Source organism: Cherax quadricarinatus, chromosome 32, assembly GCF_038502225.1.
Source record: "Cherax quadricarinatus isolate ZL_2023a chromosome 32, ASM3850222v1, whole genome shotgun sequence".
Lineage (NCBI taxonomy): Eukaryota > Metazoa > Arthropoda > Malacostraca > Decapoda > Parastacidae > Cherax > Cherax quadricarinatus.
Window position 1 is genome coordinate 29512511 of NC_091323.1, and position 144179 is coordinate 29656689.

At 41.2% G+C, this 144179-nt stretch overlaps 1 protein-coding gene across 1 annotated transcript; it reads right to left on the reverse strand.

Moving 5' to 3' along the window:
- Window positions 1-9245: 9245 nt before the first annotated feature.
- sll (adenosine 3'-phospho 5'-phosphosulfate transporter 1) lies at window positions 9246-76257 on the reverse strand. The gene is made up of 8 exons (XM_053778872.2): window positions 76089-76257; window positions 69989-70140; window positions 59864-60069; window positions 44188-44412; window positions 40147-40297; window positions 37778-38031; window positions 29003-29092; window positions 9246-25606 (listed from the first exon to the last, which is right to left on the reverse strand). Exons 2-8 carry the CDS (start codon window positions 70131-70133, stop codon window positions 25439-25441), a joined length of 1239 nt encoding a protein of 412 aa, XP_053634847.2. The 5' UTR covers window positions 70134-70140; window positions 76089-76257; the 3' UTR covers window positions 9246-25438.
- Between the last annotated feature and the right edge of the window lie 67922 nt (window positions 76258-144179).

The following is a 144179-nucleotide window of genomic DNA, read 5'->3' on the forward strand; positions in this document are numbered from 1 at the left end:
ACCAAAGAAAATGGGCTTGCATGAATTACCGTATGTACATGGGGGTAACACTGGTATTTTACATTCTAGCACTGCGGGGAGACATAGCAATATGGTACTGCATATGGGTTTATCTTTACATTTTTTTTTTTAAGGGTGATGTATGAAGCTGAGTTTGAAATTAAATTAAAGTGTTTGGGGGACATATTTAGGGTTTAAACTATAAAAATAGGCATTTATAGGCGTTTTTTAACCGCCTCCAGAATTCACTGTTTTTCCAAATTCGCAGGTGATCTTGGCACATAACCCCGCGAATTTGAGGGACTACTGTACTCACAGAATGGGAAATAATCAAGTTTGATTCAAAGAGGAAATGATACCACTTAATTTCCTAGACTGAGAGCCTTTCTCTGATATCAAGACATTCCCTTGAAGGATACAGCTACAAAAACTGAATTTTACCCATGTGATGTGCTTAAAAGTTTAAACCACTTATTTAACCCTTAAACGGTCCAAACGTATATATACATTCACTCACGTAGCGCCCCAACTTTTTTGAGGAAAAAACAATCTTTTCTTTTAAAAGGAAAAAAGAGCATATGGTACCCAGGCATCCCCAATTATTTTAATATGGCACACAGTGAGTGCGCACACCCATTCTCTCATGTCTAGGTGACTCAGGCTTATTGTGGCAATGTTGAATGAATGGGGTGCTACGCGCGTGGACGTATATATATGTTTGGAGCGTTTAAGGGTTAATCTAAAATTTACTTTACAAAATTGTGGTACACATGTCAATTAAATTGCCATTTTTAAAATTAATAATTCAGAAAACTTCAAAGTGCATAGTAGGGCCCTAGTTAAATGGCAAGTTAGGTTCCAGGCTACCTCTGGAAAGTGGACATCGCCGGAGAGCAGAACGCCATTTTTTCCACTTATAAATGCATACAAATGCCAGATAACAAGTTTACACTAACACTTATTAAGCTAACTATAGAACTAGGCATTAAAAAACAATAAAAATTAAAACACATACATAGAATATTCATTACACTTACCTTAAAATAGTTGTAGTCTTAATGTATGGCAAGAGGTGAGTAGTATTTATTTGTAGGAAGTCAGGTGTAGGTAGCCCTGGCTCCCACTCCCAAACGTAATATACAATATTTAAAGTGGCCTAAAGCAATAAAATACACATACAGCACACTCATTACTTACCTTAAAATAAATGTAGTTTTAATGTAGGGCAAGAGGCGGGTAGTATTTATTTGTAGGAAGTCAAGTGTAGGTAGCCCATCAGCTCCCACGATATTTAAAGCGGTCCAGAGTGATATTATTACCATCAACATACCTTGTTCACTGAGTTTAATCATTTCTAACCTTATGATGCCATCATAAAAGAAGGGAGAAGCAATGAGAAGAAGTCATGCCGAGAAATGTGAACAAAGCTGAATGTGTTAAGGGGAGTCAATGGGTCAAAGGTAGATTGATACATATTTTCTCTGGTGCTGAACCAGATAAAATGGAATTTTTATCATTCACCTGGCTACATCTGTTTATATACTATGTAATGTGTCTTATATAATTTTGAAGAAAATATCATAGATGGGTTAATGAAAAATGTCTATATTAACATAAAATAAGACATTTAATGTGCCCAAGAGTGATTATTATTATTACGTATTAATATTATTATTACTATGGTGTCAAGGCTAGAGGGACACTCTTAGTGATTTTAATGTGTACTTGCATGCCAGCACAGTGTGTAAGTTTATTTAGGTACAGGTACACATAAGTATAATTATCAGAGTACATATAAAATATGCAATAACTTTAAAACACTTGAAATTTTGGAAAGTTTTCAGAAATAATGGACAGAGATGCTCACGGAGAATGTAAACAAACCGGATGGCGCACTGTGACCATATTAGAAAGTCAGGTGGGGGGAGCCATACAGCGAGTTTTTGGTCATAATTTGAAATGTCCGTACAGTGGAACCTCGAGTTTCGGCCGTAATCCGTTCCAGAAGCTCGGTGGAAACTCAAATTGTTCGAAAGTCAAAGCAACATTTCCCATAAGAAATAACATAAATCCAATTACAGTGGAATCTTGGCTTATGAATGCCTCACAATGTGAATTTTTCAGGATACGAAGTCACTCAATCGATTTTATGCTTCTGGATACGAATGAAATTTCAGGATGCGAACTTCTCCCTCAAGGGAGGTTCCTTGGTGAGGGGCTCTTGATCAAGGGAATTGGATCTGTGCTCCACTTCCCTAAATTAACAATAATAATAATAATAGTAATTATTATTATTATTATTATACGTACAAATAATAATAATACACTGCAGCAGGCCTGTTGGCCCATACTAGGCAGGTCCTTCATAATCCATCCCACTATTAGGATATTTGCCCAACATAATTTTCAATGCTACTCCAGCAATAAGCTTTGATAATTCTATCTACTCATGTGCAAGCCTCCCTCAAATCAAACCCCTCTCACGCATGTATTTATCCTACACAAATTTGAAACTACCCAAGGTTGTAGCCTCAATAACCATACTAGGCAGATGATTCCACTCATCAACATAAGAACATAAGAAAGGAGGAACACTGCAGTATGCTTGTTGGCCCATACTTGGCAGGTCCTTCACATATCCAGCCTACTAACAGAAAAAACGCTACCCAAGCAATAAGTTTTAATGAGGAAAATTGCTAATCAACAGGATATTACCCACTCTGGAAACTGCTGTTACATGATGTCAACAGGTCCCTCTCCAGCCATCCATCTCACCTCCTTAGTTCCACTTCTACTATTACTACCACCTCTACCCACACGACACTTCACCTGACTCCTGCCACTATGTATATGCATTTTCTAAGTTTTCTCTGTATTAGGACTGAAGAAGCCACTTCTGGCGAAACGTTTCCTTTAATAAATGTCCTGAACTGTACATGAGTGTCTTTTTCCACAATAAGTAAGTTTTAATAATTCTATTTACTCACATCCAAGTCCCACTTAATAAATAGAATAATTAAAGCTTATTGCTTGGGTAGCGTTTATTCTGTTAGTGGGCTGGATTTGTGAAGGACCTGCCAAGTATGGGCCAACAGGTCTGCTGCAGTGTTCCTCCTTTCTTATGTTCTTATGCTGATGAGTGGAACAATCTGCCTAGTATGGCTATTTAGGCTAAAACCTTGGGTAGTTTTAAATTTGTGTAGGATAAATAATTGAGTGAGAGGGGTTGGATGTGAGTAGGACTTGCACATGAGTAAATAGAATTATCAAAGCTTATTGCTTGAGTAGCATTGAAAATTGAGTTGGGGAATTATTCTGTTAGTAGGATGGATTGTGAAGTACCTGCCTAGTATGGGCCAACAGGCCTGCTGCAGTGTATTTTTATTATTAGTAGTTTGTATTATAACAATAATAATTATTATTATTATTAATTTAGGGAAGTGGAGCACAGATCCAATTCCCTTGATCAAGAGCCCCTCACCAAGGAGCATCCTTTGAGGGGGAAGTTTGCATCCTGAAATTTCGTTCATATCCAGAAGCAAAAAATCAATCAAGTGACTTCGTATCGTGAAAAGTTCACATGGTGGGGCATTTGTAAGCCGAGGTTCCACTGTATAATGGCGAGTTTGTGTGAATCATTTTTTATATTATTTTAATGTCACCTTTGCACCATTTATAACATATCTGGTATACAGGAGGGCCCCACTTATACGGCGGGTTAGGTTCCAGGCTACCGCCGTAAAGCGGAAACCGCCGTAAAGTGGAACACCCTTTTTTTCCACTTACAAATGCATACAAACACTAGATAACAAGTTTACACTAACATATATTATGTTAGCAATAGAACCAGGCATCAAAAAACAATAAAAAAGTACAATACACACATAGTGCACTCATTACTTACCTTAAAATATTTATAGTCTTAATCTAGGGTGAGACAAGTAGTATTTATTGTAAGAAATCAAGTGTGGTATGTATGGTAGTCGGCCAGGCTACCATACCAGGCCACCCCACCCACACATACTATTCTATGATATTTAAGCATCCCAGAGCGATAAAATGTATATACAGTTCACTCATTACTTACCTTAAAATATAGGGTGAGATGAGTAGTATTTATTGTAAAAAATCAAGTGTGGTATGTATGGTAGTCAGCCGGGCTACCATACCAGAGAGAAAGAATGAGTGCATGAGAGAGGACAGGTGCAGAGTTATGTAAACAAACCAGGCGAAGGTAAGTTTTGTAAACAGTGTACATGTCTGGTTTGTGTACAAGTTACATTGTGTACAGGTTGTCTCTATATTGATACGGTAGAATAAATAAAGAAGAACACTCCCATTCTCATGTAACATCATTTTGAGAAGAAATGATGCTCTGAGTGAAGGCAATGGAAGTCACTCTGACTTTTTTGGGTTATCCTAGGTTCTCTACACATATGTTGTTATGTATTTGTTATGTATCGTGTTTATTATATAATTTTGAAAAAAATATCACGGATGGATTAATGAAAATGTGTATATTAACGTAATATACAACATTTAATGATACACTGAGCTCAAACAGCGTAAACAAACAAACTGAACAGGTTGTGGACGATCACTCGGTCAGGCGAAATAGACGGTATTAATACGTGTCCAGTTTTAGTTCATTCATGTACATTTGTAAGAGTTTGTGAAACTTTTACCTTATAATATTTTTATTATTATAATAATAATTAAATCACGAAACAAATACTCTTACACTGTGTACAAGTTAGTACAGAATTATAGCTATAAAGTGAAGGCATACGAAAGGAATATTTTTCTACAGTTATCCCTAGTAACAGGTGACGGGCTAGAGAAAACGTAATTCTTCCGACACTTCTACAAACCGTTTGGTAAGCATCTCATATACGTATATTTGTATAAATTTTTATACTGTGGGTGCATGTATCATGTTTGTGTGTTACATAATGTGTTTCTTATATAATTTTGAAAAAATATCATAGATAGATTAAGGGAAATGTCTACATTAACGTAATATGCGACATTAATGCGCCCAAGAGATTATTATTATTACTATTATTATTATTATTGCATCAAGAGTAGAGAGCCTCTTAGTGATTTTAATGTGTACCTACATGCCAGCACAGTGTGTAAGTTTATTTAGGTACAGGTGTACACAAGTTTAATTATCAAGTACAGTGGACCCCCGCATAGCGACCTTAATCCGTGCAAGAGGGCTGGCTGTTATGCGAAATGTTCGGTATGTGAATGAATTTTCCCCATAAGAAATAATGGAAATAAAATTAATCCGTGCAAGACACCCAAAAGTATGAAAAAGGCCTGGTCTCAGACCGGGCCGCGGGGGCGTTGACCCCCGGAACTCTCTCCAGGTAAACTCCAGGTAAACAAAAAAATGTTAATTTTAGTACACACAAACTGAAAAAGGCATGCACAATTACATGACACTTACTTTTATTGAAGATCTGGTGATGATTGATGGGATGGGAGGAGGGGAGAGAGAGTGTTAGTGTTTAGAAGGGGAATCCCCTTCCATTAAGACTTGAGGAGGCAAGTCCTTTTCTGGGGTTACTTCCCTTCTTCTTTTAATGCCACTACGACCAGCTTCAGAGTCACTGGACTTCTTTCGCACAACATATCTGTCCATAGTGGCCTGTACCTCTCGTTCCTTTATGATTTGTCTAAAGTGGTTCACAACATTGTCATTGTAACAGTCACCAGCACGGCTTGCAATAGCTGTGTGAGGGTGATTTTCATCAAAAAAGGTTTGCACTTCAAGCCATTTTGCACACATTTCCTTAATCTTTGAAGTAGGCAATTCCTTCAATTTCTCTCTCCCCTCCTTTGAACCAGTTTCCCCAGGTCTGGCCTCTTGCTCTTGAAGTTGATCTATCAGCTCATCAGTGGTTAGTTCTTCATTGTCCTCCTCCACCAACTCTTCCACATCATCCCCACTAACCTCCAACCCCAAGGACTTTCCCAATGCCACAATTGATTCCTCAACTGGTATACTCCTCTCAGGGTTAGCCTCAAACCCTTCAAAATCCCTTTTGTCTACACATTCTGGCCACAGTTTCTTCCAAGCAGAGTTCAAGGTTCTCTTAGTCACTCCCTCCCAAGCCTTACCTATAAGGTTTACACAATTGAGGATATTAAAGTGATCCTTCCAAAACTCTTTTAGAGTCAATCGAGTGTCTGTGGTCACTTCAAAGCACTTTTGAAACAGAGCTTTTGTGTACAGTTTCTTGAAGTTGGAAATGACCTGCTGGTCCATGGGCTGCAGGAGAGGAGTGGTATTAGGAGGCAAAAACTTCACCTTAATGAAGCTCATGTCCCCATAAAGTCGCTCTGCCACGTCTGTAGGATGACCAGGGGCATTGTCTAACACCAGGAGGCACTTAAGTTCTAATTTCTTTTCAGTTAGGTAATCTTTCACATTGGGGGCAAATGCATGGTGTAACCAGTTATAGAAAAAGTCCCTAGTGACCCATGCCTTACTGTTTGCCCTCCACAGCACACACAAATTATCCTTGAGGACATTCTTTTGCCTGAACGCTCTGGGAGTTTCAGAGTGATACACTAATAAAGGCTTAACTTTGCAATCACCACTAGCATTGGCACACATCAACAAAGTAAGCCTGTCTTTCATAGGCTTATGTCCTGGGAGTGCCTTTTCCTCCTGAGTAATGTAGGTCCTGCTTGGCATTTTCTTCCAGAACAGGCCTGTTTCATCACAATTAAACACTTGTTCAGGTTTCAGTCCTTCAGTTTCTATGTACTCCTTGAATTCCTGCACATATTTTTCAGCCGCTTTGTGGTCCGAACTGGCAGCCTCACCATGCCTTATCACACTATGGATGCCACTATGCTTCTTAAATCTCTCAAACCAACCTTTGCTGGCCTTAAATTCACTCACATCATCACTAGTTGCAGGCATTTTTTTAATTAAATCCTCATGCAACTTCCTAGCCTTTTCACATATGATCGCTTGAGAGACGCTATCTCCTGCTAGCTGTTTTTCATTTATCCACACCAATAAGAGTCTCTCAACATCTTCCATCACTTGCGATCTTTGTTTCGAAAACACAGTTAAACCTTTGGCAAGAACAGCTTCCTTGATTGCCGTTTTCTTGGCCACAATAGAAGAGATGGTTGATTTGGGTTTCTTGTACAACCTGACCAGGTCGGTGATACGCACTCCACTTTCATACTTATCAATGATCTCTTTCTTCATTTCTATAGGAATTCTAACCCTTATTGCTGTAGGGTTGGAACTAGAAGCTTTCTTGGGGCCCATGGTTACTTATTTTCCAGAAACAGCACCGAAAACACTGTAATAATACGAAATATTCCGATTGTATGCTTGAATGTTACCGCGGAGGCTGGCTGGTAAACAATGCCACCGGCGGAACATATGAGGCTGGCTCAGGCCGCACATTGGACGCGTCTCGGACGAAGGCCGCTGAGCGGGTTTTTGGGCGGTATGCGGGGCAAAATTTTAGCGATCAAAGCGTCCGCTATGCGGATTGTCCGTTATGCAAGGCGTCCGTTATGCGGGGGTCCACTGTACAATACATATAAAATATACAATAACTTTAAAACACTTGAAATTTTGGAAAGTTTCCAGACATAATAAGATGTGCTCAAGGAGAATGTAAACAAACTCGGTGGGCCGCTGTGACCGTATTAGAAAGACAGGTGGGGGGAGCCGTATAGCGAGTTTTGGTCATAATTTGAAATGTCCGTATTAGCGGAACGCCGTAAAGCGGGGCCCTGCTGTATTTTTAAATGTTTATACAGTAGTGTACTGTATATTGAAATAAACAGAATAGAGGAAATCGGCTCTAATACACGTTATTTAGGTATGAATACTGGTTAGAGAGCCCATCCTAAGTTCAAGGCGTCGGTAAATGAGTATATTGCTAAGTGAAGAGAGGCTGTACTGTTTAATAAAAACATAATTTAACCTTTTGACTGTCACAACCCTAAATCCTGAAGTGTTTCTCTGTGTCGCAATATATCAGAAAAAAAAAAATCTTATGAAATGATAGAGAATCTTTTCCCGGTGGTAATGATACCAAAAGTATGAAATTTGATGGAAAACTTATGAAATTACACTCTCGCAGTTAGCAATATATACGTATTGGCGATTTCGCCCACTTTGAGCCTTATTTTCGGCCAATTCCATTGTTCCAGTTGACCAAACTCGTAACTATTTCTTTAGAACTCCATTTGTTCTATTGATTGAGTACAAGAAACCACCCATTTACCGATTTCAACTACTCAATATAGTGGTCAGAAATGGACAATTTGGCCAATTTCATGCAAATTAAAAAGATACTAATTTCAAAATAGGGTCCAGAATAAACAATGCAGACATTCCTGTCACTAAAATAACATTTTCTCTATTCATTAGTCGTCTCCAGGCCCCTCTTGCTTTCTATTTCAAATTTTTATTCACACAAAAAATAGAAGATTTACTGTTATGCAGACTACTGCATTTTTGTAATAATTGTATAAATAACGTCAACCCATTCCTGACTGCACATTAGAATGGCTAGTTGGACACCTATTGGACGGTGACGTCATTTGTTTACTCTTGATCGACAAAAATCGAACATTTCCACTATACTTTGAGCTCAATTTGAAGGTCCTTTTCCTCATGAAACCAATCAAAATCATCTCTATTTTTGTAATATGTCTTCCATTCTATCAAATAAGACCAAGAAAACGAGAATACATCCATAAATACTATATGAAAATACACCTCAAAGTCGGCGTTTTATTCCAAAAACACAGTCGGAGTTTTTTTTTTTTTCATTATGCACTGCATTCTGCAGGATTTTTTTTATACTGCACACACTGACCACACAGATCCATTCTCTCACATGTGGACCTACCAGCTTTCTCTTGCTTGATTTGAAGCCACTAGAATTTTGGCATTTTAATACTTCAAAAATACATGTACTGGCTTGCAAGATGTATATGTATATATGACAAAAACAGTCAAAGGGTTGAGCTACCTAGAAAAAATGGCAATGTACATAAACAGAAAAGTGCTGAAAAAGTAATTTGCTGTGAATATGTTTAAACTTACACCATACATTCAAACTAAAACTATATTGCTTATCATAACCTCCTCTCACTCTTGAGAAGTTTACAATATATATAAAACATGCTTTGAAGACATTTATGGAATACATGTACTGTTTATAATTGCTGGAAGAAAAATCAAACATAACTTGAATGTTATACTTTACTATAATTTCAATTAAACAAATTATTTGTTGCTTTGTGAGAAGTGAATGTTATTCTCTACAGGAGAGAGAGGGATGTCTGGTGAAAATAACATGATGCATGCAGATTGTTTCATTCACAGGGAAGTGCTAAATTCACAAGGGTTATACAGTGCCAAGGAAATTGGAAATAATCATTTTTGACCCAAGAAAGGGAAGGTTACCTCCAATGCCTTGGATTTGTATGTAAAGAATATCATTTGCTACCCCCTTGTAAATTAATGACCTGAATGCAAATGATTTTCTCAATTATGTTTGTGAATTAGTATTACTCTGTTATTGTTATTATTATTATTATTATTATCATCATACTCCAAAACAAGGACTAAACCTATATCAATCATGCACAAAATATTTTTCTCAAGTAAAATACTTGGCTTAGATATTAAAATAAGGTAAGGGAATGCAAAAGATTGTAGCCAGCAAAAATACAGGGAGAAAGACTCCTATTCCTGTGTATATTTTCACAATAAACTATATGCAAAAATGCTAATTTATTTTCTCAAACCTTTATCCATGTCAAAAATAATACAATACTAGAAAATTCTATTAACAATAACCACATAAAACAGTCTTAAATAAGCAAGATGGAACTGAATTTTCTTTATCACAACTGAATAAGTATTGTAGAATTCCAAGACAAACAGGATTTTATATAACTGTTATTAACTTATTTTGTATACAATATATGCCAGGCAATTTGTTGTTCCAATATAAAATCATGTATTATAGAGATAGTTTCATATCTAAGTGAAAAACTAAATACAGTATTTTGTACTGTAATTATTTTAATACAGTTTCCCAAAAAGGTAGGGGTGACTCAAAGAAGGGAACACATTAACCATCACTCTGACTTCCATAAGTTCATCAACATCACAATTTAAATTATCCACTGAATCTTAACATTCCCACCTACCTTTCAGAATGTAAGCGCTATGCTTCCTACTTCCAGCTAACCATTTTCCCTGAATCAATTTATAGATATTATCTTTGTTTTTCGGGACCTGACGAGCTGTTGGTGTGAGAGCAGGGTAATAGTATTTTGTGAAGGGATTCAGGGAAACCGGTTAGCCGGACTTAAGTCCTGGAAATGGGAAGTACAATGCCTGCACTTTAAAGGCAGGGTTTGGGATATTGGCAATTTGGAGGGACTTTTAAACTGTCATATCTGAGCGCCTCTGCAAAGACAGTAATTATGAGTGATGGTGAAAGTGTTGAATGATGATGAAAGTATTTCTCTTTCTTTTTGGGTTTTTTCTTCCTTTTTGGGTCACCCTGCCTCTTTAGGAAACAGCCGGTGTGTTAAAAAAAAAAAAAACATTCACACTGTAACAGTAAATCAAATCTCAAAAATAACCTGTCTTTGCTCACTCTGATTTAGCTGCAACATCATAAAAAATATATTTATAACCTATTACCCAACTGCAGGTATTTCTTGAATATCTTTAAAAGCTGAAACTAGAGGATTCATTATGTAGTTTCATTTGTCAAACTTCATAAAAAATCTGATGGCATGAGATATCTTGAAAATCTTCAGTATGTTGACAAAAATATACATTATTGGATCTTGGTAAAAAAAATCCTGAAAAGCAATAATTTGTCAGAAGTGCTGATAAAAATAAGGTACTGAAAGAATAGAACAGTCTTCTTACACTTGATGAACAAAATTTAGTTTAAGATTTTTAAGTGAATGATGTAAATTTCTTTAAATAAAGATTCACTGTATGTTTTATTGAAAGGATTGTTATGAGAGGCTATTGCTGAAATCTAAGTACAGTGGACCCCTGGTTTTCAGCCAGTGCAGAAATCGTACAATTCGGATTTCGAGCACTTTTTTCGGCAAAATTTCCCCCCGGGTTTCGTACATCCACTCGAATGTGAGTGTGGGGAGGAGCATGAGGCATTATGTAGAATGAAAGGGGGTAAAGCAACTTGAATTGACAGGATCATGACAGAAATGTTAAAAGCAGGGGGAGGGAGGGATATAGTGTTGGAGTGGCTGGTATTTTTGTTTAATAAATGTATGAAAGAGGGGAAGGTACCTAGGGACTGGCAGAAAGCATGTATAATTCCTTTACATATATAAAGGGAAGGAGGACAAAGGAGACTGTAAAAATTATAGGAGAATAAGTTCACTGGCTATACCAGGTAAAGTGCATGGTAGGGTTATTATTGAAAGAATTAGAGGTAAGACAGAGAGCAGGATTGTAGACAAGCAAGGAGACCTTAGAGTGGACAGGGGATGTGTAGATCAAGTGTTTACATTGAAGCATATATGTGAACAGTATTTAGATAAAGATAGGGATGCTATCATTGCATTTATGGATTTAGAAAAGACATATGATAGAGTGGATAGGGGAGCAATGTGGCAGATGTTGCAAGTGTATGGAATAGGTAGTAAGTTATTAATGATGTAAAGAGTTTTTATGAGGATAGTGAGGCTCAAGTTAGGGTGTGTAGGAGGGAGATTACTGCCCAGTAAAAGTAGGCCTTAGATAAGGATGTGTAATGTCACTATAGTTATTTAATATATTTACAGATGGGGTTGTAAAAGAAGTAAATACTAGGGTGTTGGGGAAAGGGGGAGGAAATTAAATTAAAGGGAATCAAATACAAAATGGTAGTTGACAAGTTACTTTTTGTGCTGATGATACTGTGCTTTTGGGAGATTCTAAAGAAAAGTTGCATAGTGGACGAGTTTGGGAGGATGTGTAAAGGTAGGAAGTTGAAAGTGAACATAGATAAGAGTAAGGTGATGAGGGTATCAAAAGATTTAGATAATGAAAAATTGGATATCACACTGGAGGGAAGGAGTATGGAAGAAGTGAATGTTTTCAGATACGGTATTTGGGAGTTGACTTGTCAGTGGATAGGTTTATGAACAATGAGGTTAACCATAGAATTGATGAAGGAAAAAAGGTAAGTGGTGCGCTGAGGTATCTGTGGAGACAAAAAGCATTATCCATGGAGGCAAAGAAGGGAACATATGAAAGTATAGCAGTACCAACACTCTTATATGGGTGTGAAGCTTGGGTTGTAAATGCTGCAGCGAGGAGGCGGCTGGAGGCAGTGGAGATGTCATATCTAAGGGCAATTTGTGGTGTAAATATTATGCAGAGAATTCGTAGTGTGGAAATTAGGTGTGGAGTTACTAAAAGTACTAGTCAGAGGGCTGAAGAGGGGTTGACATGGTTTGGTCATTTAGAGAGAATGGAACAAAGTAGAATGACTTGGAGTGTGTATAACTCTGTAGAGGTAAGAAGACGGGGTAGGGGTCGTCCTCGAAAAGGATGGAGGGAGGGGGTAAAAGAGATCTTGTGGGCAAGGGGCGTGGACTTCCAGCAAGCGTGCGTGAGCATGTTAGATAGGAGTGAATGGAGACGAATGTTTTTTGGAACCTAACGAGCTGTTGGAGTATGAGCAGGGTAATATTTTGTTAAGGGATTAAGGAAAACCGGTTAGCCAGAATTGAGTCCTGAAAACGGGAAGTACAATGCTTGCACTTTAACCCGTAAATAGTCCAAACGTATATGTACGTTTTTACCGCTAGTGCCCCAAATGTATATATACGTTTTATTTGTCATACATTCAACATTGCCACAATAAGCCTGAGTCGCCTAGACATGAGAGAATGGGTGTGCGCACTCACTGTGCGCCATATTAAAATAATTGGGGACGCCTGGGTACCATATGCTTTTTTTTTCTTATTAAAAAAAATGATTTTTTTTTTCTCAAAAAATTTGGGGCACTACGCGAGAACACATATATACGTTTGGACCGTTTACGGGTTAAAGGATGGGTTTGGGATATTGGCAGTTTAGAGGGGCATCTAAACTGTCGTATCTGAGCACCTATGCAAAGACAGTGATTATGTATGAGTGATGGTAAAAGTGTTGAATGATGAAAGTTTTCTCTTTCTTTCTTTTTGGGTGTTTATTTTTTGGTCACCCTGCCTCGGTGGGAAACAGCCAATGTGTTAAAAAAAAAAAATTACAGTGAGGTAATGTACTGTCATATTTAATTCATAAAAAAAATAAAATTCAGAGACAAACTTGATTGGACTTTCAACATATTATTGTTAATAACTTATTTTTTTCACCTTCATCTTAATTATGACTTAAAAAAAGCCCAAAACATTTAGTACATATACTTTGTACAGTTACAGTATACTGCATACATAAATTGGACTGGATCCAAGTCTTGGTGGATTTACATTCATAATGCCACATCAAAAAAAAAATTTTAATTTTATTTGGATTAATAATATGAGATTCTTTAACACAAAACTATCAGAGAGATTATTAATGCACTTCAATAATTTCAGAGCAAGAATTGAAAATCATAATGCCAACAGATTAAGAAAAAAAAAAAAACAGGTATAAAACCACCTGTTATTCTGACAATGTATTGCTCTATGAAGACTTTTATTATGTTCTGCACAGTAATACATTTTCACGAAAAATCTCTTATGCACCTTAGTCTTTCCTTTAATTTCATAGGAATGCATGAAAATATACAAACACAGTAATTAGTGCAGTAGTTAATTAAATTTCAGAAACTAAGTAGAAGGTTAAATTTAAAAACATAAACATACCAGTACACATTACACACCATGCTTACATTACCAAACACTATTGTTCATGCATTCAAAAACAAGAGTGCTAAACAAAAATTACTTTAGAAAATAATACTGACTTTGACAAATTTAAAATACAATACTCTGTACAGTACCCTATTCTAACATTTCCAACATAACCATAAGATCAACAGTACTACAAACTAAAAAAAATTATATATCTTGACTGATAGGTAAATAGAATTTGTTGGAAAAGTTCCTTTCCTTACTCCTGTGCCAAAAAGTTGAAAATTTTATTTTAAATGGGTTTAATGCTACAGCACTACCCATAGCTCAAGCATACAGCATATGAGGAGATTAGTGCTGCTTATCAGAATAAAGTATAGGTGATGTGGTCAGGCTCTCCTAGGACAGTTATATCCACATAATCCTGGCAGAAATATGACTGGACCATGTCAATTAAATAATATCAGCTTCATGTAACAGCTGAATACCAAATCACATGTGAGTGTTGCCACTAATTGTAATTAAATATATTATCAGTAACAGATTGTCCAGCAAATATTTACTTGGGAAAAATAAAATTTTGATATTTGTTGTTGATACCCACAAGACAGTACATAAAACTTGCATGAGCTTGCATGAGAGCTCAACACAACTATGACACTTTTCAAGCAAAGTAACATATTCTATATTCCATAAATCTATATATTACTTATATACATTTTTTTTATTGCTTATCTGGTGACCACTTGATCAGTCATGATATTGCTTCTTGGTGTTCATAAAGCAACACAGTCATTATAATCTGACTAGATCACAACCTGCAGAAATGTCACAAAAATTGCTTTCAGAGTTCTTCACAACAAATATATATATATAGAGCCTTGTTTTCATTCTGGTTGATTTAGTGATGCTTCTTTTATTTGTTGGTAATAAGATGAAGATCTACTTTAGTAAGGATATCATTGATCAACAGAGCATGGATTTTTGTTTCAAAATATATATTCTAAGAAATATATTTAGTGTCAATGCAACACGGTTATCCGTGCATTGTGCAGTATGGCAGTTCATATGTTTGGTAGAGTCTATTTAATTAGCCTTTGATAACAAATTTTTATTGTCTTTGAAAGATGTGAGTACGGAATTATTTTCAGTGAAAACTATTGTCTGCTTGAAATATAATTTAAAATAAAAATTCATACATGTGCAATTACAAGCAAGCAATCAATCTGTGCTGAAAAAATTAAACATGCTTACTAAAATTATAGAGGACAACACACAAAACCAATGCCCATCACCATCTAACCTCGTAACTGCTGAGGCATCTTAAATGCTACAACACTCCATAAGCTTAACTAAAAATAAACCTGGTCAATATTACATGATGATTCACTGTTTGTGTGCCAATTGCTTACCATACTCTACTAGGAAACCTACTCTATGATACAGAGTAAGACTTGCCCATAAGTTCATTTTATTTTTAATTTTTAAGAATTCCTTAATGAATTTCACCCTTATTTCAACTGAGATCAAAGTTATAAATATGATGCAGTAAGAACTGCTTCAATAAACTGGGACTCTAACTCCTGTGCCATTGGGATATTCATCTTACAATTGTCCTTTAATTCTTCTCAAGAACATTCACGATTGGTTGTAGTAAGAAAATCAACACAAAAGTCACTCTGGCTGACACTTAACAAAATTTTCACGAATAAAATCACCAGATTTATATTACAATGGATGTTGCAATTAGCATGTGGCAGTGGCTTCCATTTCATCTCTTCAGCCATACAAGCCAGAATCAGAATAAAGTGTATATCATGCAGTATAATATGCTGCAGATTTTCTCTTAGACATTTTGTAAGAATAGAGTATAATCACAAAAATTACTGCTATAAAAATAGAATAAGGAAAAATTGTATACAAATGAGATGAATATGGCATGATGAAATTTTTTAGTTTTATGAATAGATCTTCTTTCAGTACACACACAATGATATTTGTCATATGTTACATCATTTTTATTCAAAGATTTTTAATATTGTACAAACTGAGAAAACTAGCCTAACAGTTTAATTAATAACTCATATTTATTTTTAGGAGGCTATACGGGAAAAGGGGTTACTAGTCCACTGTTCCCGGCATTTTAGTTAACTTTTACAACATGCATGGCTTACAGAGGAAAGATTCTTATTCCACTTCCCCATGGATATGAAAGGAAAAATAATAAGAACAAGAACTATTAACAAGAACTATCTGGGATATTGGCAGTTTGGAGAGGCATCTAAACTGTCATTTCTGGGTGCCTCTGCAAAGAGTCATTATGTATGAGTGATGGTGAAAGTGTTGAATGATGATGGAAGTTTTTTTTTCCTTTCTTTTTGGGTCACCCTGCCTTGATGGGAAACAGCTGATGTGTTAAAAAAAAAATTATACAAGTTGCCAGGAGCAAGGGGCTGGTAACCTCTTCTCCTGTACACATTGCTAAATTTAAGAAGAGAAACTTTCATTTTTCTTTCTGCCTTAGTGGGGTAAGGCCAGTTTGTTGAAAAAAAAATTATAAAGGTAAGAGAAGGAAATATTAAAATTATAGTTTGCATGACTTGGGATTATAGCATAACGAAGTATTAAACACAGTGGACCCCCGATTTACGATGTCCTCAACCTACGTTAAAACCGACTTACGATGCTTGTCAGCATAAAAATTTGACCCCGACATATGTTGAAAAGCTCGACTTACATCATTCGTCCCGGTTGCACACATACACTCGATAAATTTTGTATTATTCCAGTGTTTTTAGTGCATGTAACTGCTAAATAAGCCACCTTGGGCCCAAAGAAAGCTTCTAGTGCCCACCGTGGTAAAAAAGGTGAGAAATATTATCAAAATACTATCATACCACAGCCAGCTGCTGCTGCACCATGGTCAGCTGCTGCTGCACCATGGTCAGCTGCTGCTGCACCACAGTCAGCTGCTGCTGCACCACAGTCAGCTGCTGCTGCACCACGGTCAGCTGTACCACTCGAAGATGTGAAGAGACTGTTATTGGTGTGGCTTACTGAGAATACCGAGAAACAATTAACCCCAGAGTGTTAGCCACCCAGGATAACCCAAGAAAGTCAGTGTGTCATTGAGGACTCTCTAACTTATTTCCATTCGGGTCCTTAATCTTGTCCCCCAGGATACGACCCACACCAGTCTACTAACACCCAGGTGAACAGGAAAAAATGCCTGGAACTAATGCTCATATTGGTGATAAGGCCTGTTCTGGAAGAAAATGCCAAACAGGACCTACATTAATCAGGAGGAAAAGGCACTCCCAGGACACAGTGTCTCATCACTCATCACCACATCTTCAATAAAGGTAAGTGTCATTTATTCTTCATTTAGTACACTAGTACATGCACAATATATATTGTGCATGTATCCTTTTTGTGTGTAGGAAAATGTATATTTCATGTGGTAAAAAATTTTTTTTTCATACTTTTGGGTGTCTTGATGGATTAATTTGATTTCTATTATTTCTTATGAGGAAAATTAATTTGACTTATGATAATTTCATTGTACGATGTGCTCTCAGGAATGGATTAATATTGTAAGTCGGGGGTCCACTATATTTGAATATATTACTGTGCATTATATGATGCTTTACTTCCAATTTATTATTATTTTTGTGGAAAATAAAAATTTTGTTTAAATCTTCATATAATGATATACTGTACAGTACAGCATATACTTTCCTAAAGTCTACCATGTTAAATTGTTTTTATACACATATCTGAAGAATTTTTGATGAATTGGGACTATAGTATGTAGTTAAAATTTCAGGGGCCTGACATTCAGTAATTTAAAAAAATATTTTGAAACTTATATGGTAATAAAAAATGTTATAAACAGATTCATTTTCTTTGTCAAATCATCGGCACTAGAACTGAAGCATAATACATTACAGGTTAATACTTTAGAATAATCCCCTGCCTAGTGGTCATTCATTCAAGGTAAATTAGCTAACCACTAAGACATAAATGATAATGAAGGCCTTTTATTGCATTGTGCTTAGAAATGGGTTTTGCAATAAGAATTACACATTTCAAAAGACAAAGTATGATAAGCATAGCCTGCTAGATTGTTAGTGGGCAGGTTATGAAGTAGACTCTTGAATTAACATTGTTCTAAAGGAGTGACTGGTTTGTCTGATCATTATTCCATGGTAGTTAGTATAAGAAGGTAAAAGTACAAAGAGGATGGGATCAGTGGGTAAAAAAAAAAAAAAGTGGAAATGAGAGAAAATGATGCCTACTGAGAGGTACAAGTAACTGCTGAAAGAAAGATTGGCCAAACTGAAAGTAATGAGTGCTGAATAATCATACTGCCGGTAATTACAGGCAGGTGTCCGGGTTATTAACTGTTTAATATTGCACATTAGTAGGTATAAGAGCAGAGCTCAGCTCATGGTGTCCCATCTTTAGCATTTAATTCATCAAATATTTTTTTTAGTATTACTTCTTTTACAACTCCATCTAGGGTGTTGGGGAGAGGGTGGAATTAAATTATGGGGAATCAAATACAAAATGGGAGTTGACACAGTTACTTTTTGCTGATGATACTGTGCTTTTGGGGGAGTCTAAAGAAAAGTTGTGAAGGTTAGTGGACAAGTTTGGGAGGATGTGTAAAGGTAGAAAGTTGAAAGTGAACATAGATAAGAGTAGGGTGATGAGGGTATCAAACGAATAAGATAAAGACAAATTGGATATCACATTGAAGGAAGTATGGAAGAAGTGAATGTTTTCAGATATTTGGGAGTTGATTTGTCAGCGGATGGGTTTATGAAGGATGAAGTAAACCATAGAATTGATGGAGGAAAAAAGGTGAGTGGTACATTGAGGTATCTGTGGAGACAAAGAACGTTATCCATAGAGGCAAAGAAGGGAATGTATGAGAGTATAGTGGCAAACACTCTTATATGGGTGTGAAGCATGGATTGTAAATGCTGCAGTGAGGAGATAGCTGGAGGCAGTGGAGATATTGTGTCTAAGGGCAATGTGTGGTGTAAATATTATGCAGAGAATTCGTAGTGTGGAAATTAGGAGGTGTGGAGTTACTGAAAGTATTAGGCAGAGGGCTGAAGAGGGGTTGTTGAGGTGGTTTGATCATTTAGAGAGAATGGAACAAAGCAGAATGACTTGGAGAGCATATAAGTCCATTGGGGAAGGAAGGTGGGGTAGGGGTCATTCCCGAAAAGGTTGGAGGGAGGGGGTAAAGGTGGTTTTGTGGGTGAGGGTAATATTTTGTAAAGGGATTCAGGGATACTAGTCAACCGGATTTGAGTCCTGGAAATGGGAAATACAATGCCTGCACTTTAAGGAGGGGTTTAGGATATTGGCAGTTTGGAGGGACGTCTAACCTGTCGTATCTGAGCACCTCTGCAAAGACAGTGGTTATGTATGAGTGATGGTGATAGTGTTGAATGATGATGAAAGTTTTCTTTTTTTTTTGGGTCACCCTGCATCAGTGGGAAGCAGCTGACATGTTAAAAAAAAAATTTTTTTAGAGCTTTTTAACCCTTTGACTGTCGCAGGCCCCTTTCTGAAATGTCATTCTATGTCGATAAATTTAAAAAAAAAAAAAAAAATTCTCATGAAATGATAGAGAATCTTTTCCCGATGGTAATGACACCAAAAGTATGAAATTTGGTCGAAAACTCACGGAATTACGCTCCCGTGAAGTTAGCGGTCTCGGCGACATATACGTATCGGCGATTTTGCTGACTTTGAGCCCTGTTTACAGCCAATTCTGTTGTTCCAGTCAACCAAACTCATAGCTATTTCTTTAGAACTCCATTTTATCTATCAGTTGAGTACAAGAAACCGCACATTTACCGATTTGAGCTACCCAATAAAGTGGTCAGAAATTGGCAATTTGGCCAATTTCACACAAATTAAAAAAGATGCCAATTTCAAAATAGGGTCCCGAATAAACAATGTAGACATTCTTGGCACTAAAATAACATTTCTTCTGTTCATTAGCCACATCTCTAGGCCCTTCTTATATTACTATTGCTTTCTATTTTGATTTTTTATTCATACAAAAAAATACAAAATTTACTGGTATGCAGACTACTGCATTATTGTAAAAATGGTATAAATAATATAAGTGCACTAGTGAAAGAATATTAGACTCCCCAGTTGACGTGTATTGGACTTGTGGTGTGATCTGCTTACTCCTGAACATTGGTAAAAATCGAACATTTCCGCTACTTTGAGCTCAATTTCAAGGTCGTTTTCATCGTGAAAGTAATCAAAATCATCTCTATTTCTGTAATATGTTTTCCATTTTATCACTTGAGACCATGAAAATGAGAATACAACGATAAGTATAGTAATACAAAAATACACCTCAAAGTCGGCGTTTTAATCCAAAAAAACGGTCAGTTTTTTTTCTCATTACGCACTGCGTACTGCAGGATTTTTTTTATGTGGTGCACACTGACCACACAGACCCATTCTCTCACATGTGGGCCTACCAGCTTTCTCCTGCTTGATTTGAAGCCGCTAGAATTTGCGCGTATTAATATGTCAGAAACAGTGGCGCGTAAGACGTATATATACAGCGTAAACAGTCAAAGGGTTAACTCATTCCATTGTTTTACAGCTGTGAAGAACAATTTTTATGTACAGTTGGGCCCCACTTATACAGTAGGTTAAGTTCCAGGCTACTGCTGGTAAGTAGAACACCATTTTTTCTACTTATAAATGATATAAATGCCAGATAACAAGTTTACACTAACATATATTAAGTTAGCAATAGAACTAGGCATTAAAAAACAATTAAAAGTAAAATACACAAACAGCGTAATCATTACTTACCTTAAAATATTTGTAGTCTTAATGTATGGTGAGAGGTAAGTAGTTTGTAAGACATCAGGTGTGGTAGGTATGTCCACCCCACCCACATGTAATAAACATTTAAAGCATCCTAGAGCAATAAAATGCATATACAGTACACTCATCTGTAGTCCTAATGTAGGGTGAGAAGTGAGTAAACAAATAAATGAGAATGAGAGAACTAGTAAATGAGAGAGGACAGAGATGCAGAGTATGTAAACAAACAGATGAACGCATCTGGTTATGGTTCATACACGTTCATTTCTACGTTTGTGAGTCAGTTTTTATTCAGGTACAGGTATACATAAATACAGTTAAATAGATTATCATACATAGCAGCATATGTGTAGATTACCTAGGATAACCCAAAAAAGTCAGACAGAGTTACTCATTTCCATATTTGTGAAGCTTATACCATAATACAAACAACTTAAACTGTGTACGAGTTGTCTCCACTTTGGTACAGTAGAATAAATGAAGAGCAACACTCCCATTCTCGTGTAACTCAACATTTTTAGAAAGAATGACACTATGAATGAAGGCATACAAAAGGAATAATTTTCTAAAGTTGAACTAGAGAAAATGTTATTCTTTCTGACACTCTGACAAGATGACTAGAAAAACATCTCATATTTATGTTAATTTACTGTAGTGTAGGCATGCCTCTGGCAAAATGGTGATGGAGTGAATGATGAAAGTTTTTCTCTTTCGGGCCACCCTTCTTTGGTGGGAAACGGCTGTGTTAATAATAATCATAATAATAATATATAAATTGGTAGGTAGTAGGTTGGTAGACAGCAACCTCCCAGGGAGGTACTACAGTCCTGCCAAGTGAGTGTAAAATGGAAACCTGTAATTGTTTTACATGATGGTAGGATTGCTGGTGTTCTTTTCTGTCTCATAAACATGCAAGATTTCAGGTATGTCTTGTTACTTCTCCTTACATTTAGGTCACACTATAAATGCATGTACAAGTATATATATACACACCCCTCTGGGTTTTCTTCTATTTTCTTACTAGTTCTTGTTTATTTCCTCTCATCTCCATGGGGAAGTGGAACAGAATTCTTCCTCCGTAAGCCATGCATGTCATAAGAGGCAACTAAAGTGCTGGGAGTAAGGGGCTAGTAACCCCTTCTCCTGTATACATTACTAAAGTTAAAAAGCAAAACCTTTTGTTTTTCTTTTTGGGCCACTCTGCTTCGGTGGAATATGGCCGGTTTGTTGAAAAAAAAGATATAAAATATGAAATAACTTCAAAACGCTTGAAATTTTGGAAAGTTTCCATAAGGGAGAGACACGGAGCTCATGGATAATGTAAACCAACCAGGTGGTGCACAGTCACTGTATTAGAAAGTCAGGTGGGGGGGAGCTGTATAGCAAATTATGGTCATAATCTGAAATGTCTGTATTAGCGGAACGCCGTAAAGCGGGGCCCTACCGTATTGTTCTTGGCACCTGTTCTCTAAATTTATAACAATATTCTCTTGTTCTCCTTGATGACTGTGCAAGGAAATCTTAAATTTTTTTTTGTTAAATCATTTTAAAAAAATGTTACCAGTTACACAAATAACCCGCACATAACCATTGACAAAGTCACTTTGTCAATGGTCCAAGTCGGACCAAAACGTCGTCGTAAGCTTCTCTCTTTTATGTGCGGGTTATTTGTGTATTGTTCCAGTCACGGTATTGTGCCTTTTTTTGTTATTAATGTTATCAGTTCTCCTCTGTTCCTCCTCAGCCAAAGAAGGCATTTCTAATGCCTTTAGCCTTTCTTCATAATGTTCAGTTTTGGTAGCCATATTGCAGCTTCTCTTTGAACATTTTCTTCATCTTGTCCGGGTGTTTAAATCGAGTACACCATACCATTGCTACATATTCCAACTTTGTTCTAACATACAATGTGAACAATGTTTTTAGCATTTTCCCATCCATGTAACTAGTGTATTCCATTTGCTCAATATCCTCAAATAAAAAAATTTCCTGCATGTACAGTATTTCTGTTGCTCAGTTTCCCTTTTAGTTTCCTTCTTTATTCTCACAGCTTCATTGTACATGGTTCAGTCTATCTGTATTTCCCTTGTCAAGATATGAGTACTATTATTATACAGTATTCACAAAGAAGTACTATGACATACTCCCTGAGTATCTATAATATTATGACCACATGCCCTCTGTTCCCTCATACCTCAAGTGTTGTGAGGCTTGTTACTGTAGTTTGTCCTTGTAACTTAGATCCTAGATCTAAATTATCTTGGTAGCTAATCTCTCAACCTCCTTGAGCTTTGTATTAGTATCTCTGTGGAGGTATGGTATCCATGCCAGTGTTACATACATTAATACTGACTTAACATATTGTATGCTCTTTATCTTGTAATTATCTACTTAAGCTTGTGGGGGTAGGGAGAGTGAGCTCCAGTTCTTGGTACCACCACTTAATTTTTGACCTACTGATGTGATCAGCCAGCCTTGATAACTATATGGACCAACAGGCTGCTATCAGCAATAGCCTGATTGAACAGGCAATCAGCAGGGAAGCCTGATCTCAAGTTAGGCTGCAAGGGTTGAAAAAATGCAGAAACTGGTCATAAATATTTCACATGTTTGTTTGCATGCATACTTACGAATTTGCTTCTAATGTTTCATGGACCAACTTCCAAATCAAAGAAAAGCTTATATATGTCTAACAAATATGTCACTTATACACCCAAGCCTGATCTCACTGCTTGTACACTTGACAGGTCAGCAATATTAAATAGCTTCAGTAACTGTTACAAGCCCTATTAAGAGTTTGTTTTCATTGTTTTTAGCAAGGGCTTTATGTAATTTGTGCTGATATTAAATTCTATCAATATACAAGAATACTTATAAATTATAGTTTATCGTATGTGTTTCTGGATGTCCTTGCATTTTCAAAAACTCTTCAAAAATTCAGCATTAAGGAATAAAGTATGGCATGTTTGATATCACTAAAGTTTTAGGAAATCTAAAAGTATATACCAAATACATAGAAAATTACCACAAAATTAAATATTAAAAAGATAAACTCTGAGTAAATTAACAGGTTCTAACATATGTTGTGAACATCTTTTCTAACATTTCCCTATCTGTATAATGCATCAAGCACATTCCATTTGCTAAATGAAAACTTTTTCATATACTACAGCATTTCTTTTGCACTTTACTTTCAATCTTCATACTCTCATCATATCACATAACATTCAGTCTATAGATTCCTTTGTAAATATCTCTGAAATATCTCACTAAAAAAGCACCAAGCCATTTTCTCTGAGTATCTTTAACACTGTGATCACATTCCCTGCCCCCTCATATCTCCATTGTTATGAGACTCTGTTCTTGAAGTCTGTTCTTATTATTTAAATCCTTATTATCATGACTTAGTGTGGTAGCAAATCTCTCAAACTCCTTGAGCTTTCTTATACAGCATGTCTGAGGAGGTAGAAATTCCATGCCAGTGTTACATATATTAACACATGTTTATTATATTGCAATTAACTATTGAACTTTGAGGGAAGTGGGGTGTAAGAGGGCTCCCATTCTTGGTCCCGCCACTAACTTTTGACTTACTTGTGTGGTCAACAAAGTTATGATGGCTATGTGAGCCAGTAGGTTGCAAAAAGCAATAGCCTGGTTTAACAGGCAATCAGCAGGAAAGCCTGATCTCAGGTCAGATTGCCAGAGTGAAAAAAAAAAAATGAAATTGGTCATCAGTATGTCACAGCTGTGTATATGTCCTTGTATGTTCGAAATTGGTCATTGGTACGTCACAGCTGCGTATATGTCCCTGTATGTTTCTTGTGCATGCATGCTTGTGTTTGCTTTAAGGGGCACGTAAGTACCCCTGTCTTCTAATAACATGCTCATTTTTCCATTATAATCTACCTTGTCCATAATTACTATTGTATTTGTTTTGTCTGTTTCTTAAGGTGAAGTCCAGGATCTTTCCTTAATTCATGGTATAACTTAACAAATCTTTAAGGACAATTGTGTTGCAGAGGTCTGAGCTTTTCTCTAATATTTGTTAAGTTATACCATGAATTAAAGAAAGATCCTAAACTTCACCTTAAAAAAAAAAAGCAAATGCGATAGTAATTACTGACAAGGAAGATTATAGTGGAAAAAAGAGCATGTTATTAGAAGACGGGAGAAGTTACATGCCTCTTAAAGTTCTTCTGGACCAACTTATTAATCAAAGAAAAGCTTACACACTTTTAACAAAAAAGTCACTTGTACACCTGAGCCTGATTTCACTGCTTTCATGTCTCAAAGGCAAATCCCTACTACTAAATACCTTCAGCATTTGAAACAAACTCAACAATTTATTTTCACTGATTTTTAGCAAGGGCTTTATATAATTCATATTCATTCTTAAATTCTATCAATAAAAGAATCCTTATAAATTATAATTCATCATATTAATTTCTGGATCTCCTTGCATTTTAAAAAACTTTATGGTGGGTAAAACATGTTTAATGTCCCTCAGTCTTAAAAATCTAAGAGTATATAATAAATATATAAAAAATTATTGTATAATATTAAATATTTAAAAGATAAACTCTGCATAAACCACCAAGTTTCAGCAGTGGATCAACAACTACTCAGGCACATAACTTGGGAAGCTTCAAGCCATCAACACACAAGACAGCAATAGGCCCTAGACCTTGGATGCATCTCCCCCTGCTCTCCTCTGTTGGATCTGCTTGAGTCGGTGACTGCAGTAAACACGTAAAAAGACGGCTGTGAAGACTATGATGATCCCCAAAATGCCCATCACAGACACAGGGTGGGCATAAATGATGCATGACAAAAGTATAGCCAAGCCCTGTGGGAGAAGTAAAGAAATGTATTAGAGTAAAAAAGTGTATTACTTTGGGTTAATTTCTTTTACATGACACATGGATATTTTTAAGATTATATAAACTGTACCACCAGCTGCTGGAAGTGCTTGATGAGCCAGGTTGTGATGCCTATGCTCTGCATATAAAGGGGCTTTTGGCATGTTCACCAAACTGTTACACTCCTTTGTACAAACTTGTATCCTGCTAAAATAAACTTGTCATTGTCATAGTCATTTGCAGTAACAGCTTCGTTGGCTGGTCAGTCAATAAAAAAGTCTGGTCTCAGGCTATGTGGCAGTGGTAGTGTGGTAGCAGCACAGGTGTTTTGCTCCACATTTCATAATCTCTTCAAGTTTAGCAGGTTGTCTAACAACAAGACATCCAACAACAAAGTACATGGAAACCTAAGATGACAGAAAAACTGAAAAACAAAACTAAATTTTATTCAACACAAAAAATACCATAAGAACAAGTACTCAATTTGATTCCAGACAACACCTCCTCCATTCAAAGATCTGAACCTACTTATACATACATAAACTTACCCATTTCAGTTTACAGAAAATTCAATACAAATATTATCTGTGAGCTAAACCAATTCCCCAAAAAACTGCAACAGATCACAATATGCATAGGCACTATTTCATGTATGACACCCTGAGCAAACACTCCATGCAAATCAAAGGACCTAAAATTTTTAACACCCTACCTGAAGAATCAACAGTATTTTATTTCCCAATATCTTCAAAAATATTGCCGAAAAAATATAAGAACTTGATGTAATATTAACCCTTTCAGGGTTTCCGACGTACTAGTACGGCTTATGCACCAGGGTTATTGACGTACTAGTACGTCAATAAAGGTAAAGGAGGTTTTGTGGGCAAGGGACTTGGACTTCCAGCAAGCGTGCGTGAGCGTGTTAGATAGGAGTGAATGGAGACGAATGGTATTTGGGACCTGACGATCTGTTGGAGTGTGAGCAGGGTAATATTTAGTGGAGGGATTCAGGGAAACCGGTTATTTTCATATAGTCGGACTTGAGTCCTGGAAATGGGAAGTACAATGACTGCACTTTAAAGGAGGGGTTTTGGGATATTGGCAGTTTGGAGGGATATGTTGTGTATCTTTATACGTATATGCTTCTAAACTGTTGTATTCTGAGTACCTCTGCAAAAACAGTGATAATGTGTGAGTGTGGTGAAGGTGTTGAATGATGATGAAAGTATTTTCTTTTTGGGGATTTTCTTTCTTTTTTTGGGTCACCCTGCCTCGGTGGGAGACGGCCGACTTGTTGAAAAAAAAAAAAAAAAAAAAAAAAAATTCAGGGAAACCGGTTATTTTCATATAGTCGGACTTGAGTCCTGGAAATGGGAAGTACAATGCCTGCACTTTAAAGGAGGGGTTTGGGATATTGGCAGTTTGGAGGGATATGTTGTGTATCTTTATATGTGTATGCTTCTAAACTGTTGTATTCTGAGCACCTCTGCAAAAACAGTGATAATGTGTGAGTGTGGTGAAAGTGTTGAATGATGATGAAAGTATTTTCTTTTTGGGGATTTTCTTTCTTTTTTGGGTCACCCTGCCTCGGTGGGAGATGGCCGACTTGTTGAAAAAAAAATAGTACGCCTAAATTCTAGCACCCTCAAATCTACTGAGAGAAAGCTGGTAGGCCTATATATGAAAGAATTGGTCTATGTGGTCAGTGTGCACAGTATAAAAGAAATCCTGCAGCACACAGTGCACAATGAGAAAAAAAACTTTGTGTTTTTGGTTTAAAACAGCAACTTTGCACTGTATTTTCATATGGTATTTATGGATGTATTCTAGTTTTCCTGGTCTCATTTCATAGAATTGAAGACATATTACAGAAATTGAGATGATTTTGATTGGTTTCACAATCAAAAGTACCTTGAAATTGAGCTCAAAGTAGCAGAAATGTTTGATTTTTGCTGAAGTTCAAAAGTAAACAAATCATGCCATGCGTCCAATACACATCAACTGGTGAGTCTGATATTCTTTCACAAATGCACTGATATTATTTACACCATTTCTACACTAATGCAGTAGTCTGCATAACAGTAAATCTTCTATTTTTTGTGAGAATAAAAATTCAAAGTGGAAAGCAAAAGAAATGTAAGAGGAGCCTTGAGACGTGACTAATGAACAGAGGAAATTTTATTTTAGTGCCAGGAATGTCTGTCTTGTTTATTCTGGGCCCTATTTGGAAATTGGCATCTTTTGAAATTTGTGTGAAATTGGGAAAATTGCTAATTTCTGACCACTTTATTGGATAGTTGAAATTGGTAAATGGGTGGTTTCTTGTACTCATGCAATAGAAAAAATGGAGTTTTAGCGAAATAGTTATGATTTTTGTCGACTAGTACACTGGAATTGGCCGAAAATAGGGCTCAAAGTGGGCAAAATCGCTGATGCATAAACATAGTTGAGACCGCTAACTTCGCGAGAGCATAAATCCGTAAGTTTTCAATCAAAATTCATACTTTTGTGTCATTATGATCGGGAAAAGATTCTCTATCATTTCATAAGAAAAATAATTTTTTTTTTCCGAAAATTTTTCGAACCTGAGAACAAGTTTAGGAGAGGGCCTCTTGACCCTGAAAGGGTTAAATATATAATAATTATAAATATTTACTGTACAATGTTTATTGTATTTGTTACTCCTAATTTATTCAACTGCTACCTCCCCATTGTAATCTAAACCACTTTGTTAGCTACAGAAATTATTCATGCTGAATTGTCACAAAAAATTAAAACCATATGTTATATTCCTTATCATCAAGGTGGAGTAACCACAAAAGAAAACACATGTAAATACAGAAATGTGAACAATATATTAATACGTTATAATTATCATTTCAAGGTAGCAAGGGGCTAGTAACCCCTTCTCCTGTATACATCACTAAAGTTAAAAAGAGAAACTCATTTTTCTTTTTGGGCCACCCTGCTTTGGTGAGATACGGCCAGCTTGTTGAAAGAAAGAAGAATTCTCATTTCAAATCTCTTGAACAATGTAACATAACCAGAGGCTCAAGGCAGAAGCCGAAAATAATGAAAAACTCACTACTCTGTAGAATAATACATTCAAAACCCTTAATATAACAAACTTTCTAATTTCAAAACTAGATATGCCAATCCAAAAATTATGAAAACTGAAAATGAACATTTTTTACATTTATTGGCTAGACATAGCTTTTTTGAAAAACAAAGAATATAGGCACCAAGTCACCTCTGGAAACAGTTACCTGCACCTTGGTTAATCAGAATTTGATTATGCTTGTGCATATGCTGCACTGTTGCAGAATCTGATATTTTCAGATTCTGCAACAGTGACACACTCACCTGCAAACAGTGTGACTCACCTGACGTATAGTCATGATAATGATGAAGACTACAGGGCCAAAGACAGAGATAGTGTGGTAGATGAACATTTGGCCGGTAGCAGAACAGATCTGGTGAACAACATTTCATATTCAATAAGATGCAAGTGTCAAATTTTATATTCTACAGAATTCCCTCAAAATATCACTTAGTAATATGTATATTTACAGCCACTAATTATAGGAAATATTTTTAAACTTACTCCATGGGAAATGGAGAAGAATCCTTCCTCCGTAAGCCATATGTTTTCTAAGAGGCGGCTAAAATGCCAGTAGCAAGTAACCCCTTTCCTGTATAAATTACTAAATGTGAAAAGAAGAAAAAATTCTGTTTCTTCTTTTTCAGTCATCCTGTTTTGGTGAGAGACAGCTGGTGTGCTAAAAAAACTTTCTTCACAGCTTAACATGTAATAACATATTCACAAAAAATGAAATTAATCCTGATTAAATTTTATAACCTGTAACTAAGGCTAACAGTCTAGCTATGTCAATATCAAAAGCCTACTTATACTAAAAAACAATCTCCCCCCTCTCCTGTTAACTCGAACCTGAGCCTTACTATCCACATAAAAACTCTTTATTGTTTTATAAGAACCTTCTCCCTATTCTGTACATTTGCAACCTTTGCCATATAGCTCCCTTATCCACTCTATTATATGGCTTTTCTAAATCCATATACGAGACAAAAAGTTTTTTTATTATTAACATATTGGCTGTTTCCCACCAAGGCAGGGTCACCCAAAAAAGAAAAACTTTCATTATCATTCATTCCATCAATCTTGACAGAGGTGTGCTTACACTACAGTTATAAAACTGCAACACTAACACCTGTCCCTCAGGATGCAGGCACTGTACTTCCCAACTCCAGGATTCTAAGTCCAGCCTACCAGTTTCCCTGAATTCCTTCATAAATGTTACCTTGCTCACACTCCAACAGCACATCAAGTCATAAAAAACATATGTCTCCACTCGCTCCTAACACACTCATGCATGCATGCTGGAAGTCCAAGCCCTCCACCTGCACACAAAACCTCCTTTACCCCCTCCTTCCAACCTTTCCAAGACTGACCCATACTCTACCTTCCCTCCACTACCTTAAATACCTAAAATATTTAAGTATTATTCACATACATGTATATACTTCAGTGTAAACACTTTGTCTACACATCCCCTACCCTTCTTAAATTTTCCTTGTCCCTCTTCAATCCTACTTTCTGTTGTACCCCTAACTCTTTCATTAATTCTACCATATACTTAGCCAGAATGCTTAATAGGCTTTTTTTTTTTAACACACATGCCATCTCCGACCGTGGTAAGGTGACCTGAAAAAGAAGATATCACTATCTTGCCAGAGGTGTGCCGATACTACAGCTCAGATGCCCTTCCAAACTGCAAATATCCCTACTCTTGCTTCTGAGTACAAGCACTGTACTTCCCACCTCCTGGACACGAGTCTGGCTAATCTGTTTTCCTGAAACGCTTGACAAATGTTACCTATCTCACACTCTAACACATCAAGTCATAAAAACCACTTGCATCCACTCACACTTATCTCACTCCCATTTGCTTGCTGCATGTCCAAGCTCCTCACATACAAAACTTCCTTTATTTCCTCCCTCCAACCTTTCCTAGGGCAAACCTTACCCTGCCTGACCTCTACTTTAGATTTATATGCCCTCCAAGTCATCCTACTTTGCTCCATCCTCTTTAAATGTCCAAACCACTTCAATAACTGCTCCTCGGCCCTCTGGATAATACTTTTGGTAAACCCGCACTTCCTCCACCTAATCTCCAAACTACGAATTCTCTGCATAATATTTATACTACACACTGCTCTACAGCCTCCAGCCTATACTCTCATACATTCCTCTTTTTGCTTCCATGGATAATGTCTCCACAGATGCCGCAATGCACTACCCACTTATTTCTCCCTCATCAAATCTATGGTTCATCTTTCATAGACCCATCTGCCAAAATGCCACTCCCAAATATCTGAACACATTCACTTCCTCCATGCTCCCTCACTCCAATCTGATATCCAACCTTTCATTACCTAAATTTTTTGTTACCCTCATCACCTTGCTCTTTCCTATGTTCACTTTTAATTTCCTTCTTTGACATACCTTCCCAAATTCGTCCACCAACCTTTACAACTTCTCTTCAGAATCTCCCAAAAGCAGTGTCATTAGCAAAACACAATTGTAATAACTCCCACTTTGTATTAGATTCTGAGAATCTGTATATTTTAATCCCACATTTCTCCCCAACACCCTAGCACTCACTTCTTTTACAACCAAATCTATAAATATGTTAATCAACCACGGTGACATCACACATCCCTGTCTAAGGCCTACTTTCAATGGAAAATAATCTCCCTCTCTCCTACATACCCTAACCTGAGCCTCACTATCCTCATAAAAACTTTTAACTGCTTTCAGTAACATACCACCTCTTCTATACACTTGAAATATCTCCCACACTGCTCTATATCCACCCTATCATATGCCTTTTCTAAACCCATAAATGCAACAAAAACCTCCTAACCTCTCTCCAAATATTGTTCACCTACATGTTTCAATGGTCTACACATCCTCAAGCCTTCTTGTTTATTTGTGATCCTGCTCTTTATCTTACCATTAATTCTTTCAATAATAACTCCACACACAACCTGGTGTACTCAAAAGGGTTATCTCCCTATAATTTTTACTCTCTCTTCTGTCCCCCTTTACTTTATACAAAGAAACTATGCATGTTCTCTGCCACTCCCCAGGTACCTTCCCTTCTTTCATTCACTGAACAAATGTATGTACTGACAACTGCAAAACTACATCAATACCTGCTTTTAACATTTTTATCTTGATCACATCGATCTCAGCTGCTTTACCCTTCTATCAATTTAACCACTGCCTCATGCACCTCCCCCACTCTCACAGCTGGCTCATCCTCACTCCTAAAAGATGCTATACCTCCCTGGCCAATACATGAAATCACTGCCTCCCTTTCTTCAACATTTAACAGCCCCTCAAAATTCCCATCATCTTCTCAATACTTCCAACTCCTCATCTAATAACATCCCTCCCTCTGTCAAATCCATTTGTTCCAACGGCTTTCTCAACCTATTAAACTCATTCCAAACCTTTTTTCTTATTCTCAGCAAAATTTGTTGACAGAACCTCACTCCACTCTCTCATTACTCTTCTTTACACTCCCTTACCACTCTCTTAACTTCTTTTACTCACTATATATTCCACCCTCCTTGTATCACTTCTGTTGTGTAAAGACCTCTCATATGCTAGCTTTTTCTCTCTTACCACTCTCTTTACCTCATCATTCCACCAATGCTCCTCTTTCCTCATGCACCCACCTTCCTATATCCACAAACTACTGCTGCACACACTATCATTGTATTCTTAAATTTACCCCATACCTCTTCAATTTTCTCATTACCTATATTATCACTAGCCCATCTTTCTCCCAATAGTTGCTCATATCTTACCCTAACTACCACCTCCTTTAGCTTACAAACTTTCACCTCTCTCTTACAAAAGAACAAAAGAACTGAGGAATACTGCAGCAGGCCTACTGGTCCATACAAGGCAAGTCATTATCAAAACTGCCCATGTATTCGTCCACCCTTTCCCCAAGGTTAAGCAAGAATTTGCTTCTATACCCCAGGCACTAATCAAACCCAGCCCCTCCCACTTATATATACTACTTTTTTTTTTAACACGTCGGCCATTTCCCACAGAGGCAGGGTGACCCAAAAAGAAAACTTACATATTTATCCAATCTTTTTTTTTAAATACCCAAGGTTTAAAGCTTCCCAATGATGCCATTCTCCTTTTACTCTCACTGTAGCTACAACTAGATAATGATCTAATACATATATCTGTTGCCCCTCTATAAAGATGCACATCCTAGAGTCTACTCATCAATCTTTTGTCCACCAACACATAGTCCAACAAACTTTTGTCATTACACCCTTTATCATATCTCTTATACTTATTTACCCTCAGCTAACAATATTAATCCGTTCCTGAAATCTCATCGTATGCTGAAATTATCGTTAGCTGAATTAATTTTCCCCATAAGAAATAATGAAAATCAAATTAATACGTGCAAGACACCACAAAGTATGAAAAAAATTTTTACCACATGAAATATTAATTTTAATACATACAAACTGACACTTACCTTTATTGAAGATTTGGTGATGATTGATGGGATGGGAGGAGGGGAGAGTATGGAAGTTGTTAATGTTTAGAAAGAGAATCCCCTTCCATTAGGACTTTAGGTAGCACGTCCTTTTCCGGGGTTACTTCCTTTCTTCTTTTAATGTCACTAGGACCAGCTGATCGTGGTGCAGCAGCAGCTGACCGTGGTGCAGCAACAGATGACAGTGGTGTAGCAGCAGCTGAATGTTGTGCAGCAGCAGATGACTGTGGTGCAGCAGCAGCTGACCGTGGTGCAACAGCAGCTGACTGTGGTTCAGCAACAGCTGACTGGTGCAGCAACAGCTGACCATGGTGCAGGAACAGCTGACCGTGGTGCAGCAACAGCTGACCGTGGTGCAGCAACAGCCGACTGTGGTGCAGCAACAGCTGACGGTTGTGCAGCAGCAGCTGACCGTGGTACGTTAGTACATATTTCTCACCCATTTTACCACAGGGTTGGCACTACAAGCTTTCTTTGGGCCCATGGTGGCTTATTTAGCAGTTACAAGCACTATAAACAATGGAATAATACAAAATGTATCGAATGTATGCATGCAACCGGCCACCCTGGCTTGTAAACAATGACGGCAGGGCTGGATGGACAGGTTCTGGACGAGTCATGTTGGTCAGAAACAGCTGATGGTGATGCAGCAGCAGCTGACTGTGGTGCAGCAACAGCTGACGGTGGTGCAACAACAGCTGACGGTGGTGCAACAGCAGCTGAACGTGGTGCAACAGCAGCTGAACGTGGTTCAGCAACAGCTGACCGTGGTGCAGCAACAGCTGACCGTGGTGCAGCAGCAGCTGACCGTGGTGCAGCAGCAGCTGACTGTGGTGCAGCAACAGCTGACAGTGGTGCAACAACAACTGACCGTGGTGCAGCAGCAGCTGACCGTGGTACGATAGTACGTATTTCCCACCCTTTTTACACATGATCGCTTGAGAGATGCTATCTCCTGCTATCTGTTTTTCATTTATCCACACCAATAACACTCTCTCAACATCTTCGAGTACTTGTGATCTCTGTTTCGAAAACAAACTTGCACCTTTTGCAAGAACAGCTTCCTTGATTGCTGTTTTGTTGGCCACAATAGTAGCGATGGTTGATTGGGGTTTGGTATACAACCTGGCCAGCTCCGAGACACTCACTCCATTTTCGTACTTAGCAATTATCTCTTTCTTCATTTCCATAGTAATTTTCACCTTTTTTACCGCATGGTTGGCACTAGAAGCTTTCTTGGGGCCCATGGTGACTTATTTTGCAGGTACAATCACTAAAAATGCTGTGATAATATGAAATGTTCTGATTGTATGCATGGATGCAACCGCAGTGGCTAGCTTGTAAACACTGGCACCCATGGGACAACTGAGGCGCGCTCAGGCCACACGTGGATGCATCTCGAACGAATCACGTAGGGCGAGTTTTTTAGCGTTAGCCGAGGCAAAATTTTTGCGTTAAAATGTATCGTATGCTGGATTTAACATTAGGTGATGCCATCGTTAGCTGAGGGTTCACTGTACGTATTCCTATTACCAAACTACTTTCAATGCAAAGTTCAATCATTTACCCCTGGCACCCCAAACTTATCTATGTCCCCTACAACAGGCTTACTTACCTACTACATTTTTTTGTACCACATACAGAAATAAAAATTGTACAGCCTCTCCTCACTTAATGACAGAGTTCAGTTCCTAAGACCACGTCGGTAAACGAATTCGTCTCTAAGTGAGGAGCATACTATAATAGTAGTGGCCATAGCCTGGTGGCTAAAGCTCTCGCTTCACATGGAGAGTGTCTGGGTTTGATTCCCAGTGAGGGTAGAAACATTGGCCATGTTTCCTCACACTGGTTGTCTATGTTCCCCATCAGTATAATGGGCACCTGGGTGTTAGTTGACTGGTGTGGCTCGCATCCTGGAACAAAACTGACCTAATTTGCCTGAAATGCTCAGCATAACAAGCAGCTTTTTATATAGTAGTATGTCACTGAGGTCAGCTAGGCCTGTATACCTTGTAAATGTACCTGTCGAAATAAAGATATTATATTATTATTATTATTATTTTAATGTTACCTTTGCACCATTTATAACATTTCCGGCATAATTTTACATGTTTATACAGTAGTGTACTGTATATTGTAATAAACAGAATACAGGAAATCAGCTCAAGTATACATTATTTAGGTATGCGTACTGGTCAGAGAGCCCATAAGTTCGTGTCATCAGTAAACAAGTATGTCACTAAGTGAGGAGAGCCTGTATTGTATTGTATAATTTTCCTACTACATATATCTCTGTCTCTTCTTTCTTTTTCACCTTATACAAAAGAACTATGCATGTTTTCTACCAACAAGTAAGTACTTCCCTTTTTTCATGCATACTCTGAACAAATGCATCAACCCATCCAAAATTAAATCCCCACCTGCTCTTAACATCTCTGTCGTAATCCTATCTGTCCTGGATACTTTATTCCCTTTCATTCTATCCAATGCATGAAATCACTGGCTCTGTTTCTTCAACAACACTTAACAACTCCTTAAAATATTCTCTCCATCTCCCCAGTACCTCCACCTCCCCATCTAATATCTTCCCTCTTTCAATTTCAATTGCCAATGAAAAGCCAAATATACACGAAAACCCTGTCTTACTCCTAACCCTGCACACGAGCATTGTTACTTGGGAGATGGTCTGTGTTTTAGCACCCCCGATCTCCACATCAAATATTTCAATCAAAATAACTACAGTGGAACCTTGATTTTTGTATGCCCTAGTTTGTATGTAAAACTATACTTATTCTCTACAAAATGTATTTGTTGTTAATATTTTTGGATGTCTGGAATGGAGTACAGTGGACCCTCGACCAATGATATTAATCCGGTCCAAAGAGCTTGTCTTTAGGCGAATTTATTGTTAGTTGAATTAATTTTCCCCATGAGAAATAATGGAAATCCAATTAATCTGTTCCAGGCAGCCAAAAGTATTAAAAAAATAATTTTTTTTTTATAAAATATACATTTCCGTACAAAGAAAACAATGAGACATGCACAATAACTACATAAATAAATGCTAAAATGACACTTACCTTTAATGAAGAGTATTGATGAGTGATGAGACACTTGTTTTTCTTGAACACTCTGGGATTTTCAGTCATACATGAGTAAAGGCTTCACTTTGCAATCCCCACTAGCATTACAACAAAACATGAGAGTTAGCCTGTCTTTCACAGACTTGTGTCCTGGGAGTGCCTTTTCCTCCTGAGTAATGTAGGTCCTGTTTGGCATTTTCTTCCAGAACAGGCCTATTTCGTCACAATTGAACACTTGTTGGGGTTGGAATTTTTCAGCTTCACCATGCCTTATCACACTGTATGCCACTATGATTCTTAAATCTCTCAAACCAACCTTTGCTGGCCTTAAATTCACCAATATGAGCACTAGTTCCAGGCATTTTTTTCTGTTCACCTGGGTGTTAGTTGACTGGTGTGGGTCGCATCCTGGAGGACAAGATTAAGGACCACAATGGAAATAAGTTAGACAGTCCTCGATGACGCACTGACTTTCTTGGGTTAACCTGGGTGGCTAACCCTCTGGGGTTAATTGTTTCTCAGTAATTGTTTCTCGTTAAGCCACACCAACAACACTCTCTCCACATTTTTGAGTAGTCGAGCTGACCATGGTGCAGCAGCAGCTGACCGTGGTACAGCAGCATCTGACGGTGGTGCAGCAACAGCTGATGGTGGTGCAGCAGCAGCTGACGATGGTACAGCAGCAGTTGATGGTGGTGCAGCAACAGCTGATGGTGGTGCAGCAACAGCTGACGGTGGTGTAGCAGCAGATGACCGTGGTACAGCAACAGCTGATGGTGTTACAGGAGCAGCTATCGGTGATACAGGAGCAGCTGATGGTGGTGCAGCAACAGTAGCAGCTGACGGTGGTACAGCAGCAGTTGACGGAGTTGCAGCAACAGCTGACCATGGTATGATAGTATTTCGATAGTATTTCTCACCCTTTTCCCACAGGGTTGGCACTAGAAGCTTTCTTGGGGGTCCTGGTGGCTTATTTAGCAGTTACAAGCACTAAAAACAATGGAATAATACAAGATATATAGCATGTATGAGTCAAACCATCCGCCCTGGCTTGTAAACAAAAGCACACTAGCTGAAGGCAGGGCAGCTGAGGCATGCTGAGACTGGACGGACAGGCGGACACATTCGGGATGAATGCTGTTAGTCGAGTTTTTCATCGTTGGTCGGGTCAAAATTTTTACACTAAAACGCTTCGTTAGGCAATTTTTTCATTAGACAATCCCCTCGTTGGTCGGGGGTCCACTGTAATTGGATTTACATTATTTCTTATGGGAAATACTGCTTCCGTTTTTGCACGATTCGGTTTATCGTCAGATTTTTTCTAACGGATTAATCACGAAAACCAAGGTTCCACTGTGTAGGTGTCTGATGACAGATTTACATTCATCATTACAATGAATGACAGTTTACTGAATTACAAACATAAAGTGAGATCAACCCTTAGATACTAAGAACTTACTGAAAGAATAAGGCTGTCCCAGAAAAATGCTGGATAAGTGAGCATGAATTTAAAAGACAAACTGAAGCTGCCTTGCTGCATCAAAGAAGCAGTGGTGAAAAGGCAAGAAAACAGGTTAACACCACACATCATTTGTACAGATGACATCTTGTGCTGATTGAAGAGCTCTCCTTGCCAGTTAGAGGTGAAGGCATCAAATGACATGTACCCTATAAGGATGATGATCCCAGATAAAGTGGTGCTGCTGCTTGAGCCTGTGCAAAAATGCAGAAAAACATAAATCACTAAAGAGTGTAAAGCACAGTATAATAAATATAGTGGTACCTTGACTTACAAGTTTAATTCGTTCTGTGACCCAGCTCGTAACTCAATTTGCTCATATATCAAATCAATTTTCCTCATTGAAATTAATTGAAATGCCACTAATCTGTTCCAGCCCGCAAAAAAACCACCCCAATTTTTTTGTTACGGATTTTTAAATAAGAAAAATGTATTTATAAATAAGAAAAGATTTTTGCCTTTTTTGCCAGGTCCCAACAATGTTTTAGAAATGCTGGGGTATGTGTGAAACTCCGTGAAGCACAGTGTAAGATGAGTGCCATTCCACTGCCAGTGGAGTGACACTTGTAGAGTGACATTTGATGATCGTGCACTGCCTTGGCTATATTTTTCACAGTTACACATAAACATGTCTGTCTATTTGTTTGTTTCTATCTGTCTGTCACTCCAATGCCAGTGGAGTGTCACTCACAGAGTGCCATTTGATGATCGTGCACTGCCTTGGCTTTATTTTTCACTGTTACACATAAACATGTCTGTCTGTTTCTGTCTATCCGTCTGTCACTCCACTGCCAGTGGAGTGTCACTCATGGAGTGCCTTGGATTTATTTTTCACCGTTAAAAATAAATATGTCTGTCTATCTGTTTGTTCCTATCTATCTATCAGTGTTTCTATCTATTTGTCTATGTTTATCTGTGTCTCTGTTTATCTGCCTTTCTGTCTGCCTGTGTTTCTGTCTTCCTGTCTCTCTGTCTCAGAGAGAGAGCTCCTCATGAACCAACAGGTACTACACACAATGCAAAGTCGGTCACATGTGATTCCTGAACAAGTGAAAATGTGAATTACTTGCCAGTCATGCTTATTATGCCTTATATCTGCAAGCATAGTATAGCACTTTATCTGGATTTTTTGGGTTATTCTAGGTAATTTACACTATGTATAACTGTATTTATGTGTAGCTGTGAGATAGACAGAGATAGAGATAGTTACAGACAGAGACAGTCAAAGCCAAGCCAAGCCAAGCCAAGCCCAGCCCAGCCCAGCCCAGCCCAGCCCAGCCCAGCCCAGCCCAGCCCAGCCCAGCCCAGCCCAGCCCAGCCCAGCCCAGCCCAGCCCAGCCCAGCCCAGCCCAGCCCAGCCCAGCCCAGCCCAGCCCAGCCCAGCCCAGCCCAGCCCGCCAGCCAGCCAGCCAGCCAGCCAGCCAGCCAGCCAGCCAGCCAGCCAGCCAGCCAGCCAGCCAGCCAGCCAGCCAGCCAGCCAGCCAGCCAGCCAGACAGCCAGACAGACAGACAGACAGACAGAGACAGACAGACAGACAGCCAGCCAGACCGCCAGCCAGCCAGCCAGACAGCCAGCCAGACAGCCAGCCAGACAGCCAGCCAGACAGCCAGCCAGCCAGCCAGCCAGCCAGCCAGCCAGACAGCCAGCCAGCCAGCCAGCCGGCCAGCCAGCTGGCCACCCAACCAGCCGGCCTGCTGAACATATATTACACGTTCCATAATTGTTTCTCTTTACTTAGGGCATATGTTATAGAACATTCTGGCAGGATGACACTACCAGTGGTATCAAAACAAAGGATGTTACACATTGGTTATTATCGAGGTTTTTTATATTTCCTCTCTCCTGCGAGTGGCAGCATATCTGAAGCTCGCTCGTAACTCAGATTTTGGCTCACAACTCAAAGCAAGAAATCGACAGAGCAACGGCTCGTAACTCGGAAAACTCGTAAGTTGGGGCACTCGTAAGTCAAGATACCACTGTACCTATAAAATCTATACAATTCATACTAAATGCATAATCACCACCACTGCAAAGACATTGATTATATATAAATGATGGTGAAAGTGTTGAATGATGACGAAAGAATTTTCTCTTTTTGGGTCACCTTGCCTCAGTGAGAAACGGCCGATGTGTTAAAAAAAATGCAATTAGAATTATGTACGTATATTCAATTCAGTCAGGAAGGTACTAAATAACACAAAACAGATCATAGTGTAAATAGGAAGTACAGTAAATAGGAATGAATAGCAATACCTGTATTATAACTTAAAACTCCTTTGCATACAAAGTTACAAATAATGTTACTGACTTGCTTTTGATTCCGTTGATCCTAAGAGGAACATTGTCATACCAGCTGAAATAAGTATAGCTGTCACATACTCAAAGTACTCATACTTCTTTCCACTGATAATCTTGCCCATTATCATGGTTGGGATAATCTTTGATGCTTTGGCCAACACCTGAAATATTTGTGATAAATTGTAATTTCCTAAATGTGTATATATATTGAAAAGAAATGGCATATAGCTGAGATAATGGTTGACGTAGACATAATTACAGAGTAAAAGCTTTACTGAGACAACATTTCTCCTATTGTACAGGTAAAACACTGTACAGGCAAAATGTTTCACAACTGAAACACTGTATAGGAAAAATGTGGTCTCAAAAATTTTGCTCTGCATTTGTGTTTGTGTTTGGAATAGATTTAAAAATGCAGTATTAGAATGTGGGGCAGAAGTTTGTGGTTATAGGAGGGTGGGGGCAGGAGGAAAGAGGAGTGATTGGTGGAATGATGAAGTAAAGGGTGTGATAAAAGAGAAAAAGGTAGCTTACGAGAGGTTTTTACAAAGCAGAAGTGTTATAAGAAGAGCAGAGTATATGGAGAGTAAAAGAAAGGTGAAGAGAGTGGTGAGAGAGTGCAAAAGGAGAGCAGATGAAAGAGTGGGAGAGGCACTGTCAAGAAATTTTAATGAAAATAAGAAAAAATTTTGGAGTGAGTTAAACAAGTTAAGAAAGCCTAGGGAAAGTATGGATTTGTCAGTTAAAAACAGAGTAGGGGAGTTAGTAGATGGGGAGAGGGAGGTATTAGGTAGATGGCGAGAATATTTTGAGGAACTTTTAAATGTTAAGGAAGAAAGGGAGGCGGTAATTTCATGCACTGGCCAGGGAGGTATACTATCTTTTAGGAGTGAAGAAGAGCAGAATGTAAGTGTGGTGGAGGTACGTGAGGCATTACGTAGAATGAAAGGGGGTAAAGCAGCTGGAACTGATGGAATCATGACAGAAATGTTAAAAGCAGGGGGGGGATATAGTGTTGGAGTGGTTGGTACTTTTGTTTAATAAATGTATGAAAGAGGGGAAGGTACCTAGGGATTGGCGGAGAGCATGTATAGTCCCTTTATATAAAGGGAAAGGGGACAAAAGAGATTGTAAAAATTATAGAGGAATAAGTTTACTGAGTATACCAGGAAAAGTATACGGTAGGGTTATAATTGAAAGAATTAGAGGTAAGACAGAATGTAGAATTGCGGACGAGCAAGGAGGCTTCAGAGTGGGTAGGGGATGTGTAGATCAAGTGTTTACATTGAAGCATATATGTGAACAGTATTTAGATAAAGGTAGGGAAGTTTTTATTGCATTTATGGATTTAGAAAAGGCATATGATAGAGTGGATAGAGGAGCAATGTGGCAGATGTTGCAAGTATATGGAATAGGTGGTAAGTTACTAAATGCTGTAAAGAGCTTTTATGAGGATAGTGAGGCTCAGGTTAGGGTGTGTAGAAGAGAGGGAGAATACTTCCCGGTAAAAGTAGGTCTTAGACAGGGATGTGTAATGTCACCATGGTTGTTTAATATATTTATAGATGGGGTTGTAAAAGAAGTAAATGCTAGGGTGTTCGGGAGAGGGGTGGGATTAAATTATGGGGAATCAAATTCAAAATGGGAATTGACACAGTTACTTTTTGCTGATGATACTGTGCTTATGGGAGATTCTAAAGAAAAATTGCAAAGGTTAGTGGATGAGTTTGAGAATGTGTGTAAAGGTAGAAAGTTGAAAGTGAACATAGAAAAGAGTAAGGTGATGAGGAAAAAGATTCTAAAGAAAAATTGCAAAGGTTAGTGGATGAGTTTGAGAATGTGTGTAAAGGTAGAAAGTTGAAAGTGAACATAGAAAAGAGTAAGGTGATGAGGGTATCAAATGATTTAGATAAAGAAAAATTGGATATCAAATTGGGGAGGAGGAGTATGGAAGAAGTGAATGTTTTCAGATATTTGGGAGTTGACGTGTTGGCGGATGGATTTATGAAGGATGAGGTTAATCATAGAATTGATGAGGGAAAAAAGGTGAGTGGTGCGTTGAGGTATATGTGGAGTCAAAAAACGTTATCTATGGAGGCAAAGAAGGGAATGTATGAAAGTATAGTAGTACCAACACTCTTATATGGATGTGAAGCTTGGGTGGTAAATGCAGCAGCGAGGAGACGGTTGGAGGCAGTGGAGATGTCCTGTCTAAGGGCAATGTGTGGTGTAAATATTATGCAGAAAATTCGGAGTGTGGAAATTAGGAGAAGGTGTGGAGTTAATAAAAGCATTAGTCAGAGGGCAGAAGAGGGGTTGTTGAGGTGGTTTGGTCATTTAGAGAGAATGGATCAAAGTAGAATGACATGGAAAGCATATAAATCTATAGGGGAAGGAAAGAGGGGTAGGGGTCGTCCTCGAAAGGGTTGGAAAGAGGGGGTAAAGGAGGTTTTGTGGGTGAGGGGCTTGGACTTCCAGCAAGCGTGCATGAGCGTGTTAGATAGGAGTGAATGGAGACGAATGATACTTGGGACCTGACGATCTGTTGGAGTGTGAGCAGGGTAATATTTAGTGAAGGGATTCAGGGAAACCGGTTATTTTCATATAGTCGGACTTGAGTCCTGGAAATGGGAAGTACAATGCCTGCACTTTAAAGGAGGGGTTTGGGATATTGGCAGTTTGGAGGGATATGTTGTGTATCTTTATACGTATATGCTTCTAAACTGTTGTATTCTGAGCACCTCTGCAAAAGCAGTGATAATGTGAGAGTGTGGTGAAAGTGTTGAATGATGATGAAAGTATTTTCTTTTTGGGGATTTTCTTTCTTTTTTATGGGTCACCCTGCCTCGGTGGGAGACGACCGACTTGTTGAAAAAAAAAAAAAAAAAAAATTGTGTTTTAGCTATTATACATAACATTGGTGAGCAGTTGCATCATCATATGTGGCTTAACTAACAATGTTCATTTTATAATTCACAAATGTTACATATAACTACAGACAACACTTGACTGATGCAACTAATAATGTCTGATCCTATCCAGAACAAACATTAAAAGAAAGGAAGAAATCCAAAAAGATCTTCATTAGCAAACAGATGAGGTTAAACCATCAGCAAGGCAAGGCTTTAGGTATGAGCTTAATTAATAAAATCCTACAAAGAAACTCACAGCTAAAGTAATACACAGTACACCATCACATTAGGTAATGAGAAGTGCTGGAAGATGTGGTGGTTCAGATGGGTAATTGCTTTATGTCATTAGATCAAATCTCAATTCTTTTTTTTTTTTTTTTTTTTTTCAATGAACTGGCTGTATGCCACCGAGGCAGGGTGGCCTAAAAAGAAAAACAAAACTTTCTCTTTTTAAATTTAGCACAATATACAGAAGGGGTTACTAGCCCCTTGCTCCCAGCATTTTAGTCGCTTCTTATGACACGCATGGCTTATGGAAGAATAATTCAGATATCGATTCATGTTTTTAAAAAATGAGTTACAGTCGAGGTGCAACACTGAAGGGGTTAACAGTTTCAGAAACCTTTCAGCATAGCACCATCTCTCATGTACAATACTCTTGAAGAACATGAACCAACACGTGACCTAATGACATCAAGTTCCCTCCGATCTATCATCAATACATACCAGACTTTCCAACACCTTAGAATTTTAGGTGTGTGCTTATCTATATGACTCGAGCAAAATATTACAGAGAGTCTCAGCTTGCTAAGTGTCTATTAAAATACAGGAAAGCCAAGAAAAGTATAAGTCCCTAAAATTAAAAGCCGGGAAATAAGTAAAATATGTCTTAAAATAATCTTGAGAAACTACAACTCCACGAAACAAAAATTAAATATGACCAGATATACCAAATATAAGCAAACTAAACTTACGTAATCACTGAATTTCCTACATTCAAAATGTATCAAAATTAGTATTGCATTTAATTTGTTAATATGATTACATATGGTATACAGTACTGTAAAACAAAAACTTAATTAAAGGTTTAAAAATACTGTAATATGAATAGGAGTTAACAACAAATACTATTTACAAACCTGTGTGGGAAAAGTAACAAATTTGAGTGCCTCATACTGACACCAAGAACTCATAATATTTGAAAATGAGCAGTATGAATATTTATAGATGGGTGCTGTGTGCCTTGGTTGTCTAGTAAATCCAAGGTAAGTAGCTGCTAACATGAAGGCCAAAATGCGATTGATAAACACCAAGAATTGGGAGTCTTTGAAGTGGCCAATACTGCCTTCAGAGTTCTGGTATTCCTGAGAAAAGAATGATACAAATATTTCAAGGCTTTTTATCAACATTATTTGTCTTCCAGTAGTATCATGAAAGATTTTACAGCCCTCAATTCCTCAATAATAATATACAGATTCACATATTCTAAACATAATAGAAAATATAATTTGTTCTTTAACTCTAAAACTGTCCAAACAGATCTACGTTCACATGCGTAGTGCTCCAAAAGTAGATCTATGTTTTTTACACATTTTCAAATAAAAAAAAAAAAGAAGATCAAAGTTTTTTTACACATTTTCAAATGTAAAAAAAAAAATCTACTTTTTTTACATACTTTCAAATGTTGAAAAAAACATATATATACGTTTGGACCATTTATGGGTTAAATACAATTATGTAACAAATATCATTTACCCATTTACTTCTACAGTGGAACCTCTGCTTACGAGTTTAATCCTTTCTGTGACCTTGCTCATATCCTGATTTGCTCGTATGCTGAGTCAATTTTCCTCATTTAAATTAAATGAAATACAATTAATCCACTCCGGCTCTCGGGAGGCACAACAATTCGTTACTACTAACTCTACTGCTTATTTATCTATCACAATTCACCTAATATGACACAATAAACAATATAAATAACATAGAAACCTGATATATACTCTAGAATGAATAAAATACTATGTCATTATGTGGCAAGTAGTGGCAGCCATTCCCTCCCTCAAGCTCCCTTGTTGTAGGTGAGCAGGGAAGACCTCCCGCCATCCCCCAACACTCGGCACTCCTGACACCAACATACATACTAGCTTTCGTGAATAATAATATTCAGTTCCACTTCTCTCTCTTGTTGAATTGTGTTTTGATCTTTTAATTAACACACCTGACTTACTGACTTGAGTGACTGATTTACTGACTTGATTGAATGACTTACTGACTTGACTGAATGACTTACTGACTTGACTGACTGACCGACTTACTGACTTGACTGAATGACACTTACTGACTTGACTGACTGACTTACTGACTTACCTGACTAACTTACTGACTTGACTAACTGACTGACTGACTTGACTGACTTGACTGACTTGACTGACTTGACTGACTTGACTGACCTGACTGACCTGACTGACCTGACTGACCTGACTGACCTGACTGACCTGACTGACCTGACTTAACTGACTGACTGACCCTAAAACGATGTCTAGAGCAGCTGATGCCTTACCGTGAGTTATATAGTGTACTGCAGGGTAAAATAGAACAAAAATCCATTACAGAATTTATGCACACTCCAGTACAACCATCATCTTCAGTACCAGTACCTCTACCATCCACCTCAGCCCAGTAGGACCACAACATAACTCTCCACTCTCTTCACAATCATCAACAAACACCAGCACCCACAATTTAAGGTAAGAAATACAGTGGAGCCTCTACTTACAAGTATATCCACGTGCGAGTTTTTCCAGATGTGAGCACTTGCTCGGTTGATTTTTTGCTTCCAGACACGAGCAAAATTTCCAGATGCGAGCGGGCGTCAAGGGAGGCTCCTTGACGCTGGTGAGGGGCTCTTGCTCTTGATCTAGGGAAGTGGATCTCAGTTGTTTGTTGAACTATCTTACTGAAACTTGGGCAATGTAAGTCGGAAAGAGGCTTCTTAACATACACCAAAAATAAAAGAAATCGGACCATAAATAACGGAGTTCACTTCTCAGCCATTAGCCTCCCCTTAGCGGTATATTTTCGTATAGTTTTTATGGTTGTATACTCGTTTATTTGGGTCTCATTTGATAGAATGGAAGATATACAGAAATACATATGATTTTGATTGGTTTCACAACAAAAAGTACCTTGAAACTGAGCTCAAAGTAGCAGAAATGCTCGATTCTTTGGTGATGCTCAAGAGTAAACAAATGACGTCACCGTCCAATACCTATCCAATTGGCACTGCCCCTCAACCTTCACATATTGGAAAGCTCTTCAACACGCTACCAAAAGTGGGAGCAGACATCATCAGATAGCAGTGGCAAACAACATGAAGCAGCAGTGGCAGACAACATGAAGCAGCAGTGGCAGACATGAAGCACCAGTGGCAGACATCATGAAGCAGCAGTGGCAGACATCATAAAGCAGCAGTGGCAGACAACATGAAGCAACAGTGGCAGACATCATAAAGCAGCAGTGGCAGACAACATGAAACAGCAGTGGCAGACAACATGAAGCAGCAGTGGCAGACCTCGTACCCTGAAAACAACCTTGTTGTACCCTATACTATGAGTTTCTGAATGCCACCACGAGATGGTAGTATGTATCAAAACAACGCTCAGTCCACTCCACTCGCCGTGAAGGGAATTCTCGTGTTTTCCTTACGTTTCGTGCAGTTATTTCTTGTTTCTAACCATGGGTCCTAAGAAAGCAAGTGCAAAGGACAGTGCTGAGAAGAAAAAGAGGATGATTTCTATGGAATTAAAGCAGGAAATCATAGATAAATTAGATGGAGAGTTAAAGACTTGGCCACTTCTATGATATGTACAATACTAAAGCAGGAGGAGTCAGTGACAAAGTGTAGCATTAAGAGTGTAGCAATTAAGTGTAGCATTAAGAGTTTAGCATTAAGAGTGTAGCAATTAAGTGTAGCAAATATAAGTCACTCTGTCTGACTTTTTGGGTTATTGTAGTCTCTCTACACATATAGTCAAGAGCAGGAATGGTAGCTGTGGTGGCCCTATAAACCCCAACAACAATGGCCGCTGTCACCACCACTAGCCACATATGACATGTATTTTATGTTATTAATATTGTTTATGTCATATTACATGAATTGTGATAGATAAATAACCCGTAGAGTTGATATTAGGGAAATATTGAAGTATTTTGTCGTGCCTCGAATTCCACTGGAACGCATTAATTCCGTTTCAATTAATTTAAATGAGGAAAATTTACTCTGCAAACGAGCAAATCCAGATACGAGCAAGGTCATAAAACAAATTAAACTCTTAAGTACTATTATGTAGTTTCATAAGGAAAACAATAATAATAATAATAATAATAATAATAATAATAATAATAATAATAATAATAATAATAATATGGTGATTAGTGCTCATTCAAGGCACTTGCGTCTGTGGATATTCGTTTCTTTGATCAAAGAAAATAATAATATCTAATGTAAAGAAATTATTGTAGGTAGTAGGTTGGTAGACAGCAACCGCCCAGGGAGGTACTACCGTCCTGCCAAGTGAGTGTAAAACGAAAGCCTGTAATTGTTTTACATGATGGTAGGATTGTTGGTGTCCATTTTTTGTCTCATAAGATGCAAGGTTTCAGATACGTCTTGCTACTTCTACTTACACTTAGGTCACACTACACATACATGTACAAGCATATATACACACCCCTCTGGGTTTTCTTCTATTTTCTAACTAGTTCTTGTTCTTGTTTATTTCCTCTTATCTCCATGGGGAAGTGGAACAGAATTCTTCCTCCGTAAGCTATGCGTGTTGTAAGAGGCAACTAAAATGCCAGGAGCAAAGGGCTAGTAACCCCTTCTCCTGTATAAATTACTGAATTTAAAAAGAGAGACTTTTGTTTTTCTTTTTGGGCTACCCTGCCTTGGTGGGATACGGCCAATTTGTTGAAAAAAAAAAAAATTATGTAGTAATAGAGCATTTACCTTGGAGATGGAGAAGAGATGCTGGGCACAGCAAGCGTCATTACATAGCTCCAACACACTTAACTGCTACAATTTTTATTTTAATGTTACTTCACTATTCACTGATTTTTGGCTTTTTCTCCATGCATGTCACACTTTCATCTGCATGGCCTTTCAATAAAAAACTGTCCAAGGAGTTTTGTTTCTTCCTCCCTTCCAAAATGTTTCGGAAATGACTTACATAAGCGTCATTACTTATCTCCAATGCATTATTATTATTAATTAGTACTTACATATTCTTATAAAAATACTCTTGCTTACAATTTGGAATTTTTATTCACACAAAAAGCAGATGATTTACTTTTATGCAGACTACTGCAATAATGTAATAATCGTATAAATAATGTCAACCCATTCGCGACTGCGTATGAGACTGGCCAGGTGGACATGTATTGTCTACTCTTAAACATCTCCAAAGAATCAAACATTTCTGCTACTTTGACCTCAATTTCAAGGTACTTTTCATTGTGAAACAAATCAAAATCATATCTATTTCTGTAATATATCTTCCATTCTATCAAATGAGACCCAAAAAACAAGAATACAACCATAAAAACCATACAAAAATACACTGCTAAGGGGCAGCTAATGGCTGAGAAGTGAACTCCGTAATCTACGATCCGATTTCTTTCAATTTTGGTGTACGTTAAGAAGCATCTTTCCATCATACATTGCCTAAGTTTCAATAAGATAGTCCAACAAACAACCGAGATCCAATTCCCTAGATCAAGAGCAAGAGCACCTCACCAGCGTCAAGGAACCTCCCTTGAGGCCCACTCACATCTTGAAATTTCGCTCGCATCTGGAAGCAAAAAATTGACCGAGAAACTGCTCGTATCTTGAAAAATTTGCACATTGCAAGCTCTTAACCATGAATATACCAAAAAGTAAAACTTGCCTTAAAGTTAATAAAATTCATATAAAACATTTTTTTGACATGCAGTGAGATTAAGAAGCTTGTGCAAAATTACAATAACTAAAAAATTTACAATGATTTTTTTATTTTACTAGTACAGTGGTCCCCCGCTTTTCGTAGTTCCCGGCAATCGTAAATTTCGCCAATCATAGGGGTATTTTCGTATAAACATGGACTCGCTTTTCATAGGTTGACTCACGAGTCGTAGTTCGTCCGGGATGCGTATCCATGGCGTGAGCCGGGGCGGCAGCCAGTCTGGCATTGTTTACCAGTGAGCGAAGGTCCCCTCACGTGCTCCAGCGAAATATTTCATAATATTCCATTTATTTTAGTGCTTGCAAGTACTAAATAAGGTACCATGGCTCCAAAGAAAGCTCCTAGTGCCAAGCCTGTGGTAAAGAAGGTGAGAAATACGATTGAATTTAAGAAAACCATCATTGAACAATATGAAAGTGGTACAAGTGTGGCCGAACTGTCCAGGATGTATAAGAAACCCTACACAACCTTATGTTCCATAGTGGCCAAGAAAAAGGAAATAAAGGATGCTGTTGTTGCAAAGGGAGCAACTATGCTGACAAAAATGAGATCACCAGTACTGGAAGAGGTTGAGAAGTGTTGGTGTGAATAAATGAGAAACAATTAGCAGGAGATACTCTTATGACTTCGATTATTTGTGAAAAGGCTAGGCAGTTGCATGAAGATTTAGTAAAGAAATTGCCTGCAAATAGTGGTGATGTGAGTGAATTTAAGGCCAGCAAAGACTGGTTTGAGAGATTTAAGAACCGTACTGGCATACACAGTGTGGTAAGGCATGGTGAGGCTGCCAGTTCGGACCACAAGGAGGCTGAAAAATATGTGCATGAATTCCAGGAGTACATAGAGGCTGAAGGACTGAAACCTGAACAAGTGTTCAATTGTGACAAAACAGGCCTCTTTTGGAAGAAAATGCCAAAGAGGACCTTCATTACACAAGAGGAAAAGGCAATGCCAGGACACAAGCCTATGAAAGACAGGCTGACACTAATGTTCTGTGCTAATGCTAGTGGGGATTTCAAAGTGAAGCCATTACTAGTGTACCATTCTGAAAATCCCAGAGTGTTCAGGAAAAACAATGTTATGAAGAGTAAATTGTGTGTGTTTTGGAAATCTAATAGTAAGGCATGGGTCACGAGGGAAATTTTCGTCGAGTGGTTCAATGAAGTGTTTGGCCCTAGTGTGAAGGAGTATCTCCTGGAAAAGAAATTGGATCTCAAGTGCCTGCTAGTAATGGACAATGCACCTACTCATCCTCCAAACTTGGATGACCTAATTTTCGATGAGTTTGGGTTCATCACAGTAAAGTTCTTGCCCCCGAATACCACTCCTCTCCTCCAACCCATGGACCAGCAGGTTATTGCAAACTTTAAAAAACTCTACACAAAAGCAATGTTTCACAGGTGCTTGACTGTGACCACAGACACTCACTTGACCCTAAGGGAATTTTGGAGAGAACACTTCAGCATCCTCCATTGCATAACCTTCATAGGTATGGCTTGGGAGGGAGTGACTACCAGGACTTTGAACTCTGCCTGGAGAAAATTGTGGCCAGAATGTGTCGACAAGAGGGATTTTGAAGGATTTGGGACTGACCCTAATGAGCCTATGTCTGTTGTAAAATCAATTGTGGCACTGGGGAGTTCCATGGGGTTGGATGTGAGTTTGGAGGATGTGGAAGAATTGGTGGAAGACCACAATGAAGAGCTCACCACTGAGGAGCTGCAAGAGCTTCAGCAGGAAGAGCAACACATCGCAGCTCAGAATCTTGCTGCAGAGGAGGAGGAAGAGAGATGGAAGAAGGTGCCTTCTTCAGAAATTAAAGAGATTTTTACTATGTGGGGTAAGATGGAAAGCTTTATGGAGAAACATCACCCTAACAAGGTTGTTGCAAGCCAGGTTGGCAACATGTACAGTGACAAAGTCTTGGGCCATTTTAGGGAAGTGTTAAAGAGACGCCAGAAACAGAGCTCTCTCCACCGTTATTTTGCGAGACAGGACTCCAGTGACTCTCGAGGTGGTCCTAGTGGCATTAAGAAACAGAGAAGAGAAGCAACCCCAGAAAAGCAAATGGTACCTGAGGTGTTGATGGAAGGGGATTCCCCTTCCAAACTATAAACAATCCACTCTCTCCTCCTCCTCCAGTCTCCCATACACTAAGAAGAATCTCCAATAAAGGTAAGTGTTATGCTGTTAATGTTTCATTCATCATTTCCCATTGTATTGTTTATGTACTACATGTATATTTCATGTAAAAAAATTTTTTTGTTTTAATACTTCTGGGTGTCAGGAACGGATTAATTGTATTTACATTATTTCTTATGGGGAAAATTGATTCGTAAATCGTAAATTTCATTTATAGTAACGGCTCCAGGAACGGATTAATTACGAAAAACGAGGGACCACTGTACAACAAAAATTCCACCATAAACATAAAACTAAAACTTTACAAAACTAAAAGGAATACATAATTACCTCCAGAATAAACATCAGAATATAGAAGGTATGGTAATGTATAAGTATGTACAGTGGACCCTCGGGTAACGATGACATCGGGTAGCGATAAAATCGGATAATGATGCGTTTTAGCGAAAAAATACTGGCTCGGCCAATGATGAAAAACCCGATTAAGGACTGTCAAGTTGTTCCCAGTGGCATTAAAAAAAGAAGGGAAGTAACCCCGGAAAAGGACTTGGTACCTAATGTCCTTATGGAAGGGGATTCCCTTTCCAAACAATAATACACCTCCATCATCTCCTCTCCTCCCATCTCATCACTCACCAATAAAGCTTCAATAAAGGTAAGTGTCATTTATTCTTCATGTAGCATTTATTCTTCATGTATCATTGTTTTCTGTGTAGGAAATTGTATATTTCATGTAAAAAAAATTTTTGTTAATACTTTTGGGTGTCTGGAACGGATTAATTGGATTTCCGTTATTTCTTACGGGGAAAATTAATTCGGCTAACGATAAAATAGGTTAAGGACAAGCTCTCTGGAACAGATTAAAATCGTTACCCGAGGGTCCACTGTATAGAGGAACAGATGCTATACAGGTGGAAAACCGATATACCACTGTACTTGCCCCTCACATCCTTTAGTCATGCCAAACTGCAAGATTGCATTTTTGCAAAATTGTTTAGTAGGCAGCAACAGATAGCATTGTAGGTTAGGTTAGATAAGGTTCATCACAAAACAGGACAAGATAACACTGTAGGTATTGCATGCTCACTTATACTGATTATACTGTTGTTGGTGGTGGTGATCCCATAATTTTATGTAACTCCTAGCATATTTTGATAATAATTATCCTTTGTGATTAGCTCTACAGTTCCAGTAAAATTCTAAAATTTACCAAGGTGGGAGTGGTAGTATTTATTTATTTTTATTTATTTATTTAATATCTTTGTAAACAGTACATTGAGATTGTGTATATACAATAGTGGGTTGCAATGCAAAGAGAACCTCTATTATGCCTAGGCATTATGGACCAACTTAACATTACTGGCTTACATTCTACTTAATACTAAGGAGTAGTATATCATAGTTGTACAGTAGGAAAGTAATTATTTCATAGTTGTACAATAGAATATTAATTATAAATGAATCAAAATTTGTATAAATCAAAGATATATTTATATACTAAAATTACCCAACAAAAGGCTGAAGTTAGAATGATAACAAATTCTCACTACAGGCAGCACACTCCACCAATATTCAAAACATTCAACCTACTCACCATACAAAACATCCATACTTATTATTGCACCTATTACATACATAGAACACTTAACTCTGATATTAACCCTCCCCTCAAACATCTCCTTGCCAACCTCAACAGAACACATGACCATAACACAAGGCACAGATCACTCTTTGATGTTCCTCGTGTCCATCTCACGCTATGCAAAAACTCAATGCACATAAAAGGCCCTAAAATCTGGAATTCAATACCTGTAAATATAAAAGAAACACTACCTGTTTATAAATTCAAGTCTCTTCTCAAAGATCACTTACTCACTCAATACCAAATAAATACTGAATAACTGAACCTTATAAATTGTATATCCTATATGTTACTCACAATTATATCACACAAATGTTAAACCTAGGACCCAATCTAACTTTATTATGTTTTTAAATACACTACCTAACAGAATACTCCATTCGACTGAATGTACAGCAATGCATGCAACCATATGACCTGTCTTTGTAATACTCATTTGTGCTTTATAGTTATCTGTTTACAATAATGTTTTATCACTGATTTCATCATTGCTTAGTTAATCTTAAGTTAATTTTAAGCCAGCCCATAATGCTATGCATATAAGTGGCTTTAGCATGCTGCTCTTACCTGTATTTTTTGTACCTCTGTTTGTATGCTTAAATTACTAAATAAATAAATAAATAAATAAATTATATTCCTGTCAACAATGGATAAAAGGTTCAAAGTGATTGTTTCAGTTATGATGTGGAAGTACATAGGTGAGTAAATGTGTACTGAGCATTTAGCATTTAGTCTAGGGTGATTAAGTGGTTTTTGAGAAGAGTCTTAAATTGATTTTCAGATTGGATTACTTTAATATCTTCTGGTAATTTATGGCATTTATGGATTTGGAAAAGGCATATGACAGGGTGGATAGGGGGGCAATGTGGCAGATGTTGCAGGTGTATGGTGTAGGAGGTAGGTTACTGAAAGCAGTGAAGAGTTTTTACGAGGATAGTGAGGCTCAAGTTAGAGTATGTAGGAAAAAGGGAAATTATTTCCCAGTAAAAGTAGGCCTTAGACAAGGATGTGTGATGTCACCGTGGTTGTTTAATATATTTATAGATGGGGTTGTAAGAGAAGTAAATGCGAGGGTCTTGGCAAGAGGCGCGGAGTTAAAAGATAAAGAATCACATAAAGTGGGATTTGTCACAGTTGCTCTTTGCTGATGACACTGTGCTCTTGGGAGATTCTGAAGAGAAGTTGCAGAGATTGGTGGATGAATTTGGTAGGGTGTGCAAAAGAAGAAAATTAAAAGTGAATACAGGAAAGAGTAAGGTTATGAGGATAACAAAAAGATTAGGTGATGAAAGATTGGATATCAGATTGGAGGGAGAGAGTATGGAGGAGGTGAATGTATTCAGATATTTGGGAGTGGACGTGTCAGCAGATGGGTCTATGAAAGATGAGGTGAATCATAGAATTGATGAGGGGAAAAGGGTGAGTGGTGCACTTAGGAGTCTGTGGAGACAAAGAACTTTGTCCTTGGAGGCAAAGAGGGGAATGTATGAGAGTACAGTTTTACCAACGCTCTTATATGAGTGTGAAGCATGGGTGATGAATGTTGCAGCGAGGAGAAGGCTGGAGGCAGTGGAGATGTCATGTCTGAGGGCAATGTGTGGTGTGAATATAATGCAGAGAATTCGTAGTTTGGAAGTTAGGAGGAGGTGCGGGATTACCAAAACTGTTGTCCAGAGGGCTGAGGAAGGGTTGTTGAGGTGGTTTGGACATGTAGAGAGAATGGAGCGAAACAGAGTGACTTCAAGAGTGTATCAGTCTGTAGTGGAAGGAAGGCGGGGTAGGGGTCGGCCTAGGAAAGGTTGGAGGGAGGGGGTAAAGGAGGTTTTGTGTGCGAGGGGCTTGGACTTCCAGCAGGCATGTGTGAGCATGTTTGATAGGAGTGAATGGAGACAAATGGTTTTTAATACTTGACGTGCTGTTGGAGTGTGAGCAAAGTAACATTTATGAAGGGGTTCAGGGAAATCGGCAGACCGGACTTGAGTCCTGGAGATGGGAAGTACAGTGCCTGCACTCTGAAGGAGGGGTGTTAATGTTGCAGTTTAAAAACTGAAGTGTAAAGCACCCTTCTGGCAAGACAGTGATGGAGTGAATGATGGTGAAAGTTTTTCTTTTTCGGGCCACCCTGCCTTGGTGGGAATCGGCCAGTGTGATAATAAAAAAATAATAATAGCTGTTCCTTCCCCTTACTGGTCTGTTCTACAGTTATGTATGGCCATGTAGCCAGGAATGGTATAGAAATCTGTAATATCAGGCTTAAGCCAGGTTTCTGTGAGTGTGATGATTGATATATTGGAATGAAGGGAGCTGAGTAATGCTGTGAGGTCATCATAATGTTTGCTCAAGGATCTGACATTGTAGTTAAAGATGGTTATGTTATTGTTTGCACTGAGTAATGTCTTTGCTTGGTCTGCTGTGTAGTAATTACAGTTACTGGTTGATTCGTGTAATTCATTTTACAAAATGTTTACGTCAGGATCTATGCCTGTAATCATAGGATGAGAGTAATTTTGCAAACTAGATTTTCTGAGTAAAATGAAGTAAGATTTATATTGAATCTACAACTAGACTTATGACTAAGACACCGTGATTAATCTAAAACTTGTAAAAATTCGAAAGAAAAAGGGATTATTACAGAATTGATAATTCAGTTATACACTTAAGTATCTAATAGCACCTTAATTATTTTAACAAGTGAGTTTATGAACTACAGTAGATATTTACAGTTAAAATAAAGGAGCTAATGGATATAATAGTAAAAGAATGTATTAAAAGCAAAATCATTCTCTGTAAGTAATTTTATTTTTTTTTATTAACACATCAGCTGTTTCCCACCAAGGTAGGGTGGCCCGAAAAAGAAACACTTTCACCCTCATTCACTCCATCACTGACTTACCGAGACATACTCACACTACAGTTATAAAATTGCAACATTAACACCCCTCCATCACAGTGCAGGCACTGTACTTCCCATCCCCAGGCCCCAAGTCCGGCCTGCTGCTTTCCCTGAATCCCTTCATAAATATAACCCTGCTCACACTCCAACAGCACATCAAGTCCTAAAAACCATTTGTCTCCATTCACTCCTATCTAACACGCTCACGCATACTTGCTGGAAGTCCAAGCCCCTCGCACACAAAACCTTCTTTTAACCTCTCCCTCCAACCTTTCCTAGGCCGAGCTCTACCCCACCTTCCCTCCACTACAGATTTATACACTCTCGAAGTCATTCTATATTCTTCCATCCTCATGTCTACACCACCTCAACAATCCCTCCTCAGCCCTCTGGATAGTAGTTTTGGTAATTCTGCACCTCCTCCTAATTTCTAAACTAGAAATCTCTGCATTATGTTCACACCACACATAGCCCTCAGATACAACATCTCCACTGCCTCCTGCCTTCTTTTTGTTGCAACATTCACCACCCATGCTTCGTGCCCATATAAGAGCATTGGTATAATTATTATTTTATTTTATTATCACACTGGCCGATTCCCACCAAGGCAGGGTGGCCCGAAAAAGAAAAACTTTCACCATCATTCACTCCATCACTGTCTTGCCAGAAGGGTGCTTTACACTACAGTTTTTAAACTGCAACATTAACACCCCTCCTTCAGAGTGCAGGCACTGTACTTCCCATCTCCAGGACTCAAGTCCGGCCTGCCGGTTTCCCTGAACCCCTTCATTAATGTTACTTTGCTCACACTCCAACAGCACGTCAAGTATTAAAAACCATTTGTCTCCATTCTCTCCTATCAAACACGCTCATGCATACCTGCTGGAAGTCCAAGCCCCTCGCACACAAAACCTCCTTTACCCCCTCTCTCCAACCTTTCCTAGGCCGACCCCTACCCCGCCTTCCTTCCACTACAGACTGATACACTCTTGAAGTCATTCTGTTTCGCTCCATTCTCTCTACATGTCCGAACCACCTCAACAACCCTTCCTCAGCCCTCTGGACAACAGTTTTGGTAATCCCGCACCTCCTCCTAACTTCCAAACTACGAATTCTCTGCATTATATTCACACCACACACTGCCCTCAGACATGACATCTCCACTGCCTCCAGCCTTCTCCTCGCTGCAACATTCATCACCCATGCTTCACACCCATATAAGAGCGTTGGTATAATTATACTCTCATATATTCTCCTATTTGCTTCCATGGACAAAGTTCTTTGTCTCTACAGACTCCTCAGTGCACCACTCACCTTTTTATCCCTGTCAATTCTATGATTCACCTCATCTTTCATAGACCCATCTGCTGACACATACATTCCTAAATATTTGAATACATTCACCTCCTCCATACTCTCTCCCTCCAATCTGATATCCAATCTTTCGTCACCCTATCGTTTTGTTATCCTCATAACCTTACTCTTTCCTATATTCACTTTTAATTTTCTTCTTTTATATACCCTACCAAATTCATCCACCAACCTCTGCAACTTCTCTTCAGAATCTCCTAAAAGGACAGTGTCATCAGCAAAGAGCAACTGTAATAACTCCCATTTTGTGTTTGATTCTTTATCTTTTAACTCCACACCTCTTGCCAAGACCCTTGCATTCACTTCTCTTACAACCCCATCTATAAATATATTGAACAACCATGGTGACATCACACATCCCTGGCAATGGTTGGGAATCCCTAGTTTAGCAAATGCATTTTTAATTTCTATGGAAGCCCAATTCACTTTGTCCTAGAGTAAAGAATGCACGTTTTCCAGAAAACATTTTCCAGCTTTTCTGACAAGTTTGTTGAAGCCAAAAATGACTGGGCACATGTTCCTAAAGGCAACTCTTGAATAAGTCTCACTTGTTGTTCCTCTTTAATTAAGGAGTAATGTGTTAGCTTCATAATAAGAACATAATAATGGAGGAACACTGCAGAAGGCCTACTGGCAAATACAAGGCAGGTCCTTACCAAACCACCCATTCCCAAAACTACCCAGGAATTTACTCCCATACCCATAACACCAATCTAACCCAGCCCCTCCCACTCATATATTTGTCCATTCTCTTTTTAAAACTACCAAGGGATAAGTTTAAGAAATGGTGGAAGTATATCATCATCATCATCATCATCATCATGGGTATAAAGCAATAAACAAGAGCAATAAATACTCATCACTCTTTCCATGTGCACTTAAAGAGAGCAGTGCCACCAGCAGGGTGTTTCCAAGATCAGTACTTGCCCTGATAATATTTTCAATTAACAGTGTATAAATGATTTGCCAGAAGGAATAAAAAACTACAGTGTATATGAACAGTCGTGGATGCTGCTAAGGTCCAATGGAAAATAAGTAATAAAGTTACTGTAAATACCTGTGCTAAGACTTGGATAAAGTGAGTAAATGAAGTGATAGATGAATGACAGAATTCAAAGATGACAATGTACACCACATAATAGCAATATATGTACTAACAAATCCTAGACACTGGTGGCAAACTCAGAATATTGTGGCTGTGTGGTTTCTGTACCTGAAGAAACAAAGAAAAGATTAAAAGTCAATGTGAATCAAAATGAATCAGGAATTAAAATAAATGACCTATGAAAAACAGCTAAAAGCTTTAGAAATGACGTTGCTAAAAGAAGAAGAGAGGAGAGATGATAACCACACTCAGTACCCAGAGAGGAAGATAATAATAATAATCTACTTCTACAAGTACATGCTCAACTTATACAGACCTGGCTGACAGCAATGACATGTACGATATAGAAAGCCCCATATTATGCAGAGCATTTCAGGCATGTTCTAATCTATCAGAACACTGCAACCACAAGGGCTATGCTTGGCCTGAACAGACTCGTAATCAACAGCACAACTTCCAACTTAGTGAAGAAGGGCTGGATGAGAGGGACCTGACCCTCAAGCATCTGGAGTTCTTTTTACTCACCTAGTGGCCTACGGCCCACCTCTTGGAGCTTATAGAAAAAGCTTCCAATCCTGTCACTTTTCCATATTTGCTCCTGCTGACTCATGGAACTATGGTCCTTCTAGATTGAGGGAACTTGATGGCCACTCACTTAAACAAAGAGTGGACTTGATTACATAAAGGCCTTCAAGTATCTTCTGCTTCTATCAACCTTTCTGTACTTGATTGGAACAAGCCTACTCAATAATAGGCGAAATTAGCCAATTCAGCAACACTCAACTGTTAACTATTACGCCTCTCTTACCTAACAACCTGTCGGTATTTTATACCATTTTAATGTTCAATCTGTCAGACACTGCAACACAAGGGTATCTTGGTACAGACCTGCAATCAACTTCGACAACTTCCACTAGTGAGAGGGGCTGGATTTGAGAGGGACCTGACCTCTCAACATCTGAGTTCTTACCTCTCCTAGTGGCCTACGTCTCACCTCTTGGCGCTATAAAAAGCTCCATCCTGTCACTTCTTCTCCACATTGCTTCATACTATGGAACAATGCTCTTCTCCAGACTGAGGGACTGACCACCTCAAAACTTTAAGGGTGATGGACTGATTACATCGTCTTCAAGTATCTTCTGCTTCTATCAACTTTTCTGTACTTGACTGAAGAAGCCTACTGTGTAGGCGAAACGTTTCACAATAAAGATACCTAACTGTTGCATATGTGTCTTACCTAACAACCTGTCGGTATTTTATACCATTTTAATGTTCAAATTAGAGCTATTTTGTCCCCAGGATGCAACCCACACCAGAAGGCTAACACCCAAGTGCCTATCTACTGCTAGGCAAACAGGGACAGCAGGTGTGGGCGAACAGGGACAGCAGGTGTCGGTGAACAGGGACAGCAGGTGTCAGTGAACAGGGACAGCAGATGTCTTAAGGAAACGCATCCTAATATTTCCACCCGTACCAGGAATCGAATCATGGACCTCCATGTGTGAGCTGACAGCACTAGCAACTGAGCTATGAGTTAATATAGCATACTAATATAGTTGGCAATTATAAACAGGTAATTAAAAAAACTATAAAAATGTTGAGCAAATTAAAATAATTACTCGGAGGTATGTAATTACATTACAGAAACATCTCATCTTACCTTTGTCATAATTTTTTCTTGCAAAACACCCCACGTAAGATACGATGCCTGAAGACCCACAAAGCAGAAGGCTATCTGGAAACATCTGTAAGTTGTGCTTCTCTCTGCTGGAAGTGTTTTTGATGAAGCTAAATCTGTTGTCATTAATTTTTCATAATTTTGACCATAAACACAAGATGTAATGAGTTTGGAAATGAGGCCAGAACCTGTAAGATAAAATTTGATACATCAGTTAGGATAGTTTAGTTGGTCATATCAACAAACTATGGCAGTAAATGATGGATCTTCAAACAAGATTATACACAATAACTCAAATCATCTCATTACTTGAGCTGCTAAGGTTCCCAATATATGTACATTAAAAAATGTATTTCAATTGCCTGAAATCTTTAACCCTTTGAGGGTCGACAGGCCCTCTCCAAGACTCATTCTCAAGGTCGGCCAAATTTAAAAAAAAAAAAATTCTCTTATGAAAAAACAGAGAATCTTTTCCCGATCAAAGTTTGAAATTTGATGGAAAACTTACGGAATTATGCTCTCGCGATGTTAGCGGTCTTGGCGATGTTTACGCATCGGCGATTTTGCTCACTTTGAGCCCCATTTTTGGCCAATTCCACTGTACTAGTCGACAAAAAACATGAATATTTCGCTAGAACTTCATTTTTTCTATCGAATGAGTGCAAGAAACCACTCATTTATCAATTTCAACTATCCAGTACAGTGGTCAGAATTTAGCAATTTTGCCAATTTCACACAAATTTCAAAAAATGCCAATTTCCAAATAGGGTCCAGAATAAACAAGAAAGACATTCCTGGCACTAAAATGACATTTCCTCTGTTCATTAGTCACGTCTCAAGGCCCCTCTTACATTCTTTTGCTTTCCACTTTGAATTTTTATTCTCACAAAAAATAGAAGATTTACTGTTATGCAGACTACTGCATTAGTGTAAAAAATGGTATAAATAATATTGGTGCACTTGCAAAAGAATATTAGACTTGCCAGTTGACGTGTTGGACGCTTGGCATGATTTGTTTACATTTGAACTTTGGTAAAAATCGAACATTTCTGCTACTTTGAGCTCAATTTCAAGGTACTTTTCATTGTAAAACCAGTCAAAATCATCTCAATTTCTGTAATAAGTCTTCCATTCTATAAAATGAGACCAACAAAACTAGAATACAACAATAAATACCATACAAAAATACAGTGCAAAGTCGCTGTTTTATTCCAAAAAAACAGTCAAAGTTTTTTTTTTTCTCATTATGCACTGTGTGCTGCAGGATTTTTTTTATACTGTGCACACTGACCACATAGACCCATTCTTTCATATGTAGGTCTACCAGCTTTCTCCCACTAGATTTGAGGGCGCTAGAATTTAGGCGTACTAGTAGTACGTCAAAAACCCTGGGTCGTAAGCTGTACTAGTACGGCCGAAACCCTCAAAGGGTTAAGAACTTAAAATAAAAAAACACTAATTTCTGAGAAACAAGAATACATACGTAAGAACTTCTTGTAATACACATTGTATTGCATTATTCAAACACCTTTAATAAGAAATTTTTTCAACAGAGGATTAATGGATTATCATCTTCTGTAGTACTGCCCTTACAAGTCAAGCCTATCTTCTCCCTTCCCCAACTTTTATTTCATTTAACATTGATCCTTGTCAAGTCAGATAATTAGACAAAGAGACAAAAACAAAAAAACAATTTTTTTTTATTCAACAAGTCGGCCATCTCCCACCGAGGCAGGGTGACCCAAAAAGAAAGAAAATCCCCCACAAAGAAAATACTTTCGTCATCATTCAACATTTTCACTTCACTCACACATAATCACTGTTTTTGCAGAGGTGCCCAGATACAACAGTTTAGAAATATACATAAAGATATATAACATATCCCTCCAAACTGCCAATATCCCAAAACCCCTCCTTTAAAGTGCAGGCATTGTACTTCCCATTTCCAGTACAGTACTCAAGTCTGGCTATATAAAAAATAACCGGTTTTCCTGAATCCCTTCACTAAATATTACCCTGCTCACACTCCAACAGCTCGTCAGGTCCCAAAAATCATTTGTTTCCATTCATTCCTATCTAATACACTCACGCACGCTTGCTAGAAGTCCAAGCCCCTCGCCCACAAAACCTCCTTTACCCCCTCCCTCCAACCTTTTCGAGGACGAACCCTACCCCACCTTCCTTCCCCTACAGATTTATACGTTCTCCATGTCATTCTACTTTGATCTATTCTCTCTAAATGACCAAACCACCTCAACAACCCCTCTTCAGCCCTCTGACTTATACTTTTATTAACTCCACACCTTCTCCTAATTTCCACACTCTGAGTTCTCTACATAATATTTACACCACACATTGCCCTTAGACAGGACATCACTGCCTCCAACCACCTCCTAACTGCAGCATTTACAACCCAAGCTTCACACCCACATAAGTGTTGGTACCACTATACTTTCATACATTCCCTTCTTTGCCTCCATAAATAATGTTTTTTTGTCTCCACAGATACCTCAATGCACCACTCGCCTTTTTTCCTTCATCAATGCTATGGTTAACCTTTTTTTTTTTTTTTTTTTTTTTTTTTTTTCAACAAGTCGGCCGTCTCCCACCGAGGCAGGGTGACCCAAAAAAAGAAAGAAAATCCCCAAAAAGAAAATACTTTCATCATCATTCAACACTTTCACCACACTCGCACATTATCACTGTTTTTGCAGAGGTGCTCAGAATACAACAGTCTAGAAGCATACACATATAAAGATACACAAACATATCCCTCCAAACTGCCAATATCCCAAAACCCCTCCTTTAAAGTGCAGGCATTGTACTTCCCATTTCCAGGACTCAAGTCCGACTATATGAAAATAACCGGTTTCCCTGAATCCCTTCACTAAATATTACCCTGCTCACACTCCAACAGATCGTCAGGTCCCAAGTACCATTCGTCTCCATTCACTCCTATCTAACACGCTCACGCACGCTTGCTGGAAGTCCAAGCCCCTTACCCACAAAACCTCCTTTACCCCCTCTCTCCAACCCTTTCGAGGACGACCCCTACCCCGCCTTCCTTCCCCTATAGATTTATATGCTTTCCATGTCATTCTACTTTGATCCATTCTCTCTAAATGACCAAACCACCTCAACAACCCCTCTTCTGCCCTCTGACTAATACTTTTATTAACTCCACACCTTCTCCTAATTTCCACACTCCGAATTTTCTGCATAATATTTACACCACACATTGCCCTTAAACAGGACATCTCCACTGCCTCCAACCGTCTCCTCGCTGCTGCATTTACCACCCAAGCTTCACACCCATATAAGAGTGTTGGTACTACTATACTTTCATACATTCCCTTCTTTGCCTCCATAGATAACATTTTTTGACTCCACATATACCTCAACGCACCACTCACCTTTTTTCCCTCATCAATTCTATGATTAACCTCATCCTTCATAAATCCATCCGCCGACACGTCAACTCCCAAGTATCTGAAAACATTCACTTCTTCCATACTCCTCCTCCCCAATTTGATATCCAATTTTTCTTTATCTAAATCATTTGACACCCTCATCACCTTACTCTTTTCTATGTTCACTTTCAACTTTCTACCTTTACACACACTCCCAAACTCATCCACTAACCTTTGCAATTTTTCTTTAGAATCTCCCATAAGCACAGTATCATCAGCAAAAAGTAACTGTGTCAATTCCCATTTTGAATTTGATTCCCCATAATTTAATCCCACCCCTCTCCCAAACACCCTAGCATTTACTTCCTTAACAACCCCATCTATAAATATATTAAACAACCATGGTGACATTACACATCCCTGTCTAAGACCTACTTTTACCGGGAAATAGTCTCCCTCTCTTCTACACACCCTAACCTGAGCCTCACTATCTTCATAAAAACTCTTTACAGCATTTAATAACTTACCACCTATTCCATATACTTGCAACATCTGCCACATTGCTCCTCTATCCACTCTATCATATGCCTTTTCTAAATCCATAAATGCAATAAAAACTTCCCTACCTTTATCTAAATACTGTTCACATATATGCTTCAATGTAAACACTTGATCTACACATCCCCTACCCACTCTGAAACCTCCTTGCTCATCCGCAATCCTACATTCTGTCTTACCTCTAATTCTTTCAATTATAACCCTACCGTACACTTTTCCTGGTATACTCAGTAAGCTTATTCCTCTATAATTTTTACAATCTCTTTTGTCCCCTTTCCCTTTATATAAAGGGACTATACATGCTCTCCGCCAATCCCTAGGTACCTTCCCCTCTTTCATACATTTATTGAACAAAAGTACCAACCACTCCAACACTATATCCCCCCCTGCTTTTAACATTTCTGTCATGATCCCATCAGTACCAGCTGCTTTACCCCCTTTCATTTTACGTAATGCCTCACGTACCTCCCCCACACTTACATTCTGCTCTTCTTCACTCCTAAAAGATAGTATACCTCCCTGACCAGTGCATGAAATTACTGCCTCTGTTTCTTCCTTAACATTTAAAAGTTCCTCAAAATATTCTCGCCATCTACCTAATACCTCCATCTCCCCATCTACTAACTCCCCTACTCTGTTTTTAACTGACAAATCCATATTTTCCCTTGGCTTTCTTAACTTGTTTAACTCACTCCAAAATTTTTTCTTATTTTCATTAAAATTTCTTGACAGTGCCTCTCCCACTCTATCATCTGCTCTCCTTTTGCACTCTCTCACCACTCTCTTTACCTTTCTTTTACTCTCCATATATTCTGCTCTTCTTATAACACTTCTGCTTTGTAAAAACCTCTCATAAGCTACCTTTTTCTCTTTTATCACACCCTTTACTTCATCATTCCACCAATCACTCCTCTTTCCTCCTGCACCCACCCTCCTATAACCACAAACTTCTGCCCCACATTCTAATACTGCATTTTTAAAACTATTCCAACCCTCTTCAACCCCCCCATTACTCATCTTTGCACTATCCCACCTTTCTGCCAATAGTCGCTTATATCTCACCCGAACTTCCTCCTCCCTTAGTTTATACACTTTCACCTCCCTCTTACTTGTTGTTGCCACCTTCCTCTTTTCCCATCTACCTCTTACTCTAACTGTAGCTACAACTAAATAATGATCCGATATATCAGTTGCCCCTCTATAAACATGTACATCCTGGAGCCTACCCATCAACCTTTTATCCACCAATACATAATCTAATAAACTACTTTCATTACGTGCTACATCATACCTTGTATATTTATTTATCCTCTTTTTCATAAAATATGTATTACTTATTACCAAATTTCTTTCTACACATAGCTCAATTAAAGGCTCCCCATTTACATTTACCCCTGGCACCCCAAATTTACCTACTACTCCCTCCATAACATTTTTACCCACTTTAGCATTGAAATCCCCAACCACCATTACTCTCACACTTGATTCAAAACTCCCCACGCATTCACTCAACATTTCCCAAAATCTCTCTCTCTCCTCTACACTTCTCTCTTCTCCAGGTGCATACACGCTTATTATAACCCACTTTTCACATCCAATCTTTATTTTACTCCACATAATCCTTGAATTAATACATTTATAGTCCCTCTTTTCCTGCCATAGCTTATCCTTCAACATTATTGCAACTCCTTCTTTAGCTCTAACTCTATTTGAAACCCCTGACCTAATCCCATTTATTCCTCTCCACTGAAACTCTCCCACCCCCTTTAGCTTTGTTTCACTTAAAGCCAGGACATCCAGCTTCTTCTCATTCATAACATCCACAATCATCTCTTTCTTATCATCTGCACAACATCCACGCACATTCAGACTTCCCACTTTGACAATTTTCTTCTTCTTATTCTTTTTAGTAATCTTTACAGGAAAAGGGGTTACTAGCCCATTGTTCCCGGCATTTTAGTTGACTTTTACAACACGCATGGCTTACGGAGGAAAGATTCTTATTCCACTTCCCCATGGATATAAAAGGAAAATTAATAAGACCAAGAACTATTAAGATAAAATCAAAGAAAACTCAGATGAGTGTGTATGAATAAATGTGTATATGTATGTGTAGTGTGACCTAAGTGTAAGTAGAAGTAGCAAGACATGCCTGTAATCTTGCATATTTATGAGACAGACAAAAGACATCAGCAATCCTACCAGCATGTAAAACAATCACAGGCTTTCGTTTTACACTCACTTGGCAGGACGGTAGTACCTCCCTGGGTGGTTGCTGTCTACCAACCTACTACCTTATCCTTCATAAACTCATCTGCTGACTCCTCAACTCGCAAATATCTGAAAACATTCACTTCTATACTCCTTCTCTCCAAATTGATATCCAATTTTTCTCTATCTAAATCATTTGATACCCTCATCACCTTACTCTTCTCTATGTTCACTTTCAACTTTCTACCTTGACACACTCTCCCAAACTCGTCCATTAACCTTTTTAACTTTTCTTTAGAATCTCCCATAAGCACAGTATCATCAGCAAAAAGTAACTATATCAACTTCCATTTTGTATTTAATTCCCCATAATTTAATCCCACCCCTCTCCCCAACACCCTAGCATTTACTTCTTTTACAACCCCATCTATAAATATATTAAACAACAATGGTGACATTACACATCCCTGTTTAAGACCTACTTTTACCAGGAAGTAATCTCCCTCTCTTCTACACACCCTAACCTGAGCCTCACTATCCTCTTTACAGCATTTAGTAACTTACTACCTATTCCATATACTACTTGCAACATCTGCCACATTACTCCCCTATCCACTCTATCATATGCCTTTTCTAAATCCCCCCCCCCCAAAAAAAAAAAATTATATTGTCTAAAACCTTCACACACGTTGACCAGCCAAGCTACCTTTGACTCAACTAGTCAAGTCTACAAATGATGACCAGTACAGGAGTTCTTGACTTATGAACATCCAAGTTACAATGTTGTGCACTGACAAACAAGGTTCAAAGGACAGTGAAAAATCATTACTTTACGAGTCTCTCTGTAGTTACAAATGTGTGACACATAATCATTCTTTGTAGTATTAATTTCTATAGGAGAAAAGGTTCTGTGTTATGAAAGACTCATAAGTTGAAACATTATAATGCATCTCATTCTGTGCTTACTTAGTTGTACATCTTCCTGATATACATCATCCATTATTGGTGTCTTTTACCATGAAAGTACACGCACCAAATAATCATATACAAAAAAAAAAAAAAAAACAGCAAAAATAATGAGAAAAATCCTAAATGCAAATGTACTCCCTATATTTAAACCTAGTGCCAGAAGAAAAAATATTTCATATTGCTCATCTTATTTTTATCAAAAAGTTATGGGCATATCACATAGTTATATACCATAAGGAAATGAATTTGGTCAAAAAATGATAAAAACAAAACCAAAATTCAATCATAATCTGCCTGTTTTTACTCTTCCTTCTCCCTCCACTACCAACCAAGAGCCTGTCTGAGTTGACGTGCACATGTTATGAAACTGATAATAAAGTATATATCTCCCTATTTCTTTTTTCTCCTTTCCTCCACCCTTAATTGTAACTTTGCTTTGGCACCAACTAACTTTGGCTGTGAGCCCATTCTGTTTTGACTTGATACAAGACTCGTTAACTAAAAACAAGCCATTGGATGTCATTCAAAACATGGATAAATTAACAAAATGTTTATAAGCCTAATTTTATCACTACATGGATTATTAGGCATAACAAGTTTTAGCTTAATTAAGTCTTAATTAAGTCTTCTAAACTGTTGTATTCTGAGCACCTCTGCAAAAACAGTGATAATGTGTGAGTGTGGTGAAAGTGTTGAATGATGATGAAAGTATTTTCTTTTTGGGGATTATCTTTCTTTTTTGGGTCACCCTGCCTCGGTGGGAGACGGCCGACTTGTTGAAAAAAAAAAAAAAATAATAATGAATGAGTCAAAATCAGTAATAGAGCTCTGCTTATACAACTTCTGCTTTTTTGAATTACATGGAAAAAAGCCTTTGAATAAAAGCTTCCTCAATCATTTTATGTGACATTCCCACTCATGTTCTAGCTGTCACTGATACCCTAATCCTTCCAGGTGCTCATCAATGAGCAGGTGGCTACTAGCACTCTGTTAATATTAAGATATCTCTCTTTCTTTCATAAACGAATACAAACACCAAACACTCAATAGTTTATGTCCACCTGTTTACAATAATTCAGTCTTAATACTATAATAGTTAATACTTCCAGCAGGCATGCGTGAGCGTGTTTGATAGGAGTGAATGGAGACAAATGGTTTTTAACCCTTTCAGGGTCCAAGGCCCAAATCTGGAGTCACGCACCAGTGTCCAAGATATTTCAAAAAAAAAATTTGTTATTTTTTCTTATGAAATCGTAGAGAATATTTTTGTGAAGGTAATAAAACAAAAAGTACGAAAATTGGTGGAAAATTGACGAAATTATGCTCTCGCGAATTTTGATGTGTCAGCGATATTTACGAATCGGCGATTTTGCCGACTTTGACTCCCATTTTAGGCCAATTACATTATTCCAATCAACCAAATTCTTAGCTATTTCACTAGTATTACTTCTATTCTATCGACTGAGCACAAGAAATCGCCAAGTCAACTGTTTCAACTACAAAATAATGTGATCGGAAATTGTTAATTTGGCCAATTTAACACAAAGTTCAAAATATTCCAATTTCAAAATAGGGTCCAGAATGAACAATGTAGGCATTCCTGGCACTAAACTAACATTTCCTCTGTTCATTAGTTATGTTTTGAGGCTTTACAAATAAATTCCATTTTGATTTTTTATTCACATAATGAATTTTTATTCACACCAAAAAATAGAAGATTTACTGTTATGCAATACTGTAATAATTGTATAAATATCATCACCATATTTGTGAATGTATATTAGACCCACCAGCTGATGTGTATTAGACGTGTGAGGTCGTTTGTTTACTCTTGAATATCGGCAAAAATTTAACATTTCCGCTACTTTGAGCTCAGTTTCAAGCCATTTCCAATGCTAAAACCAATCAAAATCATCTCTATTTCTGTAATATGTCTTCCATTCTATCAAATGAGACCAAGAAATCGCAAATACAACTATAAAAAACATACGAAAAAACACTGCAAAGTTGCTGTTTTAATCGAAAAATCATGATTTCATTTTTTTTCTCTCATTATGCACAGTGTGCTGCAGGATCTGTTTTATGTGGTGCACACATACCACATAGATGTATTCTCTCATATCTAGGCCCAAATGTACCACTCACAGTTTATCAGAGTGAGCTGAGCTCATGGCGTAGATCTACGGTTTGGACCCTGAACGTAAAGCCGTAGATCTACGGGACGGACCCTGAAAGGGTTAATACTTGACGTGCTGTTGGAGTGTGAGCAAAGTAACATTTATGAAGGGGTTCAGGGAAACCGGCAGGCCGGACTTGAGTCCTGGAGATGGGAAGTACAGTGCCTGCACTCTGAAGGAGGGGTGTTAATGCTGCAGTTTAAAAACTGTAGTGTAAAGCACCCTTCTGGCAAGACAGTGATGGAGTGAATGATGGTGAAAGTTTTTCTTTTTCGGGCCACCCTGCCTTGGTGGGAATTGGCCAGTGTGATAATAAAATAAATAAAAATAATACTATCCACCCCTGCTTACTGTGAATCACATAAATACAGTACACACAGTGTCTGTGGTTCGATCCCCAGCAAGGGTGAAGACACTTGAGCATGTTTCCTTACACCTACTGTCCTCGTTCACCTAGCAAGCAAGTATGTACCTGGGTGTTAGTAGACTGGTGTGGGTTGTATCCTGCGGGACAAGATTGAGAACCCCAATGGAAATAAGACAGACAGTCCCTCAATGATGCACTGCTTTTCATGGGTTATCTGGGGTTAAAAATCTGAACAAAATCTTATCTATTATCTTCACAGTAATAGCCAGAGGTTAGCAATTCTTTTAAATTTTTTATGCCTGAATAATAAGAATATAAAAGCAAAATTAAGCTAATCACTAGCATATGAAAAAAGAAAGTATCTACAGTATATTACATTACATATAACCTAAAAATGAAAAACAAATTCTCTTACCTGCTCTTTCTATGTATTTTGATTTTTTGAAATACTGAATAAGGATGTAGCCAGGAATGAATACTGTAGAGTAACACAAGAGATTGAGTGTTAGACTCCCAAACCAAGAGTTCACCAGATCCACGAATAAAGAACTTTCCGACATTTCCCTTCTGAAAAAAAATAAAACTGTACACAAGCATTCTTTATACAATAAATATTGTTTTTTTTTTTATGAAATACAGGAACTACCCTCACACATCCCAGTGGTAGAGAATTTGGTTTGCAACTAAAAGAACCTGGGTTCTATCCAGGAAAAACAACATAACAAAAGAGCATGTCTCCTAAAACCTGCATCCCCTGTTCACCATGCAAAAAATAGGTACTCAAGTGTTAGTCAACTGTTATGAGTCACAGCTTGGGGAAGAAAACCAAAAAGGCCTCAACAGAAATAAACCACAATGCATGGCTTTCTTGGATTATCCTGGGTTAAATAGCACTCTGGGGTTTATAATCCAAAGAAAGCAAGTTAGTGATGATGTAAAATTACAGTAACATCATAGCTGGTGCAACAGGGTAGTTTCTGTTAAAAATAGTCATTGGAGGAGGCTATGTCAAAGGAGGGATTTTCAGCAAAGAGGGGCAGTTAAAGTTAAAGTCACAGTAATGACGATATTGAAAGTGAATTCATTGTATTCTCTAACAGAGAAAACAGTCCGGTGAAAGTGTTTACGCTACCCGACAGTCATCAAATGGGTCCTTCTGCACTGCAACAATCATCTAGAATACAATACCCCTAAAATTCATAAGGGTCTCTACAACAAAGTCAAATGTGTATCCTTCATAACATCATAAACAGTAAACCCTCATTTTGATTAAACTGGTATGGTGATACCAACAAGTTGCAGGTGAAGACATGTATGCACTAATCAAGACATTTATTCAGGAAACATTTCACCACAAGTGACTTCCTCAGTCCTAGGACTGGTAAGATCAATCCGAGGGCTGAAGAAGATAATTGTGGCAAAATGTTTCCTTAAATGTTTGGATTAACGCATACATGTTTTAACTTTTAAGGTTTAAACAGTAAGATATTGCAAGGACTCGAATGGAAATAAGTCACTCTGTCTGACGTTTTCTGGGTTATCCTAGATAATCTACATATGTTGATATGTATGAAAATTTATGTAACTGTATTTATATGTACCTGTACCTGAATAAACTTACTAACCTACAAACCCTCATCTTAACCCCTTAATTGTGACCAATATACTAGTGCACAGGTAACAAGAATGTGTCTGATATACTAGACATACTAGTGCCCATAATCTTTTGTGCCTTTAAATATGCCACCTGCCAAATACTTTTGACCTCAACACAACATCTGGGTCTCCCACAACCTAGTCACAGAATGGGTGAGGCTTGAACCCATGGCAAGTAAGTTTTAAAACTCACAAGTGTGTGTGTTAACCACTCAACCAGCTGGTAAAGTGGTTAATGAGTGGTTAATGTACTTTACACTATCTGCCAGTTAGTTGTGCTGCCTGAGAGGCTAGTTTATAATGCACCCCATGCTCATCCTGAGAACTGTAGCCCCAAAAAACAGGATTATAGGCCATAATGGGTCTTTGTCAGACTCCGTTAAGCATTGTTGCATCACTAGAAATAAACATTAGTCATTTCATATTTTACAACTACATACTTCATATAGTTACTCTACATAGTACAGTAAGGAATATAATTTCAAAAACATTATATCTTATTATCAATTAATTTTTTTTGTTTACAATTTCTTCATTGAGTTGTACACAATACAGTAAGGAACACAATCTCAAAAAACTGATTAAAAAAAATTAAGCACTTCCATTTTTTAATTCATCCTGGCATACATGTTCTCTTGGACTGATAAGATTTCGTTCGGATTTTTATCCCCGGAGGGTTAGCTACTCACAATAACCCAAGTAAGGCAGTGCCTCATCGAGGACTGTCTGTTTTATTTCCATTGGGGTCCTCAATCTTGTCCCCCAGGATGCAACCCACACCAGTCGACTAACACCCATGTACCTATTTGCTGCTAAATGAACAGGACAACAGGTGTAAGGAAATGTGTCAAAATGTTTCCACCCCGCCGGGAATTGAACCCGGGCCCTCCGTGTGTGAAGCGAGAGCTTTGCCAGCCTGGACCCAAGTCCAGAAAAAGCCTCACTATCTCATTTTGTGTAATTTATACCCTTTATTTATTTATTTATTTTTGACATGGTGAAGTACCAAGGGCAGTAGGTGTTAAGTATTTTTATTCAAGTTCTTGTACACATAAATTCAGTTACACAGATTACCATACATAGCAGTATAAGTGTAGATTACCTAGGATAACGTTCCACATATCTATTCATTTTGTGACGCTATGGAATGTTTTAGCATAGATCACCCTGGGAGGCAACTCAGATGAAAATTCACACACACACGAACTACTAATCTCTGTAACAAATTCACCTTAAACCAGCAAATAGTAGAGCCTACAAGACTAGAAAATATGCTGGACCTCATCTTCACTAACAATGATGATCTGATACGTAATACAGTGGACCCCCGGTATTCAATGGCATCAGTATTCGATAAATCCGGTATTCGATGCATTATATCGCAAAAAAATTTCCTCGGTATTGAAAACCCGGTATTCGATACGATTCGTACGAGACCTGTCCACGTGTGGCCTGAACTGCCCCGTGTGTGCCAGTGTTTACAAGCCAGCCAGTGTGCGCGCATCTAAGGATACATTCGGTACATTCCATATTATCACTGTGTTTGGTGCTTGTTTCTGCAAAATAAGTCACCATGGGCCCCAAGAAAGCTTCTAGTGCCAACCCTGTGGTAAAAAGGGTGAGAATTAGTATGGAAATTAAGAAAGATTTTGAAGGGTTTGGGGCTAACCCTGAGAAGCCTATGCCAGTTGTGGAATCCATTGTACCTACTTCAAAAATTAAGGAAATGTGTGCACAGTGGGTTGAAGTGCAAACCTTTATGGATGAAAATCACCCTAACACAGCTATTGCAAGCCATGCTGGTGACTATTACAATGACAATGTTGTGGCCCATTTTAGACAAATCGTAAAGGAACGGGAGGTACAGAGCTCTGTGGACAGATTTGTTGTGCGACAGAGGTCCAGTGACTCTCAAGCTGGTCCTAGTGGCATTAAAAGAAGAAGGGAAGTAACCCCAGAAAAGGACTTGCTACCTCAAGTCCTAATGGAAGGGGATTCCCCTTCTAAACACTAACACCTCTCCCCTCCTCCCATCCCATCAACCATCACCAGATCTTCATTAAAGGTAAGTGTCAATTATTTTATTGTTATTGTAATTATTCTATTGCATTAAACTTAATATTTCATGTAGTAAATTTTTTTTTTTTCATACTTTTGGGTGTCTTGCACGGATTAATTTGATTTCCATTATTTTTTATGCGGAAAATTGATTCAGTTTTCGATATTATCAGTATTCGATGAGCTCTCAGGAACGGATTAATATCGAATACCGGGGGTCCACTGTATAACTGTATCAAAGACAATTCACTCAGGTCACAACATAATAGAAGTACAGACATGTATGCACAGGTCTCCGGACCAGCATCACAGTCATGAAGGTCTCTTCATGAAATTCAATTTCAATAACAAAAACATACAATGGGACCAAGTAAACCATGTCCTAAATAAAACAAGCTGGGAAGATATCCTAAACAACACGGACCCGAACATCTGCTTTGAAAAAATTAATTCTGTGGTTCTTGAGATCTGCTCAAGACACATTCCATTAAGAAAAAGAAAGAGAAGATGTAAACTAGAAAGAGAGAGATGCTCCCTATACAGACGAAGGTGAAGAGTCACCGAGCTGCTGAGTGGGGTCAATATATCTGAAATACGAAGGAAAGCATTAGTCAATGAAATTGCAAATAACAAACTTAAGCTGAAGGAATCTTATAGAGGACAAGAATCACAGGAAGAACTAAAAGCCATAAAGGAAATTGAAAAAAAAAAAAAATACTTCTTCTCTTATGCCAAATCTAAGGGGAAAAGCAACATCCAGTATTCGGCCCCTGCTAAGGCGGGATGGGACATACACAGATGATTGCCAGGAAATGAGTGAGATACTAAAGTCCCAATATGACTCAGTGTTCAGCGATCCAATGCCCACTCTTAGAGATGACAATCCAAATGAATTCTTTATGAACGAAACCCAAAATCTGGTCATCCCAAAACTCTTGGATATTATTATAACTCCGCAAGATTTTGAAGAGGCAATTAATGACATGCCCATGCACTCTGCCCCAGGCCCAGACTCATGGAACTCTGTGTTCATCAAGAACTGCAAGAAGTCCCTATCGCGTGCCTTCAGCATTTAATGGAGAGGGAGCATGGACACGGGTCATCCCACACACACTGAAAACAGCAGACATAGCCCCACTCCACAAAGGTGGCAGTAAAGCAATTGCAAAGAACTACAGACCGATCTTTGAGAGGGTTCTAAGAAGCAAGATAGCCAACCACCTAGATACCCATCAGTTACACAACACTGGACAACACGGGTTTAGAGCAGGTAGCTCCTGCCTGTCCCAGCTCCTGGATCACTATGACAAGGTCCTGGATGCTGTAGAGGATAAACAAAATACAGATGTAGTATACACAGACTTTGCAAAAGCTTTCGACAAGTGAGACCATGGTGTAATAGCACACAAAATGCGTGATAAAGGAATAACAGGAAAAGTTGGTAGATGGATCTACAATTTCCTGACAAATAGAACACAAAGAGTAATAGTAAACAGAGTAAAGTCCCAGACAGCCACGGTAAAAAGCTCTGTTCCACAAAGTACAGTACTCGCTCCCATTCTATTCCTCATCCTCATTTCTGACAGAGATGTAAGCCATAGTTCCGTGTCTTCCTTTGTGGATGACACCCAGATCACCATGGCAGTGACCTCCATCGAAGACACCGCGAGACTCCAAGGGGACATCAACCAAATCTTCGAATGGGCCACTAAAAATAATATGAAGTTCAACGTGGAGAAATTTCAGCTACTCAGATATGGAAAACTTGAAGAAATTAAAAATGTGTCAGGGTATACCACAAATTCTAACCATACAACAGAGCAGAGAGGTAATGTGTTTTTTCTGGGAGTGATAATGTCAGAGGATCTCACTTTTAAAGACCACAACAATGTATCTACCTCATCTGCTAGGAAAATGATAGGATGGATAATGAGAACCTTCAAAACTAGGGATGCCAAGCCCATCATGATTCTCTTCAAATCGCTTGTGCTCTCTAGGCTGGAATACTGCTGTACTCTAACAGTCCCCTTCAAGGCTGACGACATTGCAGACCTGGAGAGTGTACAAAGAACTTTCACGGCACACATAAGTACGGTAAGGTCCCTAAACTACTGTGAATGGTTGAAGGTCCTTGATCTGTATTCCCTCGAAAGCAGGTGAGAGAGATACATGATAATATACACTTGAAAGCTCCTGGAGGGATTGGCACCAAACCTGCACGCAAAAATCACTCCATATGAAAGCAAAAGACTCGGCAGATGCAACATTCCCCCGACGAAAAGCAGGGGCGCCATGAGTACACTGAGAGACAACACAATAAGTGTCTGGGGCCCAAGATCGTTCAATTGCCTCCCAACATACATAAGGGGGATTACCAATAGACCCCTGGCTGTCTTCAAGAAGGCACTGGACAAGCACCTAAAGTCAGCACCTGACCAAATGGATGTGGTTCGTACGTCAGCTTGCGTGCGGCCAGCAGTAACAGCCTGGTTGATCAGACCCTGATCCACCATGAGGCCTGGTCTCAGACCGGGCCGCGGGGGCGTTGACCCCCGAAACCCTCTCCGGGTAAACTCCAGGTAATGAAGAGTCCCAACTGTGGCCAGTGCATGTTGAATACTTAAAAACATCAAAGATAAGCAAAATGTCTTAAGAACAGAGATGAAGAACATGTATTGGAAACGACAGTAACATACATATGTACTCGATTTTCAGTTAAAAATGATTACCTGCTGTTCATACACAATAAATTTATTTGAATAAATATCTATCTATATCTAGATGTCTGGTAATGTCTTCACCTTCCTCGTCGTCTATCTCTAAGTTTCGCAAAATTATTAATTTCGAAATTTCCTCTTCTAACTGCTGTACTCGTGTCACTTTGTTGAAGTGGCACTTTTTTGTATGTATAGTTGTTGTTGTTGGGGTTAAAAGCAGTGAGAGTTGGAGGAGCCGCAGCGTAGACCGGTAACACCGGTGTCGGATTGTAACCACAATGGCATGTTAATGCCAGCAAGTTCGAACAATTTAAAGTGGGAAAACTTTATAAATGAAAATCTTTCGTTTTTTATGCAAGCTTTTTTAAAAGAAAGTAGCCTAAGTGAAATGCTGTCATTTATAAGGTTTTTCCATATTGGTGTCGGTTGCTTAACGAAGCTGTAAAGCTCCACCCAACAGATTATGTAAAGAAAATATGATTAAGAAAAGCCTGACAGATTCCATATCAACCTGCGCCATCAAGTTTGAGAAGAATATTTAAGACTCGTAGCCATAAAATGCACAAATTATAAAGATGATACCTATGAAGTTAATAGAAACGTAGACAGTAAAGCAGGAAGTGGACTACCATCTCTTTCGTGAGACATACTGGGAAGGTGAACTCGGTCTTACGTGAAGATAAAAGCTGTGTTGTTAGGCGAAATTAGGTGATACACATGATAAACACTACAAGATATTAACCTTAGTATATTTACTGTTGCAAGCAAAAAGGATTATGTGCCTGCAAATGTGGAAAGTGCATAGACAACACAAAAAAACTGCTGACAGCATGAGAACAGAACAGTGCACAATACAATAGCCACTCCGGCGGTACAGCTAAACTCCTTTGATTTAAATGTTGGGACGACCATAGGACCGTATGTACCTCTACAACAGAAAGTATGGGAAGCATAGCCTATGTTTGTGAAGGGTTGCAGCGGTCCTTCTCCCCTCTCTCCCTCCCCACACACACACACACACCAATTGAGTTTCTACCTCGGACACACAAACCTGTGAGTACTCACTGGGAACTGTGCCACACACAAACTGGTATTATATCCTAGCCTATTACAGTCTTAATGGTAGGGGAAATATCGACTGAGAGGAGTGACTGCCACCTAGCGACGCCGAAATCACAGGAAGAGACTCTCTCCAGGTAAACTCCAGGTATACACTTGACTGATTATACTGAAATTTCGTGTGGAACATTTACATATAACTGTATGTATCCTAGAGAAGGAAATAGCAGATAAAAGAAGCAATAACAGATGAGAAGAAGGAAGAGAAAAAGGTGGATAGCAATGCCGAGATATGATAATAGCTGGTCTAGGAGGAAAATGACTAAGAAGTGGAAAAAAAAAATGTTAAATACTCTAGAAAGACACTGCAGAAATGTGTTAAAAGTAGAGGGAAAGATATCTTGGAACAGGAGAAAATGACAGTTGACTAAAGAGCTCAAAACCAGAAAAAAGAAATGAAAAAGTTACAAGAAACTACGGAGAAAATAAGAAGATAAAAAAAAACAGTAACAATGAAAAAAAAAAGCAGAAGAGGAGTCCTAAGATACTCTTAGGAGACCAAGAAGCACAAGAAGTAATGAAAAACAGTAAGGAAACTAGCAACAATAAACAGGACAATCATCAGTGAAAAGCACTGTGAGAGAGAGCGATGTCACTGATGATCTACAGACTCGAGAAAACTCTGTCGACAGATACATAAGTATACTGCTCAGAACAGGATCTTGAGACAGATAACATTCTTCAGGAGTGCGGAATGAAAATTATTGTTTTTCCTTGGCTAAAAGTCCAATATTTGGAGCAATGTATATAAAGAAGATTCCCTGGCAGAGATATGTTGCAAAACGAGCAAAATATTCAAGGCTCATGTGGCAGCTTCTGCATATTCTTCTGACGTCTCAAACTAATAAATTCAACATGAAATTTCTTCTTTAAAGTGACATAAGTCAAAATATCTCTAAACTGTTTATTCTATTTTTAAATGATAATTCAGAGTAACAGAAACAAGGAAAGGATTTTGAAACCGTTCTGTTTCTGTTAGAAGAGCAAGATATTCCTTAATTGTGGAATGTACACAGATCAGAAAGATATTGCATTACTAAACCTTGACATTTTAACTGAGGAAAATTTCATTTGGTAATAAAAACAATCACTAAGATTTGGAAAACACTCAAGATTTTTCATAGAAATGCAGTCGCCACGAATTTTCCTGAAATGTAATGTATTCTATGAGACTTGAGATTGTTGTACGTCTGGTATAGTTATTTTAAAATAAAGATCTGTAGTTGTAGTTGAAAAATTGAACTGTATCCATTTTACACCGAACTTTGAAATTAGTTTCACTAATACCTTACTTTGAGAGATTAATATGTGTGAATATACTTGTAAATTACACCACCACCTTGTGTCCAATATTTGTTACTTAATTTGTGTACTACTTAAATAATTTAAAAAAAAAATCCGATAAAAAGTATTTACTCTTCTTGCAATCTGTAAAACCGATCCAACACTTCCGCCTGAGAGCCATTGTAAACTTCCCATTTCTTGGTAGTGTAGTAAATATTCTACAACTGAGTAACCTGGAGTTTACCTGGAGAGAGTTCCGGGGGTCAACGCCCCCGCAGCCCGGTCTGTGACCAGGCCTCCTAGTGGATCAGAGGCTGATCAATCAGGCTGTTACTGCTGGCTGCGCGCAAACCAACGTACGAGCCACAGCCCGGCTGATCAGGAACTGACTTTAGGTGCTTGTCCAGTGCCAGCTTGAAGACTGCCAGGGGTCTGTTGGTAATCCCCCTTATGTGTGCTGGGAGGCAGTTGAACAGTCTCGGGCCCCTGACACTTATTGTATGGTCTCTTAACGTGCTAGTGACACCCCTGCTTTTCATTGGGGGGATGGTGCATCGTCTGCCAAGTCTTTTGCTTTCGTAGTGAGTGATTTTCGTGTGCAAGTTCGGTACTAGTCCCTCTAGGATTTTCCAGGTGTATATAATCATGTATTTCTCCCGCCTGCGTTCCAGGGAATACAGGTTCAAGAACTTCAAGCGCTCCCAGTAATTGAGGTGTTTTATCTCCGTTATGCGCGCCGTGAAGGTTCTCTGTACATTTTCTAGGTCAGCTTTTAATTACCGCATTAAGTACATCTTTTATTTCATATGACGTTCATTTAATTTCCAATACACAGGCTATGAGTGGTCATGCTCAATATATGGAGGTATATTGTCATGACTACCACAGTACTTGACAATTATCCTACCATAGCACTTGACAATTATCCTACCACAGTACTTGACAATTATCCTACCACAGTACTTGACAATTATCCTACCACAGTACTTGACAATTATCCTACCACAGTACTTGACAATTATCCTACCACAGTACTTGACAATTATCCTACCACAGTACTTGACAATTATCCTACCAAAGTACTTGACAATTATCCTACCACAGCACTTGACAATTATCCTACCACAGTACTTGACAATTATCCTACCACAGCACTTGACAATTATCCTACCACAGTACTTGACAATTATCCTACCACAGTACTTGACAATTATCCTACCACAGCACTTGACAATTATCCTACCACAGTATTTGACAATTATCCTACCACAGTACTTGACAATTATCCTACCACAGTACTTGACAATTATCCTACCACAGCACTTGACAATTATCCTACCACAGTACTTGACAATTATCCTACCACAGTACTTATTTGACAATTATCCTACAGTACTTGACAATTATCCTACTTGACAATTATCCTACCACAGTACTTGACAATTATCCTACCACACAGTATTTGACAATTATCCTACCACAGTACTTGACAATTATCCTACCACAGTACTTGACAATTATCCTACCACAGCACTTGACAATTATCCTACCACTTGACAATTATCCTACCACAGTACTTGACAATTATCCTTGCACATTACTTGAAAATTATCCTACCACATTACTTGACAATTATCCTACCAAAGTACTTGACAATTATCCTACCACAGTACTTGACAATTATCCTACCAAAGTACTTGACAATTATCCTACCACAGTACTTGACAATTATCCTACCAGAGTACCACAGTACTTAACTTGACAATTATCCTACCACAGTACTTGACAATTATCCTACCACTACCACAGTACTTGACAATTATCCTACTTGACAATTATCCTACCACAGTACTTGACAATTATCCTACCACACTTGTATCCTACCACAGTACTTGACAATTATCCTACCACAGTACTTGACAATTATCCTACCACAGTACTTGACAATTATCCTACCACACACTTGACAATTATCCTACTTGACAATTATCCTACCACAGACAATTATCCTACCACAGCACTTGACAATTATCCTACCACAGTACTTGACAATTATCCTGACAATTATCCTACCACAGTACTTGACAATTATCCTACCACAGTACTTGACAATTATCCTACCACAGCACTTGACAATTATCCTACCACAGTACTTGACAATTATCCTACCACAGACAATTATCCTACCACAGTACTTGACAATTATCCTACCACAGTACTTGACAATTATCCTACCACAGCACTTGACAATTATCCTACCACAGTACTTGACAATTATCCTACCACAGTACTTGACAATTATCCTACCACAGTACTTGACAATTATCCTACCACAGACAATTATCCTACCACAGCACTTGACAATTATCCTACCACAGTACTTGACAATTATCCTACCACAGTACTTGACAATTATCCTACCACAGTACTTGACAATTATCCTACCACAGCACTTGACAATTATCCTACCACAGTACTTGACAATTATCCTACCACAGTACTTGACAATTATCCTACCACAGCACTTGACAATTATTATGACAATTATCCTACCACAGTACTTGACAATTATCCTACCACAGCACTTGACAATTATCCTACCACAGCACTTGACAATTATCCTACCACAGTACTTGACAATTATCCTACCACAGCACTTGACAATTATCCTACCACAGTACTTAACAATTATCCTACCACAGTACTTGACAATTATCCTACCACAGTACTTGACAATTATCCTACCACAGTACTTGACAATTATCCTACCACAGTACTTGACAATTATCCTACCACAGTACTTGACAATTATCCTACCACAGTACTTGACAATTATCCTACCAAAGTACTTGACAATTATCCTACCACAGTACTTGACAATTATCCTACCACTTGACAATTATCCTACTTGACAATTATCCTACCACACTTGACAATTATCCTACCACAGTACTTGACAATTATCCTACCAAAGTACTTGACAATTATCCTACCACAGTACTTGACAATTATCCTACCACAGCACTTGACAATTATCCTACCACAGCACTTGACAATTATCCTACCACAGTACTTGACAATTATCCTACCACAGCACTTGACAATTATCCTACCACAGTACTTGACAATTATCCTACCACAGTACTTGACAATTATCCTACCACAGCACTTGACAATTATCCTACCACAGTACTTGACAATTATCCTACCACAGTACTTGACAATTATCCTACCACAGCACTTGACAATTATCCTACCACAGCACTTGACAATTATCCTACCACAGTACTTGACAATTATCCTACCACAGTACTTGACAATTATCCTACCACAGCACTTGACAATTATCCTACCACAGTACTTGACAATTATCCTACCACAGCACTTGACAATTATCCTACCACAGCACTTGACAATTATCCTACCATGTTTTCTTCGCGAATGATCACCTCAAATGGAATATTTCTTCACCTCTGATTCATGTAGGAAGACAGTGTGCAAAATAAGAATGTCTTCTTCAACAGAAGTCTCATATATATATATATATATATATATATATATATATATATATATATATATATATATATATATATATATATATGGTATAAACCTTGGTAATAAATACCGACAAGTTGGTTTAGAAAGACACGTAAGCAAACACTATAACATATTTATTAGAAAACGTTTCGGTCCTGGGACCTTGATCACTTCTAACATACAGAGGTAGAAAGACATTATATATATAGGCGGAGAGTGAGATGTGACGCACGTGACCTGAGGAATGTCATAAGAACATAAGAATGGAGGAACACTGTAGAAGGCCTACTGGCCCATGCGAGGCAGGTCCTTATCAAAACAACCTCTACCTATGATGAGGACGGGTAGACGATGAAATCATGTGACTCCTGTGTTGTTGGGTCGGTGCTGCTTAAGTATCATGCATGCCAATGTTTTTGAAATTTTGTAGTTTCCAGTGTTGCGTTCTATAGTGTCGGTGACGGCGATTAGTGAGGCTTCTAGGCACCGTCGGCGTCTGAGGTCTGGTTCGGTGAGAACGAGTTGTGCCTCGTTCCAGTTCATCAAATGCCCCGTGGAGTCTCTGTGGAGGACACAAGCGTACCTTACATCGTCTCTGTTAGAGGCATTTCGATGCTCATTCAGGCGGACTGCAAGATCTCTGCCTGTCTCACCTACATATTTCTTGGGACAGAACCCACGAGGGATAGTGTAGACGCCTGCTGTAGAAGTTAGAGGTGTGGGGCTGCGTTTCGTAGTGAGGTCTTTGATAGATGATGTGTTTATGGTGGAAACGTTAATGTTACTCATAGCAAGTGCCCGGCGAGTATTCGTGGCAACATCGCCACATGGGAGTACTATGAACTGTTTAGGGGGCTGTTCCATGGGCGGTTTGTTGAGGATAGCTTGTGCCTTGAGTCTGATATTTCGGATGAAGAAAGATGGGAACTGAAGACGTGTAAAGGCTTGTGTTATGTAAGTGCATTCTTCTTCTAGAAAACAAGGGCTGGAGATGCGAAGAGCTCTCAAGAAGAAGCCAGTGAGGACTCCTCTCTTAGTGCGGGTGTCTTGGTGTGAATAGAAGTGTATAAGATCGTCCTTGTTGGTAGGTTTTCTATACACTTTGAAGAGAAGTTTGTCACTGTCGGGAGATCTGCACAGTAGAACGTCGAGGAAAGGAAGTTTGCCATCATTTTCGAGTTCAAGTGTAAACTTTATTGATGGTTCAACTGCATTGATCTTGTATGTAAAGTAAAAGGACACAAGTGCAACTAATGTGACATTTATTGTGACTTACTAATGTGACAATAAATGTCACATTAGTTGCACTTGTGTCCTTTTACTTTACATATTGTCGGTAATTCTACCAACTTTATTGCATTGATCTTGTTGAGAAGGGCCTGGATATTGAGACGTCTCGGATAGAAAACCAATATATCATCAACGTATCTTAGCCAGGTAACGGTGTTGGGAATGAGGGTGCTGAATTTCTCTGTCTCCAGGTTTTCCATGAAGAGGTTGGCAAGCACAGCACTGAGCGGGCTGCCCATTGCCATCCCAAAGCATTGTTTGTAACAGTTGTCCTGATACTTGAAGAAGTTGAAATTAACACAAAGTTCCACTAGATTGATGAAATCTAGAAGAGGTAAAGGGAGGTCGTGGTTTTCAGTGAGCCTCTGTCTCAGAATGTTGATTGCAGCGTCAGTAGGAACGTTGGTAAAGAGGGCTGTGACTTCTCAATATCCAGGCCCTTCTCAACAAGATCAATGCAGTTGAACCATCAATAAAGTTTACACTTGAACTCGAAAATGATGGCAAACTTCCTTTCCTCGACGTTCTACTGTGCAGATCTCCCGACAATGACAAACTTCTCTTCAAAGTGTATAGAAAACCTACCAACAAGGACGATCTTATACACTTCTATTCACACCAAGACACCCGCAATAAGAGAGGAGTCCTCACTGGCTTCTTCTTCAGAGCTCTTCGCATCTCCAGCCCTTGTTTTCTAGAAGAAGAATGCACTTACATAACACAAGCCTTTACACGTCTTCAGTTCCCATCTTTCTTCATCCGAAATTGCAGACTCAAGGCACAAGCTATCCTCAACAAACCGCCCATGGAACAGCCCCCTAAACAGTTCATAGTACTCCCATGTGGCGATGTTGCCACGAATACTCGCCGGGCACTTGCTATGAGTAACATTAACGTTTCCACCATAAACACATCATCTATCAAAGACCTCACTACAAAACGCAGCCCCACACCTCTAACTTCTACAGCAGGCGTCTACACTATCCCTCGTGGGTTCTGTCCCAAGAAATATGTAGGTGAGACAGGCAGACATCTTGCAGTCCGCCTGAATGAGCATCGAAATGCCTCTAACAGAGACGATGTAAGGTACGCCTGTGTCCTCCACAGAGACTCCACGGGGAATTTGATGAACTGGAACGAGGCACAACTCGTTCTCACCGAACCAGACCTCAGACGCCGACGGTGCCTAGAAGCCTCACTAATCGCCGTCACCGACACTATAGAACGCAACACTGGAAACTAAAAAATTTCAAAAACATTGGCATACATGATACTTAAGCAGCACCAACCCAACAACACAGGAGTCACATGATTTCATCGTCTACCCGTCCTCATCATAGGTAGAGGTTGTTTTGATAAGGACCTGCCTCGCATGGGCCAGTAGGCCTTCTACAGTGTTCCTCCATTCTTATGTTCTTATGACATTCCTCAGGTCACGTGCGTCACATCTCACTCCCCGCCTATATATATAATGTCTTTCTACCTCTGTATGTTAGAAGTGATCAAGGTCCCAGGACCGAAACGTTTTCTAATAAATATGTTATAGTGTTTGCTTACGTGTCTTTCTAAACCAACTTGTCGGTATTTATTACCAAGGTTTATACCATATATATATATATATATATATATATATATATATATATATATATATATATATATATATATATATATATATATATATATATATATATATATATATATATATATATATATATATATATATATATATATATATATATATATATATATATATATATATATATATATATATATATATATATATATATATATATATATATATATATATATATATATATATATATATATATATATATATATACCGCACAAACACAAGTAACGTTACCAAAGTTACCTTGATGAATTCATTCATTGTTTGTAGCGAGGAACCTACATCACTTAGTTTGTAGCGAGGAACCTACATCACTCAGTTTGTAGCGAGGAACCTACATCACTCAGTTTATAGCGAGGAACCTACATCACTCAGTTTATAGCGAGGAACCTACATCACTCAGTTTATAGCGAGGAACCTACATCACTCAGTTTATAGCGAGGAACCTACATCACTCAGTTTGTAGCGAGGAACCTACATCACTCAGTTTATAGCGAGGAACCTACATCACTCAGTTTGTAGCGAGGAACCTACATCACTTAGTTTGTAACGAGTAACCTACATCACTCAGTTTGTAGCGAGGAACCTACATCACTCAGTTTATAGCGAGGAACCTACATCACTCAGTTTGTAGCAATGAACCTACATCACTCAGTTTGTAGCGAGGAACCTACATCACTCAGTTTGTAGTGAGGAACCTACATCACTCAGTTTATAGCGAGGAACCTACATCACTCAGTTTGTAGCGAGGAACCTACATCACTGTTTGTAGCGAGGAACCTACATCACTCAGTTTGTAGCGAGGAACCTACATCACTCTGTAGCGAGGAACCTACATAAGAACATAAGAAAGGAGGAACACTGCAGCAGGCCTGTTGGCCCATACTAGGCAGATCCTTTACAATTCATCCCACTAACAAACATTTGACCAACCCAATTTTCAATGCCACCCAAGAAACAAGCTCCGATGTGCAAGTCCCTCTCAAATCCAACCCCTCACACTCATGTACTTATCCAACCTAAATTTGAAACTACCCAAAGTCCTAGCCTCAATAACCCAACTAGGTAGACTGTTCCACTCATCAACTACCCTATTTCCAAACCAATACTTTCCTATGTCCTTTCTAAATCTAAACTTATCTAATTTAAATCCATTACTGCGGGTTCTCTCTTGGAGAGATATCCTCAAGACCTTGTTAATATCCCCTTTATTAATGCCTATCTTCCACTTATACACTTCGATCAGGTCTCCCCTCATTCTTCGTCTAACAAGTGAATGTAACTTAAGAGTCTTCAATCTTTCTTCATAAGGAAGATTTCTAATGCTATGTATTAATTTAGTCATCCTACGCTGAATGTTTTCTAACGAATTTATGTCCATTCTGTAATATGGAGACCAGAATTGAGCTGCGTAATCTAGGTGAGGCCTTACTAATGATGTATAAAGCTGCAGTATGACCTCTGGACTTCTGTTGCTTACACTTCTTGATATAAATCCCAGTAATCTATTTGCCTTATTACGTACGCTTAGGCATTGCTGTCTTGGTTTAAGGTTGCTGCTTACCATAACCCCCAAGTCCTTTTCGCAATCTGTATGGCTAAGTTCTGCATTATTTAACTTATAAGTGCTAGGGTTATGGACACTCCCGAGCTTCAGAACCTTGCATTTATCTACATTGAACTGCATCTGCCACTTTTCTAAATCCTCCTGAAGTTCCCTAACATCTACGTTTGAATCAATTATCCTACCTATCTTCGTGTCATCGGCGAATTTGCTCATATCACTAGTAATTCCTTCATCAAGATCATTGATATATATTATAAACAACAACGGGCCCAAGACTGATCCCTGTGGAACGCCACTTGTTACCGATCCCCACTCGGATTTAACCCCATTTATGGACACTCTCTGCTTCCTGTCTGTGAGCCATGACTCGATCCACGAGAGCACCCTTCCCCCAATGCCATGAGCTGCTACTTTCTTCAACAGTCTTTGGTGCGGAACTCTATCAAATGCCTTACTAAAATCTAAGTAGACAATATCAAATTCTTTATCGCGGTGTCACTAGCACGTTAAGAGACCATACAATAAGTGTCAGGGGCCCGAGACTGTTCAACTGCCTCCCAGCACACATAAGGGGGATTACCAACAGACCCCTGGCAGTCTTCAAGCTGGCACTGGACAAGCACCTAAAGTCAGTTCCTGATCAGCCGGGCTGTGGCTCGTACGTTGGTTTGCGTGCAGCCAGCAGCAACAGCCTGGTTGATCAGGCGCTGATCCACCAGGAGGCCTGGTCACAGACCGGGCCGCGGGGGCGTTGACCCCCGAAACTCTCTCCAGGTAAACTCCAGGTCAACAGCCTCAAAAGCTTTACTGAAGAAAGTTAATAAATTAGTTAGACAAGACCGGCCTCTTGTGAATCCATGCTGAGTATCATTAATCAAGCTATGCTTATCGAGATGGCTTCTTATAATCTCAGCTATAATTGACTCTAGTAATTTGCCTACAATTGAGGTCAGGCTTAATGGGCGGAAATTTGACGGTAACGGCTTGTCCCCTGTTTTAAAAATAGGAATTACATTAGCCATCTTCCACATATCAGACACTACACCTGTTTGAAGAGATAAATTAAAAATATTAGTTAATGGTTCACAGACTTCCATTTTGCATTCCTTTAGAACCCTTGAAAAAACCTCATCAGGACCCGGTGACTTATTTTGCTTCAGTCGGTCTATTTGCTTCACAACCATTTCACTAGTGACTGTGATGTTACATAATTTATCTTCTGGCCCACTATAAAAATTAATTACCGGAATATTATTAGTGTCTTCCTGTGTAAAAACCGAGAGAAAATAATTATTTAAAATCGAGCACATTTCATTCTCTTTGTCAGTAAGATGCCCATAGTTATTTTTAAGGGGACCTATCTTATCTCTGACTTTTGTTCTATATACCTGGAAAAAACTTTTTGGGTTAGTTTTAGAATCCCTAGCAACTTTAATTTCATAGTCCCTTTTAGCTTTTCTTATCCCCTTTTTAATGTCCCTCTTAATGTCAATATACTGATTCATAAGATGACCCTCGCCTCTTTTGATACGCCTATAAATTCCTTTCTTATGCCCTAGTAGATATTTCAGCCTATTATTCATCCATTTTGGGTCATTTCTATTTGATCTAATTTCATTATAAGGGATAAACGTTCTTTGAGCAGCATGTATTGTGTTCAGAAAACTGTCATATTGATAGCTCTCTTCGTTACCCCAGTCAACAGATGATAAGTGTTCTCTAAGCCCATCGTAATCTGCTAAGCGAAAATCTGGGACTGTTACTGAGTTATCCCTACTATCATACTTCCATTCAATTCTAAATGTAATTGATTTGTGGTCGCTAGCACCCAGTTCCTCTGAAACTTCTAAATTATTAACAAGGGATTCATTGTTTGCCAGAACTAAGTCAAGCAGGTTATTACCCCTTGTAGGTTCTGTCACAAACTGCTTCAAAAAACAATCCCGAACTACTTCTAAGAAGTCGTATGATTTTAAATTCCCAGTCAAGAAATTCCAATCAATATGACTAAAGTTAAAGTCTCCTAGAATTACTACATTATCGTGCCTTGTGGCCCTAACAATTTCCTCCCATAGTAGTCTCCCCTGGTCCCTATCTAAATTTGGGGGACGGTATATCACACCTAAAATTAACTTTTCATGCCCCTCTGAAAATTCTATCTAAACAGACTCTGTATGTGTTACTTCAGACTTAATACCCGTTTTTATGCAACAGTTCAAGCGATCTCGGACATACAGTGCCACCCCACCCCCCTTCCCGATACTTCTATCTACTTGGAACAATTTAAAACCCTGAATGTGACATTCTGCAGGCATGTCCCGACTTTTTGAATTAAACCACGTCTCAGTAATGGCAAATACATCTATGTTACCTGCACTAACAACTAGTCTCAACTCGTCCATCTTATTCCTAGCACTGCGACTATTTGTGTAATAAATACTTAAAGACCCTCCTCTCTCTTTACCCTTCCTGCTCCTTTCCGTTATTCCACTAAACCTATTACTGTCCTTGTCAATTAGTGCCACTGGCTTTCCAATATCCACCTTATTTTGCCTATTACTAGTTCTCCTAGTACTCATATTACTACCCTGAGACTTCACAGTTTTCCCGCAAAAACCCATACCACTAACTATTCCTAGTTTAAAGACCTAACAGCTCCCTCCACTGCGTTGGCCAGTGCTCCCACCCCACACCTAGATAAGTGAACCCCATCCCTGGCATACATGTCATTTCTGCCATAGAAGAGGTCCCAGTTGTCAATGAATGTTACTGCATTTTCCTTACAGTATTTGTCCAGCCAGCAATTGACACCAATTGCTCTGGACAACCATTCATTTCCAACTCCTCTCCTTGGCAAAATGCCACATATGACAGGTTTCCCACCCTTCCTCCTAATTATCTCTATTGCTGACCTATACCTGCTAATCAGGTCCTCACTCCTACGTCTGCCAACATCGTTGCCTCCAGCACTGAGACACATAATAGGATTGCTCCCATTACCTCTCATGATGTCATCCAGATGGCTAACAATATCCTTCATCCCAGTTAGTTTAGTTTAATATGTTTATTATGCACCCCATACCCATCCCGTGGGCGGTAGTCAAAACATTACAGAGGTACATAATTGGTCCAGGGACTGGACTCCAAAGTTTTGATAGCTGAGCAAGTTACAGAGGTAATGAACTCACAATTTACAAAGGTAATGAACTCACAATTTACAAAGGTAATGAACTCCAGGTAAGTCTGGCCCCAGGAAAACACACTCTCTGCCTCCTACTCCTATCCTTCAAGCAGAATGCCCTATCCATGTACCTAATCTGGCTATCCCCAACGACAACAATGTTTTTACCTTCCTTGGCGTCGTCCGTCGTGATGCTCCGAGTAGTCGACTCACATTCGCCAGGTAGCATTACACCACTTGTAGAATTCGTCAAGACGTTCTCGATGGTCTTCGTTGGGGTTTCTAGGGATGTCTCACTCACGTCTGCCAATGCTTCTTTGGTGCTCGTTGTGGCATTCCCAGTAGAACACTCACATTCGTCAGGTAGCACCGAGAATGGGTTGGAAGTTTCCACGGTAGTCTTCTGGTTTCTCGTTGTTTCTGCCTCTCCAACCGTTTTCTTGATCTTCAGCTTGGTTCCATGTTGCCCGGCCACTGACCAAGCTCCCCTCTTAACCTGGGGACTCACAACAGGAGGATTACTACGAATCCTCTTGTTCTCCTCCGTTAATCGCCGTATCTCCATCTTAGCAACTCTGAGCTCTTCCCTCAGCTGCTGGTAAAGTTGCTCAAGAGAGGGCATCCTGGTTCAGAGATTCACAGAGAGCACACAATCACAGGTCTTCACTCAGTTTGTAGCGAGAACCTACATCTAAGTAAAAGACAACATATTCTTGATGTGTTTTAAGAATATATTGACTTTTATTATCAGAAAGTGATACACATAGATTCCACATTTTTTTGTGACAGTATTAACTTAATTTAATTATATAATTTTTAAAAGGGTGGAGGGGTAAGATACACATAGATTCCACATTTTTTTGTGACAGTATTAACTTAATTTAATTATATAATTTTTAAAAGGGTGGAGGGGTAAGCCAGCTGAAGGACCTCGGTCAGATGAGCAAAACCTCCAGCTGCAGGTCATGGTATGACCAAGACCAGCGTCAGGAAACACTTGTCCTGTTTCCTGATAAACCTCCTAACTTAAAGCATTAACTTACTCTGTAACTCTCCCAAACCTGTAGTTCTCTCTATTACACTTATTAAAACCATACAGATGAACTAATATATTCAATTATCTGTAGTCACTGTAATCTCCTAAATTTACAATTTAGTTTTACTGCCCACTTAATCATAAGTTTCACAGAAATGCTTTGTATATACAGGGGCTTTCAGCATGTACACTTAATGTTATTCTTTCTCTTTTGTACAACTACTGTATCATGCTGAAATAAAATATTCTTATTCTTAAACTGTTCTTGCTTTATGATGACTAACTCAGCATGAAACTACATGAACATTCTTGTCGTTGTACACATGTACACATTGCACTTTTCTTCTCATTGAGTTTTGCAGATTTTCCTTAGAAATACTGTAATAATGTTGGTAGAATTACCGACAATATGTAAAGTAAAAGGACACAAGTGCAACTAATGTGACATTTTATTGTGGCAACGTTTCGCTCTCCAGGAGCTTTGTCAAGCCGATATAAACAGTATATGGACACAGAGGGTATATAAAGGCTCAGAGTGAGGTGCAATACTAGTGAGGTACCATATCGATGTTCACAGGTGGTAGTAGTAGTAGTGACAAAAGTTATAGTAGTAATAGTAAGACAATATGGTAGAGCAATTAATTCGTACATGAGTAAAAGGATATAAAAGCTATTACTTGGGTAACATAAAAATAGGTTGGACAAATATAGACTGGAAAGAGGCAGCTTGTTTCAGTGTTCACTCTCTGTAATGTGCTTTGTGTAGTATAACAGGAGAGACTATGTGATGGCAGGGTTTACTGTTTTCAGGAGGATTCTTGCTAAGACTTCAGAGATGGTGAAGCTGCCGTTGTTTTGTTTAATAGTATTCGAAACAGCGATCAGTGCTGATTCGAGGCACTTGCGTCTGCGGAAATTAGTTTCTTTAACCACTAATTGGGCGTCTCCGAATTACGTGAGATGATTGGTGGAATTTCGGTGTTGTACACAGGCGTTGTTCAAGTTATCGTTCCTACATGCGTAAATGTGTTCATTGAGGCGGTTGTCGAGGTTATTGGAACCAGTCAATGCAGGGGTTTACACTATACCCTGTGGAGGCTGTGACAAGATTTATGTAGGTGAAACAGCCGCATGCGGCTCAAAAGCCGCAGTTTGCCCTCGTCTGGAGTCTAGCATAGTAGAACCAGAGGAGACATAATAACGACATACAAAATACTTGGGAGACTTACTATGGATACTGTTCGAGGGGCAATAAACAGGTACACTAGGGCACGGAAGTTAAAGACACGAATCACAAGGATGTCAGGAAGTTTTTCTTCAGCATAATTGGATGTAAAATAACCTGGACGAAGTAGTGGGTGCAGGCTTTGTATATAGTTTCAAGAACAGGTATGACAAGGCCCGTGAAGCTAAGAGAGAGACTAAGTCCCAGTAAGTGGAAAGTTCATAGGTAGGAGCCAGGAGCTGAGACTCGACCCTTGCAACCACAAATAGTACAAACAGGTGAATGTACACACACACACACACACAACAGAGGTACAGGTACGGTGACCTTGATGTTAAACAAATATAGCCAAGGAACTCCAAGACTTGCATCAACACCCAACTACACCCACCCACCCACCCTCCCGCACACCCACCCACTCACCCACCCTCCCGCACATCCACCCACTCATCCACCCTCCCGCACATCCACCCACTCACCCACCCTCCCGCACATCCACCCACTCACCCTCCCGCACACCCACCCACTCACCCACCCTCCCGCACATCCACCCACTCATCCACCCTCCCGCACATCCACCCACTCACCCTCCCGCACATCCACCCACTCACCCACCCTCCAGCACATCCACCCACTCACCCACCCTCCCGCACATCTACCCACTCACCCACCCTCCCGCACATCCACCCACTCACCCACCCTCCCGCACATCCACCCACTCACCCACACTCCAGCACATCCACCCACTCACCCACCCTCCCGCACATCTATCCACTCACCCACCCTCCCGCACATCCACCCACTCACCCACCCTCCCGCACATCCACCCACTCACCCACACTCCAGCACATCCACCCACTCACCCACCCTCCCGCACATCCACCCACACACCCACCCTCCTGCACATCCACCCACTCACCTACCCTCCAGCACATCCACCCACTCACCCACCCACCCGCACACCCACCCACACACCCATCCTCCCGCACATCCACCCACTCACCCACCCTCCCGCACATCCACTCACCCACCCTCCAGCACATCCACCCACTCACCCACCCTCCCGCACATCTACCCACTCACCCACCCTCCCGCACATCTACCCACTCCCCCACCCTCCCGCACATCCACCCACTCACCCACCCTCCCACACACCCACCCACTCACCCACCCTTCCGCATATCTACCCACTCACCCACCCTCCCGCACATCCACCCACTCACCCACCCTCCCGCACATCCACTCTCACCCTTCCACCCAAACCTACTACTTGACAACCAGCCATCCACACCCAACTATCTACCTGGAGTCTACCTGGAGGTTATTCTGGGGATCCCGCGGCCCGATCCATGACTAGGCCTCCCGGTGGATCAGGACCTGATCAAATAGGCTGTTACTGCTGGCCACACACAGTCCAACATACGAAGCACAGCATGGCTGATCCGGCACTGACTTATGCCTAATGGGAGGCTGTTGAACAGTCTTGGGCCCTAAACACTTACTGTGTTTTCTCAGTGTACCAATGGCGCCCCTACTTTTCATTTGAGGTATTTTGCACCATTTGCCCAGTATTTTGCTTTTGTAGGGAGTGATTTTTGTGTGCAGATCAGAGATCAATTCCTCTAGGATTTTCCAAGTGTAGATTATGATGTATATCTCTCGCCTGCGTTCCAGCGAGTACAAATCAAGAGCTTCCAAACGTTCCCAGTAGTTAAGGTGTTTGATGGAACTTATACGTGCGGTAAAGGTTCTCTGTACATTCTCTAGATCTGCAATTTCACCTGCCTTGAATGAAGATGTTAATGAACAGCAGTATTCCAGCCTAGAGAGAACAAATTATTTAAAAAGGATCATCATTGGCTTAGCATCTCTTGTCTTGAACGTTATCATTATCCATCATATCAGTTTCCTCGCAGATGTGATAGTGGCATTGTTGTGGTCCTTGAAGGTGAGGTCTTCGCACATTACCACACCCAGGTCCTTCACATTACTTTTCCGCTCTACTGTGTGATTAAAGTTTGTAATATACTCAGTTCTAGTTATGTCCTCCAGTTTTCGTAACGGAGTAATTGGAATTTGTTTTCATTGAACATCATATTGTTATCTGTTGCCCATTGGAAAACTTGGTTTATATCTTCTTGGAGCTTTGCCGTGTTCTCAATAGATGACACTCATGCAGATCCTAGTATCGTCTGCAAAGGATGATACAGTGCTATGGTTTACATCTCTGTCTGTCTGATATGAGGATGAGGAACAGGATAGGGACAAGTACTGTGCCTTGTGGAACAGAGCTTTGTACTACGGCAGCTTCTGATTTAACTCTGTTTACCACTACTCTGTATTCCGTTCGTTAGAAAGTTGAAGATCCATCTGCCCACTTTGCCAGTTATTCCCTTAGCACGCATTTTGTGCGCTATTACACCACGATCGTGCTTGTCAAAGGCTTTTGCAAAGTTTGTGTACACTACATCTGCATTCTGTTTGTCTTCCAGTGCATCCAAGGCCATGTCATATTCGTCCAGTAGTTGCAAGAGGCAGGAGCGACCTGCTCTGAACCCATGTTGCCCTGAATTGTGCAATTTTTGGGAATCCAAGAGGTTTGTAATCTTGTTTCTTAGTACTCTTTCAAAGATTTTCTACTGACCCCTGCAACCACAGGGGCCCGTGGCCTAGCTGACAAAGCTCTCGCTTTACATGTTGAGTGTCTGGGTTCGATTCCCGGCGGGGTGGAAACATTCGACGTGTTTCCTCACACCTGTTGTCTCTGTTCACCTAGCAAGTAGGTACCTGGGTGTTAGTTGACTGGTGTGGGTCACATCCTGGGGGACAAGATTGAGGATCCCAGTGGAAATAAGACAGTACCTCAATGACGCACTGCCTTTCTTGGGTTACCCTGGGTGGCTAACCCTCCGGGGTCAAAAATCCGAACGAAATTTTTTATATCTCATATGAGTACACACACACACACACACACACACACACACACACACACACACACACGCTCACCCACCCACACCTACCACAAACAGAAGCCACATTAAGCAAACATACGCAGCCGCAACAAACATCACAAACAAGCTGCAACAAACACAAATTACCCACGCAACAGATGCTGCAACATAAACAAGAGATGTCGTAACATAAACAACAGATGGCACAACAAACATAAACAACAGACACCGCAAGATAAACAACAGATGGCACAACAAACAAACAACAGATGCCACAACAAATATAAACAAAAGATGCCGCAACATAAACAACAGATGCCAAAAATAAACAACAGATGTCACAACATAAACAACAGATGTCACAACACAAACAACAGCTGTCACAACATAAACAACAGCTGCCACAACATAAACAACAGATGTCACAACACAAACAACAGCTGTCACAACATAAACAACAGCTGTCACAACAAACAAACAACAGATGCCACAACAAACAAACAACAGATGCCACAACAAACAAAAACAACAGATGCCACAACAAACAAAAACAAGAGATGCCAACACAAACAAACAACAGATGCTACAACAAACAAACAACAGATGCCACAACAAACAAACAACAGATGCCACAACAAACAAGATGCCACAACAAACATAAACAACAGATGCCACAACAAACAAACAACAGATGCCACAACAAACAAGATGCCACAACAAACATAAACAACAGCTGCCACAACATAAACAACAGATGTCACAACACAAACAACAGCTGTCACAACATAAACAACAGCTGCCACAACATAAACAACAGATGTCACAACACAAACAACAGCTGTCACAACATAAATAACAGCTGTCACAACAAACAAACAACAGATGCAACAACAAACAAACAACAGATGCCACAACAAACATAAACAACAGATGCCACAACAAACAAACAACAGATGCCACAACAAACAAACAACAGATGCCACAACAAACAAACAACAGATGCCACAACAAACAAACAACAGATGCCACAACAAACAAACAACAGATGCCACAACAAACAAAAACAACAGATGCCACAACAAACAAAAACAACAGATGCCACAAAAAACAAACAACAGATGCTACAACAAACAAACAACAGATGCCACAACAAACAAACAACAGATGCCACAACAAACATAAACAACAGATGCCACAACAAACAAACAACAGATGCCACAACAAACAAGATGCCACAACAAACATAAACAACAGATGCCACAACAAACATAAACAACAGATGCCACAACAAACATAAACAACAGATGCCACAACAAACAAACAACAGTTGCCACAACAAACAAACAAACAACAGATGCCACAACAAACAAACAAGATGCCACAACAAACAAACAACAGATGCCACAACAAACAAACAAGATGCCACAACAAACATACAAGAAGCCACAACAAACAAACAACAGATGCCACAACAAACAAACAACAGATGCCACAACAAACAAACAACAGATGCCACAACAAACAAACAACAAATGCCACAACAAACAAGATGCCACAACAAACATAAACAACAGATGCCACAACAAACAAACAAGATGCCACAACAAACAAACAACAGATGCCACAACAAACAAGATGCCACAACAAACATAAACAACAGATGCCACAACAAACAAACAAGATGCCACAACAAACAAACAACAGATGCCACAACAAACAAGATGCCACAACAAATATAAACAACAGATCCCCAACACACAAACAACAGATGCCACAAGAAACACAAACAACAGATGCCACAACAAACAAACAACAGATGCCACAACAAACAAACAACAGATGCCACAACAAACAAAAACAACAGATGCCACAACAAACAAACAACAGATGCCACAACAAACAAAAACAACAGATGCCACAACAAACAAACAACAGATGCCACAACAAACAAACAACAGATGCCACAACAAACAAAAACAACAGATGCCACAACAAACAACAGATCCCCAACACACAAACAACAGATGCCACAAGAAACAAACAACAGATGCCATAAGAAACAAACAACAGATGCCACAAGAAACAAACAACAGATGCCACAACAAATAACAGATGCCACAAGAAACAAACAACAGATGCCACAACAAACAACAGATGCCACAACAAACAACAGATGACACAAACAACAGATGCCACAAGAAACAAACAACAGATGCCACAAGAAACAAACAACAGATGCCACAACAAACAACAGATGCCACAACAAACAACAGATGCCACAACAAACAAACAACAGATGCCACAACAAACAACAGATGCCACAACAAACAACAGATGCCACAACAAACAACAGATGCCACAACAAACAACAGATGCCACAACAAACAGATGCCACAACGACAAACAACAGATGCCACAACAAACAACAGATGCCACAACAAACAACAGATGCCACAACAAACAGAAGCATCATTAAACCGGAAACAGCAACATTTGTAAGGTGCTCGGTGCAACTGTTGTGTGATGGACTGTCTGACGTAGCAACATCTGTCTTACTGAAGAAGATGGGTCAGGGTGAGTGTGTCATGGGGTCAGGGTGAGTGTGTCATGGGGTCAGGGTGAGTGTGTCATGGGGTCAGGGTGAGTGTGTCATGGGGTCAGGGTGAGTGTGTCATGGGGTCAGGGTGAGTGTGTCATGGGGTCAGGGTGAGTGTGTCATGGGGTCAGGGTGAGTGTGTCATGGGTTAAGGGTGAGTGTGTCATGGGGTCAGGGTGAGTGTGTCATGGGGTCAGGGTGAGTGTGTCATGGGGTCAGGGTGAGTGTGTCATGGGGTCAGGGTGAGTGTGTCATGGGTGAGTGTGTCATGGGGTCAGGGTGAGTGTGTCATGGGGTCAGGGTGAGTGTGTCATGGGGTCAGGGTGAGTGTGTCATGGGGTCAGGGTGAGTGTGTCATGGGGTCAGGGTGAGTGTGTCATGGGTTCAGGGTGTGTGTGTCATGGGGTCGGGGTGAGTGTCATGGGGTCATGGTGAGTGTGTCATGGAGTCAGCGTGAGTGTGTCATGGGTTCAGGGAGTATGTGTCATGGGGTCAGGATGAGTGTGTCATGGGGTCAGGGTGAGTGTGTCATGGGGTCAGGGTGAGTGTGTCATGGGGTCAGGGTGAGTGTGTCATGGGGTCAGGGTGAGTGTGTCATGGGGTCAGGGTGAGTGTATCATGGGGTCAGGGTGAGTGTGTCATGGGTTCAGGGTGTGTGTGTCATGGGGTCAGGGTGAGTGTGTCATGGAGTCAGGGTGAGTGTGTCATGGGGTCAGGGTGTGTCATGGGTTCAGGGTGAGTGTGTCATGGGGTCACGGTGAGTGTCATGGGGTCAGGGTGAGTGTGTCATGGGGTCAGGGTGAGTGTGTCATGGGGTCAGGGTGAGTGTGTCATGGGGTCAGGGTGTGTCATGGGGTCAGGGTGAGTGGGTCATGGGGTCAGGGTAAGTGGGTCATGGGTTAGGATGAGTGTGTCATGGGGTCAGGGTGAGTGTGTCATGGGATCAGGGTGTGTCATGGGGTCAGGGTGAGTGTGTCATGGGGTCAGGGTGAGTGTGTCATGGGGTCAGGGTGAGTGTGTCATGGGGTCAGGGTGAGTGGATCATGGGGTCAGGGTGAGTGGGTCATGGGGTCAGGGTAAGTGGGTCATGGGTTAGGATGAGTGTGTCATGGGGTCAGGGTGAGTGTGTCATGGGGTCAGGGTGAGTGTGTCATGGGGTCAGGGTGAGTGTGTCATGGGATCAGGGTGAGTGTGTCATGGGGTCAGGGTGAGTGTGTCATGGGGTCAGGGTGAGTGTGTCATGGGGGCGGGGTGAGTGTGTCATGGGGTCAAGGTGAGTGGTTCATGGGGTCAGGGTAAGTGTGTCATGGGGTTAGGGTGAGTGTGTCATGAGGTCAGGGTGAGTGTGTCATGGGGTCAGGGTGAGTGTGTCATGAGATCAGGGTGAGTGTCATGGGGTCAGGGTGTGTCATGGGGTCAGGGTGAGTGTGTCATGGGGTCAGGGTGAGTGTGTCATGGGGTTAGGGTGAGTGGGTCATGGGGTCAGGGTGAGTGGGTCATGGGGTCAGGGTAAGTGGGTCATGGGTTAGGATGAGTGTGTCATGAGGTCAGGTGAGTATGTCATGGGGTCAGGGTGAGTGTGTCATGGGGTCAGGGTGAGTGTGTCATGAGGTCAGGGTGAGTGTGTCATGGGGTCAGGGTGAGTGTGTCATGGGGTCAGGGTGAGTGTGTCATGGGGTCAGGGTGAGCGTGTCAAGGATCAGACTGGGTCATGGGGTCAGGATGAGTGGGGTAGGGATTAAAGTGCAGACAGACTTCGAGGGTAGGGGTGTGGGTGCAGACACGAGGGTAGGGGTGTGGGTGCAGACACTAGGGTAGGGGTGTGGGTGCAGACACGAGGGAAGGGGTGTGGGTGCAGACACGAGGGTAGGGGTGTGGGTGCAGACACGAGAGAAGGGGTGTGGGTGTAGACACGAGGGTAGAGGTGTGGGTGCAGACACGAGGGTGGGGGTGTAGGTGCAGACACGAGCGTAGAGGTGTGGCTGCAGACACGAGGGTAGGGGTGTGGGTGCAGACACGAGGGTAGGGGTGTGGGTGCAGACACGAGGGAAGGGGTGTGGGTGCAGACACGAGGGTAGAGGTGTGGGTGCAGACACGAGGGTGGGGGTGTGGGTGCAGACACGAGGGTGGGAGAGTGGGTGCAGACAGACTTGGGGATAGGGGTGTGGGTTTAGACAGAGTGGAGGGAAGGAGTGAGAGTGCAGACAGACTGGAGGGTAGGGGTGAGAGTGCAGACAGACTGGAGAGTAGGGGTGTGGGTGCAGACAGACTGGAGGGTAGACGTGTGGGTGAAGACAGACTGGAGGGTAGACGTGTGGGTGCAGACAGACTGGAGGGAAGACGTGTGGGTGCAGACAGACTGGAGGGTAGGTGTTTGGGTGCCGCCTGGGGGGCAGGAGTGTGGTGCCGCCTGGGGGGCAGGAGTGTGGCGCCACCTGGGGGGCAGGAGTGTGGTGCCGCCTGGGGGGCAGGAGTGTGGCGCCACCTGGGGGGCAGGAGTGTGGTGTCACCTGGGGGGCAGGAGTGTGGTGCCACCTGGGGGGCAGGAGTGTGGGTGGCACCTGGGAGGCAGGGGTGTGGGTGGCACCTGGGAGGCAGGGATGTGGGTGCCACCTGGGGGGCAGGAGTGTGAGTGCCACCTGGGGGGCAGGGGTGTGGTGGCACCTGGGGGCAGGGGTGTGGGTGGCACCTGGGGGCAGGGGTGTGGGTGGCACCTGGGGGCAGGGGTGTGAGTGCCACCTGGGGGCAGGGTGTGGTGGCACCTGGGGGGCAGGGGTGAGTGCCATCTGGGGGCAGGGGTGTGGTGGCACCTGGGGGCAGGGGTGTGGTGGCACCTGGGGGGCAGGGGTGTGGTGGCACCTGGGGGGCAGGGGTGTGGTGGCACCTGGGGGGCAGGGGTGTGGTGGCACCTGGGGGGCAGGGGTTTGAGTGCCACCTGGGGGCAGGGGTGTGGTGGCACCTGGGTGGCAGGGGTGTGGTGGCACCTGGGGGCAGGGGTGTGGTGGCACCTGGGGGGCAGGGGTGTGAGTGCCACCTGAGGGGCAGGGGTGTGAGTGCCACCTTGGGGGCAGGGGTGTGGTGGCACCTGGGGGGCAGGGGTGTGAGTGCCACCTGAGGGGCAGGGGTGTGGTGGCACCTGGGGGGCAGGGGTGTGAGTGCCACCTGGGGGCAGGGGTGTGAGTGCCACCTGGGGGCAGGGGTGTGAGTGCCACCTGGGGGGCAGGGAGTGTGAGTGCCACCTGGGGGGCAGGGGTGTGAGTGCCACCTGGGGGCAGGGGTGTGGTGGCACCTGGGGGGCAGGGGTATGGGTGGCACCTGGGGGCAGGGGTGTGGTGGCACCTGGGGGGCAGGGGTGTGGTGGCACCTGGGGGCAGGGGTGTGGTGGCACCTGGGGGGCAGGGGTGTGGTGGCACCTGAGGGCAGGGGTGTGGTGGCACCTGGGGGGCAGGGGTGTGGTGGCACCTGGGGGCAGGGGTGTGAGTGCCACCTGGGGGGCAGGGGTGTGAGTGCCACCTGGGGGCAGGGGTGTGAGTGCCACCTTGGGGGCAGGAGTGTGAGTGCCACCTGGGGGGCAGGGGTGTGAGTGCCACCTGGGGGCAGGGGTGTGGTGGCACCTGGGGGGCAGGGGTATGGGTGGCACCTGGGGGCAGGGGTGTGGTGGCACCTGGGGGGCAGGGGTGTGGTGGCACCTGGGGGCAGGGGTGTGGTGGCACCTGGGGGGCAGGGGTGTGGTGGCACCTGAGGGCAGGGGTGTGGTGGCACCTGGGGGGCAGGGGTGTGGTGGCACCTGGGGGCAGGGGTGTGAGTGCCACCTGGGGGCAGGGGTGTGAGTGCCACCTGGGGGGCAGGGGTGTGGTGGCACCTGGGGGCAGGGGTGTGGTGGCACCTAGGGGCAGGGGTGTGGTGGCACCTGGGGGGCAGGGGTGTGGTGGCACCTGGGGGGCAAGGGTGTGGTGGCACCTGGGGGCAGGGGTGTGGTGGCACCTGGGGGGCAGGGGTGTGAGTGCCACCTGGGGGGCAGGGGTGTGAGTGCCACCTGGGGGGCAGGGGTGTGGTGGCACCTGGGGGGCAGGGGTGTGGTGGCACCTGGGGGGCGGGGGGGTGGGGGCCCCCGGGGGGCAGGGGTGTGGTGGCACCTGGGGGCATGGGTGTGGTGGCACCTGGGGGCAGGGGTGTGGTGGCACCTGGGGTGCAGGGGTGTGGTGGCACCTGGGGGGCAGGGGTGTGGTGGCACCTGGGGTGCAGGGGTGTGGTGGCACCTGGGGGGCAGGGGTGTGGTGGCACCTGGGGGGCAGGGGTGTGGTGGCACCTGGGGGGCAGGGGTGTGGTGGCACCTGGGGGGCAGGGGTGTGGTGGCACATGGGGGGCAGGGGTGTGGTGGCACCTGGGGGGCAGGGGTGTGGTGGCACCTGGGGGGCAGGGGTGTGGTGGCACCTGGGGGCAGGGGTGTGGTGGCACCTGGGGGGCAGGGGTGTGGTGGCACCTGGGGGGCAGGGGTGTGGTGGCACCTGGGGGGCAGGGGTGTGGGTGCAGACTAGGGTGCAGACTAGTAGTCAGGTTGTAGCCACAAGATATTGACTGAACATGTCTGAGTGTGAGTGCCAATATTCCCCAGGGAATATATTGTTTTACCGGGAGTTTAGTTTACAGGTAGTTTACATAGTTTTACAGGACGTTTAGATAGCTGTACTGAGAGTTTAGATAGTTAAACAGGTGATTTAGATAGTTTTAAAAGTAGTTTAGATTTACATGTAGTTTACATGGTTTTATAGGTAGCTTAGTTTTAAAGATATTTTACAAGTAGTTTAGATAGTTTTACAGAGAGGGGAACGAGTCTCAGCTCCTGGTGCCTCTTCTTAATTATTTAACACTTGTGAAGCTACGTTCTAGCCCCTTTCAAACCCTGTTATTAAAACTACACAAGAAATCTGTCTCAACTACGTAATTCTTCATGTATTTCGTTCCACTTTCTAACTTTCTTTAGAATGAAGGAGTATCTTGGGGAATTATATGCACTCATCACACTCATCCATCTCAAAGTCAAAATCAAAATTTGTATTTCTTTGTGTAATATACAAACTGTAGATGACATACATGAGCATCTCAACATCTCTCAGATTTTCACTTGATCTTACATATTCGTTGATCTAATGAATGTTATGTTCACAACCAACGTTGTAGTTTATGGATAACTCCCTCACATGACCGTGTCAAGTGCCTCCCTACTCTCCAGAAATATGAAATCTACCCGACTATCTCCTTGACTCATCTTTTTAATAAGCAAAACTCCGGTAGGTTGGTGAGACAAAACCATTATTATTATTATTATTATTATTATTATTATTATTATTATTCTTTCAACACACCGGCCGTATCCCACCGAGGCGGGGTGGCCCAAAAGGAAAAACGAAAGTTTCTTCTTTTACATTTAGTAATATATACAGGAGAAGAGGTTACTAGCCCCTTGCTCCCGGCATTTTAGTCGCCTCTTACAACACGCATGGCTTACGGAGGAAGAATTCTGTTCCACTTCCCCATGGAGATAAGAGGAAATAAACAAGAATAAGAACTAGAAAGAAAATAGAAGAAAACCCAGAGGGGTGTGTATATATGTGCTTGTACATGTATGTGTAGTGTGACCTAAGTGTAAGTAGAAGTAGCAAGACGTACCTGAAATCTTGCATGTTCATGAGACAGAAAAAAGGACACCAGCAATCCTACCATCATGTAAAACAATTACAGGCTTTCGTTTTACACTCACTTGGCAGGACGGTAGTACCTCCCTGGGCGGTTGCTGTCTACCAACCTACTACCTATTATTATTATTATTATTATTATGATTATTACTATTATTATTATTATATTATGTTCGCGGGGAAAAACTGAAACCACAGAGATCATGCAGCATTTGAGGAGTTGAAAGTATGATCCAAAGAAGAGTAGCTCCAGTCCCTTGGACCAAGAGTCTTTAGTCAATATCAGATGACCTTTCCCTCCTCCCTTGCTTTCTCTAACACTATGTTGCTTGCTGTTTATGAAATCAATTCTCTGCAGGTGTTGCACCATTCTGCAGATTATCCTCTGTTACCGTAGTGATACCAGCTTGCAACTCAGTGATACTAGCTTCCAGCACAGTGATACCAACTTGTAACAGTGATAACAGCTTGTAACACAGTGGTACTACCTTGTAACACAGTGATACTACCTTGTACCACAGTGATACTACCTAGTAACACAGTGATACCACATTGTAACTTAATGATATACATTGTAACAGTGATACTACCTTGTAACAGTGATACTACCTTGTAACAGTGAAACCACCTTGTAATATAACACTGACACTACCTTGTAACATAGTGATACCACCTGGTAACAGTGATGCCACCTTGTAACACAACGATACTGCCTGGTAACCCAGTGACACTACCTTCTAACACAGTGATACTGCCTTGTAACACAGGGATACTACCTTGTAACACAGATACTACCTTGTAAAACAGAGAAACCACCTTGTAACACAGCAACACTGCCTAGTAACACAGTGATACTATCTTGTAACAAAGTGATACTACCTTGTAACAGTGATACAACCTTGTAACACAGTGACGCTGCCTTGTAACCCAGTGATACTACCTTGTACTACAGTGATACCACATTGTAACTTAATGATACTACCTTATAACAGTGATACTACCTTGTAACAGTGAAACCACCTAGTAACACAGTGATAGCACCTTGTAATATAATGATACTACCTTGTAACAGCGATACTACCTTGTAACATTGATAGCACCTTGTAATATAATGACACTACCTTGTAACAGCGACACTACCTTGTAACAGTGATACCACCTTCCAAGACAGTGATACCACCTTGTAACGCAGATACCACCTTGTAACACAGTGATACCACATTGTAACAGTGATACAACATTGTAACAGTTATACTACCCTGTAACACAGTGATACTGCCTTGTAACCCAGTGATAATACCTTGTAACACAGTGATACTGCCTTGTAACACCGTGATACTTCCTTGTAACACAGTGATACTACCTTGTGACACAGTGATACTACCTTGTAAAAGTGATACCACCTTGTAACACAGCAGCACTGCCTTGTAACACAGCAACACTGCCTTGTAACACAGTAATACTACCTTGTAACACAGTGATACTATCTTGTAACAGTGATACTACCTTGTATCAGTGATAAAACCTTGTGACAGAGATACTGCCTTGTAACCGTGACACTACCTTGTAACAGTGATACAACCTTGTAACAAAGTGATGCTGCCTTGTAACACAGTGATACTACCTTGTAACAGTGATACAGCTTTGTAACAGTGATATTGCCTTGTAACACATGGATACTACCTTGTAACACAGATACTACCTTGTAAAACAGTGATACCAACTTGTAACACAGCAGTACTACCTTGTAACAGTGATATTACCGTGTAACAAAGTGAAACTACCTTGTAACAGTGATACAACCTTGTAACAGTGATACAACCTTGTAACAGTGATACAACCTTGTAACAAAGTGATGCTGCCTTGTAACCCAGTGATACTACCTTGAACCAGAGTGATACTACCTAGTAACGCAGTGATACCACTTTGTAATTTAATGATACTACCTTGTAACACAGTGATAACACCTTGTAATATAATGACACTACCGTGTAACAGCGATACTACCTTGTAACAGTGATACCACCTTGTAACACAGTGATACTGCCTTGTAATTCAGTGATACTACCTTGTAACACAGTGATACTGACTTGTAACACAGTGCTACTACGCTGTAACACAGTAATAATACCTTGTAAAACAGTGATACCACCTTGTAAAACAGTGATACTACATTGTAACAGTGATACTACCTTGTAACAGTGATAAAACCTTGTAAAAATGATAATGCCTTGCAACACAGTGATACTACCTTGTAACAGTGATACAGCCTTGTAACACAGTGATACTGCCTTGTAACACATTGATACTACCTTGTAGTAGTGATACTACCTTGTAACAGTGATACTACCTTGTAACAATGATACAACCTTGTAACACAGTGATGCCTTGTAACAGTGATACTACCTTGTAGCACAGTGATACTACCTTGTAACAGTGATACTACCTTGTAACACTGCCTTATAACAGTGAAAGTGCCTTGCAACACAGTGATACTACCTTGTAACACAGTGATACTGCCTTATAACAGTGATAGTGCCTTGCAACACAGTGATACTACCTTGTAACACAGTGATACTGCCTTATAACAGTGATAGTGCCTTGCAACACAGTGTTACTACCTTGTAACACAGTGATACTGCCTTATAACAGTGATAGTGCCTTGCAACACAGTGATACTACCTTGTAACACAGTGATACTGCCTTATAACAGTGATAGTGCCTTGCAACACAGTGTTACTACCTTGTAACACAGTGATACTGCCTTATAACAGTGATAGTGCCTTGCAACACAGTGTTACTACCTTGTAACACAGTGCGTCCCGTCTTTTTCTTGAGGAACAATTTATTCTGATAACGCGGAGAGTTAGCAATCCAGACCCCACCAACCAACCAAAAAAAAAGCCAATCAGTGTGGCTTACTGCCACTGGAGTCCTTGTGTCCTCCCCCAGGAGTGAGACAGAGTGTGAGTGAGCCTGCGAATAAGAGTAAAAGAGTGAGATTGCTAGCGCACTCGGCTGTCACACTGAGGTACGTGGTTCGATCCCTGGTACGGGTGGAAACATTAGAACGTGTTTCCTTAAGACACCTGCTGTCCTTGCTCAACTATCAGTGAAACAGGTACCTGGGTGTTAGCCAACTGGTGTGGATCGCAATCCTGGAGTTTACCTGGAAAGGGTTTCGGGGGTCAACGCCCCCGCGGCCCGGTCTGAGACCAGGCCTGGGGACAAAATTGACCTAATTTGCCCAAAATGCTCAGTAGTAAGTCACTGACGTCAGCTAGGCCTGTATACCTTGTATATGTACTTTTAGAAATAAATTATTATTATTATTATTATTATTATTATTATTATTATTATTATTATTATTATGAGAGAGAGGGAGCGAGAACTGGAGGGAACAAGGTCACCCTCACACTTCCTCACCACCACAACTCGTCATTACATATAGTATAGTAATATTTTGAAAGCTGCTGCCTGGGCGTGGGAAGGTGTCAGCTGCCTGGCACCGGGGAAGGAGGAATAGGAGGAAGGGAAGAAAGGGACGTAGTAAGCAGGGGACAAAAGGGGTGAGAGGAAAATTCTACTACACATGCCCTTTCTTTCCCACCTCAGTCCACCATTATGTAACTATCACGTTGAATAGAGTATCAGCACATTGCAAATGTATCAAATTTTGCTAAAAAAAAAAATCATTGTTATCAGCAACTGCTCCGTTACATGAATGTAGACAGTACTATGTATATGTATGTTTGCGTTTATCTGTATATATGTGTGTATGCCGGCTGTCACGCTTTACATACAACAATATGAACTACCATGGTGTGCGGTGTTCTCTTGACCAAACTATCGTAGCTACTTGGTCCTTTAGATCAATTAATGTTCAGTAGAACAAGTCAACCCTGACCAACTTATCTTGGGTCAGTAAACATTTAGTGGATGTTACTTAGTGCAAGTTTAATTATGATGTCAGGTTGGTCGTCACTAGGATACTCTAGCAAGTATGTATGAATTATATATATAATGGAACTTTAATACACCAAGAGGCTACTGCAACAATGAGTCTGCATTGTTTCCATATTTATGTATACACGTATTTTAAGATATATAATGTAATTCATGTTTTCCCCTTCCCTCTTTTTCTTTTCTCTCCTAACAGCGCTGTATGACCCTAGTGGGTTTAGCGCTTGATTTTGATTATAATAATTGTCTCTCCTATATTATCACATCTGTTGCTCTGCTGTGATGGAGTTAGCTTCATAAAACTTCCATTTCTGGTGTGTATGGTGCAGTGACCATCATAAGAGATCACAATTTCCAAGAAACAGTAACTCCATCTCTGTTGGAAAAGAAACCTTTGAAGCCGCCGTAGCTGATTAACTTATAAAAGAATAATTGACGATATACTCATTGCCTTACTGAAATCTCCCTCCCATGTAACCCATCCTGTGATGGAATATGACAGGGAAACATAACTAACTTTTGTTGCCACTGTGTAATTGTCATATAGAATAGTACAGCAGCACACTGCTGATGTATTCAGTTGTGTTGAAAAATAAAAAATAAATCCTCACTTCTCTCCCCATCTCCATCCCCACTTCCCTCTCCCACCCCCTCGGCCTCATTATTGCCACCTGCTGGGTGTTGGCAACACTTTTACCCTCTCTAACATTCTAAAAACATTGACATGGGGGGTAAGAGGCTAGGCGTGTCTCAGCTTACATACCTTGTGTCTGCTGAATAACAAAAAGGCACAATACCGTGACTGGAACGATACACAAATAACCCGCACATAAAAGACAGAAGCTTACGACGACGTTTCGGTCCGACTTGGACCATTGACAAAGTGACTTTGTCAATGGTCCAAGTCGGACCGAAACGTCGTCGTAAGCTTCTGTCTTTTATGTGCGGGTTATTTGTGTATTGTGTCTGCTGGTGTTGTGATCACTCTCATAATGTGGGTGTCATGACCCTCGTGTACCACAAGTACTGTACACCAGCCTCTGGCTGTGTTACGTGCTGACACAGTCACGTATATAAGGTATATATTTATAGAGATGACTCGAGCCTCTCTTGCTGGTATATTTGCATCTGATTTCCGTTATAAAAATATTCTAGAGGTTTTGTGTCGGGTGGTTTTCAAAACACAGGCGGTTCACCTTCATCAAGGTGTTTCGTATGTCATTATTTGTTATCTTCTCTTATCCTCCGAGTCTCCAGGTACAACAGTCCTCGTAAACTTTCCTCATAGCACCAGTCTTGATGTATAATTTTACTTGTTCTTCAGTTACATTTACAGGGTAAGGGCTCCACACAGGCGATGCATACTCAGTCTCCTCTAAAAAGAAATTCTCTCAGGATTTTTCAAAGTCGGAATTTCAATTGTAAACAAGTGTTTTAAGAAAATTCCCCTATTTAAATTATTTATGGTTAGGTTCAGTCAGGGTGCTATGTTTACGTGCATCAGGGAATATATCTCTTCTAATGATCTCGTAGATTTTCTTCCATGATCAGTTCGGAGCTTTTCTCTCGGTGTGATATTGTTTCTAGTTGATTTTTTCCATCTCCCAGTTTTAATATATTTATCTTGCTGATGTTGAGCTCTAGCATCCTGAGAGAGGACCTAACAAGGACCCCAATGAAATAAGACCCTCTGATTGGCTTTCTTGGATTATCCTTGATTAATAACCCTCCTGAGTTGACAGCTGCTTGCTCGACTACTCAAGGTAATTTATCAGGTCTTACAGTCTCCTACCATCCTCCTTCAAGTTTACCTTCCTCTTCATTGTATCAATCTAAAAGATGTGTCGGTGTCGAGCCCTGTTTACCTAGAGGGTGTTCCGGGGGACATCGCCACACCGGTCTAATTCATGACCACGCCTACAGTGGTTCACAGCCTGATCAACCACGTTGTTGCTACTGGTCACACGTAATCCAACGTACGAACAACCGCTCGGGTGATCAGATACTGACTTTATGAATTTATCCAGTTCCCTCTTGAAAACAGTTAAGCGTCTGCTGGTAATTTCCATTATGTATGATGGGAGGAAGAAAAATGGTGTGATGAATGGTTTGAAAAACCGACAAGTTGAAGATTGAGACACTTATGCAGCATATGGGAATCTTTATTCAGGAAACGTTTCGCCACACAGTGGCTTCATCAGTCCAATACAAAGAGGAAGGCGAAAGGAGAGGAGGAGTATGAGGTAATCAGTCCTTCAGCCTAGAGTCGATGTGTTCAGTCCATCAGTCTTGTAGAATGTACAGCATAGGGCCGTAGACGTGGCTTATATACTGTAGTGAGGCGAGGTGAAGCAGGCGGAGGCGGGGTCATAGTGGTACCATCCACTAGTCGAAGTATGTCTTCGTCCAAAGGTTGAACAAGTGTTGAAGAATTCTTTGTAACAAGATCCCATGATGCTGCAGTGTCTGACAGTTGCGATGAATGGTTTGAAAAACCGACAAGTTGAAGATTGAGACACTTAAGCAGCATATGGGAATCTTTATTCAGAAAACGTTTCGCCACACAGTGGCTTCATCAGTCCAATACAAAGAGGAAGGCGAAAGGAGAGGAGGAGTATGAGGTAATCAGTCCCTCAGCCTGGAGTCGATGTGTTCAGTCCATCAATCTTGTAGAATGTACAGCATAGGGCCGTAGACGTGGCTTATATACTGTAGTGAGGTGAGGTGAAGCAGGCGGAGGCGGGGTCATAGTGGTACCATCCACTAGTCGAAGTAGGTCTACGTCCAAAGGTTGAACAAGTGTTGAAGAATTCTTTGTAACAAGATCCCATGATCCATGATGAAGCCATTGTGTGGCGAAACGTTTCCTGAATAAAGATTCCCATATGCTGCATAAGTGTCTCAATCTTCAACTTGTCGGTTTTTTCAAACCATTCATCACAACTGTCAGACACTGCAGCATCATGGGATCTTGTTACAATGAATTCTTCAACACTTGTTCAACCTTTGGACGAAGACCTACTTCGACTAGTGGATGGTACCACTATGACCCCGCCTCCGCCTGCTTCACCTCACCTCACTACAGTATATAAGCCACGTCTACGGCCCTATGCTGTACATTCTACAAGATTGATGGACTGAACACATCGACTCTAGGCTGAAGGACTGATTACCTCATACTCCTCCTCTCCTTTCGCCTTCCTCTTTGTATTGGACTGATGAAGCCACTGTGTGGCGAAACGTTTCCTGAATAAAGATTCCCATATGCTGCATAAGTGTCTCAATCTTTAAGAAAAATGGTGTTGGGCTAATGACACGTGTCTCTCAGTGAACTCACAGCGCCCCTGGTTTTCCTTGGGAAAATGTTTCACTGTCCTGTCTGCTGAGACTTTTGCTTTCGCAGGAAGTAATTTATGTATGTAAATTTGGAACCAGCTCCTCTAGAATCTTCCAACTGTAAATTATAATACATTTTCCTCGCCTGCTTTCCAGGGACTACAGGTTAAGAGACTTCAAATGCTCCAGGTAATTAAGGTAACTGAAGTGAAACACGCAGTGAAGGTTCTCTGACCAGCTAGTGGAGAATACAAGGTTCAGCATCGCTGGATTATCTTAATCACTCAGAGGTTCACGTGTGTTTTCCTTAAGAATTTCTGCACTGATGAGTTAATAAGAATAAATCTGTGTGTCTGGGCCCCTTTGCGGTCCCAGTCCTACTTGCTTATGTCCTTGTCACTGAAATTCCCAGGATTAGTAGCTTTGTGTGCTTGAGTTAGGCGAGTACAGTTCAATATTATGTCTCAGCGAACTGTGAGGCAACTCTCCATCACTCGGCACTCATAACTCACAGAGGTGCACATTATGTGTAAACCTATGCGAGTTACTGAGTGCTGACAGTGGTTGAGAGTTGCCTCACAGTTCGCTAAGACATAATATTGAACTGTACTCGCCTAACTCAAGCACACAAAGCTGCTAATCCTGGAAATTTCAGTGACAAGGACATAAGCAAGTAGGACTGGGACCGCAAAGGGGCCCAAACACAGAGATTTATTCTTATTAACTCATCAGTGCAGAAATTCTTAGGGAAAACACACGTGAACCTCTGAGTGATTAAGATAATCCAGCGATGCTGAACCTTGTATTCTCCACTAGCTGGTCAGAGAACCTTCTCTGCATAACATGCATGTTGGGCCACCATAAACCTAATATATATATCGTGCCGAATATGTAAAACTTGCAATCTTGGCTTAAATAGCAACGCTCATCTTGCCATATAAGAAGAGCGAAAATTTGTGTATGCAATAATTTCGCAAAAATCATTCTGAACCTAACGAAAAAAAATATATTTCACTGTTTGTTTAGTACAGTATTAAATTACTGTAAACGTATCTAAAATATATTTAGCTGGGTTAGGCTAAAATAAATTGCGCTTGTTATAATAAGGTTAGGTAACTTTTCTAAGATTCTTTTGCTGCAAAATTATAAATTTTTACATTAACATTAATGAAAAAAAATGTCTTTAAACGTATAAGAGAAAATTATAGAAATGACTTAATTTTAAATGAGTTCTTGCTAACTGACAAGTTTTACCTATTAGGCACGACATATATATATATATATATATATATATATATATATATATATATATATATATATATATATATATATATATATATATATATATATATATATATATATATATATATATATATATATATATATATATATATATATATATATATATATATATGACAAAAGGAAAATGACAACAAGTAAGAGGGAGGTAAAAGTGTATAAACTAAGGGAGGAGGAAGTTCGGGTGAGATATAAGCAACTATTGGCAGAAAGGTGGGCTGGTGCAAGTATGAGTAGTGGGGGGGTTGAAAAGGGTTGAAATAGTTTTAAAAATGCAGTATTAGAATGTGGGGCAGAAGTTTGTGGTTATAGGAGGGTGGGTGCAGGAGGAAAGAGGAGTGATTGGTGGAATGATGAAGTAAAGGATGTGATAAAAGAGAAAAAGTTAGCTTATGAGAGGTTTTTACAAAGCAAAAGTGTTATAAGAAGAGTAGAGTATATGGAGAGTAAAAGAAACGTGAAGAGAGTGGTGAGAGAGTGCAAAAGGAGAGCAGATGATAGAGTGGGAGAAGCACTGTCAAGAAATTTTGATGAAAATAAGAAAAAAATTTGGAGATAAACAAGTTAAGAAAGCCTAGGGAACAAATGGATTTATCAATTAAAAACAGAGTAGGGGAGTTAGTAGATGGGGAGATGGAGCTTTTGGGTAGATGCCGAGAATATTTTGAGGAACTTTTAAATGTTGAGGAAGAAAGGGAGGCGGTAATTTCATGCACTGGCCAGGGAGGTATAGCATATTTTAGGAGTGAAGAAGAACAGGATGTGAGTGTGGGGAAGGTGCGTGAGGCATTACGTAGAATGAAAGGGGGTAAAGCAGCTGGAACTGATGGGATCATGACAGAAATGTTAAAAGTAGGGGAGGATATAGTGTTGGAGTGGTTGGTATTTTTGTTTAATAAATGTATGAAAGAGGGGAAGGTACCTAGGGATTGGCAGACAGCATGTACAGTTCCTTTATATAAAAGGAAGGGGGACAAAAGAGATTGTAAAAATTATAGAGGAATTAGTTTACTGAGTATACCAGGAAAAGTGTACGGTAGGGTTATTATTGAGAGATACATGATTATATACACCTGGAAAATCCTAGAGGGACTAGTACCGAACTTGCACACGAGAATCACTCACTACGAAAGCAAAAGACTTGGCAGACGATGCACCATCCCCCCAATGAAAAGCAGGGGTGTCACTAGCACGTTAAGAGACCATACAATAAGTGTCAGGGGCCCGAGACTGTTCAACTGCCTCCCAGCACACATAAGGGGGATTACCAACAGACCCCTGGCAGTCTTCAAGCTGGCACTGGACAAGCACCTAAAGTCAGTTCCGGATCAGCCGGGCTGTGGCTCGTACGTTGGTTTGCGTGCAGCCAGCAGCAACAGCCTGGTTGATCAGGCTCTGATCCACCAGGAGGCCTGGTCACAGACCGGGCCGCGGGGGCGTTGACCCCCGGAACTCTCTCCAGGTAAACTCCAGGTTGAAAGAATTAGAGGTAAGACAGAATGTAGGATTGCGGATGAGGAGGGAGGCTTCAGAGTGGGTAGGGGATGTGTAGATCAAGTATTTACAATGAAGCATATATGTGAACAGTATTTAGATAAAGGTAGAGAAGTTTTCATTGCATTTATGGATTTAGAAAAGGCATATAATAGAGTGGATAGGCGAGCAATGTGGCAGATGTTGCAAGTATATGGAATAGGTGATAAGTTACTAAATGCTGTACAGAGTTTTTATGAGGATAGTGAGGCTCAGGTTAGGGTGTGTAGAAGAGAGGGAGAATACTTCCCGGTAAAAGTAGGTCTTAGACAGGGATGTGTAATGTCACCATGGTTGTTTAATATATTTATAGATGGGGTTGTAAAAGAAGTAAATGCTAGGGTGTTAGGGAGAGGGGTGGGATTAAATTATGGGGAATCAAATACAAAATGAGAGTTGACACAGTTACTTTTTGCTGATGATACTGTGCTTATGGGAGATTCTAAAGAAAAGTTGCAAAGGTTAGTGGACGAGTTTGGGAGTGTGTGTAAAAGTAGAAAGTTGAAAGTGAACATAGAAAAGAGTAAGGTGATGAGGGTATCAAATGATTTAAAGAAAAATTGGATATCAAATTGGGGAGGAGGAGTATGGAAAAGTGAATGTTTTCAGATATTTGGGAGTTGACTTGTCAGTGGATGGATTTATGAAGGATGAGGTTAACCACAGAATTGATGAAGGAAAAAAGGCGAGTGGTGCGTTGAGGTATCTGTGGAGACAAAAATATTATCCATGGAGGCAAAGAAGGGAATGTATGAAAGTATAGTGGTACCAACACTCTTATATGGGTGTGAAGCTTGGGTTGTAAATGCTGCAGCGAGGAGGTGGAAGCGGTGATGTCCTGTCTAAGGGCAATGTGTAGTGTAAATACTATGCAGAGAATTCTAAGTGTGGAAATTAGGAGAAGGTGTGGAGTTAATAAAAGTATTAGTCAGAGGGCTGAAGAGGGGTTGTTGAGGTGGTTTGGTCATTTAGAGAAAATGGATCACAGTAGAATGACATGGAGAGCGTATAAATCTGTAGGGGAAGGAAGGCGGGGTAGGAGTCGTCCTCGAAAAGGATGGAGGGAGGGGGTAAAGGAGGTTTTGTGGGCGAGGGGCTTAGACTTCCAGCAAGCATGCGTGAGCGTGTTAGACGGGAGTGAATGGAGACGAATGATATTTGGGACCTGACGAGCTGTTGGAGTGTGAGCAGGGTAATACTTAGTGAAGGGATTCAGGGAAACCGGTTATTTTTATATAGCCGGACTTGAGTCCTGGAAATGGGAAGTACAATGCCTGCACTTTAAAGGAGGGTTTTTGGATATTGGCAGTTTGGAGGGATATGTTGTGTATCTTTATACGTATATACTTCTGAGCTGTTGTATTCTGGGCACCTCTGCAAAAACAGTGATTATGTGTGAGTGTGGTGAAAGTGTTGAATGATGAAAGTATTTTCTTTTTGAGGATTTTTTTTCTGGGTCACCCTGCCTCGGTGGGAGACGGCCAACTTGTCAATATATATATATATATATATATATATATATATATATATATATATATATATATATATATATATATATATATATATATATATATATATATATATATATAATAGCTTTATGGTGGCCCTACATGCATGTTGTGCTGTTTTTTCATAATGTGGCGGGTTATTAATTACCACCACCGTCCTCTCCATTACATATGTTTTTGATAAGTAGTTCAGTTCTAAACACTTTAGGTTCTCTTCCTAAAGTGTGTGAGTGAGAGAGAGAGAAAGAGAGAGAGAGAGAGAGAGAGCACCATGACCCACCATGGCAGCCACGCCCGCGACCATAATGTCTGCATGGGAGAAAAGGTCAGACGGCCACCACCTGTCCTCTCACAGGTGTGGGTTGACCCACACTGCTGCCTCTAACACCTGTCCTAGGTGTGAGTGTGTTAGTTACCATTTAGTCCTAGGTACATGTCGATTAGACACTAGGCCTGTTGTATGTGCATGCGTGTGTGTGTGTGTGTGTGTGTGTGTGTACTCACCTATTTGTACTCACCTATTTGTGGTTGCAGGGGTCGATTCATAGCTCCTGGCCCCGCCTCTTCACTGATTGCTACTAGGTCCTCTCTCTCCCTGCTCCATGAGCTTTATCATACCTCGCCTTAAAACTATGTATGGTTCCCGCCTCCACTACTTCACTTTCTAGGCTATTCCATGGCCTGACTACTCTATGACTGAAGAAATACTTCCTAACATCCCTTTGATTCATCCGAGTCTTCAACTTCCAATTGTGACCTCTTGTGTCTGTGTCCCATCTCTGGAACATCCCGTCTTTGTCCACCTCGTCTATTCCGCACAGTATTTTATATGTCGTTATCATGTCTCCCCTGACCCTCCTGGCCTCCAGTGTCGTCAGGCCGATTTCCCTCAACCTTTCTTCGTAGGACAATCCCCGTAGCTCTGGGACTAGTCTTGTTGCAAACCTTTGCACTTTCTCTAATTTCTTGACGTGCTTGACTAGGTGTGGATTCCAAACTGGTGCTGCATACTCCAGTATGGGCCTGACGTAAATGGTATACAGTGTCTTGAACGACTCCTTACTGAGGTATCGGAACGCTATCCGTAGGTTTGCCAGGCGCCCGTATGCTGCAGCAGTTATCTGATTGATGTGCGCCTCAGGAGATATGCTCGGTGTTACACTCACCCCCAGATCTTTTTCCTTGAGTGAGGTTTGCAGACTTTGGCCATCTAAACTATATTGTGTCTGCGGTCTTCTTTGCCCTTCCCCAATCTTCATGACTTTGCATTTGGCGGGGTTAAACTCAAGGAGCCAGTTGCTGGACCAGGCTTGTAGCCTGTCCAGGTCTCTTTGTAGTCCTGCCTGATCCTCATCTGATTTGATTCTTCTCATTAACTTCACATCGTCCGCAAACAAGGACACTTCTGAGTCTATCCCTTCCGTTATGTCATTCACATATACCAAGAACAGCACAGGTCCTAGGACTGACCCCTGTGGAACCCCGCTTGTCACAGGCGCCCACTTTGACACCTCGTCACGTACCATGACTCGTTGTTGCCTCCCTGTCAGGTATTCTCTGATCCATTGCAGTGCCTTTCCTGTTATGTGTGCCTGATCTTCTAGCTTTTTCAGTAACCTCTTGTGAGGAACTGTGTCGAAGGCCTTTTTGCAGTCCAAAAAAATGCAGTCGATCCACCCCTCTCTCTCTTGTCTTACTTCTGTCTCCTTGTCATAAAACTCTAGTAGGTTTGTGACACAGGATTTTCCTTCCCTGAAACCATGCTGGTTGTCAATTATACACTTGTTTCTTTCCAGGTGCTCCACCACTCTCCTCCTGATGATCTTCTCCATGACCTTGCATACTATACACGTTAGTGATACAGGTCTGTAGTTTAGTGCCTCATGTCTGTCTCCCTTTTTAAAAATTGGGACTACATTTGCCATCTTCCATACCTCAGGGAGTTGCCCAGTTTCAAATGATGTGTTAAAGATCTTTGTTAATGGCACACACAATATCTCTGCTCCCTCTTTAAGGACCCACGGAGAGATGTTGTCTGGTCCCACCGCCTTTGAGGTGTCAAGTTCGCATAGCAGCTTCTTCACTTCCTCCTTGGTTATATGTACCTCATCCAGCACTTGCTGGTGTCCCCCCCTGTTCTGATTTCCTGGAGTCCTACTGGTTTCCACTGTAAATACTTCTTTAAATCTCGTGTTGAGCTCCTGACATACCTCTCGGTCGTTGCTTGTGAATTCCCCATCACCCTTCCTCAGTCTGATTACCTGGTCCTTGACCGTTGTTTTCCTCCTGATGTGGCTGTACAACAGCTTCGGGTCAGTCTTGACTTTCGATGCTATGTCATTTTCATATTGTCGCTGAGCCTCCCTTATCTGTGCATATTCATTTCTGGCTCTTCGGCTAATCTCTTTATTTTCCTGAGTTCTCTGTCTTCTGTACCTTTTCCATTCTCTAGTACACCTAGTTTTTGCCTCCCTACACCTTTGGGTGAACCAAGGACTCGTTCTGTTCTTCCCGTTATTTCTGTTTCCCTTGGGAACAAACCTCTCCTCTGCCTCCTTGCATTTTGTTGCCACATAGTCCATAATTTCTTGTACTGGTTTTCCTGTCAGTTCCCTCTCCCACTGAATGTTTTGAAGGAAGTTCCTCATGCCTGAGTAGTTCCCCCTTTTGTAGTTTGGTTTTTCCCACCCTATTCCTGCTACTCTCTCCACTTGGAGCTCAACTATGTAGTCGAAGCACAGAACCACATGATCACTAGCTCCCAGGGGCCTTTCATACAAGATATCCTCGATGTCTGAACTACTCAAGGTGAATACAAGGTCAAGTCTTGCTGGTTCATCTTCTCCTCTCTCTCTGGTAGTGTGTCTAACATGTTGATGCATGAGGTTTTCCAGTACTACATCCATCATCTTGGCTCTCCATGTTTCGGAACCCCCATGGGGCTCCAGGTTTTCCCAGTCAATCTCCTTGTGATTGAAATCACCCATAACTAGTAACTTTGCTCCCCCCACGTGTGCTCTCCTGGCCACCTCGGCTAGTGTGTCGACCATGGCTCTGTTGCTCTCATCGTATTCTTCTCTTGGTCTCCTGCAGTTCTGTGGTGGGTTGTACATTACTGCAATTATCACCTTATGTCCCTCAGACTGGATTGTTCCTACTAAGTAGTCCCTTTCACCCGTGGCATCCATTCCTTCCATTTTCTCAAAACCCCACTGGCTTTTAATGAGCAGTGCAACTCCTCCTCCCCCTCTCCTCCCTCTGTCTTTCCTGAGGATTTGATATCCGGGTGGAAAGATTGAATCTGTTATTATTCTGGTGAGTTTTGTTTCTGTGAGTGCTATTATGTCTGGGGATGTCTCCTTGATTCTTTCGTGCCACTCCTCATACTTATTTGTTATTCCATCTGCATTTGTATACCATACCTTCAACTTCTTTTCTAAGACTGTGGTCTGGGAGGTGTATTGGGGTTGGGGAAGTGGGAGACCTGGTAAGGAACTATGGGTGGTTGCTGTGGGGGTGGAGTTTGTAATGTAGTGGGTGGGGGCATTGGATATGGCATGGGTGTTTTGGTTTAGAGTGTTTGGCTGCACTGGGGTTGACCTGGTTGGGAGGCTTCTATAGGAAGCTGTGAGGGAGGTTGTATTTGATCTTCTTCCTGTGTCTGGGATCTCCTGTCTGTCTTCTCCATCCCCTCTCTTTCCTCCTTTCGCCTTTGTACCATCTCTCTCAGTTTCCGCCTTTCGTCTTGTGTTCTGTCGCGGTCGAGATACACCTTCCTGTATGCCGGCATGTCCCTTAATCGTGCTTTCTCCTGCAGTATCCTGTTCCGAGTCGATTCTGCCTTGAAGGTCACTTTCACTGGCCGGGTTCTTTTTTTTACAAACCCCCCTATTCTCCGAAAATTTTCCACCTGGGTCATGTCGTCTTCTCCGATTACTTTCATGATGCTTTCAATTGCTTTTTTTCCCCTTGTTTTCTTGCTTCATATGTTTCCCCTTCAACTTCCTGTAGCCCATACACAAAGACTGACCTCACCCTTTCATTCTCCCACTGCATATCCCTGTGTATCCCCTCATTCAATTTGATTTCCTCCATTGCAGCTTTCCTTTCTTCAGTTTCACTAGCTACTGTACATGGGTTCAGTGGCCTGTCATTTTCCCTTCTCGGCTTTCCCTGGGCTCTGTTGTGGTCTTTTAGGGCCTCCACATATAGCTTAGCTCTTTCATTTACTACAGTCTCCACTGATAGAGCTTCTACATGCAGTTTTGCTCCTTCTTTCCCAACAGTCCCCTTATTTGTGGCTGAGGTAGCAGTCTCTGTTGTCAATCCCAAAATGTTCTTTAGTTCTTTAGGCTGTTTCAGATTTTCCAGTTCCTCTTCTAAACTCTGTATCCTGGCCTCTGCTGCTTTGACTTGCACCTCCCACTTCCTGCTTTCCATGTCTATCCTCTCTTCCATTCTCATGCTAAGTTCTTCTAGTTTCTTCTCCCATTCTTGTTCCCTTTTTTTGAGCTCTGCTGCCCAATCTTCCTTTGCAGTTTCCTCCTCCTGTCCCTTGGGTTTTCTTGTTGCTCTCTGGCAACCCATTTTTGTTTTATCCTGATTGCCTCAGAGTGGGAAACCTATGTAATTCTGTATGTTAGGTTAGTATTGTATATGTCAGAGTGTGGGGGGGAGGTAGAGGAGGAACTGTGGCTATATGGGAGAGTAGTGGGGAAGGGGAGTGGGAAGGAGAGTGAAGCAAGTGGGTAAGTGGGTGAGTGGGAGAGGGAGAGGTGGGGAGGGGTAGGGTGAAAGAGGGAGGGGAGGGATCAGGTGAAGGAGTGAGATGTCGGTGGGGGAGGGGGGGGAGTGTATGTGTGAGTCTGGCAATATGTGTGTGTTGTGTGTGTTGCGTGTGTGTGTGTGGGGTGGGGGGTGGGGGGGGTGGGTGTGTGTGTGTGGGTGTGTGGGTGTGTGGTTGTGTGTGGGTGTGTGTGTGGGTGTGTGTGTGGGTGTGTGGGGGTGTGTGGGGGGTGTGTGGGTGGGTGTGTGGGTGGGTGTGGGTGGGTGTGTGTGGGTGGGTGTGGGTGGGTGTGTGTGGGTGTGTGGGTGTGTGTGGGTGGGTGTGTGGGTGGGTGTGTGGGTGGGTGTGTGGGTGGGTGTGTGGGTGGGTGTATGGGTGGGTGTGTGGGTGGGTGTGTGGGTGGGTGTGTGGGTGGGTGTGTGGGTGGGTGTGTGGGTGGGTGGGTGTGTGTGTGGGTGTGTGGGTGTGTGTGCGTGGATGTGTGTGGGTGTGTGTGGGTGTGTGTGGGTGTGTGTGGGTGTGGGTGTGTGTGGGTATGTGGATGTGTGTGGGTGTGTGGGTGTGTGTGGGTGTGTGTGGGTGTGTGTGGGTGTGTGTGGGTGTGTGTGGGTGTGTGGGTGGGTGTGTGTGGGTGGGTGTGTGTGGGTGTGTGGGTGGGTGGGTGGGTGTGTGGGTGTGTGGGTGGGTGTGTGGGTGTGTGTGGGTGTGTGTGGGTGTGGGTGAGCGTGCGCACACTAGGCTACGCTACTCTTTTGAAGATTATAAAAAAATTTTCACAATCAATTCCTTATTAATATGCACTAATATATACTATATAATATTAATTGCGTACACTTGTTTGTGTGTGTGTGTGTTTACTAGCTTGTCGTTCTTTGAAAAAGAGGGGCGGGGGGGTCACGTTAACACTATTTGTTATTGTTGTTGGTTCACTGGTACTCTCCCGGCCCAGATCTCCGCACACTAGGCTACTTTACTTTTTGAAGATTATAGGATTATTTTTTCTCACTCAATTCCTTATTAATATATACTAATGTTTATTATACAATAATTACGGGTGCACACGTGTGTTTGCATGTGCGTACTTGTTTACTAGCTTGTCCCTCAGAAAAACGGGGGGGGGGGTTCACTAGGCTACACAACTCTTCTGGAGTTTACCTGGCGATATTTAGATAATTTACTAACCACTATCTATCTCCTGGTACTGAAATAGGGAGAGAGAGATGGTATAGCATACAACCAGCAGGGCGAGACACTTGAGACTTTAGACACTAACCAAAATTAACCACAAATAGGCAAGTGATGTCGTCTGCACAACAATGGAGGTTCCTGCTGGTCGGCTGCTATCATCTCCTTCAATTTTGTAACTCCTTCAGGAACTTTATCATGCATTCAAGTTTTTATTTTCTTTTTCTTTTAAGACTTGGTATTCCCTCTTTTTTCTTTAGTACAGTATTATGGTCATAACAAGTCTGATGATGTTAGCTACCTTCACAACACCAACAGCTGGGGATTGACTATTTTTTTCTTACTTTCAGTATTTACTTAATCACTCTTTTATGACCTTATCACTACACTGCTGCTATAATCAACCAACATATGTATTTGTTAATATTTCAGATCACTCCGTTAACCCAATTAACTGTTTGGATATTTTGTGTCAACACTGCGGCCAGTAGCCTGATAGCTGACTGCTACCCTCCCTCACTCAAATTTCATTCAAATTTAAATTGTAAAATTCTTGATCCTATCACATTATTCGCACTCTTGAAAGCTATTACACTCTTGTAGGTATGTTCACTGATTCACTCACGTACGATGACCGCTAATAATATCTTAGGACAGCCACTAGAACGCTAAATCCTGGGAGCACTATTTAGCGATACTGCTTCACGTGAGTGTGTGTGTGTGTGTGTTACCACAGCTGCAGTAATACCACAGCTGCAGTAACACCACAGCTGCAGTAACACCACAGCTGCAGTACCACAGCTGCAGTAACACCACAGCTGCAGTAACATCACAGCTGCAGTAACACCACAGCTGCAGTAACACCACAGCTGCAGTAACACCACAGCTGCAGTTACACCACAGTTGCAATAACATCATAGCTGCAGTAACATCACAGCTGCAGTAACACCACAGCTGCAGTAACACCACAGCTGCAGTAACACCACAGCTGCAGTTACACCACAGTTGCAATAACATCAGAGCTGCAGTAACATCACAGCTGCAGTAACACCACAGCTGCAGTAACACCACAGCTGCAGTAACACCACAGTTGCAGTAACACCACAGTTGCAATAACATCACAGCTGCAGTAACATCACAGCTGCAGTAACACCACAGCTGCAGTAACACCACAGCTGCAGTAACACCACAGTTGCAGTAACACCACAGTTGCAGTAACACCACAGTTGCAATAACATCACAGCTGCAGTAACATCACAGCTGCAGTAACACGACAGTTGCAGTAACACCACAGCTGCAGTAACATCATAGCTGCAGTAATACCACTACTCTACCAGAGAGCACGCACTCGGTCTCACAGTCTAGATGAAGCTCCCTAACACTTCTTCCACCACCACCACTACCACCACCTTCCCTTCTGCCAGGTCGTCACACCTGCTCCTTCTGTACTGCCGTCGCAGCCACCACCAACACGACAACCACTACCATCACTTAGTCATCACCATGGAACCCTCTACCAGCATCATTACGCTTCGTGACGTGTAGGCACAAGTTGGCTTAGCTAGGTAAGGTTTGTTAGGAAACAGGACAAGTATTTCCTGACTCGGGTCTTAGTTATATGATGACCCGGCACTAGAGTTTTTGGTCATCTGACCGAGGCCTTCAGCTGGCTTACCAGTCCACCTTTTAAAAACTAATGGTTAGTATTATAACCATTTTTTTGGAGTAGGTCTTCAACACAGCAACAAGAGTGTACCTACAAGCTCTTACAACACTAGTCTTCAACACAGCAACAAGAGTGTACCTACAAGCTTTTACAACACTAGCTGGTGTTAGTCTTCAACACAGCAACAAGTGTATACCTACAAGCTCTTACAACACTAGCTGGTGTTAGTCTTCAACACAGCAACAAGAGTGTACCTACAAGCTTTTACAACACTAGCTGGTGTTAGTCTTCAACACAGCAACAAGAGTATACCTACTTACAGTGGCCCGGTGGCCTGGTGGCTAAAGCTCCCGCTTCACACACGGAGGGCCCGGGTTCGATTCCCGGCGGGTGGAAACATTCGACACGTTTCCTTACACCTGTTGTCCTGTTCACCTAGCAGCAAATAGGTACCTGGGTGTTAGTCGACTGGTGTGGGTCGCATCCTGGGGGACAAGATTAAGGACCCCAATGGAAATAAGTTAGACAGTCCTCGATGACGCACTGACTTTCTTGGGTTATCCTGGGTGGCTAACCCTCCGGGGTTAAAAATCCGAACGAAATCTTATCTTATCTTATCTACAAGCTCTTACAACACTAGCTGGTGTTAGTCTTCAACGCAGCAACAAGAGTGTACCTACAAGCTTTTACAACACTAGCTGGTGTTAGTCTTCAACACAGCAACAAGAGTGTACCTACAAGCTCTTACAACACTAGTCTTCAACACAGCAACAAGAGTGTACCTACAAGCTCTTACAACACTAGCTGGTGTTAGTCTTCAACACAGCAACAAGAGTAGACCTACAAGCTCTTACAACACTAGCTGGTGTTAGTCTTCAACACAGCAACAAGAGTAGACCTACAAGCTCTTACAACACTAGCTGGTGTTAGTCTTCAACACAGCAACAAGAGTGTACCTACAAGCTCTTACAACACTAGTCTTCAACACAGCAACAAGAGTGTACCTACAAGCTTTTACAACACTAGCTGGTGTTAGTCTTCAACACAGCAACAAGAGTGTACCTACAAGCTCTTACAACACTAGTCTTCAACACAGCAACAAGAGTGTACCTACAAGCTCTTACAACACTAGCTGGTGTTAGTCTTCAACACAGCAACAAGAGTATACCTACAAGCTCTTACAACACTAGCTGGTGTTAGTCTTCAACACAGCAACAAGAGTATACCTACAAGCTCTTACAACACTAGCTGGTGTTAGTCTTCAACACAGCAACAAGAGTATACCTACAAGCTCTTACAACACTAGTCTTCAACACAGCAACAAGAGTGTACCTACAAGCTTTTACAACACTAGCTGGTGTTAGTCTTCAACACAGCAACAAGAGTGTACCTACAAGCTCTTACAACACTAGTCTTCAACACAGCAACAAGAGTGTACCTACAAGCTTTTACAACACTAGCTGGTGTTAGTCTTCAACACAGCAACAAGAGTATACCTACTTACAGTGGCCCGGTGGCCTGGTGGCTAAAGCTCCCGCTTCACACACGGAGGGCCCGGGTTCGATTCCCGGCGGGTGGAAACATTCGACACGTTTCCTTACACCTGTTGTCCTGTTCACCTAGCAGCAAATAGGTACCTGGGTGTTAGTCGACTGGTGTGGGTCGCATCCTGGGGGACAAGATTAAGGACCCCAATGGAAATAAGTTAGACAGTCCTCGATGACGCACTGACTTTCTTGGGTTATCCTGGGTGGCTAACCCTCCGGGGTTAAAAATCCGAACGAAATCTTATCTTATCTTATCTACAAGCTCTTACAACACTAGCTGGTGTTAGTCTTCAACGCAGCAACAAGAGTGTACCTACAAGCTTTTACAACACTAGCTGGTGTTAGTCTTCAACACAGCAACAAGAGTGTACCTACAAGCTCTTACAACACTAGCTGGTGTTAGTCTTCAACACAGCAACAAGAGTGTACCTACAAGCTCTTACAACACTAGTCTTCAACACAGCAACAAGAGTGTACCTACAAGCTTTTACAACACTAGCTGGTGTTAGTCTTCAACACAGCAACAAGAGTGTACCTACAAGCTCTTACAACACTAGCTGGTGTTAGTCTTCAACACAGCAACAAGAGTGTACCTACAAGCTCTTACAACACTAGCTGGTGTTAGTCTTCAACGCAGCAACAAGAGTAGTGTAAAATTTTATCACGAATGGTATATAACCTGAAGATTCAGACATCTTTTTGTTTGTAATCATTATCTTATGTAACCTTGACAGCCGAGGCCTTTGTATCGTCCTGTTGTGAATGTGTTGTCGGCTGGAAAGCCTGTAAAATCCGCGGTAATACTTCTTCATTCCTAACTCATTCTTATTGTAATTTTTTTTTTATTTTGTTTTAGGTTTTTCTCAAGGTCATTTTTTAATGATTCCCTAAAGTTTGCAAAACAAATCGTATTTTCTTCATTTTTCAATTAGCTGAGGTCAGTATACGTCAAGTTATGTTAGGTTAGTTGAGGTCAGGTTGGGGTCAGGTGTAATCAAGGCTTCCTATGTAGGATAACGTTATGGAGAGTTCCTATATAGGATAACGTTATGGAGACTTGTTATGTGAGATAATGTGTTATCGAGAATTCTTACACAAGTTAACGTGACATTTAAGGGAAGTACAATGCAGAAGAGCGTGTTGTACAGGCTCCTGTAACACAAGATAACCTGTTATCACAATATAAAACGCCAGTGGCACGAAGATAACACTGCTCTTGCATTATCATTCCATTTTATTGGACTACAGATAATGCAATAAAATTCACCCTCAGTCTTATTGTGGAAGGTAGAGAAATACGTGACCATATTCAGGTGTGGAGGAGCCTGACCTCTCGAGTACCCAGCTCAAGCATGAAGCCTCCCCTCCTCCCTCTCATCTGTTCAACATTCAGAAAGTTTAAAATCAAGTTCTTGAGCTGGAATATTTAAACTAAAAGGAGAAGACTAAATAAAAACTTAAATAGAATTGAACTGGAGAAGAGAAGGCTGAGGGAAGATATGACAATGACATTCAAGATACTCAGAGATACTCACAAAATATAATTTCAAAAACCCTTTTAGCAGTGAAAACCTATAATAAACGAGGTTTGGCTCAGTGAGACGTTATGAAGCAGTGAATAAGTCCCAATGTGGGAGTGAAATGTATAATAATGCTCCCATTAGAGGAGTGAAACTTGGCACACTGAAGCCTCACTCTGGATGGAACATCATTCAACAAAACCCCAGTGTGTCTGAAACGTTGTATATTACAGATTTTCCCATGTTAAAAGTGTCAGAACTCCCCCACTTGTCAGCTGACACCACCGTGTAGCCACTGACACAGTAAACCGAGACAGTCTACACCACCGTGTAGCCACTGACACAGTAAACTGAGTCTACACCACCGTGTAGCCACTGACACAGTAAACTGAGACAGTCTACACCACCGTGTAGCTACTGACACAGTTAACTGAGTGTTAACCAGACGAGTGACAGGCGCTGAAGATTGCGTTTTCTGAAATCAACATTTTTTTTTCACTCTGTGTTCCCATAACACCCGCGTGCAATTAATATCATTGCAAAAACTATTGCATGACATGTATGCGACACCTAAATAGGAATCTTACGCTGAAGATATGTTTTTATAGTTACTTCAGTTGAACATGTTGAGAGGTGTGTTGCATACACGTCATGCAATATTTTTTTGTAATGGTATTAATTGCACACGGGTGTTATGGGCACACAGAGTGAAAAAATGGTGGCCCGTGGCCTGGTGGTAAAGTTCTCGCTACACACGCTGAGGGTCCGGGTTGGATTCCCGGCAAGGGTGTAAATATTACCTGGAGTCTACCTGGAGGTTATTCCGGGGATCAACGCCCCCGCGGCCCGGTCCACGACCAGGCCTCCCCGTGGACCAGGGCCTGATCAACCAGGCTGTTACTGCTGGCCGCACGGAGTCCAACGTACGAACCACAGCCCGGCTAATCCGGCACTGACTTTAGGTATCTGTCCAGCTCTCTCTTGAAGGCAGCCAGGGGTTTATTGGTAATTCCCCTAATGCTTGGTGGGAGGCTGTTGAACAGTCTTGGGCCCCGGACACTTATGGTGTTTTCTCTTAGTGTACCAATGGCGCCCCTACTTTTAATTGGGGGCATTTTGCATCGCCTGCCCAGTCTTTTACTTTCGTAGGGAGTGATTTTTGTGTGCAGATTCAGGCGTGTTTTTTTTTTACACCGGTTGTCTATATTCACTTATCAGTAAAACTGGGTACCTGGGTGTTAGTGGACTGGTGTGGGTCGCATCCTGGGACAAAACTGACCTAATTTGCCCGAAATGCTCAGCATAACAAGGGGCTTTCTATATATATATTAGTATGTCATTGATGTCAGCTAGGCCTGTATACCTTGTGCATGTACTTGTAGGAATAAAGACATTAATATTATTATTATTATTATTATTATTATTATTATTATTATTATTATTATTATTATTATTATCATCATAGTGTATTATAAGGTTCGCACTGTGGGTCTCCGTTTTCTGATCTTCAAAACATTTCATCGATTAAGTGATATTTCATTTGTATGTGTTATTGTATGTTAAAATTAAATTTTGTTAATAGGCGACAATCTAACCTGAAATAAAAAGCGTATAATATATAAATTATAGTGGACGCTCTACTAACGTAACGTCTGCAAGTTTATTTTTGTTTAGGCTTCTGGTAATAAAAATTGTTTAGTGTTGATGACGGTACACACAAGTTATGGGAACATTATGTAGAGTTAATCTAAGTCTACATAATGTAACGTTCCTATGACTATTTCTTAACAGTGACTTCCTGTGACTTTATATCTCAACGCTGACTTCCTGTGACTTTATATCTCAACGCTGACTTCCTGTGACTTTATATCTCAACGCTGACTTCCTGTGACTTTATATCTCAACGCTGACTTCCTGTGACTTTATATCTCAACGCTGACTTCCTGTGACTTTATATCTCAACGCTGACTTCCTGTGACTTTATATCTCAACGCTGACTTTCTGTGACTTTATATCTCAACGCTGACTTCCTGTAACTTTATATCTCAACGCTGACTTCCTGTGACTTTATTTCTCAACGCTGACTTCCTGTGACTTTATTTCTCAACGCTGATTTCCTGTGACTTTATTTCTCAACGCTGAATTCCTGTGACTATATCTCAACGCTGACTTCCTGTGACTATATCTCAACGCTGACTTCCTGTGACTTTATTTCTCAACGTTAAGTAAGTAAGTAAGTAAGTTTATTTAGGTATACACAAATACAGTTACATAGAATTATCATACATAGCAGCATATGTGTAGAGAACCTAGGATAACCCAAAAAAGTCAGACAGAGTGACTTATTTCCATTGGGGTTGACTTCCTGTGACTTTATTTCTCAACGCTGACTTCCTGTGACTATTTCTCAACGCTGAATTATATACACCAGTCGATCCAAGGCTGAGAGGCTCGGCCCGGGAGCTGACACTCAACTACTGCATGGGGAAGGGTGGGAAGGGAAGGGCAGGCATCGATTGTCGGAGGGAGAGATGAAGGTGGGAGGGTTTGGTCTTGTTGGAGGAGGGAGGGAAAGGTGGGCCTTAGGGAGGGAGGGTCGGATTGGGGGGAATGGAGAGAAGGAATGGAGTCTACCAACCAAGACCGCAACACCTCAGCAGCCCATGTCACACACACACACACACACACACACACACACACACACACACACACACACACACACACACACACAGGAGCTAAGACTCGACCCCTGCAACCACAAATAGGTGAGTACACACACACACTAGGTGGGGCCAAGAGCTATGAATCGACCCTTGTAACCACATATAGGTGAGTACACTCACGGCTGAATCTAGAATTCAGCCTAAATAAACCTGACGTAGGTGAAATAGAAAATGAGAGGCCCCTTGGTGCTAGCGACCACAGTCCTGAGTTTGGAATACATTGTGGTAGTAAACTTGGACACACACCATGGGAATGGAGAAACCAGACTTCAAAAGAGGAGATTATACACGTATTATCTGGGGTTGCAGGTGTCGAGTCACAGCTCCTGAGACTATTCCTGAATATAGTGCAGTGGGGAAAGGAACTGGAAGTGCAAGCAGCAAATAAATCGATGGAGTATGTAGCTGGAAAGCGTTGAAAGACAAAAGAGAAATTCATATCCAGGAGCAGAATTGGTTTAATATTTTTATGTACCCCCAAGATGGTTCAAGAGCTTCCCACCAGCCATAAGGGGCATTACCAGTAGACCCCTGGTAGTCTTCAAGAGGGAGCTGGAGTTGGTTAGTTTTATATGTTTATTATGGAGCTGGACAGATACTTGAAGCCGGTGCCGGATCAGCCGGGCTGTGGTTCGTACGTTGGACTGCATGCGGCCAGCATGCAGCCTGATCCACCGGGAGGCCTGGTCGTGGACCGGGCCGCGGGGGCGTTGATCCCCAGAATACCCTCCAGGTAAACTCCAAGTAAGTATATCCATCCTGCGGGTGGTAGTCAAAAGATTACAAAGGTACAGGGTCCAGGGACTGGATCGCAAAGGTTTGATAGCTAAACAAGTAGAAATTGAACACCCTTGTGTATGGTATTTATTAAATAAGCATCTTGTGTATGGTATATGTTAAATGAGCACCTTGTGGTATATTGTGAGTGAGCACACTGGAGGGTGATGAGAGTGAGGGATGGTTTAGCAAGACACGTCACCAAACACTAACACATATTTATTAGAAACCGTTTCGAGCCTGGGACCTTGATTACTTTAATATAGAGGCTAAAAAGGTCCCAGGCTGAGTATCATGTATGCTAATACTTTTGAAACTTTGTAGTTTCCAGTATTGTGTTCTACGGTGTCGGTGACGGCGATTAGTGAGGCTTCAAGACACCGTCGGCGTCTAGTAAGTTTATTCAGGGTAACACAAATACAGTTACATAGATTATCATACATAGCAGCATATGTGTAAAGAACCTAGGATAACCCAAAAAAAGTCAGAGTGACTTAATTCCACTGGGGTCCTTGTTCGATGAGAACAAGCTGTGTCTCATCCGAATTCATCAAATGTCCCACGGAATTCCTGTGGAGGACACAGGCGTACCTTAAGTAGTCTCTGTTGCTAGCGTTTCGATGTTCGTTCAGGCGGACCGAAAGATATCTGCGTTTCCCCTACATATTTCTTAAGGACAGTATCCACAGGGGATGGTGTAGACGCCCGCTGTGAAAGTTAGAGGTGTCGGGCTACGTTTCATAGTATGGTCTTTGACAGATGATGTGTTTATGGTGGAAACATTTATGTTGCTCTTAGCAGATACTTGGTGAGTATTCGTGGCAACATCACCACATGGGAGCACTATGAACAGCTTAAGAGGTCTGTTCTGTGGGGGATTTGTTGAGGATACCTTCTGACTCGAGTCTGCAATCCTGGATGAAGAAAGATGGAAACTCCATATGAAAGAAAAAAAACTGGGCAGGCAGCGCAACACACCCCCAGTGAAAAGTAGGGGGACCATTAGTACATTAGAAATATATTATTATTATTATTATTATTATTATTATTATTATTATTATTATTATTATTATTATTATTATTATTATTATTATTATTATTAAAACACAATAAGTGCCCGGGACCCAAGACCGTTCAACAGCCTCCTACCAGGCATAAGGGGAGTTACTAATAGACCCTTAGCTACCTTCAAGAGGGAGCTGGACAGATTCCTATAGTCACTACTGGATCAGTCGGGCTGTGATTCGTCCGTTGGACTACGTGTGGCCAGCAGTAACAGCCTGGTTAATCAGACCCTGATCCACCTGATCCATCCTGCCTGGTCACGGACCGGGCAGCGGGGGCTATGACCCCAGGAATACTCTCCAGGTAGACTCCATGTAGGTAGACTTGTGTTAGAAGAGATCAAGGTTCCAGGACTGAAATGATCTCTAATAAATATGTCCTAGAGTTTTCTCACGTGTCTCCTATTTGTCGGTAGCCATTAGCAAGGTTTATACCAGTGTATGAGATAGAAGGACTGGTGAGGGTAGCCATTAGCAAGGTTTATACCAGTGTATGAGATAGAAGGACTGGTGAGGGTAGCCATTAGCAAGGTTTGTACCAGTGTATGAGATAGAAGGACTGGTGAGGGCAGCCATTAGCAAGGTTTATACCAGACTGTGAGGGCAGCCATTGAGTGTATGAGATAGAAGGACTGGTGAGGGCAGCCATTAGCAAGGTTTATACCAGTGTATGAGATAGAAGGACTGGTGAGGGTAGCCATTAGCAAGGTTTATACCAGTGTATGAGATAGAAGGACTGGTGAGGGTAGCCATTAGCAAGGTTTGTACCAGTGTATGAGATAGAAGGACTGGTGAGGGTAGCCATTAGCAAGGTTTATACCAGTGTATGAGATAGAAGGACTGGTGAGGGTAGCCATTAGCAAGGTTTGTACCAGTGTATGAGATAGAAGGACTGGTGAGGGTAGCCATTAGCAAGGTTTGTACCAGTGTATGAGATAGAAGGACTGGTGAGGGTAGCCATTAGCAAGGTTTGTACCAGTGTATGAGATAGAAGGACTGGTGAGGGTAGCCATTAGCAAGGTTTGTACCAGTGTATGAGATAGAAGGACTGGTGAGGGTAGCCATTAGCAAGGTTTATACCAGTGTATGAGATAGAAGGACTGGTGAGGGTAGCCATTAGCAAGGTTTGTACCAGTGTATGAGATAGAAGGACTGGTGAGGGTAGCCATTAGCAAGGTTTATACCAGTGTATGAGATAGAAGGACTGGTGAGGGCAGCCATTAGCAAGGTTTATACCAGTGTATGAGATAGAAGGACTGGTGAGGGTAGCCATTAGCAAGGTTTATACCAGTGTATGAGATAGAAGGACTGGTGAGGGTAGCCATTAGCAAGGTTTATACCAGTGTATGAGATAGAAGGACTGGTGAGGGTAGCCATTAGCAAGGTTTATACCAGTGTATGAGATAGAAGGACTGGTGAGGGTAGAGTTGAGTGGATGGAGAGGCGAGAAGATCAAGGTTTTTAAGGACTAGTTTATGGGCTCTATAAAATACTCAATTGTGGTGAAGGAGGATAGGGACGTGTGACTCACTCACTCTCTCTCTCTCTCTCTCTCTCTCTCTCTCTCTATCTATCTATCTATCTCTCTCTCTCTCTCTCTCTCTCTCTCTCTCTCTCTCTCTCTCTCTCTCTCTCTCTCTCTCTCTCTCTCTCTTTCTCTATCTGTCTATCTGTCTCTGTCTGTCTGTCTCTCTCTCTCTCTGTTTGAGAGGGTGAAGGACAAAGTTGAGTCAGCAGTAGGTAGAGTGAAAGGAAGAGTGAGTCATGTTTCCCTCTCACCCGCCACACTCACTTCCCCCTCCTCACACTCACCCCCCCCCCTAATAAATAAGTTAGAGGTAGAGTCACTCAGATATGAATCATACCTGCCCTGTATAAGTTATCCCTTTTATTCACAATATACTCACATTTACGCATAGGACGACCTACCTGAGGTCTACCTACCCGGTCTATGACCAAGACTCACGGTGTAACAGCCCCTGGCCAAACAGGCTGATAATGCCGGCCGCACGCAATACAATGTATGAACCATAGCCCGGCTGATCGGGCACTAAACATAAGGAAGAGCACTGCAGCAGGCCCACTGGTCCATGCTAAGCAAGTCCAAGTCACCTCCTGACCCAAGCTAATTCCTTCTTGAAGAAAGCCAGGGGAGGCAGGTGAAACTTACTACGTTATCTCAGCACTCCTGCTTTTTATGGGGGGTATTTTGCATCGCCTGCCGAGTGTTTTGCTCTAGTAGGGAGCGATTTCTGTGTCCAGATTTGGGACTAATTCCTTTAGGATGTACAAGATGTAAATTATGATGCATCTTTCTCGCCTGCATTCCAATGAGAAAAGATCAAGAAACTTCAAACTGCCCCATTATTTAAGATACTTCCCTACTTATACGTGCAGTGAAGGTTCTCTATATTCTTCAGATCTGCAGTTTCGCCTGCCTTAAAAGAGGTCCTAAGTGTGAAGCAGTATTTCAGCCTAGAAAGAACAAGTGACTTAAAGAAGACCATCATTGCCTTGGCATCTTTTATTTTGAAGGTTCTCATTATCCATTCTATCATTTCCTAGCAGATGTGATAATGACATTGTTATGATCTTTGAGAGTGAGATCCTCTGGCATTATCACTCCTAGGTTCTTCACATTAATCTTCCGTTCTACTGTATGGTTAGAATTTGTTTTATACTCCGATCTAGCTTTCATTTCCTTAAGTTTTCCATAGCGGAGTAACTGAAATTTGTCCTCATTGAAATTTGTATTGTTTTCTGTGGCTCATTGGAAGACTTAGTTTATACCCGCTCGAGATTTGTAGTGTCCTGAATAGTTGACACTCATGTAAATTCTAGTATCGTCAGAAAAGGAAGATAGACAAATATACAAACCATATCAGTGTATGTCAGATATGAAGATGAGGAAATGATGGGAGCAAGTACTGTACCTCGTGGAACACACCTTGTGGCCGCCTCTGACCTAACTCTGTTTACTATTACTCTTTGAGTTCTACTGGTTAGAAAAATAAAGATTCATCTGCCTACTTTTCCTGTTATTCCTTTATCACGCATTTTGTGCGCTGTTACACCATCATCACACTTGTCGAATGTTTTCGCAAAGTCTGTGTGTACTACATTTGTACTCTGTCCTCCAGCGCATCCACGACCATGTCTTAAGTCAATGTGACCTGACCTGAATAGGTTGGGTGCATTGGCTTAAGCTGGTAGAAGACTTGGACCTGCCTCGCATGGGCCAGTAGGCCTGCTGCAGTGTTCCTTCGTTCTTATGTTCTTATGTCATAGTGATCCAGTGGGTATGAGAGGCAGGTACTCATTAACTCACAGGGAGACAGATGGTACTCATATTAACTCACAGGGTGAAACAGATGGTACTCATATTAACTCAGGGTGAAACAGATGGTACTCATATTCACTCACAGGGTGAGACAGATGGTACTCATATTCATTTAGATATAGTGAGTTATCGGTGAGCCAAAGGGACACATCGACCGTCTGAGTCAAACATGGTGATGAGAGGGTGATGCAGGGAGGAGAACTGTTGGAAAGAAGGGGGAAATGAAGGGAGTGGTAGATGAGGAGAGGATGATGGAGACGGAGGGGAAGGGGGAGTCAAGCAAGAGGGGAGGGAGAAGGGGAGGGTAAGGGAGAATGAAAGGGAAGGAGAAGGGGAGGGGAGGGAAAAGGGGGAGAGGAAGGGGAGACGATAGACATCTCTTAATATTGTCGTTAATATAATGTAACTTTTTATAATACAAATAATAATAATATAATAATAATAATAATAATAATAATAATAATAATAATAATAATAATAATAATAATAATAATAATAATAATAATAATAGACAGGCGAGAGTAACAGCTGAGAATGACAGCTCAGTTACATGTAACAGCTGAGAGTGACAGTTGAGTAACAGCTGAGAGTGACAGTTGAGTAACAGCTGAGAGTGACAGTTGAGTAACAGCTGAGAGTGACAGTTGAGTAACAGCTGAGAGTGACAGTTGAGTAACAGCTGAGAATGACAGACATCTGAGTACCAGGTAACAACTGAGTGACAGGTAATTAACAGCTACCTGGAGTCTACCTGGAGGATGTTCTTGGAGGTCAACGCCCCCGCGGCCCGCTCTATGACCAGGCCTCGCGGTGAATCAGGGCCTGATCCACCAGGCTGTTACTACTGGCCCTACGCAATCCAACCTACGAACCACAGCTCGGCAGATATCAAATATTGCTGGAACAAATATAAAAGTTTTCAAGAGAAAACTGGATCATTACCTACTCCAAGTGCAGGAGCAAGCAAACTGTGATGGCTGTGTGGGCTAACGGTCCGCTAACAATAATACCTTGGCTGATCAGGCATTCCTGGAGTTTACCTGAAGTCACTTCTGGAGGTCACATCCCAAACGGTCCGTTCCCCAATCAGGCCTCCTGGTTACTGGCCTGGTATATCAAGCTATCTGTGTTCACCTCCAGCAGTCCAACGTGTGCACCACAACCCGGCTGATCAGGAACTGCTTTGAGGAATCTGTCGAGTTCCCTCTTGAAGACAGCTGTAGGAGTGTTGGTAATTCCCCTTGCACTCACCTAATTGTTGTTGCAGGGGTCGAGACTCAGCTCCTGGCCCCGCCTCTTCACTGATCGCTACTAGGTTCTCTCTCTCTCTCTCTCTCTGCTTCCTGAGCTTTGTCATACCTCGTCTTAAAGCTATGTATGACTCCTGCCTCCACTACATCACTTGCTAGACTATTCCACTTCCTGACGACTCTGAAGAAATACTTCCTAACATCCCTGTGACTCGTCCGAGTCTTCAACTTCCAATTGTGACCCCTTGTTTCTGTGTCCCCTCTCTGGAACATCTTGTCTCTGTCCATCTTATCTATTCAACGCAGTATTTTGTATGTCGTTATCATGTCTCCCCTGACTCTCCTGTCTCTCAGTGTCGTCAGTCCGATTTCCCTTAACCTTTCATCGCAGGACATTTCCCTGAGCTCCGGAACTAGCCTTGTTGCAAACCTTTGTACTTTCTCTAATTTCTTGACGTGCTTGACCAGGTGTGGGTTCCAAACTGGTGCTGCATACTCAGTATGGGCCTGACGTACACGTTGTACAGTGTCTTGAACGATTCCTTACTGAGGTGTCGGAACGCTATTCTCAGGTTTGCCAAACCAGTGCCTTGAAAGGATCAACTTCCTGGCAGCCGAAGCATGTTCTAGGCATATTCCCCTAAGAAAGAAGAAGAGCAGGAGTAAACTGGAGAGAGAAAGACGCTCCCTTTACAGAAGACGACGAAGAGTCACTGAGCTCCTCAGGAGTGCTAGAATATCTGATACACGAAAGGAGGCGCTGACCAGGGAAGTGGAAACTATCGAACTTAAGTTAAATGACTCTTACAGGAACCAGGAGAGGCAGGAGGAGCTTAAAGCTATTAGTGAAATTGAAAGAAATTCAAAATATTTCTTTTCATATGCCAAAAACAAGGCAAATACCACATCTAGTATCGGGCCCTTACTCAGACAGGATGGGACTTACACAGATGACAACAAGGAAATGAGTGAAATATTGAAATCCCAGTACGACTCTGTGTTTAGTGAACCACTAATCAGTCTGAGGATCGACGACCCAAATGATTTCTTCATGAGCCTCAACACTCCATAAAAGTATGCCAGATTTCCGACATTACCCTAACTCCGATAGATTTCGAAAAAACCATTGACAACATGCCTATGCACTCAGCCCCGGGCCCAGACTCGTGGATGAGGCTCTCATCTGCTGAGGACGCAGTTAACCTCCAAGAAGATATAAACAAAGTTTTCCAATGGGAAACGGTAAACAATATGATGTTCAATGAGGACAAATTCCAACTACTCCGTTATGGAAAACTGGAGGAGATAATAACTAGAACAGAGTATACTACTGACTCCGGCCATACAATAGAGCGGAAAAATAATGTAAGGGACCTGGGAGTAGTAATGTCTGAGGATCTCACTTTCAAGGATCACAACAGTGCCACGATCGCACGTGCAAAGAAAATGATAGGATGGATAATGAGAACTTTCAAAACGAGAGATGCCAAGCCAATGATGATCCTTTTCAAATTACTTGTTCTCTCTAGGCTAGAATACTGCTGTACATTAACATCTCCATTCAAAGCAGGTGAAATCGCAGATCTAGAGAGTGTACAGAGATCCTTTACTGCACGTATAAGTTCTGTCAAGCACCTTAACTACTGGGAACGCTAGGAAGCACTTGACTTGTACTCGTTGGAACGCAGGAGGGAGAGATATATCATAATCTACACTTGGAAAATCTTGAAAGGAATGGTCCCAAATCTGCACACAGAAATCACTCCCTACGAAAGTAAAAGATTGGGCAGGCGATGCAAAATGCCCCCAATAAAAAGTAGGGGCGCCATTGGTACACTAAGGGAAAACACCATAAGTGTCCGGGGCCCAAAACTGTTCAACAGCCTCCCATCAAGCATTAGGGGAATTGCCAATAAGCCTCTGGCTGCCTTCAAGAGAGAGCTGGACAGATACCTAAAGTCAGTGCCGGATCAGCCGGGCTGCGGCTCGTACGTTGGACTGCGTGCGGCCAGCAGTAACAGCCTAGTTGATCAGGCCCTGATCCATCGGGAGGCCTGGTCATGGACCGGGCCGCGGGGGCGTTGATCCCCGGAATAACCTCCAGGTAACCTCCAGGTTGCCAGGCGCCCATATGCTGCAGCAGTTATCTGGTTGATGTGTGCTTCCGGAGACGTGCTCGGTATTATACTCACCCCAAGATCTTTCTCCTAAAGTGAGGTTTGCATTCTTTGTCCACCTAGCCTGTACTCTGTCTGCGGTCTTCTCTGCCCTTCCCCGATCTTCACGGCTTTGTATTTGGCAGGGTTGAATTCGAGAAGCCATTTACTGGACGACGTGTCCAGCCTGTCCAGGTCTCTTTGTAGTCCTACCTGATCCTCATCTGATTTAATTCTTCTCATAACTTCACATCATCTGCGAACAAGGACACTTGTGCATGAGGATAGATGTTAAATGGTGGTCCCAGGCTGGCTGAGAGGGTATATAACAGGTCACAGGTGTATCGGCTTTCACAAAACTTATAACACTTTTGTAAGGTTGCTTAATGAAGTGTTGTTACTGTTGTTTGTTTGTCGTCCGTCACATAGGTCCACAAGCGTCACCTACATTTGCCAATGTCCAGCGTTCAAGTCAAAATTTGCATATCAATACACATACCAATTCCTAATTTATATATTTTCGGCGGAATATACATGCAGAGGTGATCCTATATCCCCACTCCACTCGGACTCGCCCCCCTGCCCCTCCTGCAGCAAATGGTTAGTAGACAACAAACTATCATTACACCTAGGGAAAACTGAAGCCATTCTCTTTGGAACGAAACATAAACTGAGAAGGGTAAATAATTTTAATGTTCAGTGTAATGGGGAGTCCATCACTTTGGTTTCATCAGTAAAATATCTGGGAATCCCCTTTGACCCATGCATGTCAGGAGAATTGATAGGGAACAGTGTAGTAAAGAAAGTGAATGCTAGACTGAAGTTCCTGTATAGACAAGCACAGAGTCTACCTACTGAGGCTCGCAGGACCCTATGTCTAGCCCTTATACAATGCCATATGGATTACGCTTGCTCTTCATGGTACTCTGCCTTGACAAAAAAACTGAAAGATAGACTGCAAATCACCCAGAACAAAATCGTAAGATTCATCCTGGGGCTGGGACCAAGAGAACATGTAGGCCAGGATGAATTACAGCAGTTGGATATGCTGAATGTTGAAGACAGAGTAAAACAACTGAAGCTAAATCATGTTTATAAAATTGCTCACGAACAGTGTCCAGAATATCTTGCTGTCAATTTTGTCAAGGTTGGGAACCAAAGCAATCATAGTACTAGGGGGAGAGAGCACAACTTTGTAGTACCCACAGTCAGTGGCCAGGCGTCAAACACCTTTTATTGTACAGCAATAAAGGAGTGGAACAGACTACCCGCACATGTCAAAGCCAGTCATAGCATGAACCAGTTCAAGAAGACTGCCAAAAAGTGTCTGATGAATGAAGCTACAGAAAGGGAGGGGAATGATTTTCTATTTTTTAGCTAAAATACGTGTAAATTTTACCTTATCCCTAGTAATGACCCTCGTATTGTAGATAGTCTTTTTAGTATGATAATAAGATGTTATCTTCATTGTAGAATAATAAGAAAATATTATAACCTTTATATTATAATAATAAGGTAAAAGGACCCCAATGGAAATAAGTCACTCTGTCTGACTTTTTTGGGTTATCCTAGGTTCTCTACACATATGCTGCTATGTATGATAATTCTATGTAACTGTATTTGTGTATACCTGAATAAATTTACTTACTTACTTACTTACACTTCCCTCCCTCCCACACACAATCCCTCCATTCATCCCCTACAACCCCACTCCCACCCCCACCAGCTCATCCCACCACCCACAAGCAACACCCACCCACCTGCTATACTCTGACCTCATCACTACTGCCATATATGGTACGATCTCTGCTACAGTGGATGAGAAGTTTATATAGTGTATATCAGATGTATATCTATGTATATATACTGAGATGAGTATCCTCTCGGCGTATATACACCGAGGTGTGTAGCTCTGTGTATACACAACAAAAGTTGTTCATCCCTGAAGATTATTGAGGAAAGTAGAAGCTCACGGAATAGGAGAATTTTTTTTCCTAGATAATGGCTGACAGATAAGCAACAAAGTGTTTACATAAACGGGAAGAAATCAGAGTAGAGACACGTCACCAGCGGTGTTCCACAGGGGTCCATGTTGGGTCTTTTGTTTTTCACAATATACATATACGACACAGATACTTGGAGTATACCTGGAGAGGGTTTCGGGGGTAAACGCCCCCGTGGCCAGGTCTGTGACCAGGCCTCGCGGTGGATCATGACCTGATCAACCAGGCTATTACCGCTGGCCGCACGTAGACTGACATACAAACCACAGCCAGGCTGGTCAGGTACTGGCTTTAGGTGCCTGCCCAGCGCCTAGATTTAGATTTAGAAAGGATATAGGAAAGCACTGGTTTGGTAACAGAGTTGTGGATGAGTTGAACAAACTCCCGAATAGTATCACTGAAGCTAAGGACCTGCCTTGTATGGGCCAGTAGGCCCATACAAGGCAGGATAGACAAATACATGAGTGACAAATACACGAGTGGGTGTGAGTCGGACCTGACTGACTTGGGCCAGTAGGTCCAATACAGTGCTCCGTCCTTCTTAAGTGGATGTGACTTTGACCTTAACAACTTTGGTCAGTAGGTGACCTGGACCTGCCTATCATGGGTCAGTAGTCTTGCTGCAGTGCTGTCAACAGTGATACTTGTATAACACTTATAGACAGATTTCCCAGCTACATTATAACCAGGCTATGTGTAGACAGCCTGTACTGTCTGCACAGACAGCCCATGCTGTCTGCCAGCTTAGTTCATATTTTGCACCATGCTGGTGCTGCCACCTATAGGCCTTGCCACTTCAGTATGCCCAGACTTGCCTCACCCTCACTCACACAGCGGCCTAGCAGCAAGACACAAGTACTCCCAGCTCTCTCTCGTGGGATGGCCCTGCCCGGGCCATGGGCACAAACACACAAGCCTGTGTACCCACCACGACATTATCAATAAAGTACGAAGCCTCCGAAGACGTATCATTAAACCACCCGCTACCAGAACACCAAATAATCTTTTTTATAATGGTACCAGCGGTGGTCGCAGCGTTGTGTTTGCCCTGATAGAGGAAGGAAGAGGGATGAAGTCATCTTCACTTCATCATCCCATGCAAGAAGCATCCATCTCTCAACAAGTTATCCTGATGTCGTGTCTGCACGTTTGAGCATCCAGACACAGGTACAAGCAGGATCCAGGCCGAAATTTGCCGAAATTCTCCGAGAATTGTAAGTGGCATCACAGTGACCCCACGCTACAGCGTCCCACGCTACAGTGTCCCACGCTGTTTCTCAAGTCACGTGTTCAGCGTCACTTGTATGTTGCTGTTGTTGTTCAGCTCAGCACAGCTGTTTCAGCAAGCCAGAAGTGAGTTTTGTGGTGATTTCTGCGTCCAGTGTGAGTTCTCTACGTATTTGTGGGTGGGGGAGGAGAGGAGAGGAAGTGGCTGTTCCTCACCTTGCCCACGCTCGCCCTACTCACGCTCACCCGTCTACCATACACCACTCACCACTGCCCACTCCCTCTGCTGTGTTTTCTGCTGTTTTCCATGTGAATTCATTGCCAGAGCTGTGTATCCGAGTGCCCGAGGCCACTCGAAGCTACGCGGACCAGCATGCCACGTAGATCACGACACCACGTGGATCACGACGCCACGTGGGTGTGGGCGATGTCACGTAGACTTACGAGCTACGTGAGTTGCCAGATGTCCCAGGCCTCATGCTGTGGTCTGCTGCCCACATCACATTGACGTCACCCATGATGCTGCCCGACTTCATGACGTCACGATGTCTGCCTGACGTCACCTCGAGATGTCTGCTGACGTCACCTCGAGATGTCTGCTGACGTCACCTCGAGATGTCTGCTGACATCACCTCGAGATGTCTGCTGACGTCAGTGCTGCTGACGTCATCACGCCTGACATCACATGTCACATCGAGTGTTTCTAGTAATTATTTTAATATTGTCGAGAAGATTGAGAGAAAATATATGTCGTGTGTTAATTAATTCCTCTCAGTCAGTGTTCTCACATGTTGTACCGCGGTGTGTTTTTAAAGTTTCCGTGTCCAGTGAGGTCTGAGCCAGACCTGAGTAGCACCACTGTGTTAAGTCACCCGTGTGACCAGTGTGTTTGACAGCTATCAGACAGCCCCGAGTGACCGAGCCCCTTTGTACAGAAAGCTTTTATGCTCGTCGCTCGTGATGTTCTGCAGAATCGTACCTGCTACGATTCCCATCGAGATTTGTTTCACTTCACCTCCAGACCTTCAGAGTGCAGTTATATGTAGAGAAACAAGTCTGGGGATGCTTAGACTAACCTCTGCTATAACTCCAACTGTCGAAAGATGATACTCGCCAAGCCGCAGTTAGGCCTGTCGGCAGGCGCTGTCAGCCTCGTGTCACAAGCTTCAGTGAGCAGCCTGCACAAAGAAGATGTCACTTTGACTGCTAGCTCTCTCACTGCAGCCTGGTGTATGATGTTACGACTCCCAGATGTTTTGCCCAGTTGTCTCTGCCACCACTCGCTCCACAACTCGCTCCACGCTCGCCAGCAGTGACAGCCCAGCGACAGTACCAGTCGAGAAGTGTCCTGAGTCGCTTGCCAGAAGTCCTGCCCAGTTGCCGAGTTTTGTCGATGCCTCACTCAAGGGCACCAGCATGTTGTGCCCCAGGTTGAGTGAAAACCTGCAGCGACTCCTACGATGACTGCTTCACCGTTCCAGAGGAGACCGTAACCTGTTGTCACAGCTTAGCCGCAGCGATGTCTCCCATGTTGCAGTATCTGTCCAGATGCAGGAAGGCGTACAGTGATGCACTTCGATGCTCACTGCCTATGACCACGATGTTTAGCACACCCCACATGTTTTTTTCTTCCCTCCCTGTAGGAAGTTTTTTTCCATGTCCATATGTATATATATGTTTTTATTTTGTGTTCTGTGCCCTGTTCCTACGAGAGAGAGACCGAGTTTCTTTTACCACCAGTATTGTCGCGTCGGGACGACACGCGGTAGGTGGCCGAGCGTATGTAGACAGCCTGTACTGTCTGCACAGACAGCCCATGCTGTCTGCCAGCTTAGTTCATATTTTGCGCCATGCTGGTGCTGCCACCTATAGGCCTTGCCACTTCAGTATGCCCAGACTTGCCTCACCCTCACTCACACAGCGGCCTAGCAGCAAGACACAAGTACTCCCAGCTCTCTCTCATGGGATGGCCCTGCCCGGGCCATGGGCACAAACACACAAGCCTGTGTACCCACCACGACATTATCAATAAAGTACGAAGCCTCCGAAGACGTATCATTAACCACCCGCTTGCAGCACCTACCAAACAAGCCCGTTATATATGACGTCAAGTTCTCCCATGAACCAGCAAGTCAGCCCAGTGGCCTCTGCCTCACTTCCGGACTAGGCATAGCAAACCATACCATGGGTGAGATTTGAACCCGCGGTCAGTCTCAAAACTCCAGACCGTCATGTTTTTAGGCATAGCAGACGGAAGATAGGCAGTCCTGAGTCCTCTTCAATTATTTTATGACCCAATATGATATGTAATGTATTACGTTCTATGTCTTATGTTGTGTATACTTCCTAGCAGTGTATAAAATCAGCCCAGAGCCTGAAATGTCTGCCGTCTATCCCTTGTATTAGTTTAGCTGTATGTTGGGGGTCGACATACATTAGCATCGCCCAGCTATCAACAATGATACTTATACAGCACTTATAGATAGATTTCCCAGCTACACTATAGTGAGGCTCCCTCGCTAGCCTTGACATCACATTCTCCTGTGAATCAGCGAATCAGCCCAAAGGCCTGTAGGCCTCTGCCTTGCTTCCCGACCAGGCATAGCAGACAGTAGATACGCAGGCCTGGGTCCTCATCAATTATTCGTAACAGAACACCTCCATAACAGTTTTCGGTGTTTAAAACAACCAACACTTCATCCTAGAACCCCAGCTAGCAGTGTTCCTTCTTTCATATGTTCTTATGTGTATATACAACGAGAGCTCTGTATTCCTAGGCTGTAAGGAATATCTTGAAGGAGACTTCTATGTGAAAGATACCTGTGATGGGATACCTTGCGGTACTCCTTAAGGTGTATATATTTCTGTGTATATATACTGTGATCTTTTGATTTTTTTTCCCAAGATGTTATTTATATGGCTCACACCTAGGTACCTACTTACTGCTAGGTAAACGATGACAGCAGACAGGGACATCACTCATAGCACTGTATAATCCCTTGCAGACAGTATCAGTCTGTATGATCGTGGTATCCACAGAAGATACAGTGAGCCTGCACTTCATATAAACAAAATCTTCCAGTGCGCCACTGACAACAATATGATGTTCAATAAGGACAAATTTCAGTTATTATATCATAGAAGAATAGAAGAAATAACATCAGTACAAAACAAAACAACTCCTTAGAAATTAAGTCAAATGCGAGAATTCTGGAAGTGATAATTCTAAAAAATCTTACGTTCAAGGAGTACATATTTTTTTGTTTCTTGAACCTTCAAAATAAGAAATGCCAAGCCAACCTTCACAGCTCGTATCAACTCAGTCAAGCGCCTAAATTACTAGGAGCGCTTTTAAGTCCCTAGAACTGTACTTCTCAGAACGTAGACGAGAAAGATAAGTCATAATCAACACCTGGAATATACTGGAGGGATTCCTCTCAAACCTGCACACCGGAATTACTACTTACGAACACAAGAGTCTTGGCAGACAGTGAATGATACCTCCAATACAAAACAGGGAAACGATGAGTACAGAGAACCCTGTAAGTGTTAAGGGACCACAACTCTTCAACGCCCTCCCTTTCATGCATAAGGAAGGATTACCAACAAACTCCCTAGCTGTCTTCAAAAGGGAACTGGACAGATACCTAGTCAGTGGGCTTGAGTGAGGAGTGAGGGTGGCCCAAGTTTCTGGCCATATATGGAGAGGTTACAACCATGCAGACAGCTTGTTGTTCCTGCTACTGGCTCCTCTTCCCTCTCTTGCTCACCTCCCTCTCCCCTCTCTCGCTCCCCTCCCTCTCTCCTCTCGTTCCCCTCCATCTCCCAATAATACCCCTTCTTTCCACTTCTTTCTCACATACAACGTGGAATGACCTAGATGAAGTGATAATAAAGACAGACTCCATACTTCCCGTATACGTACGACAACACCCACGAGCCAATGAGTCGGTGACTCCGGTGATAACCTGGAACAACACTTAACCCCGCCAATACAATATCTGCCCGAAATGCACATGCATGCTAGTGGCTTTCTATGTACTTAATAATATTTTATTACATGTAAACTACACTTTGTATACTACACAAAGAAATAAAATTGCTTCTTTATTAAAAGGAGAGTACACAAGCAACATATACAAGCAGGGGTGGTGGTGGTGTTTTGTTCGTCAGGAAACAT

Coding starts and splice junctions, on each gene's coding strand:
- sll (XM_053778872.2), bottom strand. CDS start 70,133: ATGTCGGAAAGTTCTTTATTCGTGGATCTGGTGAACTCTTGGTTTGGG. Junction 29,093..37,777: donor GGGACAGCCTTATTCTTTCA/GTAAGTTCTTAG, acceptor GTTGTTCACCAG/ATCTGTTCTGCTACCGGCCA. Junction 25,607..29,002: donor TTATCATGACTATACGTCAG/GTGAGTCACACT, acceptor CTTCTCCCACAG/GGCTTGGCTATACTTTTGTC.